The sequence below is a fragment of the Idiotropiscis lumnitzeri genome, chromosome 9 (genome assembly GCF_059441095.1).
Source record: "Idiotropiscis lumnitzeri isolate Australia: NSW breed Sydney's pygmy pipehorse chromosome 9, RoL_Ilum_1.0, whole genome shotgun sequence".
NCBI lineage: Eukaryota > Metazoa > Chordata > Actinopteri > Syngnathiformes > Syngnathidae > Idiotropiscis > Idiotropiscis lumnitzeri.
Genome location: NC_142399.1, coordinates 16698139 through 16842317, shown reverse-complemented (window position 1 = coordinate 16842317; position 144179 = coordinate 16698139).

Sequence of the window (144179 nt, the reverse complement as noted above, 5' to 3'; positions counted from 1 at the left end):
CCTACGACCAGGTTTGGACTTCAAAGGACCTAATGACATCACCATTTAGAATAGGAACCTACTCCCCCCTCGTCGACTTATCCTTTGAGCCCCTCAACCACGCCGCCATGTTCAACAAACTACATGTTTACAATGATTATCTTTTGGTCGTACTAAACCTTCAGCCATCTTTCAAGCACTAATTAACAATGTTCTTTGAGATATCCTCAACCATTTTATGTATGTATATCTCGATGACCTTTTCATTCTCCCTCGAACTACTGAAGAACAAGTCCAGCGTGTCCAATTAGTTCTACAACATCCTAGAGAACAAGGTCTTTGTCAGAACAAATAAAGGTGTGTTCAGTGTTCTTCTGGAATCATTCACATTTTAAATTTCTGATTCCTTGTGACAGTCCCTCATCCGCCGACCAGAAGTAGAATTTGCTGAGACCAACCGAGTGGGTCATATGTGTGCAGCCAGCGCCAATCACAAGTGTGGCCTAACTTTGTTTAACTAAATGAGGATTCACCTCAGTGCAAAAATTACAATAAGACAATAGCGGGTGGCATGACGCATAAAAGTTTACGCAGTGCCGTGTCTGATGAGCTTGATGCTATCTCCCGCTCAGAGCCAAAACCTATAGCGTGCTGAACTTTAGTGCCATAATTGGGTGAGTTAAAACAATGAAAACATCTTTTGCCAACATTGACATATCTAACAACTTAATGGTGGATCAGCTAACCAGCCAACATGAGCATAAGCATAGTATTTTCTATACCAAGTGAGCGCGTGTCCACAATAGGAACATTGTCAACACACCCTTTATCTTATAAATTCAAGTTCATAAATTTGATATCAATAACCCTGCGAGAAATTCATAGTAAAGTCAATCATAAAGCGAAACGTTAATAGAAATAAATTTGTAGACAAATCACCAGTGTAGGGAAAGATTGTCATGTCCTGTGTTCTTTTTTTTTTTTCCGTGTTCTCTCGAACCACTGTCTATCCTGGTTGAATGGTGGGTGGAGTCACAAAGCTGCAAACACTGGCAATCAGTGAGATCCACCTGTCTCTAATCAGCAGTGGATAATATTTAGCTTCTGTTCCCAACGAAGGAAGGTGTCGGAGTATTTATTTATTTATTTTTTTGCATGCTGTCTTGCTGCTTGCCATTCCCGCATTGTCCCTGTCGCAACAATAGTCGCCGTTCAAGTAGAACCGGAGGTTTTTTTTTTTTATAGTTAAGTTCTTCAGTGATTTTGTGTTTCTGTGTAATCTTTCATCCGCGTACAAGGAGTGCTTCAGATTTATGTTTCACTTAAGTACTTTTGTGGTTTTTCTGTTTTGTTTTGGTGAATAGCTTTTCAGTCCGCTCTGCTGTTACCTTCCTTCCTTTGTGGCTCTGTCCACCATCTATTGTTTGTGAGTAATACCAATTGTGTTCTCGCAATGACGTTTTGTCCCCGAAGTTTTGTGTTACTGTTCTCTTTGTGCTTGTATTAACATGTTGGAAAAAGCCTCTCAAACACTTGTCTGTGTAGTGATCCATTCCCTGGCTGTAAAGCCAACCTTAACAAAGATATGCGAGTCTATAATATATTTATTTGTATAAACTGTATAGTTGAAAAGAAATTAGGGAATAAAGTAAAATAATGAGCTTTTTTTCCATGATTTTGGTCTTGCCCTATAATTGAAGACTGCTTGGTTGGAAAAAATGATGTGAGAGTTGAGAATAAACTTTCTGCTCTCTTGCCTTGCCATTCAGTGCAGAAGATAAGCACTAGGGGTGGGGAAAAAAATCGATATTGCAATAAATTGTTGCTAACTCTGTTGCAATAAATAATCGATAGCCAGGCAGCAATATCGATATTTCAAAACAACGCACATAATGGATTTACCTTTCATCAGCGTCCGTATTTAATCTCTCCTGTCCTGTCTGTGGGGGCGCTAATGCCGCAAACGGTTCTAAAATTGCCGGGATCAGAGTGTGAAGAATTTACAATAGAAAAACAAGTAGTGCAAGAATGGCGGAAAACCCAGAAAAACAAATCAAGTTTCAAGAGTTTCCACTCGAAAGTGTGGAGATACTTCGCTTTTTACGGGACCGGTGACGGGAGAACACTGGATAAAGAGTATGCAATCTGCAAGAACTGCTTTGCAAAGGTAAAATATAACATCAACACTACGAATCTGCAAAGCCACCTCGTTCGCTATCACGGTTACTACTCGCAGGTGATAAAAAAAAGGCGAACCAAGACAGCTGACAATCACGACTGCTTTTAAATCAAAGTTTCCCTTTGGTGTGCTCTTATGTCGAAGCATGTTGTACTCCTCAAGAAGAATATGCCTTGATGTTTCCACTGGGCGTTAAACGTAAAGCATTTTAATGACAGTTGATACTGACATTTGAGGTTCAGAAAGCAGTGCAGTTTCTTGGTTTACATAAAACATGTTATTAATGTTTGTGCACTTTAATTCGTCCAGCCGTAGCTACAGTGTTAAGACTCAGCGGCAGTGAGATACTTTACTTTCTTTGTACTTTGTACACGTATTGGCACTGAAAATCTTTTTTTTGATGTTTTCATTTTTATGGCCATTTTTTTCTTTTTTAGTCACATATCTCGTGATATATTGTTGAAGAGATTTCTAATGATATATTGAATATCGTAGACATTGTGTATTGTGATATTATCGTTATGGTGGGCCACATATCGTCACAGTATCGAATCGGGAGATACCCGTATCGTCCCACCCCTAGTAAGCGCTGTAGTTCAAAGTGGCCAAATGACACGGTCCCTGTCAAATGTTAGTTTAGTCTGTGCTGTGAGCCACTAAAAATGGATGGCTGAAGTGTAGACACCCCAAAAAGAATCTAAATCAAGAATCATTTGGAACTGGGATCAGAACGGGACTCTTTCAAATTCAAACTATACCTAATGTTTTGTTTTCAGTTATTTATACCCCTGGCATTGACTCCTACATGTCCAATAAATACGGTCCCTTAATGCTACATAATGATGTTTAATACGCCCATTGGCAGCATCAATGCCTGTTAAATCACTTTTTTTTTTTTCAAAAGTGGGCTTTTAATTTGATCAATGATCTTCATCCAAGGCTTGACGTCATAACATGATTGTCTTTAACTTTTGCCAGCACCGTCCGGTCACCTGTCAATCAACCGGTGTCACGTGATGTTAACTAATGTACAAAAATTATTTGATCATATATATATATATATATTTATATATATATAAATTGTCTTTTTTTTTTTTTTCACTCTTTTTTCTTTTTAAATTTTTTTCACATAACCAAGTCAATTACGTGCAGACATGGGTCGTTATGTGTGTGTGTCAGTAATGTGTGTTGTGTGGCCTGGCATCAGTCTATTCCTCGGTCCCCCTTGCCTCTTCAGACACGCACAACCCATACGACTCTCTGCAGCAAGTTGACGTGACGATGCCGATAACTTGACATGGAAAAGAGTGGTAATCTAGAAAACTGGCAGTTTTTTGTTTTTTTCCTTTTTGTTTGTTTGTTTTTGCGTGTGCGCCCTCACATAAATTGCACCCTGGGCGGGCGCCCACATTGGCCATTGCTCCCCCCCCCCAAAAAAAAAATCCTCGCTTGTTGCTGTTGATGTAGTCAGTGAGGTTGGGCTTCAGTCGGTGGTCGCGTCTAAATCATTGCCAATAATCTAATACTGTGGTTTACTGGGTCCACAAAAACAAGTTGCGTGAAAAGTAATGATCTTTGGCCATGCAAGATATTTGATTCCTGATTGTACTCTGGCAAGAATATTATGCCTTGTGTGCACAAACAAGGGCCTGTTCATTGTGTGCTTGGATTTGTACTTGTATAAGTTTTCTCTCAGATTCAACATGTGTTGTGGCTCATCAAGCCAGAACATGGAAACTGTGAGTGTCTGCAGATGTTGAGAAAGAGAAGATGAGGGGTTTTTTTCATGCTGGAATTTGGTTTGAGCATGTTTCCTCACACGCCACTAAAACTCCCCAGTAGACCTTCTTCACCGAAATCACAGACGCTTTAGGACAATCTCATAGTCCACATGCTTCTCACCGCTCATCACCTCCCATCTCCAAAGAGTGATTGTCTTGGGAACCAGGGCTCCGAACAACATCTGTGCAGGATCCAAGAACAGACAACGACCTCAAACAAAAAAAAAACTCAGTTTTTTACATTAAAGTATCAGAACGTAACGAAAGGATAGAGACAGTTGGACAAGCAGGCTTTAAAAGGGAGTACGCGACCAGACCAGATTGTACCATCCATCTTTTACAATGAAATTAACACACTATCACCGATAATGACTAATCCTGAAATATGACAGTGGCCACTCCGGAATCTACCCGCAATATCCCTATGTAATCGCATCGGCATCCGGATGTGCCAACAGATTGGCCGCCACACCACACAGACGGACGGCTATTCACCAGACAAAATGTGTGGGAGAAAAACTTTGACCTTGAAAAGTATACATTAAGCCTGTGGTGTTAGCCATCTCTCACCATTGTCGTCACACTAACGGGCATTCGCACACTGCCCCCCCACTCAGGCACCTGTTTGTTTGTGTTAAGAGTGCGGGCAAGTCAGACTTAGTAATGCTGCTTCAGGGATCAAGAGGCCAATCTGTGTGGAAATGTTGATGCACCTCTTTTAATGGCCTGACAGTTGCTGTGTCTGCATTGTGTGTGATTTCTCCAGCATCTTTTTAAAAATCCTTCTGAATAACTCATCAGACTGCTTCTTGGGTTTTGGTCTCATAGAAATGGAATTGCAAATTTATTTTGGATGTACTGACCACAAGCTTTGCGCAGCCAAATATCTGCAAAAGTGTTCTGTGATACATGCAGGCGTGGGAAGGTCGAAGGAACACTAAGTCCTTAGTTTCTTGTCAGCAAAAATAAAAAATCTCATTTATCATCCTGATATTTACACAATAGTTTACTCTTAAACACTGTAAATTTGAATGTGACAGAAATTAAAAGCAAACGTAAAACACTTGACAAGCTGATCACAAAAATCACAATTTAAGTTTGTCAACTCGAGTCCATGTGTTGGCAATTTCTCTATATTGAAAGAAAAACATGATCTGATCCAAGATGGCCATGGTAGGACGTATCCTTGTGTTGCACAATTTGTAAGCCATCTTCTTTCCATCATTCCCCGTTTTTGGTCCATTGAGAACTTATGCAATGTAAAACTGCTCCTATTTAAGGAAATCAAGTTAAATAAACTGTGACAAAAGCAGAATCCAATGAGGGGCTGTTATGTAAGGAGAACGTCACATCATACTCAAGATGAATGTTTCTTGGAACTGCCACTGTCGATTCACAAGACCTGTATTTAATTTCTTCAGCGCTGAAATTGTTTTGCTTTTGAAATGTATGGATGATGACAGAAAATAAATTCAATCACAGTTCATTTAATCTTAAGAAGGCCAATCATCTGCAGTTTAGCAGATCCCAGCTACCAACCCCTGAGTACAATTTGCATGTGTTCACTGTGCTGGTGTATTTTTCTCTATATCTCACATTTCAAAAACAGGTTAACTGAAGACTCAAAATTGTACATACCTGTGAATGTTTTTTTTTAAATATTTTCTACGTGTATTGAGATTGTTTTGGTGATGAATCCAGCCTTGCTTCTTTGCCCAACCAGTGCTGAGGAAATATGTGGTATTTGTAAAATCAACTAAATGATTCACAGGCAATAAAATGTGATTATCCATATTCAGCAGTGATTAACTGATACACATTTCAATTATTGTGTTGATATATGCATGTCGCAAATCTTAAAGGGCTGTTTTGTCGTAATTTCGGTCACACGTTATAGTAAGTACACATTAATAAGCATTAGTTTGTCATTCTGGCTTCTTGATGCTGCTGGCGCGTTGTCCATTGTTATTTGCCTTTGCGGTATGATTGTAATGGCTCAGTAGTCGTTGGACATAGTGATGGGGAAATGAAGCTTCAAATCAGCTTCATGAACCAGTTGTAGTTGTTTTGTCCTCCAGTAGAGGGCAGTCTCTGTTCAACATTGGGCTGAAAGCACACTGACTTGCTATTTTTTAAACCATTTATTTAAAACAATAGTGCCATCTACAGGACTCAAAAATACAACAACTGGTTCATAAAGCAAATTTGAAGCTTCATTTTCCCATCACGAGTTGGATGTACTCAAAGGTGGGTAGTCTGTCTCGGGGAGTGGGTGGGTTTTGACAATTTTTAAAAAAGGGCTCGACTAAGCAAGGCCGGAGGTAAATTTTAGTCCGGCCCACTGATTGGCCCTTGTGCGTGTGATGTGGTCGCGAAGCGGTCAAAAGTTAATCTCAACCTACTGGGCAATAATCAAACCGCGAGGTAGTGAGGCAACGCTGTATTTGTAGTAAGGCTGAATGATTTATCGTTATTATAGCTATATCTTAAAATCAAGTTTTCCTCCTTGAAACTGCTACTTATTTTTACTCTTGTAGTTTAATGCAAGGCTGAGGACAGCCAATCACTAGCCTGATTTAATGCTAGTTAATTACAAACATCCTCCTCTTCTTAAAGAAACTTTTTTTTTTTAATTTGCTGGCAGCTGAAAAAATGTGATGACACTTGATGCCTGTGGCTTTCCATTCAGTTTCAGCGTGAGAAAAAAAGTGGCGCAGTCAACCACCTTATGGCCACAGTCATCTAATTTTCTTCCCCAAACTTGTGACCATTGCTGAATGCTGTGATCGAAAATGGACTCATAAACTTAGATTTCCACAGGAGCAAAAGTTTGTGTTTTAATTTTTTCCTCCAATCAAGTGGTGATCCCGAGAATCAAACTACCCACTGTGTTTATTGGTTATGCAAGTATGACAATACCACAGACGTCGCTTTCCATTTGGAGCAATCATTCCTTCCTCTCTCTGTTTCCATCCATCACTCAGTGCCAGGACACTTCCTGCAGCTGAGCTCAGCACTGATAGTTGCTCAGTGCATCCCACTGGCCTGACCTTTGCCCTCATGTTGCGGATAAGGAAGTGTCACTGGGAACAGGCCATGACACGTTGGGTCTCAGCCTGGTTCCTGGCTGCTCCGTTGCATTTCTATTCCTCCCTGTATGGAGCCCTCCACATGTGTTTCCTGTTGTTTTTCCTACTCACAGCACTGTGCCGGCACAGCACACCAAATCAGGGGCCTTTTTCCTGTATCTTTGTTGGGCTTGGCCTCTGGGTAAGGCTTAAATTTAGGTGTGTATAATAGAGAGATACTCAATCCTTGAACTTTTTTGTAACATGACCAATACAACAGAGACTCATTATGATCATCCTATCCTTTTACTGACCAAAGTTATAATTTGAGATTATAATGTCATATAACTTGGAAAAGTTGTAGTGAAAGTACCTGGAGCATGCTGTGTACGGTACTAGCCCATAGAAGACAAATTGTATTGAAGGTAATAATTTTATCATTTTGCGCTACAGTGTGTGAAACAACTGTTTGAGGGTTCTTGAATTTTGTTACCTGAAAGGTCAGGCATTTTATTAACAACTTTACCTGCCATTGGATATCAATTAGTTTTATATTGTGGCTTTGACTGAGGTGTTTCATTAAAGCACAAACCTCCAGTGAAGTGCAAACTGTTTGCAAAAGTGAAAAATAGCATCAAATGTGTTTTTCCATCTGTCGTGAATTAGCGGGATACTTCCTGGAGCATGCAAGGATGACGTAAGACATCAAAAGAGACAGGCGGTCCAATTGTTTATGCTTCCATTCTATTGACAACTTGGTGACTCATTATCTGAACTTCATCATCATCCTCCAGAACTGAATGTGTTTTTTCCATGGTCTATGCCACCTCTTCATAAAGTTTTGCATTGATGTGTTTTAAGCTAATGCAAAATGTCCACCACTTTTTTTGATACTTTGATTACCCTGCTGTTGAAAAATACACTTATGTTTTATGAAGATTGAACCATGTCCCACTTCAAGAAACAGTCAACATTCGACAGTGGAAATTGGACTATTCTGACCTAATTATCTCCAGCAGAGTGCAAAGCCAGGCTGTTTATACCGCCTCTGATTTTTCCATAAAATATGGAGCTTGTAGAGACTTTATTAGAAGCAGCCGGGCTCATCTGCTCTCTCTCAGGCTCTGGTTCGTCTACTGGGACCTCAGCCCTTTCAACTGAAAGAAAACCAAAACCAGAACCTCCCCCACCTTGACAGAGCACGGCTCTCGCATTTCCAGGGTCTCGGAGGCCCCCTCTGTGCTGCCCCCCAAATGTTTTCCATCAAGGGACCGGCATACTAATTTACAGTGCGGTGGGAAGAAAAAAAAAAACTGACGTTTCAGCAATTCACTCTCTTCCCGCCCCGCTCGGCAGCCCCTCCTTTCTACTTGCCCCCTCTTTCCTGACACAGCATTAGTGAGCCAGCGTGTGACATCACTGCGCTCATCTCCACAAGACATGCAAACATTCCAAAGAGAGATGGAAAATAGCTTCCAAAGGGGATGTGCAACTCCCCCGCCAGTTTACCTCGACCTCTTCTAGCATAGCGATGGGGGTTAATCTGCCTGATGAGAGGACAATAATAATTAGAAGAAACAGGAGAGTTGCACATAGAGCTTTTTTTTTTTTTTTCAAGCGTGGTTTTTTTTTCTACTGACAGTGGACAATTTATAGACAATTTTAGATAGGAAAGTCTTCTCATCAGGTTTCCTTCTCTCCTGCCCCGGTGATTTGTATAATGGGATCGGAGATCTCAATGCTGGGCTTCTCTCTTTCTATTGGCCACAGGTTTGGCTTGGCCACAAGCCAGCCAGCTGCCTGACACATAGCATGGGAACATCCTGCCACACATGCAAACCACTCACTTTTCCTTTTCCATATTATTGCAATAGATATATGAAACAGTACATAAAACGTTTCTTTTATGAATCTTTAGTTCCACATGGATCGTGTTTTACTCACAAATGCAATAAAGGGGCAGGTTGTTACCTGGTAGTGCAGCATGACGTGTATTTGTGTGTGCACATGCTCGGGCTTATTTGACTGCGTTTTAGCAGAATGGCTCCAATAGAGGCCTACAAAAAGAGATTGAATGTCTGCCCTTGGTTTCTTCCAAAAGGCTCTCCAGTTCACTTTAAATCACTCACAAACACATAGACTCACATCTGCACACACTGCCACTTTATACCACGCTTAAAGACAAGCCCAGGGTCCCTCTTTCTTCCAACTGTTGATTTATAGGTCCTCAGTCAGCGTGAAAGGCAGTCCACAGATGGAAAAGTGTATTTTGTGCGGGGAACTAATGTTTGCATGTCTGTGGTGCTGTGCATGTTGTGTTGTGTGAGTGTGTTCTCTGCTTCGTGTGTGTCTGCTTGCACAGTGCCCACAAGAAGAACAAGAAAGTGGAGCTCTCTTCAAAGCAGCACCGAGATGCCAAGTGAATGCTTTGTTTGGCTGCCTTTTTTATTTGACTCATTAATCATAGTTCTTGTCCAACTAAGCCTTCCTTCTCTCCTCTGATTGCAGGATTTGTGTGTGAGTGTGTGTGTGTGTGCGGGTCTGTGTATGCGTGTTCATGGAGGGTGGGGGTGATTGCAGCTTGCAAAAATACGTTGCCACCCTGCCAAAAATAAAATAGGATATTAAATTGGACATTACTTTCTCTTTGGATCCAGCTCTAAAGCTATTAGTCAACGCATTTTTCATTAAAACAGTTTAGATTCTGAGTCTCAATTAATTGAGCAGCATGCTCATAGAATTGACACATTCACAACCTTTAGGAAAAATATACTGCAAAGTAGGAAGGAACAGATGACCCATTGGGGCAGAGACACGACAGCTCCAACAATAAAGAGGGATTGGTCACATTTTCTTCTCAATGAATTCCTTAAAAAAAAAAAATCAAACATCCACTTTGTGACAGCTTAAAAAAAAATCATGAAATTGACGTCAGATGCATGATTATTCCCCGCTGGAAGCAGAACAAAGCCTAAGGCAGGTTTGCCCAGTCCAAAGGAGTTAGACACTAAAATGACTAATATGATTGAAAAGAGCCCATAATATGTGCACATCTGCTTATTGATTATTCCTCTGAGTTTATTAGAGGTGTATAACATCATCATTGAGGCTGACACACTGCTACCTACACTAGTTATAAATTAAATTATCTGACCACATATCTTAGTAAGCCCAAGCTTCATTTTAAGCGTCAGTGCCTGAGTTGCTGATGCTTTTACTTTCATTGATAGGTTGCTGGAATCAAAGCCACGAGTCCACATGAAGTCAAAGACAAACGACAAAAGAAAATAAGAAGCTGCAACAATAAATAAATAAAACATAGTTACCAAGCAGAGCGTGTGTGACTTCAAAGGTCAGCCTTCCAGAGCTCAGAGAGGCAGAGAAGATGTGGACGTGAAGCATGAAATTGTCCTTGAGTTAACAATCGTCCAACGCTTGCAATGCCAAAATCCACAAACTATGAGTACAAACATATGGAAAAGTGACAGCACGTATGTACTGAATCTAAATGCTGCATTTTTAACTTGATAATTACTCTTATGGGATCGATAGAATATCTTGCCAGCTCCTCCATCCGTATCACTTCATCATTCAAATAGGGTGAAGAAGAGGAACAGCAGGATGAGATCTTATACGGTAGCTTCATTTTGACCATTGCCTGGCAAAAGTTAGACCAATAAAAAAAAAGCTCATTAATGTACGCAAAATCACATACACAACTCAGAAATGTATTAATTCTAATAAGGCCTGGGCTCAATTAAAAGCAGATATGAATCGTGGAAGTGTCGCATTAAATCTGCTTTATACAACCCGATCGGTTAAAGAATGAAAAGCATGATAATTTGCGTAATAATTCCCCCAAGTGCGAATAGGAAGAAGGGGTCAGATGAAGACGATTTGGCTGCACAAACATACGCAATGCTGCTGTCCAAACCACCCCTATCACCACATATACTGTATCTCTCCAATCTCTGCTTTCAATTTATTCTCAGAAGCGCACACGCGCATGTACACTTTATGCACTCATTCAGTGGAAATTCCCTCATCGTGACTCCCGTTATGATAATAACTGTTATGTCCAACATTTCCATAGCAATGTTAACAAACATAAGAGCCAGACGGCACAACTGCCAAACTTAGACAGATAAAGCATCCAAATGTTTGATTCTATCACACTGCTGCTCGGCTCGTGAGCTTTGAGCGCCCGCACTTGCTGCAGTGAAGCTTAAATGAATCCTCAAGGCAGCGGTGATTGTTATGGTGGCTCTGGTGTTGATGATGAAGTGTTGAAAGAGCACCGCTGGATGGGCCAGGGTGTTTTTCTGGAAGTTTCTTTAACATTAAAAAACAATACTTCAGCCACATGTGCTTTGCCGTTAACTTCCCACAAGGGAAGATTGGGTCCATTTAAATGGGTGTGCATGTGTTTAAGCAGAACGTGAGAGCCGAGGGAGCGATGGTGGTTCTGATCGACGTACAGTATGACCCAGAAATCATTTGTTCCATAACTTTTCCTGGGAGGCCAAGCTCAATCTACACTTGTATGTTTACAAGTACCCAGACTATAATTCAAGAGATTTAATGGTGATCTTTGGACATTTCTGTGAGATTAGGCGCATAATCACAGTCACATGCTCGCTTGTTACAGTATGTCTAGACTGCATGTCCAGGTTTTGCACAATGTTTCAACTGTCAAGCTAATTTTAACGGTTGAGACAACCTATTGTAATTCAACTGATCCTTAACTGTGTATTTAGGATGCAGATCCCGTCAATAAAAATAAATGATTGTTTGGCGCCTTTAAAAGGGCAGGCGAGCCACTCTGTTAATATTCTGTGTGTTTGAAAAAGAAATAAGCATGAAATGATCTGGATTACACAGATTGGTGGGGAAATGCAGGTTTTACATTTCTGGTGGAGATTGACCGACAGGAGGTCAAAAAGAACTTTTTCCATTTCAAGTACCTCGGTTTAGCACGGGTTTGCAATTGCTTTAAAGATGCAAACAGCTTGTTCTGTGATCTCAAGGTTTCAATTTATTATTGAATAGAACAGCCCTGTCCCAATCAGGCAGGGATTCAAGTATATGTTTTAAATGTCCCATGCCACAATTTATTATTATTATTACAGTATTATTATTATTATTATCGTTTTAAATAATGTTTGAAGTCCTTTTTGCTCATGATGCCATTTTTCAAGTTATTTTAGTTTGTTTCTTAAGACAGTTGATTTTGTCATGAGAATTGATTAATTAATTATATGAATATATTACATTCCATGCATCCTTTTTCTGATCTGCTGCTCCTCACGAGGATGGTTTCTCAATTGTAGTCAGATTATTTATTTATTCATTCATTAATTTTTGGTAACGCGCAAAAAGTCCTTTGATAGCATGGGTGCTAGAGCAGCAACAATATCACATTTACGAGAACGTCACCCATCATTCTTTGACAAATTCATGGTTGAGTTCCAATATTAATTTAATGTTGCCTTGAAAATTTGCAACCAGCTGAGAGAGTTAGCTTATAAATAACTGGTGAAATGAATAATACAGAATTGTTACCAAGGCGAGTAACATGGCTAACTTTTTACTGAACAAAAGACCTTGACTAGTTCTCACCACAATAACTTTAAAAGCCATAATTTTGAATAAATCAGAGGCTGGCATCAGCTAAAGTTTCAAAATGACATCTTGCATCATCCGCTAAGACTACAAGAGCTGTAATATATGCAGTGTATTTCATTTTTTTCCCCTCAAGTTTTTCCTACAAAGAGAAAGTTGGAATTGCTCTCCGAATATGATGCAGTGATATAACTGATTTGTCAAGGTTGTGCAATAGTGCTAACATGTGCATGGGTGAGGCAAAACAGACACTGTGTTCTTAAGACAGTCATATACAAACTCACACACGTAGACGCAGAAATATACACGTCGCCGCATTCCAACAGCATGAAAGTACTTTCATGTTTAGAGCAGAACAAACTGAGGACGGCTTCACGTCCTGTGTTTATCTGCAATATATTCGTTTCCATGACGGCATCTCCATCCTGCAATAAGAAACTAAACATTTGTTTGACAATTAGTGAGAGTGATGGCCCAACATTTATGTTTATTTGAATTTGCAACAGTCATTGGCATTCCTACTCATTAGTGCAAAAATCACCAAAAGTGTGTCCAAATTAGATTTACTGTAAGGTTACTGTATATCAAACCCAAGTTGGGAGTGAGAGATGATGCTGCGTTGAGCCCGGATTTGCCCAACGGTAACCCATAGGGATGAAGGAGATTTGTGGAGACTGGGAAGCTGAAGGGCATGTGAAAGTTATCTTAAATCTTAACAAGTGTGTCTGTTCATGTCATATTACACATATTGATGTTAAAATGAGACTTGAGACACAATTGGCATGCAACTTTTTTGTTAACAAAATACAACTCGGTTAAAGTATACAGAAAAACCTGTATAAAGTTGTGCTAAAAGCTCTTAAGTTTTGTAATGATGACAATTTCACCAGAACTTGTTAAATTTAGTGAGTTCTTATCAGAAAATGCAATCTGAACAAAACACCATCATTGAATGGGTTGTTTGGGTGTAATAGGCAACTGCAAAAAAAAAAAAAACAACCTTAAAATAACTCACAAAAAAACCCAAACCAAAAAAAAAAAAAAACCCCCGCCAAAAAACAAGCGGTTGATGTTTTGCGATACACTAAGCCATAGTCTGCACGCTCAAATAACATCAACAATTTACCTTGACCCAGTGTGGTTGTAAATTTCTAAGACCAATAGCAATGACAAATGATAAAGAAATGAGTTATTGCCTCTTCTACATTACCATCTATCACAACAATGCACTGCAAAGAAGAAAGTCCAATGACTTCCTTGGCCTGACTGCAACTACAAAAATCTTCTCAGTTCTACTTATTTCACCGTGCATGTAACGGAATCCATATAGCAATATTCATCTATTCATTTTTTTTTTAATTTGAGACCACATTTTGTGGCCGTAAAAACAAATGTAGAATTTGCAATGTCCAAACTGGCAGAGGGTCAAAAGTAAAGTTGTCTGCACCGTCTTGTTTTGTAGCTCATAAAATGTTGACAGACAAGGATATGAGTTGTTAATATCGAGTAGAGTACAGAATGTGTGTTAGTGTATTTGTCAGAACTCGTGTTAGATGGAAGGTTGAGCCAATGCTCGCCTCGCTCCATTTGAATCGAACCCCAACTGAAATAGAAAACATGTGGGAGCTTTTTTTTTTTACCCCCCCAACACTGGTTAAAATCGAAATTCCCCTGTGACTTCTCTCTGTCTCTCTACAAGCCTCTGCCCATCCCTCATCTTACCCTTTGTATGCACAACTGTTCGCTCGGAACAGGCAACACCAGTCAACCTCAAAATTTCCATTCGGAAAAGAGACGAAGAAGCTAAATAAACAGATGATGGAAAAAAACAAGAAAAAAGAAGAGAAACAACACTAGCGTGCACGGCACTGATCAGGGGGCAGATGCTGTGCCAACCGTGTTATGGTTGGCAGACCTTGAAGTGCCTGATCGAGAGTTGCGGGAGGTGGGGAGAGAAAAAAAAACACAACTGGATCGACAGGCTGCCATACAGTGCGGTTGCCAGCTGCTGTATGTTTCAACCATGGGAGAAATTTCACGTGGTTGTAATTTTCATATTAAAGTAATGGGGGTCTATCAGCGTTTGAGGTGTACAGCTTTCCACCAGCTGCTGTGTTTGTGTGTGTGTGAATGAGCGTATGTGTGTGTGTGCGCAGTTACTGAAGCTTGCACATGTTTTCAGAGCTATACTGTAATTCACTTGAGTATTATTCTCTATTCCAGAATTAGGGCAACTCATTTCAACATTTTACTGTAAATTACATGAATTTCTTTTTTTTCTTTTACAAGAGGCCCACTTAGGAACAATGTGAGAAGCAGTCTAATTTGCAAGCCACACATTAAGTCTAAGTTGAAATTCAACTTCTCATTTTCTGAGATTTACTCAAGCGGATATTCATCTGAGAAGTTCGGCAAAATTGTTGCAAGCATTCCTTAAAATGTCATTGCCTTGTGTGGAGGGATACGCACATAAAAGAAAATCTTGCCAAGTTTGAACTTTTTTGCCATCCAGCCAAAGTCAACCAGATGGGACCATTCTGCTTCTGATACTAAACATCAAAAGGCAGAAAATTTGCAGAGCGACTTCAATTGCACCATGCCGGATCGCTACTTTACACAAAACAGAGCGAGCTGGGGAAGAATAGGATGAGCAGCAAGGACCGAATACATCCTCGAAGTCAGAGTAATAATGACATGGAAAAGAGTTGCCACTGCTCACCTCAAACTCAACTCACTTGATCGACTATGAGCTAACTTCACTTCATTTTATTTGAATGCGAGACACATTGCTACTTCCCAAAAGCCCGTCAGTGTACAACCTCAGGACTTCTCGTTTATTGGTCATGATTGGTTGATGGGCAGATTGATTTTTTTTTTTATTGTCTTACGGAGGGTGTCACATTTTCAAAAAAATAACCAATATTTTAAAAATCTTCATGTTTGCACCTCACTGAATCATCGTGGCACCACCAATCATTGCTGCTATTTCTAATAATGTTAAGATATAATAATTAGCCAATGATGGGATGACCAAGTGATTTTGAGCTTGTTGCCACTGTGCCATTTTCTGTCAGGGTTTCGGCCCTCACTCAGCTGTTTTATCCCAAAATGCCTTTCGAGTGCAGATCATTGTCTGGCTTCCTGTTTGCTGTTGCAACGAAGGAATTAAGGACAAGTCCTCTATATCAGTGACCCCCTCGAAGCCTGTTGACACAGTGAGTCTCATGTTCAAACCTCACATTTATCTCTCACCAGTGCTTTAAATCCAGCCTCATTTGTTTGACTGCTTTTGCTTCTAGTTTGGTGGGTGGTCTAACAATAGTGAAACTTTAATGTATCTTTAAGTAACCATAAGAGAATTTTTATCAATGTTCTATAAGTCAACATAAATAGTAAATGTCCTTTCACTTTCCTACATGGACTGACTTGGACTCACCTTCAAACCAATATAATATGAGAATCATATTCTTTTAAAGCATAGGTGAATGTTTCAATTTCTTTTCCTTGTCCTGACAGGTATGTGTGTGTTTTATTTTGGCTGTAGCTGTTTCCTCCCAAAAGGTTTCGATGTGGCCATCATACTGTGTTAAGCTTTTGACAATAAGTGAGTTTCACAGTTTGTTTATTTAGCTTTTGGATTTGTTACCAAAACCAGACTGTATAGTGTACCAAATGACGACTTCACACTCAAAACCAAGGTTATACCTTAGTAATATGTATATTGTGGCATGTACTGTATACAGCGACTCGAGTCAGGAGCTCTAGCCATCCTTCACACCACCATTATCCACCACATTAGCTCTGCCCCTGAGCTTGGGACCTACTCAACGTTATTTCTATATTACGTGAAAATGACTTTTGGGAATCTCATTTGTAATAACACGGAAAAAATAGAGCTGTAAGACTGCCCAAATCAATTTTTGACATGCTAACAGCACTGTAGGTGTTTACAGTACTATATTTGGGGAGGTCTTTAACATGATATATTTCAAGAGGGTTGCATGGATCAGTGGTAGAGTTGTCATTTCCCAACCCAGAAGCTGAAGGTTCGATCCCCGAGTCAAAGTCTCCTTGAGCTCGATACTAGTTCACGACGAAGTTAGTATGAAGCGCTTCGAGTGCCTTACGAGGTGGAAACGCACCATACAAGTAAAAGACCATTTACCGAAGACCAAGCGAGTACCAACAGATGCAGACATTCTTTGGCAAACCAAAAATGATGGGATGTATGCGGTGGGAGGACGAAAGATCAAATTGTCTCCAAAACAATATTTGGTCGGCTGCATCAGCGTCATTCCTTATGTGCTTGATGAAAGTGCCTTACGCAACGGACCCTAAGCCTGTTTGGTTTCACTTGTCTTTAGCAAATCCTCTTGTTTGTCTCAGTGTGACGCACACGTTTGACGTTTTTTTCTCCGATGGAGCCGCCTCCCTCTCCATCTGTGGTAGGTTTGAGTATGTGTGTGACAAGAGGTTCCCCTCATGAAAGACAGTGACTAGATCGCTTTAATTACTGCACAAGTTATGCGAGAGCCGCATTTGAGTATGTGGCTCGTGTGGTTAATGAGCACCGTGTTGTTTGAACCCGAAACTTGGAAGATTCACGTAGTACAGAGTTACATTGTGGTTACATTTCATTTTCCGAGCTGTATGTCCCATTTCACTGGAGGTGTTTTGCTATTTTACACCTCAAATTCATTTTCTTTCACATACAAAACTGCTGTTGAGTTCATTTACATTCACGAGCACCAAGTGTTTGTCGCTCGCCCTTCCCCGTTCCCCATCAGTAAAGGTTTCCCGTGTAACTTGACTATGGGGGGTGATCATCATTCCTCAGCTATTACCAACAAATCTCTGGCCAGTTGTGTATACGGGGAGATGCTGCGTTGTCAGCTGGAGAGTTCTGGTTTCAGATGAGTGCAGAGGGGAATCGGTGACGCCTGTCAACGACCCCCAATGGCCTCTGGTTTCCTGTCCAGGCGTCGCTCAATGGCCTCCATTACGTCCCATTGGCGAACCAAAATGGCCTCTGCGCTAGATTTCCACCTTGAAGTCTTTATCGTAATAGTTGCTGTACTGAAATTCAAGAGTTTTCATAATGAATGCCCAGTGATGGCAAAAGCTAGCGGCGCAGGATGGAGCGAAGATATATATACACTGATATAGGTCATTTACTTTGAGAGGCAGTGGGGTTCTTTGTCCAATCTGAAAGATTTTCAGAGTTCTAATTTTCCTTGCAGATGTTAAAGATAGCCAACTGTAACTTAAGAAGAAGCAGGCAGGCTTGGCCAGCAGAAGGAAGGACACCAAGGGAGTTTTGGAAGACAATCACTTGGTCTGTTCATCAAAATGTCCCTTTTAAAAAGAAGCACATGCAAGATCAGCGCAAGCAGCTGCATGCGCAAGCTACAAACTGTTGAACACAAAGCAACCACATTTCCTTTAGTGAATCGGTCGCTGCTGATGCCAAAATGTTTTTCATCTGAGCCGAAATGGAAAAAAAAAAGTAACATGAACTTGTAATGGTTCTCTTATGGCAAGGCAGCTTAAAACTGGAAAACGATTGAACCAAAGAGAAGCGGACCATTGTCGTGTCTTTCTTTACTTGTCATCTTTGTCCAACTTCTTCAACCATTCAGTGAGCTAGCAAAATAAATTATTGAGTCATGTCTGTCTGTCACAGCATCTCTGTCGGGAAGCCGAGCCTATTGCTGTGTCAGGGGGTCGAGGTTTGTCTTTAACCTTTGACCTTTGTATTTACTCAGGTTTTTACCCAATTACTGCCATCATCATAGTCGCCGAGGATGATGAGCGGTAGGAACCCAAAAGTTTTACAGGACATTTTGGAGAGCAAAGTGTGTGGAACAATGTGAATGTGATTTGTTGGTGGAAAGGTTTTGCGGTGGAGTAATACATTCATCATTCATTTTCCTCTGCTTATCCGGATCTCAGTTGTAGGGCGGAGCAAATTTATAATCCTGTTAACCCACCAAATGCAAAGTTATTTTATATCCGGCATTGGCAGCACTTGCTTCTTTTTAAAAAATAACTTGTTTTTCAACTGGTTCCTGATCTTGTAAAGTATTGTAAATCGTAGGCGATGTCATGATCTGTTGTATTTTTTTTTTAATTATATTTGATTTTGTTGTGGTTCATGTGTTGTCCTACTCATTAGATTTTTTTTTTGTGTCTACCTGTGCTTGTCTACCGATCTTTTGTGTCTTTCTCCCTCAGCCACTCGTGTCTTGTCACAGGTGCTACTTGTCTCGTCAGTTGGCTTGTAATTAGTTCCCTGGTTTCTTTCTTTCTTTGTGTTTGCTGCTTATGTTTCTGTCATTGTCATTCACGTAATTTTTACTGTAACGGCTCATTAAGGTTCTCCTGAAGTAGCCGTGGTTTAAAAGTTAAGCACATATAAACAAGGGGCCACACACTGGACCGTTTTCATTACTACCTAGCTTCGATGCGGCGACTCCTCCTTTCTGTCTCCCGCTGGCTTGCACTGATTTGTGCTTCAACACCGTCAACATTGTGGCTTACTCCAAGCCATTCTAATTTTTATTATGATAAGTACGCATTTCCCTCATCACTTCGCGCTTCACGCTTTGCATCTGCAGTGCTTCGCAGGTTTTTCCAAATTATTCATCTAAAAAAAAAAAAAAAGAAAGACTGTATTACGGAAAGACTCGGTCGTTCAAAGAGAAGAATTGACTCGAAGGCTTTGTACAAACGGGCACGAAAACAAGGTGTGTCATTTGTTCCCGGTATGAGATTGACCAATGAGCGCACAAGTAGATTTATCCCATGAGCTGATTGGGTGCATTGACCCCATGTTCTATCTCGCCATTATCGTCCACGTTAATACACAAACAACAACCTCAGTTTGCATTTTTAAATTTGAATTTGTTTTATAACTACTATTTAGCAGATTGGGAACCATGTCGGGGCAGGGGGTTGCAATGGCCTAATAGAGGCGTAAATCCCCCCCAAAATAAAAATGACAAATAATAATTAAAAATAAAAAAAATAATCATAAAAAAGTCAACCTCTGCTTGGTGGTTTTACACTTTTCACAGGGGGTTCCGGTTCCCATTAACCGCGAAAAACGAGGAATTACTGTATTTATTTTTACCACGTATAATCAACGTACAGGCAGTGGTTAGCACATCTGCCTCACAGAGCTGATTTCATGAATTCAAATCTCACTTTAGGCCCTCAAGAGTTCATGTGGGTGTTTGACGGGCAATATGACCTCCACCCACATTCCAAAAACATTTAGTTTAATTGAAAACGCTAAACTGTCCTGAGTTGTGGTCACCTGTGATGCACTGATGATCAAACCATGGCGTTCCCAGCCTCTCAAGCCTCTCTCACAAGCTCACCCGTGACACTAATGAGGACAGATGCTATTGAAAATGGAGGAATAACCAGGTGACTATTTCCATTAATAACATCAAAAGAAACATCGACATGGATTATACTCCATTTCTTCTGCATGTCTCAGGCATGAGCAAGTATACAACGACACTAGTTGAACAAATCTTAAGGTATCAAGTGTGCTCAACCACAACATGGATTGCCAAGTGTAAGCGCACCCTTAAGGACAACAAAACACCGCCATTTATATTCGGTGTGTAGAAGCAAGGATGCAACTTAACTCAGCAAGATCCCTCTTGTCTGCATTCGTTACATGCAGGTATGAATGCAAGATAAAAGAAGACAAACATGTGCTCACACACGCACAGCCCCATGTTACCTACTTTAAGGCCCCCACAGCCCGAAAGGCACTCATATCTATCGCAAAGACTGAAGCGTTAAGTGAAACCACATCCTCTCTGATTGAATCTGTAGTCCTGCTGGGTCTGCAGGGTGGCTGTGCAAACAAACTGAACTGGCCCATTACAGCCTGGCCTCTGTGGCGTCTCGCTCTTTCTCGGGCTCTCTGAAACTGGAGTGCGCACACACGCACGCACGTCCCGAAAAACAAACGCTTAAGGTCATTTGGGAAGTTGCATTTAGTGGGGTGTAATCCTAGACCTTCACATGTTATCCAATCTTCTTTATCTATGTCAAGAGCTAACTACTTCACAAAAACCCACACGCACACAACCTAACAATTTCGCAATATTTATTCACGTGCGCATACATGCCTTTTTGGCATAATCTGCAATGTGTTAGTTGGCTTGTTACCACCACAATGCCGTTGAATCACATTTGATTGTTACATGAATTTATTTGACAGACATTGAATGTGACATAACTTACCAGTAAAATAATAGCATGGTAAAAAAAAAAAAGCAAGGACCTGTTAGATTCAAATTCTAATTTAATTAATGAACATTGCCGAGCTGTAACGTGAATGGACATGAGGAACCAGTGACGACTGTTATTGTTTCCACAATCTTCACTTGGCTGTGTCTTTGAGCTTCAGCAATGTGATTTAGGTACCTTATGTAACTCTCTGATGAAGACAACCCTACAGCTTTGTTTTCATTATCTCTACCCCCTCTTCCTTTTTATTCACTGGCTGACCTTTCTCTCCTCCAAAGCTTTGGATTGCACTGCCTCTTCACGTACGTGCTCCTTAATTTTGCTGTCTGGATTTTTTTTTTTTTTTATTGTTTCAAGTAATTGAACGCTGTGGGGAAACAAAAAGAAATGGAGCAGATTTCAAAACTAGCAAAACAGATGGTTTGATTAAGAACTTTTTTTTTTTAACAAAATCTGTCCAAATCAGATTGAAACTGTTTGGAAAATGGTACTAGAGAGAACAATGGAAAAAATGCTTTTAGAGCACTTGGTAGACATTCGTTCTCTGCACAAAACCTCCGCAGTGAACAGACTTTCCACCTTTGTGTCACAATGGAAATATAAATACTCGAATTATATGACTGGCAGGTCAACAGTGGCTAAAGTTATGTGATTCTAAGAGGTCGTCAAATCTGTCGCCTCATCTGCTTTATTTTGTAGTCTGTTTGGTTTTTGAAGGTAGATTTCACTTTGTTTGAATTGTGTGCCTCAACCTGCACTGCTTTGTGAAATCAACCTGCCAAGGGATTAGAGAACTATAAAGTAAATGAATCTGGTTATTGTTGCATTACCCAATCCTCAAATATTGCCCTTGACTAAAGCTACCCTGTGACCTCTTTTTTTGGAATCTGCTTATAGTGCTCATGGCTTCGATTCAACACAGCCATGGGAAAGTGTTGTCGGTGATAAAAGCGAGCAAGATGAGTCAGATGGGTAAAAGCAGCAAGGCATCATATCTTGTTTGTACAGAGGCTTCCTCATTTGTAGAACAAGTGACATGCAGGGCAACTATTTTCACTTGCAGAGATCAGTAAATAATGTTTTCGCTTCACAAAATTATCTTCATGCCTGTCTCTGATTTTCTTTCTTTGGTCTTTTTGCTTAAAGTCTTTTCCATCCATCATAGTAAAGGAATAGATTCCTGAAGTTCAAAAATAATGAAATAAAGACATTGATCCCTTTAGTTTTTCTGCTGACTGAGACATTTGGGGCTGACATCAAAAGATGAATATGAGACAGAAGATGACAATTTCATATTTTATTTACAAGTACTTTCATCTGCATCTAAGACAACTTCGGAGAGAATATTTTGTTTGAATCCAACAATTTTATATGGAATATTGGAACAATGATGGGCGTGTTTTGTTGCCCTGGTGTCATATTATAGAGGTCATTCAAACGAAAAAATCGAGACTGCACCAAATGTATTTACATTTTGTCCATGAGGGCTAAAGAACATTTATTCTAGTCAGAGGTGTAACACACATGAAACTCAGAGAAAAGCCTACAAACAGAAAAACATTGACGAGAGGATTCTGAAAATGGAACAAATTACACCCAGAAAATAGCCTTACACAATACAATCACTTGTAATGTCTTTGAAAAGGAAGAATGGGGTACATTATTGTCCTATGAGCGCTGCAATAAATTTCACTTTTTCCTCTTTGATTTTTACAGACATTATTATTTTCCCCAAATAATATATCGTAGTAGCTATGCCTGTGACAGGGTGACAGGCTGAACATTTCAATACTCCTCCACTAAATGGCTGAAAGTGCAAATAAATCCTTTGTTATGTGAAACAAAACACTTTACTTAAAACCAAAAACTATACATTTGTCAAAAACTTTTTGAATAATAGTACAAAGGCTACGCTAGAAGAAGATGAAACCCACACACGAGCAAGAACAATAAGAAGGCCAGGCGTGAATTTTTCAAAATGCACAGCCAAAGATGAGAGTCCCGGGCTTGATGCAATTATTGCAAGCATGTCATTCCCTTTCATCCACACATGTTAAATCTTTCTGTTCTTGTCGCTTTTGCTCACCTATGACTCTTGTCTTTAGGTACAAATAATGCTAGCTTCTAAGTTGTCTGCTGTAGATGTGATGTGACCTTTGATTCAAGATGAACTACTCATCTCTTGTTTCATAATCATCTGGAGAACTCATTATGTTTTGGTCCAAATGCAAATAACAGAATGTCAGAGGAATTCATTTTGTTGAAACGGTTGACTAACCTACCAGTTGATTTCAGCCAGACCGTCATCATCAGTCCGTCGCTCCATCATCAGACGGTTGCTCTGTCATAGTACCGGATGATATTTAGAAAAAAAGATATTTTGAAAACAACGCCAGCACATCAGTTTGCATTTCCACCCTGGTTTGTTGCGCATGTTGTATTTGAATTGAACGTGCCGCCCAGTCATCAAGTGGTGGAGTCACGACAAGCTTACTGGTGTCACTTTTCGTTCAATTATGATCCGGTGAGTATATGATAATCTTATTTTGATTTATTACGATACTTTTCTAATGGGCAGTGTTTTCCTCAGTTGTCAGCGAAATCATCATCATCATCATCATCATAGACTGATAAAGTCCGTCAGTACTCACCCAGTTAGTGAGGATTCCGGTGAAGGACAAAACCCTGCTTCCATCTGTCAGTTTTTGGAATTTTGGCAGTAAAATGATCAACTTTCAGTGACGGACCTCCCGTCCATCTGTGTAACTGATGCCACGTTGAATTCTGCCACTATTCAATTTTTATTATATACTGAGAGCTATTTCCATTTGAGTTAATTAAAGTACTTATACAGGTTTATCTTGACACAAAACAACTGCAACTGGAATTCTGTATCTGTACACATTTCTAGACAAAGCCCACAGTCCATTTTACTCTACTTTAATAAACTTATTTCAACAACACCATTTTCTGCTAAATTCTCCAAAACTCTTATCAGCTCATAATGGCGACCTTATTTCCATTTACTCTCAAATGTACTTCAAATGAGTACTCAGTGTAAAATCTGTGACTAATTACAGCGTTTCAACACAAAGCTCATATACGTGCAACAAGCCATGACTTATTCTGTGGTACGAGTGGCAACAGGCAGACATACATCTTAAACTCGCTTCTCGTGAAAAAGCATTTAATTGCCTGTCACTATGCATTGCTGTCGTAAATATTTAATAAATTTAGGATCAATCAAGTGAATATGCATTATTTTCCCAACACACCAAATCTCTCATGTAACACAAATCATTGAGCCAGGGAATCAACATCTGACTCAACGTACTGTACTTTAGTTAAATAAATAGCCACAAAATGGTGATAATCCTCTGTCACTTTATCACTATGAGTAAATGCGGTAACTAAGCGTCTCAGCATTCTTCAGGCATTTTTACATTACAAATGAATCATGGACTTACAAAATGACAGAATGACAGTTCACTGTTTTCTCAGCCCAACTGCCTGTTCTTTTTTTCTGTTCACAAACCTATGCAACTGCCTCAGGTAATCTGCAAAGAGAGCTCCATGTCATGGAAAAAAGACTCGTCATGACACTACACCTGCGGTTCGCAACATTCCCTTGCTTAGCTTCTGGAATCGTGCCAGCCATGGTCAGTGCAAGCAAACAGTGGATGAAACTGAGTTTGTGCGAAGAGGAAGAGCGATGGCTATTCTTGGTGCGAAGTAATCCATTTGCAAACAGACGATCTATATGTCCATGCGGTGCTCTCTCATGTATGCGAGCAAAATCATAACCTCATGTTAATATGACTGTACACGATAGGGCCACCCAAATGTTCGGTGTGTTCATTTCGTTTCTGACTGAATTGTTTTGTGGTTTCACAGAACATCTCCTTTCCTCCAAGATCGTATTCCTAAAATAGTGGAAAATAGAAACGCTCCACTACACATAAAAACACACAGGCCCACCCAAAGTCTAATGTTAGCAGATTAATAAAACATGCAAATACCCGGCACTCCAACTGTGTCGCTTTCGCATACACGTGGTCCATTGATGTGGAGATTAGGGGGTTTCTTGAAGACAAAATGGATTTCCCGATGACCAAACACACACAAGCATGTGACATCCTGCATTCAGGACCTCCATGAAGATGTCTTGACCTCCTTCTGTCCAGAAGGACGCTTTGGGGGTTGGTTGTGGTGTCCAATCCAACTCCTTGACCAGCTCAACACAACAACAAGACAAATAGGTTGCAGATGTGGTTCCACTTCACGACCAAATTAGTTGTAAACTCAGAAGATGTGGGGGTATGATCTGGACCTTGGGGGGTAGTTTGGATGTGCACATGTGTATGTAAAAATGTGTATATGTATTTATGAGCAAGCTTGTGTCAATATATTGAATCTACTCTTAGGAACAAAGTGTAAATACATATACAATCTGTAAAATCACAAGTTACAACATATGGTACACATTTAAACATTTACGCTGAACGTTTATTCCCAACACTGAGTAATCGTCTTCTTTTATTACTTAAGTCTGATAGTATATTTCATCAAGTGTATGTGCACGCCTTGCACTGTGTAAAAATCGATTTTGCCGCAGGGGGTTTTAACTGTCAGCAGTGTGCTGACACTTGGTTCACTTTCAACATTTGCTTTCACAAATCACACAAATCATGCACCTTAACCTGACTGCACACAAACCTACTGTTCAAACAGGTTTTGCGCGCACACAAACAAACACACTCCAGCTTTCAATAGAGGCAATGCTGTTTCCTGCACAAAACAAGAATACCAATACTGTGTGCATGTGCCAAGTTGTTGGTGCGCCTGGTTTCACTCAGCATATAAGCCCCGTATCCCTCCTCAATGCGCACACACACACAATCACGCGCACACACACATTGACACTTAAATATTGCTGGCCTGACAAATTTAATCCATAGAATTTATAGATAAACTGTATCTAGGGACATGCCTCTACATACTATATTACCCTTAACCCTATCTATCCTTTATCACTCTCAGGAGCCCAATGACACCTTAAATAAAAGTGTTTGAGTGCGTGTGCGTGTGTGTGTGCGTGTACGCGTGCGTGCGTACGTACGTGTCGGTATGGAGAGAAAAGCCACGGTGACATTAAACACGGTTGATGGGGAGAGGGCAGAATAAACAAGGTCCTGAGTAGAAAGGCCGCCCTTCAAACACTTCATTCAGAGAGCATGGTACCAGGATCAACAGTGTTTATCAGAGTCCTGAGGCTACAGAGACAAAGACACAGGGCTAGGGAGATAAGGGGGGGGAAAGGGATTTACGGAATGAGTTTATGAACATGTAGGGAGGAATAAGGCAAGATTTGCACATGTAGAGAACATTTTGTTAGCCTTTGACCTTCATATGGAGACAATTTCGGGATAATACACTTTATTGAACCATTGTGGTAATTACGCTAAATGAGTCAATTAATAAAGCTTGGTCAATAAAAGGACTCATTTATTTAAGCTCAATTCATATACTACACCAGTGCTTCTCAATTATTTTCTGTTCCGGCCCCCCAGCAAGAAGAAAACAATTTGCGCCCCCACCCGACCACCCACTCTACCCCGCAACTAAAAATAATAGCATTTTTGCTGTGCACAATGGGCAAGGAGAGCATCACTGCCAACTAGTGGAGTGGATGTGCAATTCCACTATATTGTAGTACGGCGGGAAAAAAAGCATGTTCTCCAGGGTCACACGCGCTCCCCTCAGCATTGCACCACGCCCACTATTTGAGAAGCACTGTACTACACTAAGCTAAGAGTTATTCTTAATACAATTCTTGTGTGTGATTTCACAACTTTCATGATGTAAGAGAAATCTGTATGCGCCCTGTTGCTGGCTGATGATCAGTCCAAAGTGTAGTTTTTCCTTTGGTCTGAAGTCAGCTGGGATCGGCTCCTCCGACCTTGCGAAGGATAAGATGTAGGATATGAATAGACGACTAATAATGTTTTGGGAATGACAGTTATACATTGTAACATACTGTGTTTCTATTTCCGTTATTTCCGAGGGCAAAATTGATTCCTAATTTGAATACATGAGAAATCGGTATTTTGAAAGAAAACTGTTAGACCGTAAAAGGTAGTTTGAACTTTTACATTTGTACTTGAATTGCAAAGCATCACGATACTTTTTCTCCTCACTCTGTATTGAGTTTGTCGTTTTACATTCAGTCGGTTTGAGACTGCTTGTTGTTTGCATTTTTTATAACTTTCTTATTATAGCTTTTGATCCAGTGACCTAACAGCTTTGTTGGTTTTCTTTTTGTTTTGTTTTGCATTGTTGTTAATAAACACTTTTTTTTTCAAATCTACCCTGAACTCCAGTTGTACCTCCCCTGCTTCCCAGCAGTTGCATCAACATTGCACACCATCATGACATGCAACCCCCGCAAAATGCAACAGTGAAATAGTTTCAGGCCAATATAAACACACTAAGCTCTCTCAAACTTTTCACTCAGTCTTTAGAGCAAAGCTGGCTGGTTAGATGTGGGTGAACACTCATCCCCGACGTATGTATGAGATCAATTGTATCCCTACTGCAGCTTTATTGTGTGCATTTCACTCTGGTCTTGTGTACCAATCATAACGTGTCTCTCCACAGCACAGGAAATTGTTTTGGAGTTCAGAGCATATTACATATAATGCAGTTCAAAGGCAAGGGCCCAGAAAAGCATCAAGAAAATCTGAACATATATGAGACTGGAATCCATCTCACAGAATGCATCATTCCTACTCTAAGTTTTCGAATACAACCATGCAACAAGTTCAACATGAGCTCATAAATCAAAGAAGGAAAATATCCCTCCATTTCTAGTCAAACCAAGATTACGTTTCTGAGGAGTATCAATTGAAAGGTCTTCTGAGCATTATCCTAAAAACAGAGCATTGGTTTTTTTTTGTGTTTGTTCTATGACGTCCCCACACTCAAATTAAATATTACTGCATGTTCAGCTGTTGGGAACCGGGAGCCAGTTAAGTTAATCTTGTACCAGCATGCAGAGGTTCTTCAAAACACTCATAGAAAACCACACCGTGGTGCCAGTTTGTACAAGGGATATTAAAACTTGGCGTGACACAACCGCACATGAATGGACATGCTCGGCCTTCATCTTGTACGAGCTCACTCGTCATGCTAGCTAAACCATCCTTTGCTCCGGGTCGGGTCATGCTTTCACCTTCCCCCACCTTTCCTCTGTCATTCTCACCACTTTGTCCTGCTCTAATGCAGCCTTAGTAATCAAAGAGTACTATAATCCTGCTGACTGCAGACACACAAACCTCCTTTGTTCCAGTCGGGAGAAACACAGCTCAGTGCAGACATCGAGAAAAATCTCAAGTCAGGTTTGTAAATTAAGCTTCGAAAATATTTTTCAATGTTTTGCACTGAGGCCAGTCCTTTGCACTTCAAATGAAATTCATCAGAAGGCTTACCTCCTGAGTAATCTGCAAGGGTTTGACTTGGGGTTGCACATTAATGACTTGTGCATGTGTGCGTGTGTGTCTGTGAACATGCATAGCTTATCCGTGGTTCAAATCTTGAACTAGCGACACTTTATAAAGTCAGACATGCCGGCTGTGAAAATATTTGGTCCGGCTCCAGAATAAATATAGGAAATGCACTGTTAATTTATTTCAGGTTAAGTACAGCCAAGGCCATGTGCCTAATGTACTGTTTTCATCTTCCCCTGCGCGTGTGTGTGCGCGTGCATGTACATGTAGGGGTGTGTGTCTGTGTGTGTGTGCGCGCAGAATGGGCTCTTTCAAGCCGCAGAATGATAACATTGTTCGTATTCATCCAATTATTTCAGTGTGGCCTGCGTATGCAGACACGTTTGCATGTTCAGCCTTATACTGTCATGTCTTGCATGTCATCAAATGTCAAACTACGTACGTGGTTAACTTTTACAGTAATCTGTCTGCAATATTGCTCAACGTATTTGTGGAAATGCATCCTCATTTTCCATTTTGAAGGAGACATTTATCATCCTCACATTGTCATGAACCATTGCTGGGAGGAACCGGTGCTCTGGGACATTTTCAAGTTGTTGCTCAATCTCTTGTCTGCTTACATTTGTAATGATTGCTTAAATTATGAATGGTCTCCAGATCAAGAGAAATGCAAATATAATGAGCCATTTGAGAGATGGGTTAAAAACATCTCATTATGTGACCCAAATTATTATTAGGGAGGGTTTTCATCCCAAACTCAATTACAAATGGGTTTCGGGATGTCAGTGGTAATTGTTGATTGTCAATCTGGTGTCTGTGGGAACAGAGAACACAACAACATTATTTTATACTCACTGGTTTCCTTATCCATGAATTCAACATTGGTTTCACAGCCCCGAGATGATAAAGCAAAGCTCAATTCACATTTGTCTCAACTTGTCCAGAGTTTTATCCGGCTGTGTATACCTGGAAATTGCCCCTTTTTACCGCACAGACCACAAGTTTGTTGGTACGGTTGCTTCCTTACCAACACAACTTACCGTACACGCTCGCACGTGGACTCACTCACAACACACCCACACAAGATATACGAGCATACAAACATGCTTGCACAGACATGCACGGATACCCGCATGCATTCTCTCCAACATGGTAGGAACTATATGCAGAGATGTTCTGTGCTGAAAGGCCGGTAGGCTGTAGATGTGGGGGGATTGTGATTGAGCAAGCAAGAATGTGTATTTTTAGGATCCTGTCTGTATTGTTCTCCAGTCTAGCAAAGGTTTGGGAAGTCTGATGACGAACCGCAATGTCTTACGACATGTTTCCTGTTAATGCTGCTCCATACAATAACTACCCGGCTGGGACATTGTGTGTGTACTTACAAAACAAGTTTGTACATCTTGGCCTGTAAGTTCTTGCCGCCCTGCCTGTTTTTGTGTGAATGTACGTCACCCTTCAATGTATTGTTGTGTTGAAATTCAGAGCTTTGGTCTGCAAATGCTAATGGGGAGACAAACTATTTTTCTAATGGTAGGTTGTACTTTCAAATTATGTAGTTAGCAATTGAACATGGCTTGCAGGGGGAAAGATAAACCGACTTTTATCAAGCCACAGATCATCAGAAACTATTATGACAATGTCAGGACTGTTATCACCTCTGCAGGGTTATTTGGAGGTCTCTCTCTAAAACAAAGGAACACTAACAAAAAAAAAAAGAATTTGATTGGGAGATGCTCAGCCTTTTAATGACAAAGTGTTACATGCATTGAATACAGTGCAACAAATGGAAGGATTTTATTTTTTACCCTTACAAATAGGACTAGGGCAGAAGTGTGGACCCGTTTTGTTTTTCATAGGACTGTAGATGGAAAAAAATCCAGTACACTCAGGGTGGGAATCAAATATATACTTTATCCATCCATTATCTAACTGCTTCTTCTCACGAGGTTTGCGGGCATGCTGGAGCATTTCCCAGTTTGTCTTCCAGCAGTCGGCGGGATTCGCTCTGAATTGGTTGCAAGCCCATCGCAGGGCCCACTAAGACAAATAACCATTCACACTCACAATACAATACAATACAAAACAATTTGATTTATATTGGCACATTTCACAACAGCTGGAGCTGTAACACACGGGTGGATGGGACTGTTTATAGACAGTTTGTGCTACTTTTACTTGAAACACATAGGTATCATAAAGTTCGGACACTCTAGATATTCGACTATATATCACATCTATAGAGACAATTTAGAGTTCAATTAACCTAGCAAGCATGTCTTTGGAATGTGGGAGGAAACTGATATATATATATATTTCTTTAAAAAAATTTGCAACAACTGCTACTTAAATGTCACTGTTTTAGGATCTTTAATACATTTTGTGGGTTCTTGCATACGTAAAAGAACCCAATGAAAAGGTGTTTTGGTAGTTGCTGCTAACTGGACTGAGCTGCGTCCGCCTGCCAAAACACCAACACTTGTTGTAGCCCACCCATTTGCACTTTGCATTTGTGAGACCACGCTGTGCGCCAGAATTGCACTAGGCACCAATATAGAGGAGTCAGTCTCTCCAGAATGTCTAGGATCTTTTCCAGAGTCTACTTCTGGCAAGACTTGTCTAGAACACCTCACCAAAGAAGCATCCAGATGGCTGATTGACTTGGCCCTCCTCAATGCGGCGGAGCAGTGGCTCTACCAAGATAAGTGAACTCCTCCACTTGGAGCAACATATCATCCCCAATCTGGAGAGGGCACGCAATCCTCTTTTCGCAGACCAAATTCTCTTCTTGAACAGCTCTCGCGTGAGCTGAAGATTACAAAAGCCAGAAATACAATACCAAGGTCAAGGAACTGAAGCCCACCAATGCCCAGGCTTCGCCTAGAAATTCTATCCAAGAAGATTATCAATACTAATGTTGTTTTATTTTATTATTTTTCTTTATCTGGCTGCGTGACTGCTTTTGGGGTGACTGCATGTGACATGGAAATTATGTTCTCGCCGCTGATTGGTTGTTGCCGACGAGGGACGGACGGGATCCACGTTTGACGGACTGACGATGCAGACGTCTTTTAAATAGCACGTCAAATATTACATTGAATTGTCCACCTTTGTGTTTAACCGTTAAGAGACAATTCAGAGATCTAATACAGAAATGTTGAGGACCTGACGGAGGTTACCTGGCGCAGATATGCAAATGCTCTTTTCATCCTACCTTTACCTTTATTTCCATCACTAATATTAGCTCTTTATGCGCTTGACTCCATCCCGTGATTTCATAAAACAAGGACATCTTTCATGGGACCCATCAACAGTTGATTTGGAAGAATTTTAATCGCTCCAATTTTCAACAGTCAAGCAAAATGTAAAAAGCTAAACATACAACAAATATAAATATAAAAATATAATATATATATAATATAAATATAAAAACACAAATATATGCAGAAAGAAATGGAATGTTTTCTGTGGCTATTTGAGTCTGCTATGATTTAGCATTTAATGGACAAAATTCATTCTGCTTAGGACACTTTTTGAATTTGTCTTAATTTAATTGGTAAGCAATATTATAAATACACACATAAAAACAAATTTCTTCTGAAATTGGCGACTCTAAAAGCCTGAGATGCATTTATGAGTCACTCTTCTCTACACTGTGAGACTCAGTGAAAAAAAAAAAATGTCCGTTAATCTGAGTGACATATTTCTCCCTTGCTGATGCACTCTAGACCTATGAGAAGATTTTGTCAGAGGTACAGATGTTTCACCTAGTTCAAGTGTGTAGTCATGAGGCACACTCGGTCCAAGCTAAACAGCCAGGCAGGTTTTGATTTCAGACCTGCTCCAGCCTTTAATGGCTAAGTCAACATGAAGTCAACAGCCGAGTATTACAGCTGCTCAGCGTTTGGGCTATAGAAAGGTGAACATTTTATACACTAAACCTCTTGTGTGTGCTGAAGGATGTGGTGATGGAATTTAAAACATAGTGATAAAGCATTGTTTGGCTTTTAGCTACGTTAGACGGGACTCGAGAAGGTACATTCTAGTGTTCGAGTAATTACCAGGGAGATGAATGGAAGGATTATGGTGTTTCCAGTTTGCTTTTTTTTTTTGCTCAGGAAAGAAGAGGTTTTATACTTGTCTGAGGTTTGTTTACACCTCTCTTGAACTCAAGACTCAACTTCAAGTGCCAACACGCAACTTTTTGCCTTACAGCACAAAGCATATTGCTCGCGCTTTTCTCTGTCAGTCGGTCAAATTTCCAACCCTGCTGCTGTCAGACATTTTGCTCAACCGTCTATCTGGGAAATGTCACCTGAGGCATGAGGCTGACAGAGAAGCAAAGCACATACAGTACCAATCAAAAGTTTGGAAATACCCTCCTATTCAGTATTTTTTCATCATTTAAAAATTTGTTTAAAGACTTATACAGACGTCATTGTATTTTTGTATTGAATGTAGGTATTATTCTAGTAAACTCATGAAGGAATGTTGATGGAATTATTTTGTGAAAAAAAAAAAGATTAAAACAGAATATGTTTTGTAATTTAGATTGTTCAAATTAGGCACTTTTTGCCCAGATAACACCTTTGCACTTCTTGGTATTATCTCAGTCAGGTAAACGATTTGAATGATGCTTTATGACCTGGCATGACATTTTGTTTTTCAACTGTATATCGTCAAAAGTAAATAGCTTGAATTAAAATTTTTGAAATTTATGAGATTGTTTGAATTTGAAGGTGTTTCCAAACTTTTGACTGGTACTGTAAAGTGTACAAATGTATTTCTTTTTTCCAATGTCGTCATTTGTTGTATTAAAGATGCATCTAAACATGTTTGTTTGTTTTTTTGCCCAGTTCAGTGACATTGTCAATAAACTAAAACCAGTGAGAATCATACACGCAGAGCTCCAAATAATACATGGATAAAGCCAAGATGGGAATGAGAGATTGTTACTGCAGTGTGTGCGGACAGATGAAAAATAAGGTTTTGATGACAGCACAATGTTGAGTCACTGTAGGCCTTGACGTAGCAGGTAAAATGACCAACTAAAAACTTGGTGTAAGTTATTGGGCCGAGTGGTTCAAGGTCATCCAAATGTCCATGTTTGGACCACAAAAAGTTTTTTTGTTTTTTTAATGAGCTAATTTTGCGATAAAGAAGACTAACTACTCACTACTGTTTATACCTACACAAAAGCTGAACCCCCCAAGTACCCGGAGAAGCTTTTGGCATTTTATTGATTTCTGGTCTCTTATACTTTCCTTTCTTGTCATTACTCTTTTTTACTTTTTCAACAAAAAAAAAATCAATAAATAAATTAAAAAAAAATTAAAAAAATTACACCTTTTAATGTCAGATAAGGATTTCTCGATCATAAAATACCCATATGGGTATAAAGGAGAAAGTCTAGCTCACCAGCAGGATATGCATTTTGCCGTTCACAGAAGATGATACTCTAGTTAAGTGGATGATCTCTTTAAAAGTGATGCGTGTCCTATTTGTGTTCATACTGCAGACAGATATCGGTGTTCGGTGGCCATGACCACCTTGAATTGCTGAGTCATTTAATTTGCTGTAATTATGTACTTACGGCATTCGCTGAAAGCCCCCTTTACGAGTGGACTACTCTGGACACATTTTAACAACAGCGCAACTACCTTTTTTTTTTTTAAACACCGTTTCTATGAGAAGCATGGCGCAAGCCAAAATTAATTTTCCCCAATACAGTATGTATTGCAAAAATTCCAATGATTCAACTGAGTTTCAAAATGTGGTCAGAATATGATGCACTGTATGCTGTTTTCATTCAACTCGTAACCCACCCTGAAACGAACCCTTTTTTTTCTTGCAAATCTGCTTTCCTAACTACCACACCTATCAGCTCATTAAAATTGACATATTCTCGCAACATTTTCCTTTTATTATAAGGTATGTTTGACATGACCCATTTGTCAAATGAAAAGGCGAACTTCAGACCCTCCCCTGCTACAGATTGTGATGTCAGTCAACTTTTCTCCAATCACAGCTGAATTATTGCTTTCTTAAATTGCCTGTGGCTGTGACTCACTTGATAATGCTTGTGGATTCACATTGAGCTCATATTCTGTTTATAGCTCTCGGCTGTACGGCAGATATTCCTCTGTCATCATGGCTTTTCCACACACTCTCAGTAATAGCTTAAAGAGGCTCTTACTGAAATGTGCCAGTCTAGGCAGCACTGAAAATGCACCTTTTACAATCATATCGGAGTGCATGCTGTTTAATAGATACTTTTTATGGTACTGCAACACCCACATCAGGGTCTATTACTTCATAAATTTAATAAAGAGTCTTTGTTAGGACACAAGACTAAGTGAACAATGAGGAGAATGAAATCTACTACATGTTGTAAAATTGATACAGTCGCACAAACCTAGTGTGCGTGTGCATTACATATTGGTCTATGTTTTCGTATCTAGTTACTTGTGACATTGACGATATTAGTGTTATTTATATTTTCAAATAGGTTTCATGATACCAGTAGTACGCACTATTCGTCAAAGGCCTTCAGATACAATTGTGTGGGCGGGATCGAAAACGTGTGGCTTTTATTGCAGATGCACTTGCAAGCCCATTTTCAAGACGAACCTTTCAAGAGAATTTAGGTCATCTGACACTCAGTAGTGTGTAAGTGTCTTTTTGTATATCATTTCTCCTGTTTTAGTGTCATAAATGATGGCAATAAGAGGGCGATTTATTCTAGTCGGACGAAGTACGACTTCACTCAAGGCCTACATGTGAAATGCAAAGCCCGCTACTGTCTAATGCAGAGGTTCCCAAACTTTTTTTTTTGTGACCCACAGAGGTTGTATTAGCTGCGAAATGCTATCTTGGTTGAAAATTACAAACAATTTAGTCCACTCTCAAGATACTCCCACATTACTTGCTGTTCTCCAAGTCTGCTGCTCCCTTTTTTGTCTCAGTCTCGGTTGGTAAAGGAAGATGGCTGTCTTGTATGCCTCTCAGTCCCAAAGATGGCAATGATATTGTTGTCCCACAGTGTTTTTGTTTCAACACACGCACCGTGTGTGTACGTGTGCTAAAAAGAAATATATTATTTGATTTATCTGTGTGGTGGCTTCTTCATATCCATATATGTGGCATAGTGAGTACGCTCTCAACCCCAATTATCTGTCGCTGACACGACCCAATGTTGATAAAGTTATCTTTATCCTCTGCGGGGAGGAATGGGCGAACGCGCCACGGGTCACAAAATCGAGCCTGACCATGCATACTGCATTGACGATACGCTATATAGAAATGCAGCGCCAAGAATTTTGAACACAACTTCAACTTCACAACATAATAATGAAAAGTTTTAATGGAAGCCCGACGCCCACCAGGTTGAAAACCACTGGTCCAATGCAGGTCTCTTTTTTTTTTTTAGGGGTACAAATCCCCATCCCCATCTTATGTAGAAATGCTTGCGTTGGCAAAAAAAAAAAATGTCTGATGCTGTATGCGATGGCCGATGACCAAACAGCGTGTTGGGTGTTACAGATACAGGTAATACATGACCAGATATGCTGTAGGATGCATTCTATTCACTCCTCAAATGAAGTAGAACAGAATGTTCTTGGCTGATGGCCAGGTGGTGAATGAAGCACATATCTCTTTCCTTCGCTCACGTTCTATTTACTTCTCTCACTCCTCATGACGAACAGTTGACGGGAGAATGAAGAACATATCCATTAGTCGGATTCCAAAGCTCTTGTAAAGTCATTCACGACACTGCTTTGTGTCAGGGTGGAACTGCAAATGTAGAAATGTCTTGTTCTTCTCGTTATGTCCGCATGTGCACTTTTCTGGGATCACATTCGTTTTACTGCGTGTGTGTGTTTTGCTGATGACAGGACACACTGACACATACACCTGTTTCTGCAGACGCAGTGTATGTACAGTGTGTAGTGATTACACACCGCTAAAGAGTCTGCCAAGTCTTATATAACTCACTCAAGCTGTTGGAGGGGACTGGGCCATGATGTTGTAGACTCTACAACATCACTGCACTGCTGGATAGAAACACAACTTAACTTTCAGCTGAGAATGGACTGTCTTGGCAATATTATGCATGTGTGGTTGTGTGCATTTGCGTGTGTATGTTTGTGTGCGTGTGAGAGAGAGAGATAAATGCATGAATAATAAATTTAGTGACGTGCCCCAGTGTTTTATCACCTTTAGTATGCAGTGTTACGTTCACAAGTCCTCTGAAATAAACTCACAGGGGCAGCATGCGGTTAAAGGGGAAGTCAACCCAAAAATATTCTTTACAATAATATTTTCTATGCGCTGCCACTAGTCTAAACACGGCATTCTGATTAGTATTGTTTTTGGAATATGAGTTCAGCAGCAAAATCCAACAGTTTTTTTTAGCCATATCAGGGGGCTGACATTTTGTCACTTTAAGTCCACTGAAAATGACATCTCAGTTGCTAACAAACAATCAGGGGTCACCTATTTTCTGAAGCTGAGCCATGATTGGTCGTTTCCTGAGCCCTGAGCAACCTTGATGTCATTTTCAGTCGACAGACGTCACAAAATGGCCGCCCCCTTGAGATAATGGTTGGACTTTACAGTTGAAATCTTATTCCCAAAACACCATGTTAATCAGAATGCCGTGTTTAGACTAGTGGATGCACATTGAACATATTATTGAAAAGACATATTTTGGTTTGACTTCCCCTTTCATTTGCAAGCGAGTGTAATTCCTCTCACCCTAGGGCTACATGATCTCATGTCCAATCTTTCTGCCTCTCACTATCCCCCTTTCACTCAGAGCCTTTTTGTAGTTTATTTGTGAAGGTCTTTCGCTAATCAGTTGCATGTTTTGTCTCATGATTGGCTGTAGCAATGAGGTCTTAGAGGTCAATGGCTGAGATCTCGATTCCCTTTCTATTTGTGTTTCTGTGTACATACAGACGGCTACTTGTAATTAACAATTGTACACACACTGGCTGATGGTTCAGTTAATGTTGACAGGAGAAATAGACGAGAATAACAACAGATGCATTTTATAACAAGAACGCTTATAAAGAAACCCACAGTGCAGGTCCTCTAAACAATGTGCATCCCCTGTATATATTCGTTTATTAATGAAAGTTAAGTTTTTGTTCATTCTAACATTCTGTTTGTACAAACTGTATCTTGTACAAAGTACAATTGATAACTTAAAAGTACTGTACAGACAATGACATTTCCTTCAAAGATTTGATCCCTCTTGTGTGTGTCGCATTGGCAGAGGACACACTAAACAAATCCAACGGTGATATGTTGGAGCATTTTAATGCAAGTCTTAAATCAGGTGCGTTAAAACTTGTTTTTTATCACGAGCCATTGTCATAATTATGATTGCCCTCAGGGAGCCAGTCATAACGATGAAACCACACAGATAGGATAGTCAAATCACAGCTCGGTACCCAGCTGTTTTTGTTTTTGATTTTGGTACAGTTAAGAAACAAAAGTCAAAACAAGCCTTTTGTGTAAGTAGAGACATTTTTGTAGAAGCAGATCTAGTATGAATTATTGTGCTACATGCACATGGCTGTCCAGTATGCCCGCTACCCAGTGGCTGTTTGTTTACGAAATCGACATGCGACTGACTAAAAGCGAGACAGTTAGACTTCTTGTCCTGCTCCTTGTATGAACCCTAATACCCCCCCCATCGTATTAGAATTAATTCCTGCATTTGATTCTAACTATTTTAATGGCTAGTTTTGAACAGAAGTCCAGGAAAATTGTGGCAAGGTTTTGCAGACCACAGAAAATGACATGGTGGGAGCGCCGGAGCTGGCCCACAGGCGTCAGAGGTTGACTCTCTGTTTTATATGAATATGAAGCAGTGCTAAAGCGCTAGCTAATACATTTACAATCAGTTGTGTTCACAATATGAAATACAATTCAAATGAAGGAAATTGTAACAGATGGAATATTAAAAATGCTTTTAAGCAAACATCGTAGATAACCACAGGTTTTAACCACCGGTAAAAGGGCTGAGTTTCTAATCACATACATAATTTAAATCACGAATAGCAATCTTTGGACTTTCTGGTGGAAGCCAAAGCAATCAGATAACACTGTTGCGTTAGAAAATGTCTTGCTAGTGTAGAAGATTCAAATATGAAAGATATGAAAAATAAGTTAGTTTGCTAAAGAAGATAAAAAATACGAATGCAACCTGTGCGTCTACAGTATATATGATGTCGTTGTTAGACGGGTTATACTGTTTAATAATCATCCACGGACTCATGTGGAATTGTGACACATTTGCTTTCCATTTTTCACCAGCCATAGACACTCATCTCTAAACAGTGCATACATGCTCTCATGCACGTTTTGCTTCCTCAATTGAGTTGATCAAGAGCTCAAACACTAAAGTCTGCTGGTGAAACTCCCAGAGCCAAAGACTTTTGAGAGTCGTTATTGCGTGCACCTCTGCTGGTTTCACTCAAGCCAGGATTCCCCTGGTGCTAATACCTGTTAGATAACTTCGAGCACTGAGGTGACGTGAGCTTGAAACCAAAGAAGCAGGAGATGAGGAAACACTAGGGGGCAGTCTAATACAGAGCATGAAAGATGGAGATACTTTACAAAGCAAATGTTGAGTGACATAAAAGCAGCATGGCTCAAATCAGGCACAAGTACACACTCTTCTTGTTTTTGCACATGGCCATTACTCTGCAATAAACCTATGCCGGAACCAGCAATAAGAATCTTAAATGATTCAGTATACCTCGAGTAAGCCGTCCGACAGTATTCAATGGGGAGGCCAAAGTCAGAATAACCTACCCTCTCCTCACTTTTTGCCTGTTCAATATTCATTTGCCCCCTTTCGGTTACATAAACAACACCAGCAATTTCTAGCCACATCCTCTAACTTAGATTCCATTGGATCTGCATATAAAGGCTGCGGTGGCTGTACTGTGGCATGGAGGGATATCCCCCCCCCCCCCCCCACATTGCAAAACCTTGATGTGGCCACAGAGGAATGAGGGCCGCAGCCACAGATGGAGCTGCTACAGCATGCTGCAATATGATTCACAAAACAACACCATGCGCCTGCAGCTATCCTCAATCACAGCACGCTCTTCGTGTGTAAAAAGTTGTGTGTCTGTGTGTTTTTTTTTTTTTTTTTTACATGAACACTGATTGCAGGAACGCGACTGTTGTTGTGCTGATGTTTCTACATTTAGAATTGGAATCAGCGGGACCTTGTAATTGTTGGCCTAGATTTATTTGTTCGTATACCACCTGTTCTCAGAATGTTTTAGTTCTGAGTTCATACCCCAACAATGGAGGTGTCTGTTTTAGTTTGTTTCTCTCGGCTTTTAACAAAAAAAAAAATAAAATAAAAATTGACATGATATAGTCAAGAATAGTTTTATTCAGTAGAATTGAAAGTTTAATGTTGCACAACCCATTTTACCTTGATGCAGTGAAAGCATTCTTTTATTGCCAATCACACCATGTAATCCAAGTTGGTTGGAAATGTATTTTTAAAACAATAGGAAGCAATGATAGTCAGATAATTAGTTGTTGCACATCGTAATGTAATATATATATATATATATTCAGAAAAATGGATGGACAACAGCATTATTCCTCAATAAACTGCACTGCACGAATCAAGTGAAAGTTCTGGGGCAGTTACTGCTGATCTGTGCAAGTGATTGAAGTAGCTGGTACAGGCAGGTGCCTGAGGAAAATTAGGGTAGGACAAGGGGGAATCAAAGCAACAGATTGATCAAGTGTTTAAGGCTGGATAACGAAGCTCAAAGACTCCAAAGAAGGCTGAATGAAGCACACTGGTCCCATGAATATACCGTGGATTGCCATTTTTGAGCCCCAAGGGATTGGTCAGAGCTGACAGGAAGCAATCACCGCTTATGTCTCTTGCGTATATGTTTGCCTCTGTATTCTGTTCTCACGCATGCAGAGAAGCTTTCAGCAACTGGTGTGAAGGAATTCTACTCCAGTAGCAGTGAACACCAAAGATTTACTTCGCTCTGCCCCCGTCCTCGATTTCCCTTCTTCCTCCCTCCGCTTCTCTTTCACCTCTTTATCATATCACCCTTGCACCAACTGCCCTGGAAAGACAGCTGCAGAAGACATTATGCGCTGTGTGACTGAGTGAGAGATAAAAAGAAAGAAAAAAGTGAAAGACTGGACTCGAACATGGAAGAAATGTAGAAAGTGAATTTGATACAGTGGCAGTGACATGCAGTATTTCTAAAGCTTCCTCTTATAACTATTTACATGTGGTCTCAAAAGTAAACCTATGTTGTACTGGTGACATCTGGATCGCAGGTCTATGTCATAGTTGAAAGGAGAATACTGATTCAAAAGGACAGTCCCTCTAACACATCTGAATATCTCAGCATAAGAATGTTGCGCTTCCTCTATGTTACGCATTTGGTTGGCTTATGGTGGAAAATCCAACCTGATCTGAGTATATGTTACTTCTGTGCCAATTGTGGGGTCATTTCACAGTTTGTCAATTTCAAAATTGCCTGCTCATCATGGAAAAGCACATTTCTTGGAAGAGAAGAAAATATATAGAAAAGGCCACTGGGGCCATGTTCCAATTTTAGATTAAAATCACTCTCTTGCAATCTTCTATATTATTTTGGGCATGTACGCAAAACATTTGGCTTTTGATTTATGAGCGAGTTTGTGTGGTTCATCGTGAATGTGTGTGTTCACATGTACGTCTGTGTTCATATTCTCATTCATGCCTGTTACGCTCGGTCTGCAGTGTACACATAACCTTCACGGTGCAGCTGCTGCCACAACGTGACTCGAGCCACCAGCATAACTGACTTCCTAAGCATAATAAACACTCAATCATGAGCCCAAGTCATCATGTCATTATAATTACACAATGTCCACAATTCTGGAAAAAAAAATGTAGTTAGTGTCAACCAAATGACTCAAACAAAAAAACTGGTTTGAAAAAAAATAATTGGCATTAATCTCTTAGTAGTTTTCCTTTTGTGTGTTTTGTGCTCGGAATTTGAGTGGACCGCTGGCGCCATGGGAATGTTGAGAGACGTAGCAATGTGAATGTGAAAGCCACTCTGGAGTTGCCTGAATGTGGCACCCAGAATTGTTGACGTGCAACGGAATACAAATCTGGATGTTTTGGTGGTCTGCATTGTATGTGTTTGTTTTATTTTTGCATTGTTGACAGTACTTTACTATCTTTTATGACATCCAAGAAAAGGTCCTTGAACAGACTTTTAAAATAATACAAACACCTTTAAACACGCAATAAGTTGGGAGGAGGAGCAAGCTCAATGCATAAAGAATGAAAAAAAATAAATGAACAAATCAGTGCTAACAAACTTAAATAAAGTTCATCAATACTTTATAGATTGAATCTACTCCTACAACTTTATGTAGACATAAGAAGCAGGATTACAGTGATTAAAATGTTCAATCATTTTCAGAAAAAAATATGTTGCGCTGACATTTGTGATGCTAATTATGGACTATTTCCCGAAAAAGAGTGGGCATGCCAAATAAAGCCGCAATTTGGAGCCTGCGTTGTTTCCCCAAAAAAATCACATGACTGATGACAAACGAGGCATCGTTGGTGCCGATGACGTCATTGGTTCATTCAACCATATCATACACACCTAGCGCTGCTTTGCGGTCGTTGTCGGCATTTAGTTTAGTTTAGTTAGTGGGCGAGTTAGTGTGTAGTCATTGCATCTTTATGTTTGCTTGTGGAAAACTTGCATACTCGGATGTTTAGCTGGTGCAGTTGATCGAGCATTGCACTTCCACTCACAGTGTCCTGGTTTGGATCACCTTGACTAACTTGGACAGCTTCAAACGCAATTATATTCATCAACATTATACAATACTGAAGGTTTGAATGTGCAAACCAACTGGCTGCAAAGCTTCAGTGCATCATGAAGCTTCATTTGGCCGTCACTATCTGAAATACAGTACCTTACTGGTGGAATTCTGCTTTTCTTCTTGTATATAAAACTCAGGAAAAAAAAGTCAGGCAACGCTATCTTCTAAATAACATATTTTTGTTGTCATTTGCCTGCACAATTTCGATATTTGTTTGTGTCATTGAGTTTGCCAATAGCTGTGGTATTGTCTGAGCATATTTGCAGAGTGTTAATCATTGTGGAAGTGTATACTTTGTGGGAGCATAGTGGTTCCTTCATTAAAATGGTAACCAGGCCACTCTGACAATGAATGCTCTGTTCGCGGCCCTGTCCTCTTCATGCTGAACTTTATTTCTTTCGCTGCTTTTCCCTCTGTCGCAATCGCTTTTCATCTCCCTCTTCCAGTTGCACTGACTGAAACCACAACCCTGCAAACAGAGGTACATTTAGTTTTACCTTAAATCCGTTTTTCAAACTCTCTTTAATGTCAACTTTTATTTGGTTTCTGTAACTGTGTCAGGCCTCTTTAGTTTCACCTTTAACACATTTCAACTCTGTATGAACCATGCAGTCATAAATCACATTATGCACAGGCACACTCATGTTACTATAAGCATGTGCATGCAGTATATATATGGGTGGGTATCCATGTGCCACAAACATGTATGACCTAATAGTCAAAGGAAAATGAAAATGTGTGTACTGCTGCTCTTGAGTAAGTAACATTTCAGAACTACTTTTGTCATAATAAGAAAAACACTTTAACCTAATTTCTTTCAGATAAATGGAAACATTTTTTTTTTTATTAAATGATTAAGTATTTAATGATTTATCACAACACCAAAGCAAATGAGTACCTCTGATTAATGACAAATTACTCATTGTCTTCAATTGTGATGCAATTAAAATAGCCATCACTGTTGGATAATTAGAATTAGAATTAGAAATCCCTTTATTGTCATTGTACTCAAGTGTGCAACGAGATTAGAGGGCTCCCCTCTCCAGTGCAATACAACAATAATTGACTTATGATTAAAATAAAATAGGCACAATTTTTTGTTCAACCAACAAAAATATGCCTTAGAATCCACAAAAAAATGGAAAAATGGGTGCCGAATAAAGCCACTATGTGACATCAGAATAACCTCACAGTTTGTTTTTTTTTACTTGAATATCAGAATTTAAAGGTATTCCTATTAAATGATTTACTGCATTCTCCATAAAGGCTACAGTTTGATGATGGAAAATATTATTTCAATTTCATTCATCTCTACGCTAAAATGTTGCAAATTATAACAAACTGATCCACATCAGGGAATGAAATGAGTTTGATGTGGGAAGTTTCATTCTCTGATTGCCAGAGACTCCTTGTTTGTCTAGGATTCTAAATATAAATGTGATAACAGCAAAATACTTCATCTAAATCTCAAAGGTATAACGTGATTTGCAATCATGCTAGTTTTGGGACTCATATTTAAGCCAATTAAAGCTATCTGCTTTAAATACATACTAAAAAAAACGTCTGTGTTTGCACATATGTGGCGTTGGTGTATTTTGGCATGAAGCACCAGTAAGAGTTCCAAATGTGAAACAATCAGCGCTGTTGGACCGTGAGAGCGTCTGCACTTGTTTTCTGGTTCACCTGTCCCCGAGGATCAGCACTGGAGCTGAGACTGAGGCCATGGATAAAGGGGAGTTACGGGGGTGGGATCCGGGGTAACATCATCGAAGGAGGGGTTGCGGTACCCCTCCAGAGACCGGTAATCTACATGTAGTGCCGAAACAAGGATCAAAGCCCTTGACACCCGTGGCTCCCTCGGGTCATGTAGCCCTGTATCCGAATGCCCCTGTCCACCGCCATCACCCAAGCGTTCCCAAGCATCAAAGCTATGGATTGTGAAGGAGAAACAGGTGGACAACTGGGTTGTGCATGTGTGTGCGCTTTGAGCCCACAGACTCTCAGCACTGCAGCTGGGCAGCTTATCTGGCTGCCACCACAATAAAAATGATAATGACGCTTCCGATTTTCTAACTGCCGTTTCCTCTTAAACAAAAGTGCCACTCTTCTTCATGGCTTAACCATGTGAGCCTCAGACACACACACACACACACACACACCCCCACACACACACACTACATATCCGCGACTTGAATTCTTAACTGTCATTGTACCGCCAAACGCAGCGTGAATCGCACATGCTCACGAAACAGACACTCCACTCCCAGTCAATCAATTGGGGAAAAAAAAGTGAAAATGGAAATGATGTAATGACTTGTGTCATACATACAGACTCATAATACATTCTGCTTGAGCCATGAGGAAGAGAAGATGAAAAACAGAATCCTGCAGACTGAATGTGCTGTGCTCCCACATGGCTGTCAACCCCATCGCTCTTCCACTCACACACATACACAAACATGGAAAACCCTTAGTCACCTACATTTCCACTTTGCAAATTACAGCCTGAATTACGGCCCCCACCAATCATCGCATGCATCTGTCACCAGCTTGGCGATCATTGGTCTTCGAGGATCCTTGCCGCCATGCAAGGCTGTTAAGGCAGACTTAAGGTGGTCATTTGCAGCTCAAGCCTATAGTTAAGACCTTGGGAACAGAAGGTTGGCCATCTTTGGCGCCTTGCGGACCCTCAAAGAGCTCCTGGGGATTGCAGGGTTTCAAAAATCTAAATACAAAATACGGTTTGTTTCGCTATGCCATACTAGGTTAGTGTTTGGTGAGTGAACTCAAAGGATACATTTATCATGGACAAGTTGTATAGCATAATACGTCCCAAGCGGCAGATGCCATATTTGATCGCGTATGCATCTCTGAAAATAAGAGGCTTTGAAAAATTTGTATGCATAGGATTTACCCACAAACTACAAGCTAGCAGTTCCAAATACTGGGGACTATATACTGTAGGGTTGGGAAGAATACGTTTCTGGAACCACAACAAAACTGGCAAGGAGAAGCCAAACAATTTACATAATGTTATTTTTATATGTTACACTTGCACAATATGCGATACACACAAGACTGGAGTGAACTGAGTAATGAGCTTGATCACATTTCTCCAACACATTTGGATAAGACCATGAGACCAATATTTACTGTGCATCACTTGATATGTGCATGGTCTGAAAATAAAGCCATATTCATATGTGTGCACGTACTTTTTTAAAGAACACCTTTTTTTCTCTGTTTTGGGACTAGCAAATCCACAAGCAAATCAGCAGTGTATGAACACAACTTGTAGTTTTGAGGATAAAATAGTCAAATAAGTTGGAGCAACTAACATTAATTGTTGATTAGATATTTATGGCAACAATGTCAGTTAGCACAACAAAACATGCATGTTTTTATTTTTCTCCGAAACTATTTGTTGAACAATTACTTATGTAGGGGGCAGCCTCACAGGGCAGAAGTCGTGGGTTCAATTTCGGCTCCGGGCTTCCTGTGTGGAGTCTGCATGTTCTCCCCGTGCCTGCGTGGGTTTCCTCCGGGTACTCTAGTTTCCTCCCACATTCCAAAAAACATGCATGGCAGTTGATTGGACACTCTAAATTGTCCCTAGATATGAATGTGAGTGAGGATGGTTGTTTGTGTATGTGTGCCCTGCGATTGGGTGGCAACCTGTTTAGGGTGAACCCCGCCTACTGCCCCAAGATAGATGGGATAGGCTCCAGCGCGCCCCGCGACCCTAGTGAGAAGAAACGGTACAGACAATAGATGGATGGATCTTTTTTATTTTTACTGTATATTTTTTTAGCTGAGCTCTTGGGAAAATATGGCATAGAGCAGGGATGGGAAACTTAAGTCATGTTCAATGTTACGATTGACGGTGCCAAAGGCAGCGCAAAGATTGTGTAATAAAAGTATTAAATGTTAGTGGGGTCCACATGAGGCACACTTCCTAACCAGACGTATGACAAAAATTCTCTTTTAAATATGGACGAAATATATGCCTTTATTTTATTAAATTTTTTGTAACACATTTCTCCATGCATGTATAAAGTGTTGTAGTACGGTAATTTGTCAATGGGTGGTGCTGTTGCTTAATGCTGTGGCTTTGTGTATCGCGAAGAAGACTCTGTTTACTTCCGTTTTTTTGCGCTGCTGTATGTTGCTGATTGTTGCGCACTTCAATAAAGAACGGCTCACGCCACAAATTTCAACATAAAGTATCCATTGTTTTTACCCAACAACAAAGTGTTTGAAGCAAACAACAAAATAACAACATACTGTCTGTATTTCCCCCCCAGTGCAAAGGGCTCTTAATTCATTTCCTATTGCATCACTGTTGTTTGTCCTGTTTATCTTAGCCTTTCCCCCCGGGCCCGGGCATCCTAGAACACCCCAGCAACATTAAAGTGGCTAGCAGGTGATGGTGATTGGCTTATGTATAGGTCAATGACAAGTGACTCAATTCTGACATTTTTCGTGAGGCCACGTCTGTTTTGTGGTCTACTCTCAAAAATGTGCTCTGACTTGTTAAAAATGTATTTTCCACCTCTATTTTAAAAGATGATGTAAAAATATTCTCGGTGGCCTAATTTCCAATTTGATGATTTTCATGCAGTATTTCTTTGTTTATTGCACTATGGCAGGATAGCTCATCTTTCACGGGCCAAGAAGTATTAAATTCTAGGTGTTGTTGTTGTTGTTTTTTTTTTTATCTCGACCTATCACTCCTAATTTTGAGGTATTTGGGGACATATAGAAGATGTTTCTTCAAATTTGTTTGACGCAGAATACATTGATCCAGTTCCAAACTTTGTGTCACTTAACCGTGAATGGAGGTGAGATGCAAGGGGAACCGTCCACCGCAATAAGCCAACCATCCATTGCCAGTTTTGGTGTGAGAATCCGGGTGCCAAACAAAACAAAACTGCAACTTGAAATTGGGATTTTTTTATGGTCAGTACATGGCCACACATTATATATTTGTAAGCATCCAAAGATTTACAGGCTTCCGGTCTCTCTTTCATGTAAACACTGGGTGCCTCAACTAAGTACAGATGAATATCTAGCCATTGGACACTTTGAAACGTCTTCCTCCCACTTCATTCCCATAAGGATCAGAAAGTAGCTTTCTATCTAATAATGTTAGCTTTATAAAGTTGTGTTCGCATTAGCCCGCTTGTGTATGTGTTCTCAAACCCCGCCATTCTGCACCAACAATGCGTGCGCATTCCGATGACGTCACTTTGTTTACAAACTTGGCAAGGGGTCTATTGGTCACATAAGGGTCTCCTTTCTCAAGAAACTTCTGTTTATTCATTCTTTTGATCATCTGTTGCTGAAACCAGTAGGGAGAGAGAAAAACCTCCATCTAAAGTATTCAGATTTGTAATTCTAAAGGAGAAAAGTTGACTGGTCCAGACAAAACAACATATTATCATTTACAAGCTTGTAATGGCTTTGTTCCGCCATCCTTGTTAAACTTGAAGCTTGGCAAAACGGATTTACAAGATTGTTGTATGTGCATTTATTCTTGCATATCCAGTTGTCTTGTGCCGTCAATGAAGCGTTTAATATGTCACGCGTTCTAGCCCAATAACATCAAAATGCTAATCAGCATCCAGCAAACATCCAGCGTTTGTGCTGTAAGTCTTCCTGGTCTTTGGTGTGACAATGTAAACATTTAGTCACCAACTCCACCAATGATTACAGGCGCTACAGTCTCTAATTGGTGAAAGCTGTCTGTGACTGAACTTGAGGTGGTAAAGAAACAGCAATAAGAAGAACCCACAGGGAGTGAAGTGTTGCAGCACATTCACCCGGTGAAATGACAGTCGAATGTCTTGCCTGTGTTTTGCAGAGTGCTTGGTGTTGGTGTGAGGTCATGGGTGAGACCCTGAAGTGTTTGTGTTCAGGGATGGTCTGGACAGGGTCAGAGGATAAACCATGGAGTAAGGGGGGGCGAGGTCAGACAGTATAGCGTTGTTTGATGTTCGAAGACTTTGTGTGCTTGGTGGGATGAGTGTTCCAACCGTGGCTCACTGGGAAAATGTATAAAGAAGAAGCTGCACTCACATGTACGTTTGTTTATTGAAATACATAACAAAAGAAGAACCATGTGGTGTGGAGGTGACTGCTGGATCTGCCATTTTTAACGTGACATTGTTACAGTGACTCTTGCTAATAATCTGCCGTGCTGCGTCACTTCGTGGAAAATTGAATCAAAGAACTAATAGACACAGAAAGAGGACAACAGACACATGACTGGGTTGTGTGTGTTTGCGTGTTGCTGTCAGCAGGTCAGTCCGATAACCACCGGCCTCCTGTCAGATCCCACCGAGAGGCTCACTTGTCACTCCAACCTGCCGACGCCGCCCAGCACATCAACGCCACGAGCATTGAGTGTTGAGTCGTCAGGCCTCTGGATAATATCACACGCGCACACACACGCACCCACAGTCACACATTGACTCCATTCCGGAGGGATTCTCCACCTGAGTGCAAATAATCTGGAACGTTTCCTTCTTCTGATGCTGAATCCAAATCTGAAATAGATCACCTCCTGTTGTGATTCTTTATCATTGCACAGTTGTTGTTTGATTCCTGTTCAGATCCTGTTTTCAGCAGGTCTGAATCGCTTGTTCATTCAAATTCATGCCCTCAGCAATATGGAAGCAGGAAGTTGGTCCAGACCACTGAATACAAAAAGAGCTGCAGTCAAAAATGGCAAACATTGTGACTTATTAGGAGTATATGTAATATATAGCGGTGCACAGTAAATTTTGTAGGGTACATTTTACTCTAAAAAGGCTCGACTTCCAAATAAACGGTGTAAAATGTATTCAGCAAAAATTCAGCGAAAGATTTACTCTGAGAATTTTCTGTTTACCCGGACCATTGAAAGTTTTTTTAGAGTAAAATATACTCCACAAAATTTACTGTGTATATAAAATATGTAGTGGTATGGCACAGAAACTGCTCATGGTAATGTGTACTTATTTCTGTCAATTGTAGCTTTATGTCCTCATAGTTACGATGTGCACCAATGAGCAAGCATTTACAATTGTCTGAGTAAGAAGTATCTTTTACTGGACTGCTTGGTAGTCCATGTTTTTTCCAATCAAAAACATCAATATCATTGAGGGATAGAGAAGTACTCGGACTAAAATTGATCTCAGGAATATTCGGGTCATGGCAGGTGGTGGCGGGTGGCGGCCGACGTGTGCAACTTCAGATTCATCAACGGCCCAGAAAAGGACTGGCCATGTAGGAAACGCCAGAAATTCCAAGCCGTTGCGTAGAGACTCATTGCATCTAGTAGTTACCATACAATGTAAAATGGAATTTGATTGCATTTCAGCATTCAGTGGTCTGAGGTTTAATCAGAGTGGTTGAAAGGGGAACTTTTTAGGTTTTAATATAATTGGATAGTCAGCTTAAAGGGGATGCATTATGGGAAATAAAAAAATATTTTCATTTGATCCAAATAGGTCTCTGGTGTGCATGGCCATGCATCAAGTGGGTTATAACAAGTGAGAAATTTTTTGTTAGCTGCCCATCTCCTAGAAATATCAGTAAAGAGCGATTCTGACTTCCGCTGGATTGTGATGTAATAGTAATTAAATAAAAACTGGCCCCAAACTAAATTTCTCCGCCCATGACTAGGAAAGGGCTAGGCTGAGTGATGATCTGCCGACACTTACCAAAGTTTAAACAGAGCTGCATTACATTTAGTTGGATTCACAGATTATCTGCACATATTTATGTGCTCGATGTTTCGCCACAGTGGGGTTGGTGGTGTAGTCTTCTTCCTCTGGTTATCATTTGTTGATTTGGGAATGAACTTTGGGGCACATTTCTGCTAGAAAAAAAATGTCTTCGTCTCCATTTTAGTCAGACAGTGACTTTGCAAGTAAAATTACAATGTAATGAAAATAATCTTAGTCAAGTAATAAAATCAGCATTTTGGCTATTTCGGGTTGATCAGAGTTAGCATTTATCACAAGATTTTTACTGTATTTGTGATGTAAATATAAGATTGAGTATAATTGGCTGACTGACTAAACACACATCCCTAAGAATGTAAGTTTGCAAACACTTTTAGTAATTAACAGAACTTGTCTAAGCATGTCAACCTTTTCTGTTCACAGTGTGACTCATCAACAAAAACTCAACAGTAAAATCTAGATTTTCTAATGACTGCAAAAAACAAAAACAAAAAACCCCACATAGTATCAGTTATCATCAGATGAATTAGTAAATCGCTGCTATCTCCAAAAGGAGAGCCAAATACTTGGCTCTCCTTTTGGCGATACAAATATTACACCTGACACCACCTATTATCTAACTCAAAGTTGGACTGGATGGCTCAGGGGGTAGCACGGCCCTATCTCAAGGTTGTGTTTTTTTTCTTGTTGGAGTTTCATTTTCAAATAAACTAATTATACAAAATATACGGGTGGCACGGTGGCAAACTGGTGAGGATGATGGCCTCACAGTGCAGAGGTGCATGGTTCAGTTCCGGCTCCAGCCTTTCTGTGTGGAGTTTGCATGGGTTTTCGTCGGGTACTCTGGTTTCCTCCCACATTCCAAAGATCTGCAAGGCAGTTTGATTGAACACCCGAATATCTATCTATCAATCATGTCGGTCTACCTGTGTCTGTCTCCAGTATCTATTTCTTATGGCCAGTCAATGATGTCAGCAGTTATATAAACTGTGACTGATCCGATTACTGGTGCACAAATGAGGATGACAACCTATAAGTCGCCTCTGTAACACACACACACCTGCACACACAGGCTAAATGAATTGCTTGCTTGTCTGTCTCTTTCTCTTGCTGAAACACACATACACAGTCCTCCAGCTCTCTGGTTGCAGTGATTGATGACTTCAGGCAGGGCCTGGCTGCAACCACAGACAAACAGAAACACACATTACTCACCCCAAAGATAAGCAAATGGACCACAAGCCGCCAGCAGACCTAAGTGTTCTGCAAACACAGGTAAACTGGCCTCAAATGAAAAGATTTCATTGCATTCCTTGAAGCTGAAGCTGCCAGCTCCAGAGGACAAAAAGGTGAAACTTTGTCAATTTCTTGGTCTGAGTTCAATATAGCAAATTATAGACTTTGTTTTTATCTGTGCCCTAATTAGAAAAGTACATTTAGGAATGTAATTAAAGTTATGCAGAGGGGGTGGGTAATTTTTTTTTTTTCAGTCTACAATTTCTCATTGGCCAGCTGCCTGGCCATACGTCCGTTATCATCAGTCCGTCATTATTTCGATCCAACCAAAGCTGTCATCGTCAGCCCGCCACTCCGTCATTGTTCTCTTGCGCTCTCTCTCTCTCTCTATCCAAATATCTATACTTATATATATTATCTGTTCTTCTCCTCATGATGGTCACAGGCCTGCTGGAGCCTATCCCAGCCGTCTCAGTAGGTGGGGGACACCCTGAACTGGTTGCCAGCCAATTGCAGGGCACACAGAGACGAACGAGTGTTCAATCGACTTGCCATGCATGTTTTTGGAATGTGGGAGGAAACCGGAGTACCCGGAGTAAACCCACGCAAGCACGGGGAGAACATGCAAACTCCACACAGGATGGCCGGAGCCGGGATCGAACCCACGACCGATGATGCCTCACTGTATATACATATAGAGAGAGATAGAGCGAGAGAGAGAGAGATAGCTATAGATATATATATATATAGATATAGATATATAGATATATAAAGTCACACATTATTCAGCGAAGAGAGCGAAGAGAAATGTTTTGTTTGTGCGAAACCTGACACTAAGCCAAAGTAATTAGATGCTCTTAAAATGTAGTAATCCACAATAGTCGGTTGTCTCAGGCACATCTTTGTCTTCTCCAAGGTGTTTATTTATATGCATAAAAGAATTGTATGCTGTTGTTAGCTGGTCAGCCAAAATATTAATTTATAATTGTCATGCCTTTTATGCCTGTTTTTCGACTAAGGTGAGGCCTCGTTACCATCTGTGGCAATGTCAAATTTCAACAGCTAAACTGACTAGATTTAAAGAACTGTATGTTTTGTATGGATTATTTTCAGTTCCGTACTTGTGGACAGAACCTCATCATACTGCAGATGGTTCTGCCTGCTTTCTTGTGAAAAACGTTTTTTTCCTAAAGATGGTTCATATTTCTCCCAGGAGTTTAGACCGTGGGAAGCTTAAAGCGCCATTATTCAGAAGTCTTCAGAAGATTCGCAACATTTTCCAAATGTGTCCTGGAAAAAAGAGAAAGGTACTACTAGCTTTGTCAGTGTTTATCGTAACTATAATGAGGAAGGAGCAATCTTCTTAATTTATCATAGCTAAATGTTGCACCCGTTTAAAAAAAAGTTAAGCATTGTTGTTAACATTAAACAATCCTATTTAGAAAATCATTGTTGGATTTTCACACTTTAACTATAAGTAGAGTAGAATTCTCTCTTTTAACTGTGACTTATTTTTTAGTTTATTTAATACATATTTAAGATGAACAATATAAATAAATTGACACAGTGATATTTCTCTGCTGTGCAGATATTCCTCAGATGCCAATTTTTTGTTTTGTTTTATTATTTGCCCTCATGCAAACATATGTTGCTTTGGAAAATGCGCTGGATTAAGTATAAAACTCAAGCATGTGGTCTGGTACACATTCCCAATGGAGACTTGACCATCCTTCTCTTACAAAACAAGAAAGAGCAAGTCGATGAATAAGCATGTATGGTGGGCCTGGTACCACCCCCTCTCCATCCATCACAATCAACACTCGCAGTCGACCCCAATAGGCCCCAGAACACTCGGGGCCACGACTTGATTGTTAACATTGTGAAAACACAGAGGAAAGAAAGGGTGGTCAGGGTGGATAAGGGGCGAAGATGGGATACTGAGAGCATGGGGGTTGTTGGGGGAGATGCGTAAAAGCAGAGGGGGAGGAACGCCAGAGGCCAGATTTCCTCTCTAATGGCCCCCAAATGAGGGAATATGACGGAATGTTGCTCTGTGAAGCAACTGACCCGAGGGAAAGCAAGTTAGCCACACCCATCTCCAGGTTTTTATTTGACCTGGACAATACACAGATAAAGACTGTATAGGGCCCCGCATAAATAGAGGAATGCAGATCCACATATTTTAGCATACATTTAAATATGACTGAACAGAAACGATGACTATAATACAAGTATATGCCCTAGATGAATATGAATGTGGTTAGTTTTTTTTCACTTGGAGTCGGAACAGAGAGTTACAACAGAAATAACAAACTACTACGAGTGTCGGCGCTTTACAATTCAGGAATCAATTCTCAACAGATTATATTTATTTAAGGTTTATTTTAGATTTGAGAAGTTGAATACGTTTTGTGTTAAGGACATTTATTTTTGCCTTATTCTGAACATTTAATGCTCGACTGGTTTTCAGCCTTTTGTCGGTTTGTACTTTTGTACGTTAGAAACCATTTCCTTCCACCAACCAGCGTTTTGTAGTTCTTGACATTATAGTTGATTAATTTCATTGATTGTTCACCAAGTGGAAATTTGTCTTTTTGTCTTCAAAAGACAACAGATACGCAGCAACAGGACAAACACTTAAACTCTTTCCGAAAACATCTAGCTCCTTATTTTTAGTTACATTAATCGCCAAGGAGCTAAAATCACGGCAGTTTTGGGGAGAAGATGCATGTGCTCTATATAATCTATTTACCCCCACTGAGTATTAAGGCAACCAATGGCATATTGTCTGCAAACTTAAACAGACTAAACTTGTCTTGGGACTGCTGAAATTCATTAGCGTATCAGGAGAAAATCGAAGGTGATAATATTGTCCCCTGTGGAGCACCTGTGTTAGGCACGGTGATGTTAAGGAGCTGTACATGTAAAAATCATCAAAGCTTTAGAGGAGTAATTTGTGACAAGTCATCACCCTTTTCTCAATGTTATTTTCTAAATGTATGACAAAATAACCTGTCAGCAACATTCACTGTGACCTCCGGACTCGGAAGTGAATGGGTGTGGGCTTCAATCTGCTTTTGCGTAACTTGAATCCATCTTTGTGTGTTTGCCTCATCCTCCGCACCTTCCCCTACTCTGCAGTCTGCTTTTCATAGGGAAGGAAAGCTGGCCTGCTTGTTGAAAAGAGCAATGTGATGGGTGAGAGAACCTGTTTGGCAAAAAGAGTGAATTGATGTGCAGGTGTAGCCTGTGGGCCCCCTATCTCTTTTTTTTTCAATTTTTTTTTTTAACAATGGAGTGTAACAAGTTCCAAATATATCCTCTGACAGCCATTTCTGACATGCATTACAACTTCAATTATCGTGTGGAATTGAGATTGTATGGGGAGATTTTCCATGGCTACTCACTCTCTCTGCGACATGTGTGTATGTAGATGTGTGTTCAAAAAACCCGCAAATAAACTTGCATGTTTACACACATGTGACTTGAGAAAGTTTTTTTCTGCTGCAAATGAGTGATTGAGCTGCCAATAAGAAGTGACCAAACCAGATGTTTAGACCTGGATGGTGTAGACTGCCACAGAGTGGAAGCAAAATTATTTTCATTCAATATGTGCACTGATGTATGCACGCTGTATGTGCTTGGGAAATCCGACCTACTTAGAGTTAGTGATGGGCTGGCTCTACCTGTTTGTCTTTGTGTGTTTGCATGCATGTCCTTCCTTGTGAATCTCAGCACATTCCTGCAGTGCTTCACTCTCCTGTCAGTTGAATGTTCATTTAATGCGGCTGTCACTCACTGTAGCAGCACATCTTTGCAGTGATGAATGTGGCTGTGGAAATTGCACCGTACCCTTCCTGCATCTGCAGGTGGTTGACATTAACCTCTTGCTCGAGGGAACTTCAGTGTGTGGTTACTGATGTGATTTGAACGTGTCTTTAGGCTGTTTCTGTGTGTGGGCATACATGTGTGTAAATCATGCAGAAAAATGGAGGGGAAACCACAATGGTAAGCTGAAGCAGAGTGCAACAAAAGTGGCTGGGGGGGAGAACACAAACTTGCCATAACACCAAGCAAAGGTGTGACACTGTTTAAACTAATGGCACACTAATTATTGGTTGGCTCAAATAATTGAGGTGCAGCAATTTGAGACTGAATTCCAGCAGTAAAGCCTACACCAGAGGGCCAATTTCCTCTGAATGCTCAGGGGCTCCGAAAGACCTACAATAGAGGATCTAAATCCCATAAAAGAATCTGCAGGTTGCTGCAGGAACTCCATTGAGTAGAGTCCTATCCAGATGTGCAATCATAATTAAATATATCTATATCGTCTTAGAGCACGGAGCGGAGAACAGGCTCAGAGTAATTGGTGAATATTGCACACACACACACACAATTTTTTTTTTAATATATGCATGAGATACTTGACAGTCTTCCTCCACTACATTGCAAAGATACAAACACCTGCTATACATGTATACAGGTAACGTATGTACTTTTTCTTTTTTTTTTTTTTAACAGTAAGTGCGACAGGAACTAAGCGTGCTTTTTTGTGGCTCCTGACCACATATTCCTATGACGCCCAGTGAACTAGGTCATCGTGTGACTTTCGTGATTTCAAAATGGCATATGCCGATACCTTCAATAAAACAAGGATCCCCTGTAATTTGAGAAATGCCTCCTCATAAACTTACTGACATAGAGATGATTACCAAAGGGTGCATGAGATTTATGACATGCAATATAACATAACCAAAGGCAACTTGCAAGTAACTCCCTGGAAGGAGACCTGATGGGGAGGAATGACCAATAGGGCGCAACTATACATCTGGATAAGCAGACAATTTGTGCTTCCTCAGCATTTTTTGCTCATGGTCTCAAGGCAACGTGCTCGTCTGTGCAAGTTTCCCAAACTCCCCCTGACTCGAAAGGCTTTACTAACATACCATTGATGTATAAGATAGACGCGCATTTTTTTTTTTATTCCCAAGACAGACTGACTGAATCACAGAGTACGACGTACCACCAATCCATGATTAAAGAATAGGATCGTGAAAAAAGGAAAGAAGAGTTATTATCCCCGCTTAAACTTTATCGGTAATGCTATTTTGTTATGTTTGATCATTTTGGGATTTAATGAAATTAAGTCATGTGAAGAACTGAATTACAGTAGAAACTCCAAAGCTAAATGCTTCTCAAGTTGTACAATTTGGACTTTGAATCACACCACAAAAATACTACATCATGAGTGATAATGGTGAGTACATAACTTACTGTTATTATTTAGAGGTAATAAGATGCCTAAATTTTATTGTGTGTATGTTTTTTTTTTTATTCTTAGCACAAACATCTTAAAATGGGATAAAAATTAAACTATCATGGATTTTCTTTGTTTCATTCCAGCTTTTACAACTCTGGGAAACGTCAAAATTATTTAAAAAGAAGAAATGAATAAAAACGTCTCATATAATAGTGGAGGTGAAGAAGTTGACCTTTGTCCTTTTGGTTCAACATACAGTCATGTCTCAGCTTCCGAATGGCATAATTGACTTTTTCATTAAATACGGCATTATCTCTGGAAGCCTCTGTGTGTGTATGTGTGCTTGTGTGTCATTATGAGTGTGGTCCCTTCATAATTTGGCTTGGTACAACTTTTGTTCAATTGTATGTACGAGAACAACGTGTCCATGCAGCATCATCTTCACAATCTTCAAACAGATTCAGTAATTTCATTCCAACTGCATGCTTTCATTTTCCAAGGGAAGACAATTTCCAAGAAAAGCACGAGTGTAGGCACAACAACGCATCTCAATTAAATTGTTACAAACAATGTTCTACTTGAATTTAATGGCAAATCACATAATTCAATTGCGTTTGTGGGGAAAATGGAAGGTATTGATGTCAAAATAAATGGCATGGTGTACGATTGAGATGGAGGAGAGAAAAGAGAAAGGAGAAGGCAGTTGAGAGAGGAGTCCAACCAGTGTGGAGGCTCTTTGTCTGGGATGAACTACAGAGGAGCAAGGCTTGGCCTGTTTCTGGAATCTGTGGGTCAGCCAAGACTTGTGGTGGAGCCAAGAGTGCAGAAGCGGCTGGTCAACTGACACAAAGAGGGCTTTCTCTGGACCACTAGTCTGCTGCGACCCGGGACGTGCTATGGGGCTGGCGAACGACAAAAGGGAGGCTGATATGCCGTACATGCAGAGAGAGCACACAAAAACCCGGATGACGAGCATCTTACGCAAACTAAAGCCTAAATATCTGCCTGTTCGTCATCTATAGTGATGTAATTTACAGTTTTGTGTTTATTACGAGGTGTTATTTTGTCATTTGCCAACTCTATTATATAACAGAGAAATTAATCTCGGACAGAAAACCTTATTTGGTGCCCCAATCCCGGACTCCCTTTCTACTTCTGTTTGCAAAAAAAGTCAGGTCTGAGCTGACCTGGGTTAAACACACCCAGTCCCCTTGACCAGTTAATGGCACTTAACTAGACTGATTAAAGTTTAATTGGGAGCTATGGGGCATAGAAAGAGAAGCCCCTGCAAAGATGACCTTTCACCTTTCAGCTTTTCCCCTTAAGATCAGAGCAACCTGGAGAGAGCACTAAAGGATCCAGACGCCTGTGCATGTGCGCACATCTGTGATCCAACGTGTGCAGAGGTGGGCAAGTCATGATTGTGTCCTGTTGACACGGCCCAGCCTTGGCCTCCCTGCTGTTTCAACAGGAAAATAAAATAAAAATAAATAGTCACAACGCACACGATTGTAACGCGAGTTAAGTCAGTAAATGATTCTATAAATAATAGCACAGCCATGCAATGTTTGTGAATCGTTGGTGCTTTGCTTCTGAATGTCATTTTCTGTTGTGTTCGATAAAACTTTTAAGTGTTGTGTCTTTATTTGTGTGAAGCTTGTTTCGAAGTATTGCCCTTATGAAATGTGATATGTAAATAAAGATGTCTTGGCTTGCCTGCCTAATAATTGTATTATATTAACTGGCTTGATGTGATATTTTTTTGATCCTGGCTTTACTCAAGCGAAATCAAAAATCATTTGAGAACCAACACACTACACACTACTCATTTTGCTAACCAATATGGTTATCGGTTAAAAATCGTAGACTGTGCTTAAATGTTTATAATAATTGTGAGTTATGTTTTTATGAATGATATCAGTTGTTTTATTTTGTTTCACTGACTTTATAAAGTTGGCTAAATATTGTTTTTGAATTACGATAAAACTTTAAACACAAAACAATTTACTGTACAGTTGAAAGAAAAAAATACTTTGGAGTCACCTCAATTTCAGCATAAACTGGTCATTAAAGGTCAGCTGATCATCTCAGTCACGTCAATAGAACACAATTTGGTTAAACTAATAAAACACAATCATATTTTCATGTATTTACTGGTCACACGGTAAACATTTACAGTACAGGGTGAAAAATAGAATAACTTCTCGGTAAATGACTTAACTGTTTACTAATCGGAGTCATCTAGCATGGAGCCCAGCCAATTTGTTGAGATTGGATTTGTTGGTTAAAACTGCCCTGTTGTGAAGAACACACACATGCACACACACGCACCTATATTAAAGCATTCCTGATGAGAACCATACCTCACTCAATACACCCATGTTAAAATATTGTTGAAGTAAATGTTTCCCTAAAGCTTTGATGTTCACGAGCCAATGGTACTGTAAAGATGACTGTGAGAACAGTAGAATTAATGAAGTAAACAAAAATCTCAGCATGTCAACTAAAGATTAAAAAAAAAAACACTACATGCTGACTAACATTTTGTTTACAAATCTGTGAAAAGTAAAAGTCTCAATGGAATGAACTTTCATGAACTACTTCTTATCCGGGAATGGACTTCATGGGAGGCTGCAAGTTTGAAATTTGTAGAAGAGCAACTGGATGTGCCACAGTGCCACTTTCAAAGTGTTTTGTCATTATTGACAGAAACAAAACAAAAGTTGAGTTGGAACAGCACCATCAAAACCTCGATTGTGAAATATTTTGGAAGGTGTCATACTGTTGTTTGGATTGCTTATCTACACCAAGGCCTGCATGGAACCTAATAATGAAGGGAAAATCAACTCCTTTAATCCCAGCCACTTTCACTGGGGCAACATCCTCAAAACACAGCATTTTGGGGATTTTGATTGATTTTGCAAGGCCACAGACTGTCGTGTTCTTTTGCAAAATGGACATGGCTCATGCCAAAGGAACGATTAGACTCTCTTCTTTCAGTTCAAAAAAAGTTTGTTTCTCTTTTTCCATTTGTCAGCAATCAGCATTAGAAAATACCTCCATTTTATTTTTAAAAAAATGGAGAAAATGAGCTTTTTGTTAAAGCATGCGTTTCAAGCATAATTTAAAGTTTGAACATTTTTGGATTTTGTGACAGCTCAAACATCTAAATGATGCTTTACTGCTACAAAACAACATAAAACCACAAAAAGGGGCTTTTGAGAGCAAAATAATTGATTTGCGCAACACAAAGCTAACGACTGAACTGAACTATATACGCATACATGTGTGAGAGTCCACATTTTTTTTATCGTTACTACAGTTTGACTTTCTCTTTCTCTTTCTCTCTCAGGCACACGCACACACACTCAGTTTACATTGACATCAGTGTCAATGTCAGGGCTCAGGTCATAGCCTCGCATCCATTTTACTGACTAAATTGAAATGAGAGGCAGTGGTTTTAGTAGTACTCGTCATCGTCAGTGTTTTCGTTGCTCGATGGATTCAGCAAAACGACCCTTGAACCACATGGAGGGTCACGCAACGGCTGCTTCTTTCATTTGTTTGACGAACGAAGCGTCATGGTGGTAGAATTGGGCTGTCACTTGTATAGCGCTTTTCTACCTTTGGTACTCAAAGCTATATTACCTCATCTATCGACTGATGACATACCACCAGGAGCAACTGGGGGTTCAGTATCTTGCTCACAACCTCTTGGTTGGGAAACCACCACTCTACCACTGAGCCAAGCAATCTTCCGGGTTTAAATGTTTCGTTTTGTCCTTTGATGGTGGTACTACTACTACTACTACCCCAATTACTACCATTACTACAACTATTCTCTTGCAGCTCGCTCCACTTTGACCACGCTACTCCACCACACCCACTCCTATGAGTTCTCATTCTCTTCTTCTTCAACATGAGCCTTGCCTGATTACTGGCTGATCTTATTCTTGCTGCCACCAGCAGGAAGTTTTTTTTAATTAATATTTATAAATATATATATTTATTAAAATATTTTGAATTTGTTTTTAAATAACATTGCAGTTAAGTCTTATGCTTCAGTCAGAAGCTGCATGAGACAATCCTGTGTACTCTTGCGTGAAAAAAAAACGTAAGATTTATAAATATATCTTTGGTAGGCAGGGACTAAATTTCTAAAGACAAATGTATACATTTTATGGAAACGTTCGAAAGTTTAGTAACACATTTCCCATCCGATACAAGTGGAACTTGTCACCATCAAAATGTCTTCAACAGAAGAAATCACCCCTTGAATGGTCCAGTCAGAGTTTTGACCTGAGCCTGATTGAGATGCTGCGGCATGACCTCATTAAGAGTAATTGAGAGCAGACATTTCAAGAACTGAACTGAACTGAACTAAAACAGTTGGTGTTAAGACTAATTATACAAAATCCTTTCTGACTGATGTTCGGGTCTTATGCAACTACAAATATTTTAGTTGGTGTTATTGCTGCCAAACAGACTCAATGACTTCTTAAACCAAAAGTTCACATACTTTTCCAAATTGCACTGTCAATATTTATGTGATGTGTTCAATAAATATGTAAACATATTTGTTTGTTTATGTAGTATTTAAGAAATCTGTTTCTTATTGTGACTTAGACCAAGCTCAGAAAACCGTTTATAGCTCGTTTATGCAGAAATCTCAGTATTTCAAAGGAGCTGACTTTTTTTTATTGCAACTGTATCTTGTGAAAGATATTTATGTATGCCTCTGCATGTATTTTTAAGATGTGATTTTCTTAAAGACGAAATATAACCCCCATAAATCTGGTGCACATGAGTGTAAGATGACCAAGGTCACCTAGAGTGTGTCAGTGTGCATGTGCATGTGTGCGTCTAGGTTTGTAATTCTTCGCCAGCAAAATGGAAGTGTAAGGTATAGTGACGCAAAAGGAGACAAGAGGTGAACAATCAACCCTGGGTGAACTTTACCCATTAAACACACACATGCATACACACACATTAACTGTCTCTCTTGGGCTCGAGATAACTGAGTCCAGGTCTCAGAGGTCAAAGTTCAGGGCCCTGGCTCACGGGCAACACATGGAATGGATCAAGAGGTTCTGGATTCCATAAAGCTTGAGCAGGGACGGACTTATTTATTGCCACACGGAAAACATCACAACCCTTCTCCCTGCAGTAAACTGCTTCAGTGATAGAAATACAGTAGCGATAGAAACTCTGTAGAAAACATGCCTGAAATACTTCTTTTCCCTTTAGACTAGCTTTGCAAAAGACTTCATCTCAGTGGTTCTCTGAAATAATTTTTTTTTCTGAAAACCCAAATGAGAAGCACGAAACAGTGAAATATTGTTTGTCGGAATAAGAGTCATGAGGGGGCTTGGAATAAGCAGGATGTTGTGACAGGCAGTGGTTTGAGTTTTGCACCACATACACTTTCAAGAAACTTAGCTAGAGTTGGCGGAAATTGCAGGCTAAAATCTGCAAAGGCAGATGAGACAGTGTTCGATGTACATAAAATATTTCATGGACTGACTCATTCGCACATTGTGACCTTCAAACACACTCTTGACCCTTTTGCATACTCCAGTTGCGCCAAAATACGCTAGACTGTCATTTACTATATATCCTGTTTTACTGCTTGCAGTGAAAGTATGTGTGCCGTTTTGGAATGTGAGCTGTCTTTTTTTAAACGCATATGTCGCTACATACATTGTAAATAGTATTCTTACTTCTTTTTAGGAAATTAAGGAAACAGCTGCTACTGCAACAATTACTATTGTGACGCGAGGAAAAAAATTCAGAACCAGAAGCAGACTTGACACGGAAGAGCCAAAGTAAAAGTCTCTGTATACAATAATACAAACAACACAGCTCCAATAGAAAATGTCTAATAAAGGTGCTCTCAAAGCACATATGGACACAGAATAACAAAAATAAAAAGCTGTATGAGGAGAGTAACTGCAAAGTTGACTGAATTCCTTAATTGTTTGACCTGAGAACACAGAATGAAGAAAACAATTCGGAGGAAGTTGATGAATTAATACCCTTGTGAGTCTACTCTTTTATTATTGACATTTTTCCAATGAAGATATAGTAAGAAAGTTTTTGTTAAAGCTTTATTTTCTAAAGAAGTGGTATTATTTTGGACATTGTTATGTCATTATCCACACCGCTTAACCGGTACAGGGTCGCAGTAGGGTGCTGGAGCCTATCGGAGCTGACTACGGGCAAAAGGCGCACCACACCCTGAACAGGTCGCCAGCCAGTCACAGGGCAGATTTAAGACACAGTCACCAAGTGGGAACTGAACCTACGCGGCACGCACACAAGTCAGGCGGATGTACCACTACACCATCCGCAACTATTTTCTGCGTTGTCATGTTTAAGTAAGACTTGAAAAGAGACCTACTATTATCATTCTACCTTTACAGACAAGGCATATTTTAAATTAGGGCTGTGCAATATGATAAACAATATTGAAAATTATAGTAATTGTGATAATTGCACCAATTGGGCAGAATACAAAAGACGTACAATAAATTATTATGGAATTGACAATTCAGGGTGTTCCCTGCCTGCTGCCCATAGTTGACTGGGATAGACTCCAACACGCCCGCAACCCTCGTGAGGGTAAGCATCTTAGATAAGAAATGGATGGATAATAATTTTTAAAAAAGCAGATCCGTTATAACAACGGAAGTAAGCGGTGGTCTTCCTTTCAGAAACCGAACCCAGCACAATACTTTGCCCAATAAGGTGCAACCTTAAATGCGCATCATCATGCAACAGGCGAGCAAAACAGGATACATTTGTTTCATTTATTCATAATTAGATGTTAAAGATGACATTTCTTTCGGTAAATGTTAAATACTGCAATAATATCAATATTGCAATATGCAACACCCATTTGCATGTTTTTCCAATATCGCGCAGCTCTTTTTTAAATACAGTAGAGTTTTAATGTAGCTTGATGCCGGGCCGAGTTTCCTCTATTTTGCATTTTATAGTGTGGTCACTTTAATAAAGTGTCTAATACCAGACATCTGTGAGAAACTGTTGGTCCAAACAGATGAATCATTGAAGTAGAGGACAAAAAATAGAGGAGTGCTTTTAAAAAGGAAACATATCAGAAGCACAACTGCAGAGGCCATCTGTTGTTTTTCAAATGTTTTACTGTAATTCAACGTAGGGGAGACACAAGTCATTGTAATGTGCATGTGGGTGTTGCGGGGGGGGGCATGCATGATCATGCCTGTATGTATTGTCACGTCAATGGAGCTCACCACTTTAAGCTTCTGAGACAATAGCAGTGAGATAATGAAGACGGGGCCAATAACAGCTGATGGAAAACAATGCAGCGGTAATGGCTCTGGCACAGAATGTGGAGTTTACTGGTCTTCGCGGATGCTTCCTTCCTGTCCGGCTTTATCAACACACAGGAAAGAAAACAACCCCCACCACTCCTGAGTGACTCAAGTGTCTTCACTATTACCCTCTTTTACCCTCCTTGAGATTCTGATTTTCTTTGTCATTTTACAATTGATTAGACCATTTTAATATCACGCACCACCATTTCTGATGCCTTCCTCTTCAAAGTGTGCCAAATGATTGTGTTGTCACCACGCTCGTTCTCAAAACACACAGGAAGAAGACGGCCGATCCCTTCTTTTCCTTACCAGTGTGTTTTCATTCTCCGCAGGGAAGTGGGACACATTTTCAACAAAGGATGCGGCATGCTGCTCGTATCCCTATCCACTTCATGCTCTTCCTCTTTATTCCTTATCTGTGCACACCGTCATGGACCCTGACCCAAGTGCAGACAGGAAGGCCTGCATGAGGTTAACATAATAGTATGACACACAGGCTTAGAGGTCTTTTTTTTTTTTACCCCAGGATGGCATTGTCTGTGCTTCCTGGCTTTTATTTTTCCCATATTAGAGTTTGATACTTTGAAAACGACAAAATGAATTTACTCCCGCAGAGACGGTCAAGAAAAGAGGTTTTGCCTTTGAAGAAGGCCTAAGTAAAATGACAAGGGAGTACCAAAAGATTTTCAAAAGTTTCCTTTCTGTGCGCATCGATGGCGACACTGCAAAGCTATTTAAGGATGTGGAAGTCGTAAATAAAAGTACTTGGCCACAAACAAGACTTTACCCCATTCCTGATTTTTGATTAATTTTCTCATTTATTTTGGTATTCATCATCCTTAAATATTTTAGAACATCAAATTTAATTATCTTATGAAGGCAATCAAAAAGAATATTAAAAGCAGCGTATAAATTATGATTTTATTTATTAAGGATTAAAGAGCCTTTCTTTAAAAAAATTATTGCCCCCTGGGATTTAAAACTGCCATGCCACCCTAGGCAGGCATTAATAAATACTAGGACTAGTGATGAGTCTTTGTGGAGGAATTTGGGCCCACTGCTGAATGAAAATTTGTTTTACCTCCGGGTTTTCCATGTGACCTTCTCATTTTAAGGGACATACCACAACATCTCTAAGGGAATTAAGTCTAGTCTAGTCAGCCCCCCCCCAACGAATATGGTTCAGTTTTCTCCATTTATGTATAAAGACAATCGTTTACTGAAGTCTCAAAGGCTTGGGACTGGTTGTGTAACCTTTTCCAGATCGATTTCAATCACTTTGTTTCTCATTTCTTCTCAATTTTCTTTTCTAGTTTCATGGCATGATGTTTGTCTTTTAAAGATCTTATATGTTACTTTGCCTGACAGTTTTTTTTTTTGATTCAGCAAATGTAGTGATAAACAGGCTGGGTCAGGCCAGCGTAATTGAACTCAAGCTTTACAAAAATTGTGGTTAATCAAAGAACGCAAGATTCAACAAGGCACATGCAGGAGAAATTACTTTTTTTTTTTTAAACAAGTCCAATTCTTTGCCCCTTTGTAAATCATCAATAATTGTAAGACATTGCATTTTGTATGTACTTGGGTTCTCTTTGTGAATTATTAACATTGGCTTAATGAAGAATGAATTAGGACAGTGGCACTTTTTCAGGGCCTTTTATATGAGAGAATATGAGTTGACACAGCAACTCAGAACAAGAGAAACCCTCAATGTCTTATTTGACTTGCCTGTTGCTTGTCAGGACTGGTCGAGCGCATCATTTGTGCCGCATATTTCAATAAAAAAAATATGCCTGTCACCCCGAGGAGACTGTAAATGGCAAATTCGGGTCAGACAATATTGTGCCTCTAGAACAAGAAGTTAGAAGCACTCCAGTCATGGGAAAATATCCATTTCAATCAATGACTTCACTCTCGTCCAAACACACAATTTTTAACATAGAAAGAGAGGGGGTGTGTGGGTGTGTGTGTGTGTTAGACAGAGAATCACCACATTGAGAGTGAGAAAGGCTATGCATAAATAGTGAGAAGTTCAAACAACATTAGTATGCATGACCCTTCATCTCCACAACAGAGCAGCAGCCAGAACAACAGGCCACTGTGACGCCATTGTCTTCCACGCCGACAAAGACAAGGCGGACTGGTGCACCACTACATTTATAAAATAAAATGTGCATAATAACGAAGGTGGGGGTGAAGAGACATAAAAGATAGATGAGTTGTGTCCCACCAGCAGAGGATACATTTCATTGCTCTCACTGATCTAAGCCTGATTCCCAGCTTCGTCCCAATTGGCCCTCCATGGGTCAAATTAGCTCTAATGCCAACAGCTTAGTTGGGCTTAAACAAACAGCTGGCTCCATGTGGGGCCGAACGGGTCCAAAATGGCTGAGTGGTAACAACAGTGAAGCTCAAACTCCACAACATTCCCACAGTCTTGGTCTGAAGCAGTCTCGCCCAAAGAAGGACTTGTGAATGCTAAACATGGAGATGTTATTCTTGTTGATGTTACAAGGAAAGTGTTTCCCATGGTGTGGATGTCTGAGCGTGTTGATGGTCATTTGAAAAACATGGACTATGGCAGATGTGGGAACAGCACCTTTTTCAAATTCAGGCGCAATAACGTAACCTTCATCTATTAAGTAAAAATGTTTCACAAAGCAAGAATTTGGAAATTAGAACAGTTAAGTTCGCGTTAATGATTCTTTACGGAAATTAGGTTTTTTTTTGCACTATATGTGGAAAAGTTAATGTAATTACTTAGAGGCTTTGTAATTCCTTAATCTTGATTAATCACAGTTTATTTACCAAACATTTTATGTCCTAAAATGTAATTTGTCTTATTATTTAAATGAATAAATAAATATTATAGTATATTAGTGGACGACTGTAACAAAGACAAAGATGTTAATATTTTTAGCCCTGAGAAAATGCATTTAATTACATTTAAAAAAAAAAACAAATGATGGAAAAAAAAGGATCTCTGGCTAGAATTGAATATACTGAAAACGCCATTTTAGGATTTCACGTCCATTTCTACCTGTGTAAAGTAGCAAAATATAAGAAAGGAAACTCCGACCGGCATGAAAATAAGGCCCTAAACCCGGAATAAAATATGACTAATTCAAATGTTACAACAATAAAACACACTTCCTTTGAAAACATACTGTAAGTACCTGGACTTACTCAGCTCATTTACTTTGTCACAAACTCAAGTTGAATCATTGCCAGATAGTAGAACACTGAAATACTCAATGCAGGAGACTCTATTGGTACAACCTGGGGTCCGACTAACTTACTTCATCTTTGCCCCCATCTTTTACCTTGTAGAAGCTGCTCCTTCCTTCAACAGTCACATAAAGCCACAGAAAAAGCAACAAAATGCATCTAAAAGTGGCTTGAATGCTGGCTGAATTGAAGTCGAGTCAGCTATTCTTTGTCATGAGTTTTTGACACTCGAAGCATACATTTTGGAATTTGCTTGCACAACCTTCAGAGTATTCCATTTCAGACATCCTACAGTGTGTGTATATGTATTTATATATATATATATATATATATACATATATATCTATACATATATATATATATATATATAAAAATCAGGAATAAAATCTTTTGCAATCATATGGTTTCATACATGAGCGTAATCTTTGTAGTCCTCATGGTGATAAAGAACACAAAGCTCTAAAATCCCAGACAAGCAGACAGAGGTGGCATTTGAACTCAGCAACAGATGGGCAAATGTGAAGCCAAAAGACAAAAACATGCTAAGAGGAAGGAGACAACACAGGAAAATAACAGAACGTGGAAAGAGTCAGGCAACATGTGCTGCTGCCAGTCTCCTGTTTAATCCCTTTAGATTTTTTTTCTGCTTCACTTTCCCACGTTTGCAGTGTTAATTGATAAACACAGCGAGGGAACAGGACTCCATGACTAATCGTTTTGGCTGCTGTTGTGTGCATGTGTGTGTGTGTGTGTGAGTTTCTATGAATCAGTGACGGTGCCAGCGGATCTGTGTGAAGTACAATAACACCTTGGACCTAGACAAAAAAATATAACCATAAAAGTTTGTAATATTTTGGACATCTGTGTTTCTTAATAAAATGTAACTTTCCAAACAAACAACAAATCTTAACTGAACCAAAGCAAAATTAATAAGATATTTAAACCTGAAAATAAAATACTTATTAAATGACACTTCTTTCGCATTACCTAATGTTTGATTTTAAAGTTTTGATTCCGTTTCAATGAGCCCTTCTGTTATGCAATAAATAATGAAAACAAACACCAAAAACAACAAGTAAATCCTCTGATTGATGTGTTACAGCCTGCTTGTTACTGCAGATGGAGCCTTTTGAAAGTAGTTTGAAGTAGTACAACATGTGTGCTCAAAGCCAGCAGCCAACAAATGAAAATTTGTTTCAACACAGAGCCTGGAGTTTGTGCATTAAAATAAATTGAGCAGATATTATTTTCACCTCACATTTATTGCCCACACAGCAATTATTTGATTCCGTTGAGACCAGCATCTGCACTGTTTTGGCTCCTCCATTGGCATCAACCAATCACAAGTTACCATCAAGAGCACACCCCTCTCGCTCACCCTCCTGACACTCACATAAACATCCAGGGACTATTAAATCGCGCCTTAGTCATACTCCCAACCACAGAGTTTACGCCCACATGTTAGTCCCCCACACACTGACTCATTCACGACCTCACTGCTGACTCACAATCGGGAAATAAGCAAGTTGGATCAGATGTGACCACAACTTCATTGCATTACTGAGCAGTGACTTTAAAAAATATATAAAAGTTGTTGTTTTTCTACTCTTTTGCATTACGTGCCATTTTAAATGAATCACAATAAAAACTCATTTGAAAACTTAAACCGCTGAAAACAATAACTAAAACCTCAAAATTAAAGAATTGAAAAAACATCATTATGTTTGAGTTAACTATTCTCTGTTACATGATGTTTTGATGCAACCAAATGTGGTGAAGGGTCTAATTAAGACAAAAACTGCTGATGCAAAACATGGGATGATCTAACATCCCAAAATTCTGACTTTGTTAATAATAGAAGCCTAGGAAATCATTACATTTAAAAAAAAAATAAACAAGGTCTTTCCTGTCTACTGCCCTTTCTGGTTTAGACGGTTGATATATTTTTTTTGTGTGTTTTCATCAAAGTCAATTGGAAAATTCAAGAAAAGGAAGCTGTCTATTGACACGATTACCCAGCATTAAGATAACAGAGCCCTTATAGAGAATCTCTCGCTTTTTCAGAGTGAGTGCCTTTTCTTGACAGTTGAGACTGTCCTTTGTCCTGTCAAGAGTCAGCAAGTCACTGTTGTAGAAAATGTGGAAAACAAAGGAAAAACCAGATGCCTGTCTTTGTACCATGGCTGACCTGTGAGAAGGCAGCACAGTGCCACAGGACATCCAGAATACAGGGAAATAAAGAACAAGATAGAGTATTGGTGCATTAGTATAATTATAACTCTCCTCCATGAGCCATCACCTTATTGTGATGGAGGGGTTTGAGTTGTCTGCTAAATTGTTTTGGACTTTATGCTTCTGGCGGGGCTACCCATGGCAAATAGGTCCTAGGTGAGGGACCAGACCGAGCACGGCTCAAAAGACCCCTTTGATGATAATAAATAAATACTGGACCAAGTTTTTCCTTGCACACTTGCAGGCTACTGGGGCCTCCCTCTGGAGCCCGGCCTGGAGGTTGGGCTTGTCAATCCGGTGTCTGAGCTTGCACCCATGGGGATGGTCGGGCCTCGGACAAAAGGACAACGGGGGTCCCCCATGCTATGGGCACACCAAAGTGCCCAGGTGTGTAGTGAGCTGAGCGGCGGACAAAGGCGGGGACATCACCTGGATCCCCAGCAACATAAGATGGGTCTAGGGACATGGAATGTCACCTCTGTGGCAGGGAAAGAGCCTGAGCTGTTGCCTGGAGCAGAGAAGTTCTGACTAGATTTAGTCGTATTTGCCTCCATGCACAGCTTGGGCTCTGGAACCAGTCCTTTCGAGTGTGGTTGGGCTCTTTTCCAGTTTGGAGATGACGATGGTGGTGTCGCAGAGCAGGTGTCGAGAGTGTAGCCTCCCTCCACCTTCAGGTTGGGGGACGGGTCCTGACTGTTGTTCGTGCTTATGCTGTCGCGGTTCCTTGAACCGTGTGGGAAGGAAGGAGGACCCAAAGGCGACAGGTGAGGGGGAAACAGGGTTTATTGAGGAATGGATTTGGGGAGCGAGCTGGGGAGAATCCACCACCAGGCGAGCGTCGGCGTGGACAGCGTCGAGTGACGCCGACGTGCAGGTGTCGGAGTGGCAGTCACCGGGAACGGCAGATGGTCGTGCGTCGGAGCGGAGGGCGCCGGGTGGCGCGGACGAGAGTGCGGCAGAGCGGGGCGCGCCGGGAGGCGAAGTCGGGCTGGCGAGGTAGCGGGAGGCACGGCGGAGCGGAGAGCGCTGGCGGGATGCGTGCCGGGCTGGATCTCGGAGGCGAGGGCGGGCTGAGCGGGACCGGACGGGTTCAGGTCGGCTAGACGGGGAAACAGAGAGAGCAGGGGTCAAGCAGGCACGAGAGCACGAAGAGTCAGGCGATCGGGGAGCAGGACGAGACATGAGCCAGTACCACGTGAGGTGACGAGATAATCCGGCGTCGGACTCCTGGCGTGGCTGGTCTTTATGCAGGGCGCTGATTGCCGGCAACGAGCTGCAGGTGCGCCGGAGCCGACGCCCACTTTCTCCGGAGGAGGGCCTGGCTGGGTGGATCGCGAACCTGTAAACAATCAGAACTGCCACGCCCTCCTCCCCGACCCGAACCGTCACATATGCACCAAACAGCATTTCAGAGTACCCACCCTTTTTGGAGTCCTTGGAAGGAGTGATGGATAGTGCGCCTTCTGGGAGCTTCATCGTTGTGCAGGGTGACTTCAATGTTGACAATGACAGTGAGACCTGGGAGGAACGGCCCCCCTGATCAGAACCCAAGTGGTGTTCTGTTACTGGACTTCTGTGCTCGTCACGGTTTGTCCATATCAAGCACCATGTGTTTGGACACAAGGGTGTCCATGTGTGCCATTGGGCCACAGTTTGATGATCGACTTTGTAGTCGGATCATTAGATTTGCGGCCACATGTTTGGACCCTCGGGTGAAGAGGGGCGGCGCTAACAACTGTGTTGGCTCCAATGGTGGGGGAGGATGCTGGTCTGGCCTGGTAGTCCCAAACTGTGAGGGTTTACTGGGAACATCTGGCGTAATCCCCTATCAGAAAGAGTTTAGACTCCCACCTCCGACAGAACATTCCATGTCATTCCTGTCCCTCTAATGCTATATTTTTGTAGTTATCTGAATGATAGTTTGTAATCTAAAGTCTCAAATGCTTTTTTTTAAATTCTAAAGTATCTATGCATGATGCATAATTATTATTGCATATTTTCTGTTTACTATTGCAAATGTGATTTCTTCACAAAATCTTAGGAGTGCAAATTGTGTTGTCCTTTTAGTCTTGAAGTTCATCCGGTACTGGGCCACTAATTACAAACTAAAAGGGGCTCTAGTGCCACCTATAGCATGGGAGGTGAATATAATCTTGGCAACGAATTGATCCCCCTTTCTCTTACTTTCTGTTGTAAAATAGGATGTTTAAGATATATTTTTTCTTTCAATTTGTGTGCTTAGTTACCTCAGTTTATGTTTATACAAAACAGTTCTACACGTATCACATCAGAAAATATGCCATGTTGTTACATTGTACTTAATATAATGAAAGGTGAAGTCAGCAGCTGTTGTTTTTTTTCAGCCAAAATTGAAGAGACAGAATTACAAACCATGTTTATGGCTCTCTAAGATGAATCCATGAGACTTTTTTCTCAACCACTACAGCCGTTGACGGTGAGTCACGGGAAAGCTGCAGCTGAAGCAGATGCTTTTACTGGCGGTTATTGAACGTCCAAGTCTCCCCTAAGCAAGTAGAACAAAATGACCTCAACAGCTTATTTGGTTGATGGTTAGATTTGGAATCACTGTCATGAGTATGGATACAAACAAAACAAAAACAAAAATACAATTGAATACGACAACAAAAAAAAATAAACTCTTAAATGCGCAATAATTGTTACCTCTGCAAGTCACAAAGTGCATTGAAGGAGGTTCTGCTTTTTCTTGTTTATCCATCTTCTGTACCACTTATTCTCTATTTTGTGTTTATCACATTTGCTTAGAACAATCAACTACGGTGTCTGCAGAGCTAATTTCCAAATGATTGCAAATTTAACAGCATTTTTTCCATCCTGTGTTATATTATCCGCTTCCTCTTTGGTTTCAGTGTGGAGCAGTTGTCCTCTGGCGGACAAAGAGGTCACTGAGACAGACAGTTAGAGAAGACTGGTGCACATTACGACTAATTGATGCAATCATAATAAAAGGGCAGTAAATCCCCACCATTAGCTTGTTAGGAACGGGAAAGTTCGGCTGGCTTTTGTCACTTGTTGTTCCTGCTGTTGCTGCTCATACCTTTGATTGTGTCTTCACGCACAATAATACACACACGGGTTTCCTTCCCTTGTTGTTCCTGGTAGCTATTACTTCAAGTAATGTTAATTCATATATTTAGATGCCAATTCAGAAGAAAATAACAGTAAACATGCAAAGAGATCGCTATTTATATTCTCTTTTTCTTTCCTCTTCTGTCTTGCATACTCCTGTCACTGTGTCATTTCATTACTTCACGGGGAATTCCCTTATTTTCTGGTCACAGTGGTTGGCTCTGAATAGAACCAGCTCGGATGAGAGCATAGAGTGGAGGTTGTGTGTGGCTGCGTCTTAGCTGGATTGGTGGAAGAGGGGGTGCATTAATGACCAATGAAAGGCTGTTTTGTTGGGCTCCTGCTGTTTGACAGTGGAGTTATCCTCCCAGGACTCATCTTCAGCCAGCCACACCCGCTCTGCCTTTCATATGGTAAGGATTCCCTCATGTCTTTAACACTCACTCAATTTCTTCGGCACTCCCGAGCAACTAACAGGGCAACCCACCCAACCCTGCCTGCCCCCGCTCTGCCATGGCAACCGACCACCTCCACTGCTCCCCCAGCAACTGCTTCTACTCCAATGAACCTGCCCCGGCAACTTCTTTTAGCTCCCAATCAGTTCAGGTTCATTTCGGACTCCCTCGCTGGAAGGGTTAGGAGGTGGGAACAGAATGAGTAGAATAGAGATGGGCCGAGATGTGCGCATAAGGGGTGTGCATGTTATGGTGCAGTTACCACCCCCTATAACTTACACTCAAAAGTTGTTGTTGTTGAGACTTTCGGCTTGCCATCAGGGGTCGCCACAGCCAGTCACTCGCGTGATTATTTGGCACAGTTTATGTCTGATGCCGTTCCAGCCCGCAAACCCACCCATTACTTTTTTTTTTTTTTTTTAGGGTTGTGATCAGCAGTGACTGGGTGACATGTATGCTTCCAGTGCAATTTACACTCAAAGGTATCTGGTGGAAACACAGATGGAAAGTCGCTCGAATGAATGGATTGCTTCTGACTGAGTCGACAAAAGTAAAAAAGGTGACATTTTCAAATTAAAAGTTTGTACACACACTCTTACTTACTTTGAGTGATAAACTGTGTAGTAGAGAATGAGAGGTTGATGTCAGTTGGCGGCAATGCCAGATTGGGCCCTGGTCAAATAAATGTTGGATTTCCACAGGATCTTCACTTCTGGATTTGCATTTGAATCCATTTGTGAATAGCTGGAATTATGCCGCCGTGAGTGGTGTCCAACAGAGCTTTTTTCCAGACTGTCTCTCGACCCATTCTTTTCTCATTATTCTCACTCCCCCCTCTTCAGCTCTTGTTTTCCAAGGGAAAGCCACATTAGATAAAGATCACGCTCACCATGAAGGTCCTTGCAGTCATCATTCAAGCCATATGTTATGGATGTAACTAAAGAACAGAATGTTTTAAGTTTATATTTTTTAGGGCGAATGCATACAATTATGAGTTTGTTCTTAAGTTGTGAGATACTTTGATCAATAATAAGAAAACATCTGAATTAGTAAAGCTCCTGTTGCTAAGCAGAAGGAAAATTCCCTTCTCAGCTCTAATTGACTGATTGACAGGGAGCTCAGTGGCATGAATATTCACAACACCAGCCCCACCAAGTTTTCTCACAGCTAGTAGTAAACTTAGCCAGGGGAGAGAGTATCGCTGTTGGCTGCTTGCTTCATGTGGAAATTCGGTGCTTCTATTCAACTCCCAGCAGGGTTTTTAATAAATGACTGAGGATGGAAGAGTAACGGTTCACGGGTGGTGTTAGATAAATGGCTGTGCTTTAGGAGGTCTTGACTGAAAGGGAACAAGATTTGAAGATTTTGCCCTGCTCAATCTTTTGTCTCATCCTGCCAAAACCAGTAAACACGAATTAAATATCCTAAAAGCGGACGTTGATAAAGTCTGCATCCCACTGAGGGGTAAAAGTGAGGAAAATGGACATCTTACTATGCACAGCACACCCAAAACAAATAAGAAAAAACATGCAAAAATATAAATCGTTTTTCACGTGTAATGTAAAAATACTGAAGAGCAGCAGAATTGTTTTGGGGTTCTGGAAATCCGGCATAGGGGATGTAGTGGAACTGCTGTGACCCTTAATCATTTAATGCTTAGAAAACAAAAAAATAGTATGTTACAGTGATGCAAGCACAATTTGTAACCGAGTATTGTGTCTGCAACCCACACAAAATCAAATTGTCAAATACAGGTTTATTCCGTTTATAATCATTCCAAATCCAAACACACATACCTGTATACACGCTGTGGTTAACTTTCCTTCTTCAGTATTACAGTGACTTCTTGGTTACATAAAAGGGATGTAGTGAAATCCAAGCTTGTCTTCCACCCCCAGACTCTTCCTGTCTCACTTTTCATCTCTTTCATGCGTGGATGCATAATTATTTTAGCTCAACCCTTTCATGCCTGCAAAACTGCAGCCTAGCAATCTTCAATCTGAGAACAATGGAAGTCATGAATATTGATCAAAATCGTAAATACTGTAGAAATGCCAAGTGTTTTCTTTATAAGAAGGTTTGTATGTCGACACACGTTGTTGTCTTCAATTCAAAACTTGTAGACACAGATAAAGGGCCATTCACAACAGCGGTTTGTTAACTGCGACCTCTTTTCTCCTCAAGGTTTCTCTGCTCGACCCAAAAAACAACGGGTACACTTTTTTCATAGACCAAGCAAAGAAGGGAAACTTTGGTTTTGGAAGGATGATGATGGGGTAGGTGGTTGAGAAGGGGTCTGGCATCCTAATCGCCCCCCAAACTCTGTCCATAACCACCTCACCCAACTCTATAATGATCCTTTGCGGCAGGGTGACCTGATTTTCGCTCCCAGAGTCCCAAGACCAACATTGGGCCGTAGCAAGATACTTTCCCATGGACAGCAGTGCTCTAGGCCTTCCATTACCATTTAATATCCTCTTTTACCTCCCCTCCCATACCCAACACACACACACACCGCGGGGATGGAGATGGGGCCTACCTGCACCACAAATCACTTATGATACCCAATATCCCTCCTCTTTTATTTGTTCCTAGCCAGTGCATAGCTGCACAAGGGCCCAGTCATTATAGAGCGGCCACAAAGTATGGGTTACTGTGATTTGGATAAATAAGCATCAATAAAGCCTGTGCGAAAGCATCAGGAAATTTGACACCGTATTGGCTTCATTCACTTTGGGGAAATTCTATTTATGTAGCATTGTGTTTTGAGGGACCATGGACTGGATCAATTACGCATGACTGTGATTATATGATTAAATATCCAAGTGTGGATACATAGGCCATATTATGTTCATACTCTAGATTTATATTGGTATAGAAATTGAAACTATAGTCATGTTAAGCCTCAATCAGAGGCTACGGAATGGGCGAACGCGAAGCATGCTTGACATTGAAGTCTATTTCTTCTGATTGTGCCCGTTATGAAAATCAGCATAATCATAATGACGGTAAATTGATATAGAGTGTCGTAATCCACTATAGCTCCCTGCCTATTTGAGCAAACCTATTTACGCATTATATAAGGCCACAAGATGCTGCCAAAATGCTCTGCTCCTTTTAAGGTACCATGTTAGCGGAGGAATCGCTCGTGTTGGCCACCGGCTGCGAGTCGGGTGGCTTGAGAGCAAACAGCCACATTAAGGAAGATGGCAGTCAAAGTTTAGCAGGCAGCTGAGGCTCCTTGTTGGGTGGCAGGGTGGTAAACTTGTCAAGATGATTCTGAGACTCATTCTCAGTGGGCTTGTGCTGGACCTGCAACATTTGACCAACGTAAGAACCTTTTTGCAGACAGTGAATATTCAATGTTGGGTCATTGCAGCCAATCAGATCATGGATTAAATCCACTTGTGCTCTTATTGGTTGATCTTGCAGCGGGAACCAATGACACGCCTTTTATATGTACAGGGCAAGGCACCAAGTCAGCTCATCTCATTGAAATGGGTTTTTCCGCAACATGGCTGCCATTATGGTTGTATTTTTTCTTTTCTTTTTTGATGACTATTTTGGAAAAACCCGCGAAGCACGGAAGCCGCAAAACGCGAAGCACAAAGTGGTGAGGGAACACTGTCTATTGTGATGGAAATCTGCTATAACCTGTACTAACACGACAGTCATGTCTATGTTAATAAACACTTTTGAACAAAGTTTTGTTTGGAAACACAGGACATTAGTCAAATGTGCCGTTTTTGTTCAGAGTCGAGCCGGATAAGTACAGCTCGCTCAACACGACGACGGAAACATCAGCAAATAAAATGTCAAAAGTTTTTGTTAAAGTTTGTCTTTATCAACCAGCTCACCTTAACTAGAATTCAGTGTTGCGTTTCATCCAAAACGCTTGGTGATGTTATTGTGCCAAGCGAAAGTTAAGCCATGATTACTTCCAGCAACAGTGCTTCTTCTTCGTGGGTTTAAAAATTCATGAATCCACCAGGATTGTACCTTTGGCTAAAATACACCCCTGGAATCCGATTAATTCTGGGGGTGGGTTGACAAAATTGTATTTAAGTTTTATCAATATTAAGAATAAAGTAAATTGCCATTTGCAAGACTTCAAAAAGCAGGCTAAAGACGATCCCATATGGTAAATTTTAAGGAAAGGACTAAAGCCACTCCCACCACACGCATCATTGATAATCAGTGATCACAAATCCACTGACAGAACCATTCTAATGCTTGTAATGTCTTCTAATGTTTTTATATTCATTCTAATGCACTAAAATGTCAAAATGTGTTTTTCTAGAACTGACAAAGTTTGTGGTGATTAAATTCTATTGCAAAATGTGGTCAGGAAATTTTATGCACAATATTTGGTTATATTAATCTCTATGGTAACATTGCATTCATCGTCTCGGCCCATGAGTCATGGAAATAGTCTGACCCAGGTACTGGTGAAGCCATTAAAGAGATGTCTAATGTTTTGCTGATTTTGAGTGCGTGGATTTTTTTGTATGATGGAATCCCCTTTCACCAATGCATCCCAAAACATGATCTTCCTTCACCACCCATAAGGGCAAATGTCTCAATCAGTCAAAGTAAATGCTTAAATGAGGTTTTCGCTCATGTGTGACCTTAGCAGGTCATGTTCCAGAAGGTTGATGGGCGAGTGAGCACACTGCTGCCATTTCAATCTCACCATTACCACCTGAATGATCCAACACACAGGAACTAGTTGTTTGGACCAAAACAAGAACTTACTACATGACCACATTACCTTTCTCCATCATGTGCCGCCTCCTCCACACTTGACCCAAAGAGTGTTTGTTAATACACCAAAATTGTACCAGCAGAAAAAAATGGGATCGATTCATGGCTGGACATTTAAGGAGCTGAAACCCCCAAAGACTCCAAGGATGAGGTCAAGCTTAGTCATATAGAAGGTCACAGCTGCTAAAACACGCGGCAAACAAAATTACTTCTGTTTGTTTTTGAAGGAAGCCTATATAACCCACAGGCAAATAAACTTCTTTCACTCCGCTCAACCCTCTCCCCCCGGATTCCCAATCACCCCATGAGACATGGTCAGCACATTTCTGCCCCATGCTGAGGAAAACTAAGGCCTGGCCTGTGTCAGTATTGCTTGACCTCCCTTCTGCCTTACATAAGCCCAGCGTCCCACCTTCCCCCATTGCTTTAATCAGCACATCCATGTCAGAACTCAGCTATAAGTCTGACAGGTAGGTTGGTTGGTTGTTACTTTGCTTGTTTAGCCACCAAATGTTTGACTGCGAGCACATTTGTTGAGCAGTTGTTAGGCAAAGTTAGCTGACCGAAATACCAGATTTTCCTAGTTTCCTCTGCTCCTTTGCTGATGAGACAGTTTGCGAAACTGGATTGCATGTGCTCCAAAGCAGTATTGTTACCAGCTGCATGGCAGACTGTTGACACGCTCTGACCTCTTCACAGAAAGGCTCGAGCCTCATTTAGTCTCATTAGTACCAATTCTCTGTCTTACAGACATTACAAAATCAGGTCCTTTGAGGAGGTAAGTGTGCATCTGTGACAATATATACATCCAAAATTTGGGTGAAGGTCAAACCTTTCTCAAATATTGGGATAACCCATTTTCACACATGATTGGACAGTGACACCCTAAACTGCGATACACATCATGGCTACTTCTTACTTATACAATATCATATATGCGTGTACAAACGTGTGCCACTGCACTAAAATAATGTGAAAACGCCATGAAGAAATGAGTGAATTCAATTTGCTGAACAATTGAAGATGGCCACCGGTGACTTTACTTCTCGCGTGGGATTCCTTGCAGATAGAGCAGAGCATACGAACCAATTTTCCTTTCAATGGCGTTATTCCAATTTGCATTTATATGGCCAAAAGTTAGAAAAGGGGTAGCCAGGGGTCTTATTTTTTAAAAAAAGATTTGTTCAATCTCATGTCAACGCTAAAGTGTTGAGACACCTCCTCTATTCTCATGTGTGTCTGTGTCTGTAGGGAAATTTGGAGCCGGAACACATTGTGTCTTGTCTGTCATCACAACACAGATGTCTAGTGGTTACATCACACAGACCGCACCCAAATCTTCAGATTTCTGATCCCTTAAAATTTATCCGACCCCAGAAAAAGCTCCACCAGAACCACACCATTGGGATCGCTGACAAACCGTTCCCATGTTCCTTCCCTGTAGAAAATGGATTCTTAATGGGGTTTCCATTGCTTTCTCGTTGTCGAATACTGCCTCGTGATTCATCTCCCACACACTTCATCTCATCTTCCTTTGGCTTTAACACCATTTGGCCCATTATACAATTGGAATGGGGTGTAGTGCTGACAGGGGACGTTTGGGAAGTCTTCAGTCTTTTTTTTTTCTTGACGTAGTTTACACATGTGCACAAAAGTATCAAATTGTCGCCATTCTTAGCTCAAGCATGACTGTTTCTTGCTAGACAATATAAAGATTGTGCCCCTGGACTGGTCAACAGCAGGAAATTTATGCATTAATATGATCCCCTGGGCTCTGATTCAAATACTCTCTATTGCCATTTGTGCTTTCCTTTTGTATGCTCCATTCTTTTATTCATTGAAAAGGTTAATTAATGGCCTGTGTAGCAGTGACCTCAACCAATGAAAACATTCTAACCAGCCTGCAAAGAGCAAAAAACAAAGACGTAACATGAGTGATGATGAAAAGAATGTGCAAGGAACTCCACTCTTCTCGCAATGGCTCACAATGCAATCTTTTAATGTCCCTTACTCAAAAGGTTGAGTAATGGTGTGTGTGGGATTGACAGAGAATTCATTTTTACATTCATCAAGATGAATGTAAAACTGTCTTCCAATATACAGTGAATGATTGATGTTGGTTAAATTAGCATGCAGTCCTTTTAAACGGCACCATCAATGTCCTGGAGGGTCCGAATGTGTCTGCAACGCACAGAGCAGCTAGTTGATCCGGCTGGCCCCATCCTCGCTCATTCACAGTGACCTCAGAAATACTCTCCATTTCTTGACATCACCCAAAAGCACAAGCGGTTTGTCTCTTTTTGTCATCCTCACATTCTAACGCAATACGGTCATGTCCGGCAAATGAATTGACGGCTCTGTTCAGAGCCATGAATGGGTGGGAACAGAGTGTGAATAGATATGAGGAGAAAAGGAGTTTATGTTCAGACATTTTGCAATGAAATTAATGGATGTATTGGGCTTCTTCAAATTGAAGACAGAGCAGGTCAAGAGGAGTTTGGGAAAAAGATGAAGACAATAACTGCTCTGCATGCCTCAGGGCTTCTGGAGAAAGTCATAGGTCACCATGCTTGGGTGAGATTCATATCCAAATCACTGTTGGCCCTGCATCTCTTAATGCTGTTAGCAGCCTTTATTGCTCCAGACATTCTCACTTACAACCCCTTGCACTCTCACTCTTTAATTGTTTCCCTCATCTGTGCACACCAGTCTTTGCTGTTGGCAACTTGGCACATCCAGTAAGCCTGAACTGCACATGCACAAATGCACCTCTAAGGAAAATTTAGCTGATAAAATTTCATTTCCATCTAGTTAGAAGGGATAAACAGACAAAAAATGTTGTGTACTAGAGTTTAAATGCAATTCTGTTCTGACCCTCCAAGAGGTTTGATTTGTCAGTCAGATAGTGAGTCCAAGTCTACAGTGTGCCAGTCAGGCAGAACAGATAAAAAGCATACGAGATGCTTCAAGGGGACAATCATAGTTTTCGGGAAACGATTTAAGTGACACAAAGGGGGGCTTTGAATTTCTGGCCTGGTCTTAGACGGAAATCCTTGTAGGGTTAAGTCTGGTCAGAGAACAATTGTAAAAATGTGAAGTTTCCACATTTCATATTGTTGGAAATGATTATTTTTAATGAACTGAATTTAATGACTCATGGTCAAAAGAACTGTCGTGCCCTTTACTAGTGCCCGGTTCTAGTCCTAAGAAGCCATTTGCCACTATATTTCACTTTTGTATAAATTTCACTTGATTTGAACTCAGACAAAAAAAAAATCCCAATGATTTCCTATGCTCATTTGTGCAATTCAAAACTTTGGAACTTTGGAATGCTGCTGTGCAGGGGACATAACTTACTCTCAAATCTTTTACTCTCAGCAGAGTGAAAAGAACTAAAAATAACCGCATGAGGAGAATATGAATGTGGACATAATGTATATGTACTGTATTTTTTAAATAAATATTTCATAATTGAAGTGAACAGCAGCTGATAAAGACAATAAGCATATTTAAAATGCATACAGCGCCATTTGGGCAAGGCTATTTTAAAACATGTATCCACTTTAAAACCTCTTTGTTGAAATATATTTAGACAACTTTAAAGCCCCTTGGGAACTCTGAAGCTCCCTGACCTAGACATGGGCCTGAGGGTATTGGTGAGCTGTATCAGTAGGTGTGGTGTGTGGTTGTAACCGAACCAGACTGACAGCTGCTGTCTGTCGGCGCACCCTCAGTCATCAGCGCCAGTCGTGTACCAACATGGTCCTCGCACCAAGCACAAACCACCTGGCTCTGCACACAAACACGCAAATATATATGTATATATATATATATATATATATATATATATATATATATATATATATATTTATATATATATATATATATATTTATATATATATATATATATATACACGAATACAAATATAGCTTGAATCATTGGAGGCTGTGTCGTTTGGCTGTGCACATGAATGGAAAAAGTGAATAAAAATAGAGAAATGTTAATGTTCCCAGGGATTTCAGTGCCACACAGATGCCTACTTGATCTCATTGTATTTTTCTAATTAACTTAGAAATGACCTCTTGCATGTATGACTAAATTATTATTCAACCCAGACACAGCTGGCATAGCTAAGAAAACATTGCATGTCATCAAGATGTTCAAAAGTAATCTTAGATGTATTGTTTTTGAGTTTGTTTATGGTGACCACATGTGTACTAGAAGCTGCGGCAAAGACCATGTGTTCTTGGGTCATATTCAGAGCATTAACACTGCTTGTCACTAATCATGTGTCACAATGTCTACAGTATATTTAGGCATGCCATGGGTGTTGTTTTGGCTATTCCAATGTCAGAAAGCTTCCTAGTGTGTAATAGGACAAAAGGAATGTAGCCATGCTTCGGTTTGAGTATTCCTCCATTTGCAAACAAAATATAACCCTGAATGTCTGCATAAACTGGTCATAAAATGTGATCTAATTTTCATCAAAGTCCCAACAATATACACAGTTTGCTCGAACAAATATTAGCCCACACAAACAATTATGTTTTCATGTTTTTCTTTTTTTTGTTTAGTTTTTTTTATTGGACACACCATGTCAACATTCTCATTGCAGAGTAAGAAAAATATGCAAAGCCCTAGCCTAATGACTTCTGGAGATAATTGAGCCCAGTCAATATGACAGAGGTGTTGGTTAAAGCTGTCCTTCCCAATAAAACCACACCAGTTATAAGTTTTCTATTCTCACGAAGCATTGCCTGATGTGAACGAAGCCTCGCACAATCGGGCCCTCAGAATCCCGACAATTAAGAATATACTTGCATGAAGCTGGAAAGGATCACAAAAGTATTGCTAAAAGCCTTTACGTTCATTTTCCATAGAAAAATCAGATTGTTGACATATGAAGACTGTTTGAGCTCTTTAACATTTTCTTTGAAATAAAAACAGCTTTATGTATTACATTTATTGTTCGCATTTTCAACACAGTTACAAATTTCCCTGGGAGTGACTGTCCTGTAATTATGACTGCAAAAGCACGACGCAGAATGCGTAATGCCATTAAAACAAACAAACAAAAACAATTAGAGTGTTGACCAAACGATGCCTGGAACATGCTGACATCTCTTTTTACAAAATTACGGTAAGTAAAACATTAAACGAGAATGGCTGTTCTTGGAGCACACCACAGAAGGTGTCACTGCTGACCAAAATGATTGCTACAGGTGTAGAATTTGCAGAAGAGAGCTCAAAAACTACTGTGTAGAACAGGGGTGTACCACTCCGGTCCTCAAGGGCCTCGATCTAGCATGATTTAGATGTCTCCCTCCTCGAACGCATCTAATTCAAATGATTAGCAAGATCTACGGAAGCACGATAAAGATCTTGATCATTTCAGTCGCAATTTCAGCGCAGGAGAGGTGCCTGAGTCCACACTGAAGATTGTCGCACATATAGTAAGTTTATAAGGAACTGCAGAAAGATCTCCGCTTAGTTAGCCGCTGCAAAATTGGCACTTCGTCGTCTTTAACACTGATCATGCATGTTTGTGGAAGTGTAGTCTTCTTTCTGTCACCAAATTGTCACATGTGCCTAGGACGTGTAAAAGAAACTGGCCCTCAGTCAGCTAGAACGTCCATCGAGGCGGAACACAGTCTGCCAAATTCAGATAAACAGAAAACGGAAACTAGACTTGCCTCAAGCTGCGATAGGATAACCACATAAACGGCTGAAGGAAATGAGCAACTGAATGACAACACAGGACTTATGGAGCGGCCGAGTCAGTGTCCTGACCTCACCCTAACTGAGATGCTGTTGACCTCAAAAGAGTGATTCGTGCCAGACACCCCAAGAATATTACTAAACTGGAAGAGTATTGTCAAGAGAAAACCCTTCTGACCACTGTGCAGGTCTACACTAAGCCCAGGAAACATTTGGTTGAAGTTGCAGCTGCCAAAGAATGCTCAACCAGTTATTAAATCCATAAACGTTCACATTTTTTCCTCCCTGAATTGTGACATTTACGGTACATGTTGTGTTCACTAAAAACATACATTACACAACACAAATGATTGTTTGCGTGCTACTCTTTTTCTGCAAGCTGTTTATCTATTGCTGCGACTTAGATGAAGATCACGTGAAACTTTAGGTCCAAATTATGCAGAACTTCCAAAGGGTTCATTTGCTCTTTCTTACATGTGTAAAGATGTTTAAATGAAGATACCCATAGATCTGATAGAGCTTGTCACTGTCCACTAGAAACCCACACAACCCAGGCAAGATTAGTTTTCCTTTTTTTTAGCCACAGTAAAATTTAAACCCTGATCCTGTATCCCACTTGACATCTTTATTGACTAAGCCTGTGCCAAACAGAAAGATCTGGGCCAGAATTACAAGCTTCAAAGCCGACTTAATGTTGTCTGCTTAATTTATGCAAATAGAGAGAATATATAGTCGCTTGTGTCTAATTTAACAGTTATTTTCTGTCGCAGATGACAACTATACCTTTCTATGAAAAGAAATTCCAGAAAACTCTGGGAACTCCAATGAGTTCGGCGTTCAAACGACACTGCATGTAAAGGACAAAATGGTCCAAAAGACAAATGGCAACGGTTCGAGTGAGACAAGGTGACGGTGCATCATGTGCTTTTGTTTGCCAACCAGCAATCCAAATGTTTTCTTTTGAATATTGAAATGTTGGAAAACCTTCGTCAAATGACTCGCTATTACCCAAATTAAGTATTTCTTTTTTTTTTTTATAGCGGAAATACATTTAAAATCCAAACAAATCCAAGGTCAACACTTTGATTTGCTTTGATTGCCATTTGAGAACTACATTTTTTTATCTGAAGCTATTTTTGTCCCTCATATTTCAGACCACAAAATATTCCTCATCTGTGAAGGTAGAAAAGAAACATTGTCATGTTGCTTTAAGCATGACTTTATGCACTACAGACAAATTGTTCAATCCAAAATAAACTAAATATGGATCATATCAGACAGTGTCAGCAGTGGTTGGTGAACAACTTGAGCATTACCTTTTCTGGACTGTTGGGATGCTTGAATATCACCACTCGAGTCTTGAGGTTAGGAACCCGGGAGTTGTGGGAGTATCTATTTCCCAGCACAAACCACTCAGCCTAGTTTAATCCCCATGTTACCTCTGCTCCCAGCAACAACTCCAACCCTGTCCTCTAGGTAGGGCACAGGGCAACCTTTAGGGGTCAAAGGTCAAAGGTGAGGGCAGTTCTTTCAGCTGGACAATAGCCAAAGCGCCACCTGGAGTAAATCAGCCACTGTCTTAGACGATTGGCCGTGACAAGCCACCATTACCACAGCCAAATAAACGTAGTAGAGGAAAAGGATCGTAGGGAAAACCCACAAGACAATCATGCAGATGTGCACACTCACGTTCATCAAAACTGGCAGTGCTGATCCACAGCTCACCTCCCTCGTGGGTGCCCGTGATTATCTGTTGGATTGCACAAGGTGAAGGGTGTCCCGAGAAGGCACGCATCACAGGTTTTAAAGCGTGTGTGTGCACATGTGTTTGTGTGTGTGGAGAGAGAGATTCACGTTTCATGATCACCTTGTGAACTGTCCATGCTGTGTCTGTTTGTCCCAATAAATAATTTCAATGACAAGTGCTAAAATGCTAGAAACAGCAACCTAAGGGGACGAAGCTTGACAGAAGAGGAACATTTAATAAGAATCACCAGATGTACATTTGCCTTATTTTGGAGCCACTATTTGGAAAGAGAACTGAGAAAATCTTAAAATGCTACGAGATGATATTGTGGCTGACCGATTAATTGCATTCGCAATATAATCAAAATTCGATTAAACATAGTTTATGAATCACAAAATCTGAGATTTAAATGTTCATTGAGGCGCAGAATGTAGGGGAGGAACGAATAGGCAGTGCCGTCATCACTGGAATTAAACCCTGATGCCTCAGGTGTGTAAAATTTCTGTGGGTCTTCTATCTCGTGAGCTCTTGCGGGAAGTACTTAACATTGATATTTGTCACTTCACAAGAATAAAAAACAAAACCTGGATTTTCGGCTGCTGTCCTGATGCACATGTGGGAGTGGGGAACTTGTGTATGTGTGTGTGCGAGTTATGTGGCTGATAAATATGAGTGTCTGTGCTGATAGATGACCTGTCGTGCGTGAGCCACCACAGCAGCTGTGCCGCATGTGTGAAATAAAATAAAAGAGTTGATTTTGATTGACATGTCGCTGATGTTTGGTCTATGGAGCGGTGAGCAACAGTAATGCAGAAAACACCAATAAACAACAATGGAGAATAATGCTAAATATTTGCAAATATTTGGTCTAAATAGAAGTCAGATTTAAAAAAAATGTACAACACTTCCATTTTGTGATATGTATGTATCCCAACAAATTTTCCTCTCACTTTGAAAGTGGTTCCATCATGTAATTCATGATTTCAAGCGAATCAAATGCAAATGAAAGTTAGTAGGTTTTTGGTATCTTTATGTTTTGGTATTTGAACTGATCTGCCTCGGTTATGGGGATGTTGTTGTTGATGGATTGAATAGTTGGCAAAAGTTCTCATAGTCTGGCCCCACATGAAATTCTTTCGTTTGGTTTTACCTCTGCGATGCGTAGTTGAGGTTCACTGCGGGGTTCTCCCGTCCTCGACGGCACAGTGTTCATTGGATGCAGGCCTGAACGGCCAAGGGCAAAGTTGATCGAAAAAAAAGATGGTTGAAACCGAAATGATAGAATTTAGAGGAAAGGGAAATCTAATATGAGCCTTTTATTTTGTACTATTATTTCAAAGCAAAGACTCATGGAAAGATCTGAGGGTGGTACTTCTCGTTGGACTTATCCTCTTCCACTTTAATGGGAAACCTGCAAAAAGGGAAAACATTCCTAAGGCACCGCAGAAATGTTTTTATAAAAGATCAAATTCTGAGATTATAATTTATCATTTGGACTTTATGTTAAAGTCATTGTGTTGATAAAACCAACAGCATGAAACAGAAGCGCACATAACGATATTGTCAGTGGTGTACAGTCAGGACCTTCAAGGCTTTCGCTGCTTGCCTGAACTCAATCAAAAGCACTGACCTACACTTACAACCTACACAAATTTGTAATAATTTATTTCCAGTGGTAAATTATCTTCATTTCATTGCATATGTCTTGGCTGCTCGGCTTCCAGTCTGGATTTTTTTTTGTCCAATCAGATTTCAGTTTCTGTGCTGTTATGTCAATATAATCTGCCTCAGGCCTTCAATGTAGAAATGACCCATGCATGCCACAAACACTCACTCAAGAAATGGCCTTTGTTGTATGTTCTTCTTCACATCTGAACCTAAGGCCCCGAGTCATGTATTATTCTATGAATCCGACCGATAGATGTCGTGGTTTTGATTTTAAAAGAAGTGCCCTGGTTTGTCTTTGCATGTCTGTACGCACACTATATGTGGTTGTAAATGTCATGAAAGGAACAGAGAGAGGTTGGTGATGGATGGATGTTAGTGGTCAGATGTTTGCTGGATGATGGTCAGGGGCTTCTCTCCCGCTGTTCCCAACCCTGAGCTACTCTGTTATTAGGGTGACAGACATGTTCTGTTTAGCGCCAAGTGGCTGTGTTACTAACAGTTTTAATAAACCAGACGCATGCAATATTTCAATGCTGTTTGGACCACCGTGTCACACTATGGAAAAAGAGATTCCCGCAAGGAGGGAATAACTGGATGAACTCGGTCAGGGAGTGTTTGTGTGTGTATGTCTTTGTGTTTTGACAGTTGACCTTTGTATGTATTTTAACATGCATTTCAGGTCACGTCATTTGAATTTGACGTATCCACAGTACATAGGCTTATATCTTCTAGAACAGGCTTGGGCAAACTACGGCCCGGGGGCCACATACAGCCCGTTTAAACGTTTTAATCCGGCCCGCCGAACTAAAAAAAAATTAAATGAATAAACTTAATGTTTTATTTTCTAAATCTGTGGTATGTCAAAGACAGATATTTTGTTGTAATGCTTTTGTTCATTTTCATTTAAATTAAATATTTTCTTCCTCCGATAAGGTGAGGTTACCAAAACACTCCATCCATCTGCTCCTGGTCCGGCACCTCTGTCAAATTTTAGAACCCATTGTGGCCCGCCAATCAAAAAGTTTGCCCACCCATGTTCTAGAAGAATAACTAAGTGTGAACAGAGAAAAATAGATGACTGTATTGATTTATTTTAAAATACAATTCTGTGACTTCTGAGTTTAATTCCCCTACATGACCTCGCTCAGAATCTCAAATCTACTCTCCCCATGTCATGATCTGTTTAGTGATTTATTTTTTTGACTTTGGGTTCATGTTTTGCCTTGTCTTTCTGTGTCTTCTGTCTCGTCATGTTTATTGTGTCCACCTGTGTTTTTTTCCCAAGTGTTAACCAATCAGTGCTTTTTGTGTCTTGCCTAGGTGCTTCTCCTTGTCTTGTTTGTTTTTAGTTCTCTGTTTGCTTTCAGTTCTTGTTGGTTCATTGTCCATGTCGGATGTTGCTCATGTCCATGTATCCTGGCTCCTAATAACTGACTCTCATCTGGTCCTGAGTGTGTTTCAGATTTCTTAGTCATCGTCATAGTAGTTATTCAGTTCATTTCAAGTCCTTGTTTGGTTGATCCCTGTTATTTTCCATTTTGATCTTTTTGTTTTTCCCAGTCCCTTGTTTGCCTTTTTATTATCAATTAAATACCATTCAAGTTACCCCTGCTTTGCTCCCTGCGTTTGGATCCTCCTCTTCCTCAACCATCACGCAAACCGTGACAACCCATTGCAATGATTGAAAATAGAATTAATGTGTTCCAGTTCCACACCATAATATTTCTTACGCTTTTAATCAAGAAAAACAGCACCAATCCAAAAGTCATGCACACACAGAGTAGAACATTCGTGTGTTGTGCCTTTAAGTGGTGTGCCGAGTGGGAAATATTTGGTTTGTAAATCAATTTGTTAGTGAACTGCGATTCCACTGGGATGTTCCACCTAAATTCTTTCCATTTTTTTTGTCTTGTCTGGAGCGATTTAGGTCATAAATTGTGACTCAGTCATTGTTCATAAGTCGAGGAAAAAGATCGCCCAAGTGATGAAGCTGTATCTTGAAAGATTCACAAGGTGAAGAATGGAAAATGGATAACATCCAGCCACCCACCCGTCTTTTTTGTATAATATTTGTGCTCATTAGGGATGAGGGCAGGGCTGTAGCTTATCGCAAAACTACATTTCTTCAATTGACCTATCATGTATGTTTTTTGAAATGTGTAAGGAAGCCAGAGGAAATGGAAAAAAAATCAAGCACTGGCAGAACATGGCTATCCTGTGCATTTGAGCAGATTGAAAACCAGATGTCTCCATTGCGATGCAGATGTGCGAAACCATTAATTGTACTGTACTTGAAATTTTTAATTGCGTAATGTTTGCCATGTACTTTTTGTGGAGAATTTGATGTTTTTTCAATGTGTGTAAGCCTACAGGATGCATACATGTCAACCATGCAAGTACTTTCGCACACACGCACACACAGCTCCACCACAGCCGCTGGCAGTCCTCAGCCAGTAGAGACAAAGACAAAGATGGATACTGGGCCAGGGAATCCAGCTAGTTTTGGCCCTCCCAGGGCAGCCCACATAACAAGAGGACCATGAGCAGGTCTTAGCCCGCCATAGAGGACTGGAGACGATTGCCCGCAGGATAAACGGCAGGACGTGGCTGTGTAACATCAGGGATGATTCAGGGAGTGCTTTCATTCCTTGCCAGTTCAACACAAAGCGTCCAAATAGAAATGCAAATGAAAATACATGTTCACGAAGAAAGCCAGACAAGTCGTAGTTCTTCCTCCTTGTCTAGCTTTTTTTTCCCACTACTTTATGATAATTTAGTATTAAACACATTTCTGTACTGCTTTATTAATGTCCAATTACCAACATTGTGCACATACACACTTAGATTCCAAGTGATGCTAATGCTAAAAAAGTCAACAAACATCCTTAGCAATGCAGGACATTTGGGAATGGTGCAAAGAATAACAAACTTTAAATGTGATGTGAATGAATAATATCATTGGAGCAGCTTTATCGGAATTGGACCCTGATCATTTTAGGAGAAGGCTTTTTACGTTGGAAACTATTTCATTCTCGGCACAATGCCTTGATGATATTAAATCAAAATAAATGTGGATGATGAATATATTTGCACTTTTTTAATGGCTTTTCCTGTTTTTCCAAATAGTTTTTATCAGCGCTTTTCCAGATGAAACAAACTAGCTGGCATGTTGCCATTAACTAGATCGACCAAGAAACTTCAGCAAGCTGCAATTACATTTTATAGAGAAAGTTGAACAACAAATAAATAGTATAGTGTTTGGTGATTAAACAATATTTTTACCCTGCACAATAATGTAGCTAGTCGGCTAGTGTGCGTGAAAGGTTTTCTCAGATGGCCTTACTATTAAGGTAACAGCAATAATATTTTATTATCACCGCCAGCAAATCATACTTATGACTTATCACTGTGTAAATGTCAGCCGTGCGATACAATATATTCAATAAACAGCGCCTAACAACGACTGAAAGCTTAGTGAGCTGCAAGAGGTATCAAGGTAGGGGGAGGTCATGAATTTTGAGCCGCTGAGTCTTTTGCTGGGAACATGAGCAATTTCTAGAGGCTTGCATAACACGGGTCCAAACACTGTTAAGGCAGAGCCTGTGTAAAAGGTGAAGCAGACGCAATTAACACTGCGGTGTGATGTATGGGGGAGCTGAATGAATGGTTCTAGCTTTTCCCTGAAGGCCCACGTACACACACACGGGCACGTATTTTCCACCTGTTACTGGCTGTACTGTGGAAAGTGCCTGTATCCTGAGCGCAGCACATGTACCACAACATTAATCAATGCTTGACACATCCACCTGTATCCACATACAAAACAATATTTACGTGCTCATACACCCTCACGACATGAATCATTTTAATGACCTCGGATCTGAGAACGAAATAAATAAATATTTTTGTACTTTTTCCAGGCTTAGTGCATTATTATTTCAATGTCAGCAGATGAGCAGAGGCTGTTCCGTGGTCTATTCCTAGCCCGTGGTTATGGGTGAGTTTATAGATCCACCGTCTGGTATGCGCACACTTTGCCACCCTCCATGTGCTGTAGATTAGGCTCTTTGTTCTCAGCCGTGATGCCAAAACACTCGCTCATTAATCACACGTTTTGTTTTTACTACTCCCCTCTTCCAGCAACCTTCCTCCGGCACAACTACCAGGGTGTGAACTCCCAGCCCCGTGAAACCACACTTTGCTGTCCAGCCAGCAGTTAGGAGGGAAAGTGGGTCATTGAAGAAAAAAAAACACACACACTGCGCAACCTCCTGAAATCAGCAGGAATCCAAGACCACCGTGTACACTTGTGGTTATGTTGCCTGCTGTATGGTCGAATCATATCAGTGTTGAATTCGAATGACATAATGGCGCTAACGCAGCAGCATTAATTTTTGCTTTCATTATATGTGTTCTATAAGCACAAACTACTCTCAAAGTATCGGCTTGTATTTTAAATATGTTGTAATAAGTTTAAATTTTATTTGATTTCTTTAAAGAAAATTAATGGGTGACACTATTTAGTGTACCTAAAATTGGATGTAACACTGAAACATCAGAACTGTACAAACATTAAAATCATGAATTGTAAAAAAAAAAAAAAAAAAAAGTGTATAAAAATAAAGCAATAATAATAAAGATGATAATAATGATGATAGGAAGCTAAAATTTGCTCCCTTGATTTTACAATCCTGTATTTAGTATCGGGAATAAACTTCGCTCTTGGTTTCCTTGATGTTGCAATCGCACTGATTCTCATAAATTGAACTAATCTCTGCAAATTAGAACCCCATAGAGCTGCACTTTTGGCCATTTTTTTATATTTTTCATGAGTTTTGTCGATCAAATTTGTCCATGAGTTGCACTGACATCTGTACAAACCAATCAAATTACGTCCCCGCATCGCACTTTCACATGCTCACGTCCTAGTTCATAAAAGAGGAAGAACGTTGCATCCTGATCAGCCTGCCATGAGGGTTACCGTCTTTCTTGTGGTGTTGGATTGGAGTAAACTATGCAGGCAATGCGACTGCTTTTATGCAGCCCATTTAGAATGTAGATACTTGAGTCCAACACTTTTAATGCAAAACTCCAAAACCATAGCAACCTTTCAGAAAAGCTGCCGCAAATTAAATTTTTCAACCGGGGATCCTGAGCCAGCCCGCAAAATGTTGGAGGGACTGACTGGTTGGGTTATGGTACTAAAGCTGAACATAAAAAAAAACATTGGTTTATTGGTTTATGCCGCCATCCAATAGCATCTGCTTTGAGATTTAAAACTACAGCAACATGCAACAGGAGCTTGAGTTACACTGTGTTGGAGGCCTCTGAACCAGGACCTTGCTGGCTGCCTTTGTTTCCAACTTTCAGCTGTGCCCACACACACACACACACACACGCACGCACGCACATTTGCACACACTCCCACACAAACATGCACTCTAAGCCCATTTCCCAAAATATCTCTTTAGCACTAGACGCTTGCCTTTCGCTTCACTTCTACTCTCACAATGCCCCTGCCTCTTTGTCGTCGCCTCATTCCCTGCCCCCACTCTGATACAATCGTGAATTAGCATTTTCCTTAGATTTACCTTTGTCTTTGTGAGCGCTACCCACTCCCACCCCCACCATCTCTATCCACTGGTATGTGGCCCTTCATTAATCGGCAATGCCCCCTGAAATGACCCGCCCCCCAAAAACGGGCCAGTGGGGCTTTTGCTGGGAAAGGGGGACCTTTAGTTCTCATTAACACACAAACACACGCACCCCTACACACACACACAGACACTCACAAACAATCCCAATGGAAGCTTATTCTGTCCTATGGCCTCATTAGCATGGTACCCTCACTTGGGTTCTGTGGTGCATTATCAGGCTAGGCAGGGGAGCTGGCGCCTCTTTTTTGTCAGAGCTGGCTTTTAGAGATGCAAAATATGATACCCATTCATTTCCCCTCACTACCCTCTCTAGTACTTCAGTCCAGAACTCCTCCCACCCCAAAGTCCTACTATGAGCGCTATCCCAGACCAGCTTACATGCTGTCCACCTAAACCCACTCCAGCTCTGTATGAAGAAGCTCACTTGATCCACATGCCTATGCCAGGTCCTGACAAGCCTTGTGCCAGTCTAGACAACCCACCCCCTGCCTCTGGTTGTTCATCAGATGTTGATGAAACTTCAAGCTACCGGTCCTGGTCAGTCTACCCAAGTCACAAGGCTCTCAGCTGAGTCAGTCTTAGCCCTCAGTCTGCCACCCAGACTGTAGTGGATGGAGCCCAACACTTAACAAAGCCAGCACAGCTTCTCTTGACTTTTCTTCTCAAAAGGTTTATCCAAACTCCTGACGAAAAGAAAGCGATGGACTATGAGGAAACCATTTCAGTATGTACTGTTCATGAAGGTCATATATACTGTGCCTGTGCTCTGATTTGAGCAGAAGGCAGTCAATGATGATAAACTCTGAGATAAGTTTTATTTCCATAATGAATTTAAGAATTTGCCATGAAAACCTCAAAGTGAACTGGAACAGAGCGTTCAGGCATGAACATTTCTGTTAACGGGCAAGTATTTTGTATTATCAGATCATAATCAGATCATTAATCAGATCGAATCAAAAATTAGCTTGAAATCCTATTATAATAATTTTGGTTTTGGTAGCCTGATAGATTTGATTTCGTTTTATTGTTTTGTTCACATACATAGACTGAATAGTAAAATCATTTGATGAAATTAATAAATTAAGTAGATGGCCTCTATTCATTACATTAAGGTTTTAATACTACTACAATTAATCATATAAATGAAATTGTATATTTCATGATGTCTAGCATGCCTAAAAAATCCTTTTGGTGTTTCACAGGATTGTAGATTTGATGCATTTACCTCCAACCTTCCAGATACATATAAGAAGACATAGTTTGCATATCAATTTAATCAATAGAATCCGTACCATACATCAGTAACCTAACAGGGCTTTCCAAATCCCATCAAACTGGTCATTCATGCCAGGCTTCTTTGCTCTGCAGTTTTTCTCTTTGAATGTCACTGGGCTCTATTGTCCATTTCCCCAAACCCCTAAAAAAAAAAAAAACGAGCACTCTCCCACAGTTCAACCGCATCTGACATGGCTGACCTTCGCGTCAACCTCCTGCACCCCAGCCTCTGACCTCTTTGCCAAACTGTGAGGTCGAGGTACCATTTCTCCATGACCACTGCATCATGGGAAACGCAGTGAGCAGAGAAAGAGACAGAGGGGTTGGGTCACATCCCCAATCAGTGATGTAAAACAGAACCATTGTTAGTACGGCAGAGAGGGGAAAAAAAATGATTAATGCAACAGAGTGTTTGTTTGAGAGATGAAAGGGTAGAAAGGGGGAGGAGAAACAGCAGTAAGAGAGAGAGGGGGGGAGAGAGAGGAAGGGGCAAGAGAAGAATGAGGGCATGAGAAGTTTTGTGACGTGTAAGAGTGCAGAGTCTGTTCAATGTCTAGGAGAGGAAATCTGGTGTGTGTGCGTGTGTGCGCATGTGTGTGTATACGTGTGTATTGGGGGTGGGGGCACTGAACGAGGGACAGGAACTGATGAAGTGTAGCTGGAGTGTGTGTTGAAGGAGGGGGTGCTGGAAATACGTTATGTAACCTTCTCTCTGGGGAAAAAAAATGAGGCGAAGGTCAGCAAGGGAGGAGAGAAGAGAAATGTCGCACGTAAGGGAAAAAAAAAATCAAGTTATGATCTCTGCGAGTGTGTATGAGCTTGCAGTGCCCTATTTTGATTTCATTGCCTATTTCCAGACATTAACAACTTCCCGCTCTTGCATTTTTTATTGTACTGTTGACATATCCCATACATAACTTTTTTTTTTAATTGTGTCTGTCATAGCCATCGCAGTCAATCCAAAGCGTAAAATATGTAAAATAGGCCATCAAAATGTGTTCTGTGCTATTCTTTTCCTGACATTTCCTACTAGCCACGTTTACAAGACATGGCAACTTTTTTTTGTTATTTCTGATTGACATCATTCCAATTGAAGATCTTGACATGTGATGTGATCTATTCCAATCAGTCGTTTACATGCGCAACTACATTCATCACTACCTGCTGTTAAACAGCTGCGTGACACTCATGGATCGATTTAAACAATGGGATTTACTAAGAAGTAGTTCAGTCATTAATTTAGCACAGTAGTGGGGAATTGTTTTTCCATTTTATTAAATGGTCAGCCTAACAAAAATATGTATAATAATGTATTTTAGAACAAATGTTCTCATCGCAGATAAGCTCTAACTGGAAGCCACCATTTTCAAGCATGTAAAAGACCACGTCACTTCACATTTATGTCAAGTAGCTATTCCAGTTGAACCGTTATCCTGACATCTGTTCGGATTGTCAAAAGGAATGCACCACCCCTGTAAATACGTATGAAATTCCACTCCAATTCAGATTGAGGTGTCTATATGGAAAAATTGCTTTCCTAGAAGGTGAAGAATGTGAAGCAGTCAAAGCAACAACGTTAGCATGTAACATGAAAAAAAACTTGTCTCCATGACAACATGCTCGGTCAGATTATTTTAACATATGGCAAAATGTGCGCATGAAACAGTGGTCGGTCATCTGCCTCAAGCATTCTGGCAGGATTGACACAGTGCAGAAGAAAGACACATTTTGATAACAATGACAAATAGATTTCAATCAACACTGATGGAAATATGTTTCCCATTAAATAATCATTAGTTAGCTAACAGCTGGCGGCAACAGGGATGTTTTAATTCCCACCTTGTCACGCCTATGTTATATGACTTAGTCTGACTCAACTCAGATCTCATAAACTGTCAGCATATGAAGTTACTCAGGATTTTCTCAAAGGCCTGCATGATGGAACGTACTATTTGGCAAAGGACTGAAAACATCCTGCCAAACCAAGCCGTCTTTGCTCTGAATGAGCCCTTGTGCGGCGCGTTTTGACACTCTTTTATGATGTCGATGTGTAGAAACAGCTATGAAGAAATGAATCAAACTCCAGGGGCCAGAGGGGGGGGGGGCTTTGATTACAGTTAAACCAAGGATTGTATTGAATAACTGCTCTTGCGTGGTGTCACATTATTGAGGGATGTGTAATGTTCTCTTTCATTCCTCAGGGGTGATTGAAAAATACACTGTATAATGAAGAAACACGGTTATATAATTATGGTTGCATTATATCATCTGTTGTTCTCTTTGTAATGTATTGTCAATTTTCAGATGTTTCAAGCACATATTGTGAATCAATAACATGGGTTATGTTTTTTAAGATTATTAACATGGTAGGCTAGTGTAGGGTTGAGGTGTCTATATGGAAAACTTTTTTTGTTATTTCTGATTGAAATCATTCCATCTACTCATCTCATCTACTGGTTGAATAAAAACATGTTAGATTGCAGTACAATATTTTGACATGATGTAAACAATTAGCAAATATAATTATAAATATTTGACTGACAAATGGAATTTTGTAATAATCATAGATAATCATACCGGTAAAAAGAAAATAAAGAATAATAAAAATAATGGCTGTCAAAAGTAAACCGTTAACTCTGGAGATTAAAGTAAAAATGTTTAACTCAGTTAACTCAGTTCGATTTATTTAAATAACTTACATACTTTGCATATGTTGTACCATACTAGCTGTACATCTTTTTATCACATTTTCTTAGAACAAAACACCCTGCTCAAGTTACCACTGGGCCTTGCAAACCAACACTGCTGGAGTGCCGATGCTTGTCGGCAATTTTGAGAAATGCATGTAAAGATGTCTCTGTTTAGATCGTATTCAAGAATCAAAGAAACTTATTAGAACAGTCGTTGAATTGAATATACTTCATATTTGGTGACTATGCATTAATTCCAAGATATTATTCAAGGAATATCTGTTACAAGCCTCACAAAAATAGTAGTTGAAAAATGTGATTCATCGCAATTAACCCTGGAATTTTTTTGTGATTAATTCACAAAAAAATTCATCAATTGACAGCACTAATAATAATAATATTAATACATGATAGTATGTGATGTTAATGGGGAAGTTTTATTTACAAGACTTTGTTCAGTTCTGGCCCACTAGAGAGAAAGCATTCTGATCAATAGTTAGATTAATATGAGTTAAGCAGTAAAATCGACCCGTTTTTGTCCATCTCAATTTTGCCACTTGCTGTCGACTGACATCACAGTTACTCAGGGCGCAGATATCGTCCAATCATGGCTCAACTTCAGACAACTGGTGATGGTGATTGGTCATTATCTGAGCCCTGAGCAACTGGGATGCCATTTTTAGTCGACTGAAGTGTCTGAGTTGGCTAAAAATTGGATTTTGTTTCTTAACTCATCTTCCACAAACGCAGTATTGATCAGAATGCTGTGTTTAGGCTAGCGGAGGCGCACAGAACATATTTTTAAGGAACATTTTTTCAGGTTGACTTCCCCTTTAAAACAAGCTGGTTTCTGTCCATTGTGTTAGAATGAGATCTGTGGTTCATTCTATGGCAGGAGGTGTTTTTCAAATATTCATGGCCAAATGTGAAAAACTTTGTCATCTACCCCCTTGGGTTGAACACTATATATGGTTCTACAGATGGTGCGGGATAGAATGGCCAGACGAAAACCATTAGAATCGCAGTTCAAACACAAATATGGTCGAACATCTTTGAAGATATACGTATTCCTTCCTTCCTTTCCCTTCTCTTGCCTCAAGGTGTAATTCTAAAAAAGCAAAAATTGTAACAGGGCTTTGCTAAGCGGTCAGCTTGGATTCATTAAAAGAGTGCAGAGGAGGGGTGAGGGAGGAGGGTCCCATCAGTCTCTGCATGCTGTAGCATGACAAGGGAGGAGAGTTGGGTTGTGAGTGTGTGAGTGTGTAAGCTGGACTTTTTCTTACTGATCTGAGCTTCACGGCCCCTAATTAATGGCTTCTGATGGAGGTGGGGTCGGACAATAGGAGCTTTTCAGCAGGACCTTGGGGCCCTCATCCTGGACTCATACTGGCCCGTCCTGCAGGCTCATTGTTGCCCTGCTCTAACTTTTGCCAGCTGGGCCATGTGGAAAACTCCAAAGCAAATTGCGAAGAGGCACTACCTCCATTGGTGTTCGTACAGTTGTGTCTGCACAGAACCACCTTATTTATATCGTTGGGTCTTTGAGGTGGTAATAGTGACCCCAAAGTCCATAACCTTCGTTTTCTCTTGCAGGCTTCTCTCCAATAGGTTCCACAGTTTACTAACATAATGTGGTGAGCTGATCTTTAAGTGTTTTCTTTTTTATTCCTTAGATGATTTAGAGAGAGTTTTTACTTTCAACTATTCTAAAACTATTCGAAATGTACAGTGCTTCAGCTCTTGTGTATTTTTTAAAGTGCACGTAACAAACACTGGGGGTCAGTATTGAGTAAAGTATACAAGCTTGATGCCACCCATCATCACTCATGACTCATGATCCCACAGGCCTGTTTTTGGTCATGGCGTGTATAATGATGGCTCATGTCACCTCATCATATTTTGTCCTTTCTGATTTTGTTTCTCTTGAGTTTTTAATTATGTTTTATGTGTCCTTCTCAAAACCCTTGATAGTGTATCTCCCACAAAAACAACTTAAAATGATCTTCACCATAAGTGTTGTGAATTTATGCATAGGCTCCATGTGGATGAGGGAGCGGCAGCCACACAAATTCATGTTCAAACCTGTTAGTATATTTGGATTTAAAATAAGCATTTTATTATACCCATAATTGAGGTCTGATACCATGGAGAAGAAATTCAAATGTCACATATATCAGACTTCACTACATCTGTCTTGACCTTTTTTCTGCATGGGTGGGCATGGGATCGAGAAAATGTTTGGCTGTCCATTCATCCATCTCTCCATTTTCTATACCTCTTAATATGTTGAGTGTCACAGGGAGCTAGGTTACCACAGCTGTCGGGCGCATGACACATATGAAGACAGACAACCATTCATACTCACATTCACACTGCCACTGAGAGGAAACTGTATTGAAGTCATGCTAATGTACCACAATATATAGAATATAATAATATACCTAATGTAAAGGTACTATAATTGTTATAATGCAAAGGAAATTCTATTTGATTTTATGCTGTGTTGTGAATTTTACACAAAAATATATATACTGTACGATGTACTACAACAGAATCAATGGAAATTCTAAAATTATATTCCTGCCTAGCTATGAGTGAAAACGGTGACCCCCACCAAACAGCCAGAGTCTGAGAAGGAAGTGCAGTCTTTGACACAGTTTTGCACATAACACATCAATGGCAATTCCATCTCAGAGATTTAGCGTTCAGAATGCCAAAGTATTTACAGAATATCGCTTGGGGGGTCACAGATATTCCCAGTGGTTTTGGCGGCAAAAGACAGACATGGTTCATCTCACACCAAGAAATGGAAGAAGATATTTCAGTACAATAGACAGAGTAGCAGTCACCAGAGCGTAAAAGTCTTTAACTAAAAGTCTCATCAGCCAATTTGATGATGTAATTATTTGCCTACAGCATCAAGACAGAAGTAAATAATTAGCGTAAAAATTCTCAGATACCGTACACATCGATACCACTTAATATCACCCTGACACATACCTTCTGGGTATCAGCCATATCCAATATTTTGTATGTGTGTGTGTGTGTGTGTGCGTGTTGGTGCGTTTAGGTGTGTGAAGGTACTTTTAGGTCACAATTGACAACACTTCACATTGTCCGCAATATAAATGATGAACTCCTTGAGGAATGATACGTAGCATGATGTAACTCATTATTTTGTAACATTTAATTATTTGTAACATTCTACAGGACACGTACATTTTGCTTTGTGTGAGCTTATGAGCATTGAACAGCAGCATTTGCACTGTGACATTCCCAATAATCTTCGATACATCAGATAGCAATTACCTATGGTGACAGGGGAAACCTGGAGCCCATTAATCTGCACTCTGAAAACGTTAATCCCATTACAGTGCTAAGGGAGCGAGAGCCCCAGGATGCTCGAGCACAGTGGCCGCAGCCCGGTGACAAAGCTCACTGTTGTCATGTGAAGTGGGAGTTGAGATTCTTTTTCCTGGAGGTGTAACAGTAGCAGCGTAGTCACAGGGCTGCGTTTATCGCACTTTCCAAAGAGAGCTCCTCGTGGTTACATGGAGGCACATGCCTTATTAAACTGCTCTCTATTTAGGGATTGATTCACTTTCTGGCACAGCGACACTCTGTTAAAGAAAAAATAAATTACATGAGTGGCTGTCTCTAATTACCCAACATTCATATATTCTAATTCTAATTCTCTTGAGAAGAAGTAGTAGAAAAATGGATGGCTTAGCTCTTGTAGTATATTACTTTTTATTCTTCATTCTGACTCAATTTGTAGTTTGCTTTAAAATGATATTTCATTTATTCACAGTGAAAGGCAGATATCGGAACACCTATAATGTGAGCTCACTTACGCAGCAAAAATCGCAGAGCAGATTGGCTATTTCATCCTCTTCAATTGTAAAATAACTAATAAAGGTTTAGTATTTAGTGTGTAGTTTAAAGTGATGTAAAACTTTTGAGCATCAAGATGAGAATTGCTTGCGTTTGCTATTATCCACGCCAAGTGTGGCGAAATATTAGAAACAGTTCTTTGTGCGATGAAGTACATGTCAAGCTGCAACTCCAAAATAAATATTTGGTTTAAATAATGCCTTTCCGAAAAGAATCCATACTGAACATTATTATCATTTTAAAGCAGTCGTTCAAATATTGCATTACATTTGTCAGCATAGCTTTTGTTATGTTTAAACATGAACAATTTCTGATTCTTTTTGAACTTGTCATATCAAAAACAACTGTCAACAGTGTTTCCCACTTGTTATCGTATCGTATAATACGGCCAGTGCGCCTGAAGGAGAATGTGTGCATGTGATTGCGTGTGCTTGTGCATATACATTATCTGTCGCTACATGCCTGCCTTCAGCTTATTTGTGGATGTGTTGGCCGAGCTGCCAAAGGGGACGGCATGCTCTGTGTTGCGGCATGCCTCAACCTGTGTATACGGGTGTGTGTGAATGTGTGTGCATGTTTGAGTACAACTCTGAGCCACTGACTGAACGTTCACCAAAAGGTATGAGCCTGTGAGGGATGAGGGGGATGTGCGTTGAATCATTAGCCTCAGCCAGAAATTTCAAACAAACAGTCCATCCAAACATTAAATAAAAAGTTCCTTTAAGTAAGAGGGATAAAGAGCTATTCGTGTGACCTGCTTTTGTTAATCTTAGACCAGATACTTCAGTTAAAAGCAGACATACACTTATATAACCATTCGGCTGGAGCTGTACTTTTTTCAGCCAGAGCTAAGTTATTCAGGGGAGAAAAATATATAAACGCTGCATATGGCCATAATGTGTGTGTGCGTGTGTGTATGTGTGTGTCTGAAAAACTCACACCAAAATAGCACTGAGCATCAGACAAGGCTATGTTTACTTGAGCCTTTATGGGCTTTTGTGGCCTTTACTTCCTTCTTAGTCTCTAACTAGGTCGGAGTTTCTGAACCAATGTGATCCAAAAATTGATGTCAAGAAATCCTGACATGGTTCAGAAAAATTGCTGCCCATACATTGGCCTACTGTACAGCACTAAAAGGCTTGGATAATCTATTCTATAAAGTCATTATAGTGAATATGTGGGCCCAGTCAAAAGTTTTTGATTTTTCTTATTCAGGTGGGCAATTTACAAGACTTTCCTGGTCCGTGGTTTGTTATTCATCATACACAAAAAAGGTTCATTCTGAATCAAGCCTAAAAATTATGAAGCAATGATTGCTTTTCCATGCGCACTCAAATCCAAAATTGACTCACCATCAATTCATTCACCACCCTAATGGACGTACACATGTAGCCCGTTCGACTATCAAGTAGCTTATTACGTTTAAATACCATAGACCCATCTCTAGGATCAGTAGACTTGGTTTTATCCAATACTCAGCACACACACTATAAGCAACACAAGAAATTAAAAATATAAATATTTTTTTTTTTTGATGGCCAGTCTTATCTGGAACAGTCAATCAGGGCATGACTGAAAATAATGTGCATAGGCGTATATGTGACAAATACGTCAATGTTTGCATGTGAGAGTCCTGCACATTTTTCAAAGTGTGGCATTGTGTAATGCTAAAAGACATGTTTGTAAATATACGTATATGTAAATATGAGTGCCGAGGGCACCGAGGTAAACTGGTAGTTGGGGCAGCAGTCCAAAAAAAAAAAAAAAAAAAAAAAAAAAGCTTGTCGCTTATTATGTCAGAAAACTGCAATCACTCATCCCCAAAATAAAGTATGTGGAAATCTCTACTTGGCCACATTTACCATTTACCTCCAAAAAATATTGCTACAATACGTTTTTAATTTTTTGTATGATGGGTTTCTCTCATTTAGTGAAATAAGCTTTGTAGTGAGCTCCTCTATGATGAAGAAAACACCCTAAAGTCCTGTATACTTTGGCGATCATTCTGTTAATATGTGCATAAGAACAGATGTCAACATATTGTGGTGACCTTTTTTTTTTGCAAATTAGACGACGTTTCGTTTCTGACATTAAGATTCCATGGGAGCCACAAACATTTTGGACATCTAAAATAACTATACATTTTCTGTTCCTTTTTTTCTATTAATACTGCAGCTCACACCATGGAACCAGGCTGTCCTGTCAAAACGATATGTCAGTGCATCAGCCATATTGGATGTGGCTATTGTATTAGCCATAATATCACCAAATATTTTTCACCAAATTGAGCTAGAATGACATAATGCAATCACAAGCAATGGCTCAAAATCAATCCAATGAGTTCTGGATTGATGAAACATCTCCAAGGAGCAAGTGAACAAGGCATCTTTACAGTTGTATTGTATTGTATTACATCGTTTACTTTGGCATATACAATACTCCACATACTCAAGAAGGCGTCTTTGTATATGTGTCTTTGTAAACAGCATCATTGATCATTCTTGCTTGCGGTTGACACAAAGGGTGCCATTCAAGCGGTTGTGCTCTGCAAATATATGGAGCAAAGTAAATGCTTTCTGTAGGGTATTAATAACAATCAGCCCCCCCATGCATTTCCATGCATTTCATTTTCACGTGACCCCTTTAAGGCTCGGCTCTGGTGACGGGTCTGGGTGCATTTGCGTAATTCATCTAATATATCCATCCACTATCCAAACAGCTTATCCTCACGAGGGTTGCAGGGCTGGTGGACCCTATCCCAGCTGTCTTTCGGGGGTAGGCGGGTTACAACCTGAACTTGTTGCCAGCCATCTTATATATCTACTGTATATAGATGTGTGTATATATAATTGTCAAACTTTATAATTGCGTATTTGGGAACAATACAGCCAATATTTAACTGCCATCTTGGCTAATTTTGGAAAACATTTATTCCTTCAGGCAATTCACATTGGTTGAAGCAAGCAAGTTCTTGTCTTTTTGGCCCCAAACAGCATGAATATAGAGAATGCTATTGGCTTTGCAGTGTCTGGTGAAGTTAGTGTTTTGTTCTTCACATAATTATCTTTCCATGTGTCCTTTCGGTGGCCCGTGTGCACAACCAGAGAGCATAATGCAACCCTCACGCTCTCACTGTGCATTTGTCTGCATGCCTCTAATTGTCTGCACTGTCTGCCCACATTAGCAGCCTGTTTGTTCCATGGGCCTGAAAGTTGTCCTGGGCCCCCGCACATCAGAATCTCCACCAGAGTCGGGGGGTACGATACAGTAGGGGAAAACAAGGGCTGGTGGTTGTTAGTGGTGAACTTGTATGAGTGTGTGTCTGTGTGTGTACGTGTATGAGGGGTCTTGCCATGGTGCTTGGCCCTAATGGGATCAGAGGGGAGTGGCAGCATGAGGGGGTTAAGGTCAAGCTGAGATGCTGCCAACTTTGGTTAACCACGAGCGTACCCGAGTCCAGCAGGGACAATTGCTCTCTCACGCCATCGCTCCCACTCTTCTGTTATCCCACTTTCTCTGTCTAACCCCCTCCCCCACGCGTCCATCGCCAACTCATTCTCCAGCCATTTTTTTTTTGTCTTTGTCCTTTGTCCCCTCTCAACACACCTCCAGGACATTTTTTTTCACTAATCCATGATACAACGATAGCAAAATCAGCAGAAAAAAAATCGGAAAATAGTAACAAAACAATGAGACAACATTTTCAATGTGTCTAACGTGTTTGTCCTTTTTGGAAATACATTATATTTAAACCCTACTGTAGAATGGGGTGAAGTTTTACACAATGCTTGGCCGCAGTCCATGTCACAGCCCTTCAAGTGCAATGAAAATGCAATTCTCTGAATTTTGCAACTGCAGCAGAGTCAAATGCTCTTTTGGAGGTTAGGAAGCATGTCCAATATATCTGTAAATTTGTAAAGCTTTTTAAGAAGTGTAGCCACAGTTTATTTCACTTATTAGTTTTAAAGGTGAACCAGTGTGATGGTGTTATGGGACTTAAATGACATGCATCTCTTGTTATTTGCTATAGAGTCTACGATGGGACTTGCACTGCATTCATCTTGATCATGTGCATGAAAGCCTGCTGCTGATTGCTCACAAGTGTGATACTACATCATCAGGCAACATGTGTTCACGAATGCCTCTGCAGGAAACACTACAGCGCAGCTCAACACAACATATTTACCGCTGCAGCTTTTGCACTTGCGTCAACACGGCAGCAAAGTAGCAAAAAGATGCAGAGGTAGACCGTTTTAGAGGTTTTGCGGTGAAAAGGATGCCCGAGCAAAGAGATAAACAGTTGTTATCGGTGGCTGTGAGTTTAGTGCAGTGCTGGGTGAGAAACCGCAGTGTATGTCAGGAAGCAGCTGGCACGCATGGGGTTCGAATGTGCTGATGTCAGGGAGACGGGCGATGATTAGAATTGCATACAATCAAATAAGGAAAGAGAATATTGCACTAGTCACAGCTTATGGTTTCAATGTTGATATGGAACTTTCTTTTTGTTTTTACGTTGCCTAGTAGCTTAAAATGTTTATCTTAACTGTCCCCACTTCGCTCTGCAGACAACTTCATTATTGCCACTTTCTTGCATCTGTGTTTTACTAATGCTGATGATCAAATGTTGTTTAAGCTTCTCAGGCTTGAATTTATGAAGCGGTATCACTCAGAAATGAAATAAACCCTATAAAAGTATTATATTTAACCTGAAATCAGCAGTTCTTTGATATGGCAGGGCTGCCTTTACCTATTTTTAGGCCCAGGAGCTAACCATATAACCGATATAGTTGTAAAAAGTATTCCTGGCACTTGATAGACGTACGCTCCTGTGTTCCAGCCCAGGTAAGCACGTAGGTTCCCACTCGGGGTACAGTGCGGTGATCAATTGCATTTCATATACACAGGCAACTACTGAAAATGTTTACGTGCCAATGTCATGCACGAACTTCAGTGACTCTAATTTCTGTTTCTGCAATGTTCAAGCTTGCCATACTCGGGCGTGTGCTGCGTACCGCCTGCATTTTGATGCAAATAAAGGATGCCGCGAGGATTGGCTGGGAAAACAGTACGTTCCGTCCCACGATGGTGCCCAAATGCCAAACGCCCTGTACACCCATTTTTGCTGGCGCAAAGTCGAGCTAAATACCAAAAGAAAGAAAACTCCACCCATGCGTATAGTTAGACTCACGCCTGAAATGAAATTAGGGCCCGTTGTGTATTTAAAAGAATCACATAACAACCTGAGGAAAGTCTGCTAGCCTTATGCTACACAATCCAAAATGCCACCAATAGCCTAACTCAATAGCACTGGTACAGTGGTTTCATAACCCTTTAAACAACATTTTTGTGCACAAATGGCATCAACAAGTGTCGACAGACAATATGACAATATTCACAGGCATATAATCTATGATTTTTTTCCCTCTGTAAAAAACAACTAATATTGCTGTTACTAATAGAGTGTACGTATATCCAAATGATACTGCCTCCAGGTGGCCATTGTGTACGAACAAAAAGGATCACAATGTGGGGCTGCAATGGAAAAATGGCATTTCCATTCAATTCAATGAAGAAATATGATTGGAGAAACAAGCTTTCTGAGTTAAGAGCGTGATCATGTACAAATGCAACTCATAAACATCATTGTTGTTTAGAGCAGGCACTCTGTTCACGGACGCTATGCACAGGACTGCTGTCAATAGATGCATTGTGCCTGCATGTGAATTCTACTTATGTCACACGATTTCCTCAAACCCTCTCATGTCCCATCTGTACAGTCCATGAATGAGTCACCCCGCTTCGTTCAGACTCAGTACAGCTTGTGCTCATTCAAAACAATGTCTTACTCATACATCCATTGATGGTCTGTGGCGCATCAGCAGCCCAAAGGGAGTGTCCAATGCCAGGCAGGACTAGATCATCACTGTGTTCACACGGAGTAAAGGGCGACTTGATAAACAGTCTGAAGTGGGGACGCGTGTACATGAACCCGACTCAATTAGAGACATGCAAACATGCCTAAACGATCTGATGCAAACAGAAGACCCACACACGCAAATAAACGTAAACTTATTCGGAATTGCACAATAACAGAGAAACAGATTTGCGTGCACGTTTATTTGATGTGACCTTTCAGCGTAGATTCCGCTGCAGGCACAGGAAGTGTAAGTCGTGTTGTGGTTTTGTATGTGATGTGGTAGCAACACAATATTTGCCTGGAGAAGCGCAACTCATACGCAGGTTGTAAATGTTTTGTTGTGAACACTCCTGTGTGCGTATGTGTCTGTTTGTTCATGTACTGCGTGTACGACCGATGTGGTTTTAGCTTCCAGTCAGTACACTTTTAATTTGCACCAATCATCAGCAGGAGAGACCTTGTATAGTTCTTGCTTTTCGGCCTCAAGAGAAAATACATGTACATGTGATAGTTTTGTTTTGTTACAATTGCGTGTTTGTCAGCAATTGTCTTTTCCATTGTTTGGTTGTTTACGTGGATCATTTTGTTTTCTGTGTTTTCATGTCTTCACCATCATTGACGCACAGACATCAGAATGGAAACCTCACAATGATTTCCTCGGGTGTCTTTATGTTCTTCAGACGGATTATTTTGCAAGACTTCAAGGTTCCCGTATATATTTCTTCACATGAGTGTGTTTACCCACAACATTGAATATCTCACCTCATAAACAACTTCAGTTACTGTAATTCATTATGTATGGCAAGGAAACACTATATTTTTTAGAATGCCAATGCCTGTCATAACGTATAATCCCAAACCCCCTTTTGACTTAATTGGATTTTAAAAGAAAATATTTTTTTAAAGGAAGACAAGATCCAAGATGGGCCATTTTTCACCAACAAGATCAGTTGATAGATTTTTTTGATCCGGAAACTAAAATAAGTTCTTATTTTCTTTTTTATCATTTCATTTTGGAGAAATTAGGAAATAAGTGACGACTTGAAAAACTTCTTTAACTTTAAATAAGGAATATGGCCTCGCCCACCTCCGCCAGTTTTTCAACCTAAAACACGCTGTCCAATTTGAAACCTAACAGCCAAAATGATACATGACAATGCGGCCACACTCAGCTGTGAAGTCGACTTCCTCGTTGGAACCTTTTTTTTTTTGTCGATGGAACTTTTTGTTTGCTGGAAATTGACGCTCCCGAAGTGGCACCGACTACTTAAAGCACATGCTGCTCCGCAATGCACACCGTTTCAAGTAGACCACCTCCAGGGTTCTTTGATGAATTTATACGCTTGAAACAGGAATGATGAAAATAGATGAGGGAAAGTTCCCAAAGTTCAAGTTTTTTTGTTCATATGACAACGTTTTGTGGGCACGGTTTGCCATTTGATGTACGATTAGGAAAATCAATTGCCTGTATGTCTTTTACAGTTAGGTCAAAAGTCAGATATTAAACACAGGAAGTATGTTCACAGACTAAATGAAGTGAATGACAAATTTAATTGTGCGATAAATTGTTGTGTAATGGGACAATGGTGTTGGTAATATCAATAAGGAAAATCATTAGGAACACCGAAAGCAGCTCTATGTATCACTTATCAGTCCAGTTTCTGTTTAGACTCAACTGAAGAAAAAAGGGACATCTGGCCATCTATTCCCAAATGCCTCATTGCCTTGATAAAACATTCCATCACTTTCATTGTTCTCATTTCAGGGAGATGTGTTTAAGGTTGAAAAGATAGCCTTGTACCAAGTGTGCGGTCATCGTGATTTTCAAACTCTCAGCCGAAACCCAACCAAATATCTCATTAAACCTCTAAGCAGAAATCTTTTATGAACTTGGGATTCATGTTCTTTGTACAGTCTCCTAAATAAATAGGATAGGTAGGGGAAAAGAATAGCAGGCGGAGGGGGGAGAAGAAAAAAGTGACACAACAAAAGAGATGAACAGGGGGTCCCAAGAGGAGGAGAAGGACAGGAGGGAGGGAGTCTCTTAACAATCTTCACCAAGGCTGTTTCCTCTCACTCTTGCTTTGATGTGCGGCGGTAGACTCAGATCTTGTCAAGCGCACTGATGGGGAAAAGTGTGTGCGTGGGGGTGTGTTTGTGTGTGTCAAGCTGAATAGAGTCGGGGTAGGTGTAAAAAAGCGAACTTGATGAGCTTCGGAAGTGCGGCTAAAAAGAGGCACAGCTGGACAGGGGAGAACGTTGAGAGCCTCCTCCTCTCATATGCAACCTAGAAGGACACACAGATACACAAAAACAGGCGAATAAAGTTTCTCCTTGTATACACAGACATGCAACTATGCATGGGCACACACGATCCTCGATATCAGGGGTGGGCAAACCTTTGGATTGGCGGGCCACAATGGGTTCTAAAATTTGACAGAGGGGCCGGACCAGGAGCAGATGGAAGGAGTGTTTTGGTAACCTGACCTAATTGGAGTAAAACATACATTTAATTATAAATGAAAGTGAAAAAAGCATTACAACATTTTACATGTCTTTGAAAAACCACAGTATTTAGAAAATAAAATAAGGTTTATTAAATCTTTATCAAGTTCGGCGGGCCGGATTAAAACGTTTAACTGGCCAAATGTGGAACCCGGGCCATAGTTTGCCCACGCCTGCTCTATATTCTCACATTGTTTCTGTCTCTGACACACGCACACACGCGCACAAATGTGATTCACAGAGCCAGACAACTGACTGATTTCTGAGTGTAAAAAGACAAATTTGATTGACACCAACACCAGGGAATCCCTTCACTACTTCCCTGTGCTGGGGTCCTCCATGTTTGTCATCATTGACACCAAATTGTAACGACCAGTACTCTGAATTTTGAAAATGGCGGCCTGGTCTCAGTAATCTACAAAGACTTAAGAAAGGATAATAGGAATGTATTATTTGTCATTTCTCTTGGTTGCCAAGCAGTGACATAGCCTTCCATTTCTTGTGCATTTTTTTACATTCAATTCTATAAATTTTTTTAAATATTCAGTTCTATCGAAGCAGTTATATGAATGCGTAGTAAAGACAGAACTCAGAGAGAGAAAATCACGTCTGCCCGTCATTTTCTTTGTGCAGTGATTCTGAGAAAGGCACGGTCAGTTGTCCCTTCTTGTGTAAAATCACCTTTCCTTGTTGTTGGTTTAAATGTGTGTCTTATGTCTTAATGATGGCTGTGCAGAAATTAAATTTTCGCAATATTTTGGGAAATTTGCTGTTAAGTGAGAATATGTATGTTTTCTAAGTGATGAGTTTTCGTTCTGAAAATTTTGAGAGGTCTATTTGTAAAAGCGGATTCAAGAATCGATGAGGGTTGACTGTTTTGAGCAGAGATTGGCAATAAATATTCATCGTTATTTCAGTTGGATCAGTGAAACAAAAAGTGCATACCTACTTTACATATGGACGCCTGTGCATCAATAAAACATATGGTACTTAACTCATCCTCCACTCCTTAGCTTTGGGCCAGATAAATGCTTGGATTTGTTTGTAACATTGAGTAAAAATCGGTGATCCTACATCTGGTCATTTACTCTGGAATCTTTAAAAAACAACAACAACATTCACCATTATTCTGGCCGTGCTGCAACAAAGGAGACAAAACTGTCTACCTGTTTTGTTATGGTTTGATTAACGGAAGCCTCCTTGGGACCCTTGATAGGTGCTATCTAAACTATTATTATTAATTGATGTCATGTCACGTCACTTGTGGCGCTAACCCCAAAACTGAGCAACTACGAAGACTGTTATCTTAACTTGGAGTTCTTTGAGAACAGTGAAGGTAGTGTGTTGTGTCGTCAAGTGCTTCAAGCCAGCCATCCTGATGCAGAATCACATTTTTTTCAAAGATAACACTTTATTATTCCCCTCAGCGAAAGGTTGCAATAAAATACAAAGGGTGTTAGCCTCAATCAATTGTTTTGTTGTGATATCCCGAGGAAAACGATATCTAGAGGACTTTTTGTTCCGCAAAGAGAAGCCCGTGAGGAAGACAAAATAGGATAAACTTTTGCAGCAGCAATGTCTGACACAATTTACTGCACCAATAGAATCTGTTCATCCAAAGAATATTGACACTTGCTGTATGCTGCAATGGCAAGCACTCGCTTCCAGAGATGCTGAACCAGATTTTCATTGTGTTTTGAACACTGACGTTAATTTCATCATAGCACTCACATGCGGGGTTGGTTGTCGTCATTAGCTGTTACCGTGGAGTGGGCGGTGGCAGAATCTTTTCTCATCTTTGTGGTAGAAGCTATTTTTTTCTTTATAAGTGCTTGCTCCTCACATTTAAATGCATCCAAACTTGCGTGTCAGTATCTCGCCAACCACCTCCATATTAACACACACATCCATTCTCTTGTGTCTTTGTCAAAATATAAAACTTTTCCTACCTCGAACCCATCTGATCACCATGGGGTCATGAACCTACAGCCACCTTTAGAGCACCACTCAAAATACACCTCATCAAAGAAGCTTAGCAAATAGAATTGGTTTGGTAATAAGTGTTTTATTATGTTTTTTTAAAATCAATTTATTTTAATTTTGGTGCTTTGAACACAAATAACTATTGCATCTTGAAATTTGTTATGTTTGCATAGTACCAGCTCAACGTATTCTTCCATTTCGATCCAAAAGGAGTAATGGCCTTCTGTACCTATATTTGTGTTCATATTATGTGCCTCTAGTGTAGTGAAATCGCAGCGTGGTGGTACAGGACCCGTTGCTGACATTTTGACACGTTTATCTTGGAAAAACAACTTTGGAAAGTCATGGCAAAAGCCTCTCTTTTATTTCTCTTAGAGGTAGTGTCTTAGTCTGAAAAACTGTTTTTCGCCTGCTGAAAAATGATTTTGACTCTCCATCTGAAACAAAAAGCTTTTGGCCAGGTCTCAGGACTGGCATATAAACACCAGCAGATGCCCAATGTTCAGAGCCAGACTGCGCTCTTAAGGCTCGCCACCTTTCACTCATTTTAATAGGAGGCAGTGAGAAAGTCCAATGGCACTAACAGCAGCCCTTTGGCGGGCAGCAGGCCCCGACGAAGTGAGAGCTGACTGAGGGAGGGTTATAAAATGAAAGGCTGACATCGTAAAGCACTGCCTGAACAAGGACACAGAAGGAAGGCAGAGAATCACCAAAACAAGTTACTCAGTCTTTCACACACATACACACCCATCAGCCTGCCAACCCCCAACATTTACATTAGAAGAGGAAGGACACAGTGGGCCTGTGGAGGAATAGAGAGATGGGAGGAGAGGTTGGACACACTATTGGGAGGTTGTAAACACTGTAAGACAGTATCTCCATGGAAGCCTGCACACTAGTCTGTGGCATCTCACCCCCCCTCCATCCACTGCCAGCACACTCTGCTTTTCCAAAGACAAGTGCCTTGACCGCCAGGCCCCAAATCGGCCCGTCGCCTCACCCGCCAGCCTTGCTGTCCAGCACAGCAGATGTGCACAGAGCAGCGAGTGACCTTTGATGACTGAATCCACTCAGCTTTATGGGTTACGATGGTAAGGATTTGACAGAGGGTTAATGGGACCAAATGATTCTCTTTGTTCAGTTTACTCATCTGTACTATTTTAGTATCTTGGGTGATAGTTAATTAATTTTCCTGAATAAGCCTTATACATCACTTTTACCCTATACGTCATGATACTCAGAGTAACAGGCATAGTTGAATCAAGCAACTCTATTTTCAGGACTCAAAAGGCTTCTACATGTCACAGTAGTCAGATTATCTTGTGGAAATTAGATAAACTCACCATCTGGGCATCGATTGTGTTGTTTAGTAATGTGCTGACGTCCAAATAGCGAGTGCAGGTTCATCGAGCTTGATTTGAGTGAATACATACATATCCATCAATCGTGGGTCAGCTGGAGCCTTTCCCAGCTGACTTTGGGCAAGAGGCAGGGTACACCCCAAACTGGTCGCCAGCCAAACGCAGGACACAAACAACCATTCACACTCACATTCAAACCTACGGACAATTTAGAAGACAGTTTTCAGTCCGCTTACCGTGCAGTTTTTGGCACATGGGACCCAAGAAAACAGAGTACCCAAACTCTCTCTCTCTCTATATATATATATATATATATATATATTTCCACAAATCCGTTACTCTAGGATTTAACCATATAAGGATGTGTGTTTTTGAAAAATTTTGAAAAGCAATGGTGGCTGGTGCTCATCTGAAAGGGAGAAAAAAATCGTAGGTAATGTAACACTTCCCTTGACTGCACTCTGAATGGACAATGTCAGGATGGAGCCAGGTGTTTTTAAAATATGTTCAAGGCTGAAAGAGAGATGCCTATTGTTCAACCTCAGCAGTCTAAAGCAAGTCACTGATGTTGTGCAAAGAGGGCTTACCTCACAATGTGTGTTGCAGTTAATCCAAAAGGTGTTTGATCACATTGAAGCTAAGAGTCGAAAGGTTTTCCGCACCGAATGCTTCTATGCATGCTTTTATAGATGTCGCTTTGTTTACTGGTGGACTCTCATGCTGGAACAAGCTTTCCTCCAACTGTTCACGTCTTGCTAAATCGTGTTAAGTGACTAATGGGGAACTCATGAAACCTCTATTGAAATTAATTAGGTCAAAGCGGTGTTGTCCCCAAGTAGCCCGACTCCTATTGTGAAATAGCAAGAAATCAACACTTGAAGGTAATTCTAAAGTTAGCTCTTTGTGTCAATGCTGTTATATTCAGTTACTCGCCAAAAAGGCATTGAACAGGAGTATGCCTTGTATTGTGGTTTGGCCTCCTCTCTGTTGTTTCTTATCTGTTCTTATCTTACTTGGCGGGAAAGGAACATGGGATTTGGTTGCTGGTAAATGTGGATGCGTTGTAAAACAGAATCCCATTCAGTGGCCTTGTGTAAAGGCCTTTCTTTAGAAACTCGTTCATTAGTCCTCTCACCCCCTGTACAGTAAATGCCACTTTAGTCGTAGGATATAATACGCAGAGGGAGTAAAAGAATAGTTTGAGGGGAAAAAATGGCCGTCAGGGAGCACAAGAACAGAGAGTGAGAGAAGATTGAATGCTCAGAGTGCGCTAAAGAATAGCTAAGAGAGGAGAACGCATTTAAAGAGCTGAAGCGGGTAGTGGCTGCCAGGTACTGAGGAATTTGTGCTCGATTTGTCCTTGTTTGTTGCCGCTTCCCAATAAAAGGGACATGAAGGGGCTGGACTGGGCTTGAAGCAAGCAACAGATTGCAGATGCCCCTTTTGGAGAGGGCTCCTTGTGCAAAAAGGAGGTTCCCCTCTTGGAGTCCCAAACCACCCTTGAGAGAAAAGAGCCCTTCTCTACTGTAAAGGACATTGTGGAGCTTGTCAATAGCTCTCGGCTGGGGCACATAGAAAATACAAGGAGGCCCAGTGTTCGGCGGCGTAGCTCCTTCTATAGAGGCCTGAACTGTAATGGGGGCCCCAGGGGCTCTGCAGGGAGTTTAGAGGGCAATGTTTCAATGGAGCCCAACTCCTTTTAACTCCTACATTGTGAGCCTCTCTCTCACTCATTCCTAGAGATTCCTGTGCAGATCAAACAGAACGTCTTCATTTCCAGATGAACTTAAGACACAGTTTGAGAAGCAGACATTGAGGAGGCATTGTTCGAGAAGAAAGGCAGCGGTTGTGACGGTGTGCGTGCTTGCATGTGTGTGCGAGCGTGCTTGATTCAATTATGATTGGTCGGCAATTTGCCCATCTCAGGTGAGATTAAAGCCAATCATTGCTTATTAAAGCAGCTGTCAATCAGCACAGTGGACCCCTGGATTCAGGTCAACTTCCAGCTGTGTGTATACTCTTTGTGCTAATTCTGTATGACGATGTTAGATAAGGTCAGTCATGAGTCGTTTGATTCTACTTTTCCCGCGAACACGTTTTTTGAAAGCATATTTAACCTTTTCAGATGAGTATCATCACTCGTGGCAACTGAATAGGCACACAAACACAAAAAGCAAGCTTTGCAGACATTCAGGACTTACCCACATCTTCAAAAGACAAACTTTACACAGTCACCATGACCGCTGCAGAATGCTGTAGAAAATGCCGCCAATAAACAAAGCGCCGTCCAATGGAGCGGCTGGACGTTATCCCCAAACTGCATATATTTATATATATATATATATATATATATATATATATATATATATATATACGTATATATATATATATATATAAATTTAATTAGCCATCAATATATTAGAGCTGACAAAATGAAAGTGTTAACTGTAGAGATTAATTTAAAAAAATTAACGCAGTAAAATTTTTTAGCTCAGGTTTATTTACTTTATTTATTTATTCCGATCTGCCTCAGCTGTGTTTGTGTGTGTCTTGCTGTCCGTGTGTGAAGCGTATTTGGTTGTGTGTGTGACCATAGAGATGAGCGAGAGTGTATACATGTGTTACAAATAGATGTAAGAGTAACCTCTCACCGCTGGGTTCCACCAATTGTTCGTTCGACTGGAAAAGGATGCTCCAAATGCAAAAAAAATTGAGAAGTTCTGAAGATAGAAAAAAAGGGACAGAGATAAGGTAGGTAACCCCAAGGAGAAAGTACTGCAAAGGTGAGGGTCATAACGCAACATAGTAATGTGAACAATAACAACACTCACAGTTGTGTATGTGCATGTGTGTAATTACGAGTGTGTGAGAGAGAGAGAGCGAGAGAGAGAGAGAGAGCGTGCGCGAGTGGCATGCATGCATGGTGTGGGTGCGTGTGTCCACTTGTCCTCTGGAAAGAGAGTTCCCATGATGACGCACACCTACACCTGCTCCTGCAAAGCACATGTGCAGCAGGTTTTTTCTTCCAAGCCTGTTCCAATTTCTTATTCACAAACACTGCCCTTCTATCATTACATTTTGGTATGTTTAAAAAAAAAATCTTCACTGTTGCTCGTGCTCCGCCAGTGATTACATGGATGTTTTTTAGGAATTGTTTGTATTATGCAGATGTAGGCAATTTGTTCAGGCTGTCGTAGATAAGGCTGGCCACCAATCAATCAATCTCACATCATTATTTCTTTAGATCAGTGGTCTTCCATCCTATCCTCGAGATGCGCAGTCCAGCCTGTTTTTCATCTTTGCCTGCAGCAACACACACGATTCAAATGATCAGTATCTTAATCCATCTTCAGCCGATCTTGCTGATGATCTAATCATTTGAATCAGATGATGAAAAACAGGTGGCACAGCAGACCTTGAGGAACAGGATTGATGACCCTTGCTTTGGATGTTTTATTTATTTGTGATAAACAACTAAACGTAAATATTTCAGAAACACAAAAATAGTTATGTTGATGAAATAAAAATACAAATCTAATTTTAAAAAATCCATATATTTTTAGAGAGCCCATGCATCTTGGCGGCCCCTATGGACAGCTTGTCTCTGCGTAGTTTGAAAACAATTTCTGAAGCGCAGTAACATTCTGCAACACTGCTGACTCCAACCATCATAATCACTTTCTGAAAGTGTCACCATTTAACAATCCATTGGTGTCTTTATAATGACAGAATGATTGATACAGCGCTTACATTCATTATCTTTTTATTGTGCAATTGGTCATGATGTTGTGACTGGTGTATTTATACAGCGTGTACTTGAAAGGACACCATGACATGAATGTGGAACTCCATGACAGCAAGCGTTCCGTGAAGGTGATGAATGACTTGCTGATCATGTTTTAGATGGTTGTTATTAAAAGAAAGCTATTAAAATGAACACGTTTTAACATCTTAAAAAATTCCACATGACTCAAGAACACTTTATTTTGTTCTGACTACATCACTGTAAAGAGGAGAGAACATGTCAAAAAAAAAAAAAAAACAGCCGTTGTGTCTCTTGCATAGACAAGAATGGTTTCTAGGGGCAAAACAAGTTGACGGGAGAGAGATTAGATCACTTGCACTCAGACTCTCTTTGGAGCAAAGTCAATCTCCGGACTTGCCAGAAGAAACCACTGTAAATTCTGTTGATCATACTTCAAGCATTGGCAATGATAAAATCTAACTTTTTAGCCTTGACATTACAACACATTCAGCCAAACAAGCATTGTTCCCTGCTTAGAAAACACATGCAATGCGCACACAAGCAGGCTGACTAGGGCTGCTTGTCCATTCGGTAGACGTCATTGACGTGCTCGCTTGTGTGCAACTCGCCTGTTGTTGTGGTTGCCTACGTGTTGTCATGGCGATGCTTAATGGCAACTAGTTCAAATTGGCTCTCGGACATGCATTTCATTAGGCTCGCAGACTTTGTTCTAGCCGGCATGGCAGCTGGATCATGACAAATGAAGCGGTGAGTCAGCGATTACAACAGGAATACACAGAGATAATAAGTGTTTATGTAAACACTGTGGCTTAGACTCAGTGCCAAACCACTCATCCAGTTTCCTGGACTGTCTTTTTTTTTTTCCACTAGTATGAATAATGCCTGACTCATGTTTCATGTTTATATTGTTCGGAACTCAGGTTTAAATGTAGGTATTTGGTAATCTTTCATAATGCTTTAATTGTGTTTAACCAGATGACTTTGATTGCACTTCCTTGTGAATTTTTTGATATACAGTATTTTCACGACCATAGGGCTCACCGTATTGAATGTCGCACTCTCAGTTGAATGTGCTTTTTCTGTATTGAGCACATACAAATGGCGCATCATATTATTGGGCACAGATACGTCAAGACATGCCTCAGCGCTAATACATTAGCTAGCATGCTTGCTAGCATATCTATTAAGAAAAGCAGCCTTGAAAAGGGGAAACTGATTTAGTCACATCATTCGCAGTCCTGCAGGTGCTAGGACAGCTTTCAAGACATGCCTCAGCGCTAATACATTAGCTAGCATGCTTGCTAGCATATCTATTAAGAAAGGCAGCCTTGAAAAGGGGAAACTGATTTAGTCACATCATTCGCAGTCCTGCAGGTGCTAGGACAGCTTTCAAGACATGCCTCAGCGCTAATACATTAGCTAGCATGCTTGCTCGCATATCTATTCAGAAAGTCAGCTTTAAAAAGGGGAAACTGATTTAGTCACGTCATTAGCAGTCCTGCAGGTGCTTGGGCAGCTTTTGTGACAACTCAATCTACAGAGGGCCAAACATATTGCCATTAACAGTACGCGATCACACAATGTGGGGACGGATGTCACTAGTTACCACACTCCTTACAGTCAAAACCGATTAAATCAAAACCAAAACAATCACCCAACATAAACTGAATAGCATACTAGCAAACAATGAAACACCAAAAGAAGGAACAAAGAAATGCAACTGAGACCAAACATGTATCTTGCATGCCATTCATATCCCAAAAAGAGATAAAATAAACACGAAACATGTATCAAGAGCTGCAACGCATTCTGGGAGTCCTTCAACCAATCAGATGGCTGGTTAGAGAGATGTCATGAGTGGTGTGCTTTGGGCAGCCTGCGTTTATTTTATTTTTTTTTTTGCAGTCTGTATTGTAAAATGTATTCTTACCTGTGATGTTTCTTGCTTGCAACAAAATTAATTAATGATAAGACAGACTTAAACATCGTCGTACAACTGCCCTTTATCTAGCTTTCTCCCACACGTACAAACTGGTCTGTTGTCAACTGACTGTCTCAAATTGTCACCAACAGGGAGTGTTCACTCAATGTATGTCTCCCAGTCACTTCCGTAGTGCTTTGTAGTCTCATACTTTACCAACAGAGACTGCTAAACATGTATTGTGCCCTAGTTGGATAAATGGGTTGCTTAAGAGAGTAACATGATCTCGTTTTGTACTCAAGACACTCCGCATTATAGGCCGCCCGACAATTTTGGAGATTTTGGACTTTTCGGTGCGCCTTATGGATGTGAAAATACGGTATATTATTTGTATGTATCAAATATGTAATTGCTCACATGGATAATATTCATATTGATTATTCTTTGAAATAGCGGCAATGTGAAAAAAACATTCCCATACTATGAGACAAATTAGATGTCTTCAATTATATTTGTCTGCAAATAACTAAATGTTGTTTTGAGTTCATCTGCAGCACAGTGATCAAGTGGTGAACTCATGGTTGGGGGGGTCATAGTGTGGAGATGCATGAGTTCATTGAGTTTCCCTAGGTACTCCCTCATCAAAAAGCATCCTAAATTCTTTGAAGACTCGCAATGTGTCTCAAAACACTGTTACACCTTTAAGGGATGCTTGATAGTTGACGCAGATGTATTTATAGTGACACTATCACATAACAGACAACAAAATAATAATGTATGTTATAATTTAATTTTGACTTCCATAGAGGTTAGACACCCAATGTGGAGTGGTCGCTTGGACAGGCCACTTTGACTTCCCAAACTCCGTCCTAGTTTCCTTGAACAAGGCACCTAAGCCAACTGCCCCAGAGCGTAACTCAGCAGGATCACCCCCAACATATTTGACATCCGTCCTCAGAATGTAAGTACAATTTCGCCCTTTGGGACATTTAAAGGCTTCAAAACAGCTTAAATGTGACTGTCATTAGATGACAAATGATAGGAGGACAATAGCAAATCACAAGCCCCTTTAAACATAAACTGAATTGTCAGTGCATTATCAGGGTTGAGTCACAGCCTAAACAAAAGCCAAAGCAGAACAATGGGAGCTATGTTTGTGGCCTTGAGACAGGTTTAACAGTAACACATGCAGCGTTGCAATCACCTGCTTCCTTGCGGCAAGCTATTTATCTATGGAATGCTCTGTTCCTTGGACATGATTCCTCTGCGTGAGTATAAGGTACTGTGTGTGCGTGCGTGTAAGAGAGAGAGCGAGCAAGAGAAAGAGAGGGGAGGCGGGGGTGGTGAGAGAGAGAGAGAGAGAGAGCATTTAGGGATTGTGGTTTTCACCGGCCAGCACTTACCTGCAGGGAGGTGTCACAGTATGTGGGTCATGTTTGACAGCTTCTAATCCTCTGTGATGTCGACTTGTTTGTTCAGCCAGCAGATTTTCTCACCACCGCATTACATAAGCACCAACTGGAAGCCGAGGAAAGGCAAACACCGGCGAGGACAAACCAACGCAAAGATGAGTCGAGAAAGCGAGAGATTGGTTTGCGCTTGTCGACTATTTCCCGAGTTATACAATTAGGAAGGAATGTGTTGGCACCTAAAAGCTGTTTATGTGTGCGTGTGTTTTAGTCCCAAAAAGCAGCACTCTACCTGAGATGAGCAAAGGTTGAACTATGGGCAGTTGGGTATCTGGTGAATGACTTTATACTGCGAACAACCATTACTAATTGATCACAAATACGCTCTGCTCATGTAGTAAGTAGATCGAAAGGATGTGAACAACATGACTTCTGCGTTTTACAACAGTGGGATCAATGGGGAACTAATTCTTAAACAGGGGAACCTAAGAATGTGAACAATCCAGTGATAAAAGTGTCAAAGAGCCTTCTAGGACAAGCTGGCTGCAATGGATGGGCTACATTTAGCACATGGTGCTATAGAGTTTGAACGACCACATCGTGAGAGTCCCTTTAATGAGTTGAAGTACCTCAAGGAAGTTGTTCTTCCTGTGGACCTGGCCTGGTTGGCCAATGCAGAATTCTCCTGAGCAACACCTGCGAGGAGGCCACCTCACATCTTGTCCAGTTCGGTCAGTGCTGAATCCATACAGCAAAACCGTCACATTCACTCATTGACATTGAAATTGTTCGTTGATGGTGCTTTATTATCGTACAGTATTTTTCTCTAGCATTTTTTTGACTGGAGAATTGTTTGATTTTGGAGGTTCTACAGTTCTTTTATTATAAAGTATATGATACTTAATAATTCTCAGTAAGACCATTTTCACTGCACAGTTGTTAGTATAAACGAATTAGGGCTGTGACTTTTATTCTATTTTTTGATTAATCGTTGAATATGACCAAATATGACCACCTTCTTGTTACTTTACTCAAAAACATTATATTGTTTCAAACATCCAGTGTAGAAAATGCACAAACATAAATAGATTATGTCAGGGACGAGCGGGTCAGTTGGAAAGCACTAGAGAAAGTCTCGGCAGTTTGTGGCTGTGCAGACTTAGGCGCCCTCTTGGACCTGGCATCAGCAGTAAGTACTTTGGCACCAATAAATTCATCGTAACTTTGACACAGATTGCTTCCTTAGAAACATAAGACATGTAGTTATGATACCATACACCAAGGTAACTTCATAACATATTAAATATTAGACCGAACGATTTTCATATTTTAAAATAGAGATCTGGAAAACTATTAGATATTCTTCACATAGTTGAACAGTGTGGAATTGATTGAAACTTATTTGAAACATGTTTCAATGAAGGTCAAAATTGAAACATAGGCTAATTTTCTAGTTTGTGTTCATATTTTTATATTTGACTCGAGAGGACTAGCTCACTAGTCATAAATCTCACCGCACGTCACCGACTCAAATTCTATTGAAAAAAGGTCAACTTGTCAATATTTTCCAAAGTAAAAGTAGACATTTGCACATGTCTTATTTTGATTAAACACAAAGAAAACCATTCTATTTTCATGGAGAATTAGAGAAATGTGAGAATGTTTACTTTTGAAAATTGCTGAAATTCTGGGGATTTGGACCATCAAAGTTAAACAAGTTCTGCAAATGATTCATTGGTTAGTTGTAAATTCTTATGATAATCTTAATAGTTGTACCTCTGAAACAAATGTTGTGTTATGCTCAATTAAATTGGTTATCGTACCACCACCACCTTTAATACACAAGTGAGGAAATAGAATAGTTCCAAAAAATATGTACAACAGTTAAACGGTTAATGCTAAGACCTCTCATTGAATTGCTGTTTTGTTTTCTCCAAACTAGGACACAAGTGCGATGCACGCAGACAGACACGCACGCGCACAAAATTGGTCTCGTAATTACGTAATTGAGTGCCGAGGCCCGATGATAACGTCAAACAAAAGCAATGCCTTGTTGCATAAGACCTACAGAGGCAAAGTGATTGACGGAAACAACCAAGCCTGAACTGAAATGAGCTTGCACACACCCTCACACACACACACACAAACTGTGGGCTATGAGTAGTTAATAATTACAGCAAGAATGTGATAGTCTTTCCTATTACACCCGTCATATCAAGAAGTCTACTTTGGTTCCCGCCTGTTTCTCATAAATTCTTTTCTTTTTTTTTTTTATTTCACTGTAAAGAGGGTATGGTTGAGTGTTCAGATGACACACGTTAAATTGTTATACACAGAATATGGGCACTTTCAAACACTTTGTTTAAAACATTTGCCTACCTTTACTGGGAAATGTTAATTGTTAGCTGTCAAATCTATTTGGGATCTGCAATTTTCTTTGTTCGGGCATAGGATAATGCGTATGGTTTAATTCTGTTGGATCTTGCAATTTAGAACAATGAAGCCTTATCTGACTTGGCTTCCTCCACAGGTTTGTATGTCAATATCTGGGGCAGCTACCGTTTGTAAATAGAGTGGTACACCAGTGTAATACAGTGGAAAGCACAGACAGGATCCTGACATAGTTTGGATGGGGAAAGGCACAACAAATTTATGGTCTGTCTACTTGGCATGTAGTTATTTAGTTCAGGAAAACTATGAACCTTATTTAAGGGATTGCTCTTGCCACGTTCTAAAAATTCTAGTAGTGTCGAGTTCCATCAATTAGGTCATGAAAGGGTGCCAAAAAGATATATGGTGGACCAATTGTCTGCAAAACCTTTGAACTGAGAAAAATGTGAACCTTATAATGAACTTGTACTACGTGTTGGAAACAAACAAGTGCCAACAATTACTTCCCTATGCAACAAATAAAATCATGGACACTACGTCGATTTTGTTAAATTGCGTGGGGCGGCAATAAGAGAGAAGAGAAAGCACAAAACTACTGGAAAGAGAAGATTTATTCAGTTCACCATGGGGAACATTCTGACAAGTGGCCCACGGCAACATAACTGAGGGATAAATGTAGACAAGTCTGAGCCAGCTTCAACTGTCAAACTTTATCAGCTGCATCAGTCATAAAAGCCTTCTGGACTGAACTTGCTCGATGGAAACAGGAGAGGAGATGGATAACTGAAAGCGCTGACTCCCATTCTCCATTTAGACTTTCTGGGAAGCAAAAGAAGCCATCCAAACATACTTTGCTTTTGAAGTGTTTAATGAGAATTGCCACGAGTCCTGAATGTGTGATTTTATATGCTACCAGAAAGAAAACTTTGTGGTCTCTCAAACAATTCAAAGTCTACAGTACTGTGCAAAACTATTTTATTTTCACAGCCATAATTTTGACTCATAGTAATAAAAAGAGGACATAATCAGAAATATACAATTATCAGGAATACATGAATTTGGGTAACCAATTTCCAAATAAACCTATCCATGGAAGGAATGAAGGAGCAGAGGGAGAAATGTCTATTCAATGTTTGCGTCACTATGACATCAATGGAAACATTCCTCTAAAATTTTAAATGTCAGCCCCTCAGTTTATAAAATAAAGTACGTTGCTAATTAACAAATGTGGTCAAACAAACACCAAAACAACACTCCACGTATTTTCATCATTGTGCTTCGGATAATGAAGTGGGCTTGACTGAAGCCTGCCCATTTACTGAAAGTATAGCAATCCCAGTACTTAAAGAAAAAAAAAATCCCAGGTACGTAAATTAGGCAGCAGGTCATTAAGATAATTACTTACTATTAAAAAAATTAGAGGCGGAGACTTGTGCCATATCATACAATGACGGCGTGATTAACATCTATTAGCGCCCTAAATCAGCAAATGAATATGATTCAGGATTAAGTTGTGTTGATGTTGGTAGCAAGTATGTAATGGCAATAAAAATTGGGATAAGGCAAACCAAAATGTCGAAAGGATAAATCACACCAGCGCGTGGGCCAACTTCAAAATAAAAGCCGACTAAGGCTATTGTTGCATTGGCGTCAATATATTTTGAAGTTAGCCTTTGATTTGGTGGCGTGTTACATTTTGAGTAAGTTTGCAGCTTCCTTGACATGTTTAAATATCGAGGTAAAATTTTTCTCCTTTTTATTTTTATTTTGGGTGGGGAGGGGGTACCTGAATTACTGAAGAGGTTCTCTGTGTATCACAATAGAGAAATAGAAGAAGAGAGGGTACTGTGCGCTCAAGTAAAGTCCCGATACGCTAAAGGCTAAAATTGTGAAGTGCTGCTACTCCGTAGCACTGCGTACCATCCCACTTAAAGCACTAATGCAGGTTGTTACAGCATTGCAAAATGATCCATCGGAAATGTGCCTAAGCCTGCGTTTGTCTTGTAAATTGACATTCGCGTTATGGAGCTAGTGGCACGAAGCTAAGCACTCGGCAGAAGGCGCTGGAAATTAAACAAGTTACAATATGTGAATATTCACACAATAAACAAAGTCCATAATTTGTATTGACATGACATTTGAATAATAGGCCATCCTTTGTATTCCTTTTATCAGGTCAGTCTAACAACATAATGATAGCGTTCAGTCATACTTTTCAACATGCGATCACATCTCCTCCCCTGTGAAAATATATGAGGTCTACTTGCTGAGAGCTGGAAACAAGTTAGACAGTGGAGAAGACGAGCAATTCTATTAGATGATGATGAAACGTAGCACACCACACAGCACATGTACCAACGTGTATGGAATATGTTTCAGTTGTGCGAATTCTATTATTTGCAACTACTCCCTCGGTTGGATCACAATGCTGGTGTTTGACTTTGGATTGGCGTCACACAGCCTTAAATTAGTTACAACCTTTGATCTGAATTGCCGTGCCAATAACTGTCATTGAACCTGCCGGTCTGAATGCATGAGTTGGATAACAGTGGCTCGTAATTCAATGAAAGAAAAATTTGACGTTGGTTTTGATCTGACAGCCCCGGGCGAAAAGGTTAATTACAAGCGCAATAGCTCGGGTACACTTGGTGCTCAGGGAAATGAGCGCGGTGAATCAACTGACTTACACGAGCCATGTCTGACGTTTCAGTCAGAGATGAGACAGACAAGATCTATGGGCCTTTGCTGTTTCAACAGGCAGCACTGTTGAAGAATGCGTACTATATCCAATTATAAGGGACATGTCCCTTTATTGTAAACTTGTCTTCAAATAGTAAGCATGAAAATGTATTCAGTTATACCATGTATACATTTTGTCAAAATCCTAATTTAATTATGCTGTCATTGATGTTACAGACACATCGCCGTTGCCTAACAAAGTGCGCTCGCGCTGAGGCCCTGACACGAAAAAAGCCTGAATTGCTTAACAGAAATGACCGTGGTTATATCATCTTCCCAAACTCTATTTCAAAGGTCAAAGAGACATGGCTGATGTAATAGAAAAAAAATAAATCAAAAACAAAACTTTGAGCTGATGAGACGAAGTAAGGTGGAAATTAAACTTAAGCCAAAAAGCATTATAGCTAATGAGATTTTTGTCTAAAAAAAAAAAAAAGATGAAAAAAAAAACGTTTTTCATCTAGAGGTGACATAATGCTACGAGGCTCTTTTCAGACAGTTCAAGTCTCCAAAAGACTTAATCGATTTGCTATCAAGCTGTTGTCATCTCTTAAGTTTGGTCAATTTGCAAAATAAAAAAAATTACAGACCATGTGGGGGGACTAATTATTACTATGAATTTGGGAAACGCAATGATTTGGACCATAATTGGACATACGAGCGTTCGCCCAAAAGCGATGACATGCAAACAATACTGTAGCATGCATATCGCGTGCCATACACTGTTCATATCTTATCTTATCTATCTTATTGTCAATAAAACACTGCATATTTAATTATAATATTTGCATATAAACATACATAGATACAATATACATCATTTGAAAATGTCCTCACTGTGGGAGTAAAAAAAGGTTATCTTATCTTAAAGACTTGCAGGTGACTGGAGCCCATCCCAGATGCATTTGCGGGAGTGGCAAAGTGCAGCATGAAGTGGTCGGCAGTCACTTACAATGTGCATGGAGACAATTAACTGCTGGAACAAAACATACTGTGTTCTTTAGTGGAATTTAAAAATAAAAGCAATTTAAAGCATATTTCGTACATTCACGACATATAATCTTCGTGTTGCTAATCTTGCTAATTGTGCGAAAAAGTGGCTTAGTATAGTGATTGAATCAATCACGATGTGTGGGTGCAGTTTTTAAAATAACTTATGTACTTTAACATACCATACGCTGATCCTGCTACTTTAAAAGCTCAGCTCAGTCGAATAATATGTGTGTGTATTCTTTTTTTTTCCTCCAGAGGTGATATATGGAGATGTTGAAAATAACAGCAATATGTTTGTTTCCCAGGCAAGTGCAATGAGAGTGTGAAATGCAGGTCAGATGAGTCATCTCTTCTTCTTTGACGCTGCTGTCTGTTTTTTTTCACACTCAAATGGAAAAATACACCGGGCTGTCTGTGCATGTGTGTGAGTGTTCATAGGTGAACGCGGGTGTGTGTGTGGGGGTGTGTCTGTGAGTGTGTGTGGCAGGTAAGGAAAGGCAAAAGAACATGTAGGAGAGAATATGCATACTCATCCACAGAAACACATCCTCTCATTTTTTTTCTTCAGATATGTCTCACTTGGTTACACACACACGCACGCACGCACACCGACATACTCATTATCACTTCCTAGAGTATATTCTAGCCTACACATGGGTCAGAGCTAAGTTTAGAAATTGCATCTCTCTCAGATCCAGCATTCGATAATGTGCCAACATGGCTACTATATATCAGCGTATGAATGGCGGCTTAAAGGCATGCGTGTGTGCTGCTGTTTGAAAGTCGACAACTACCCAGAGATGTCGTTTTGAAAGAAGGTCAGAGGAGAGAAGGTGAACATTTAGGAATGGTACAGCAATATAGCCTTCAACTCAACGGAAGATATTTGTAATGGCCACTGAGGGTGCTAACAGGTGCTAAAGCTTGATTAGAAATCTGTGTAACCTCAGTCAAACACTTGCAGATTTTTTTGTGATATTTTGAAACATATTTATAGATTATTTTATCATCTCTGCTGTGTATCAGTTAAGGCTTCCCTTTAGCCCCAGGAGAGGAAAAAAATCCTGGCAATGACAGTTATTGGCACGTGGCCTCACTCATGAGATATTGCTGTTTGTCTTTGTATGCTTCACACAACAGTCTGTAAAATATGCAGGTGTTTAATATAATATTATATAATATGCGTCACATATTTATAGTAGACTTTTTGATTGACCCAAAAAGTGAGTTGAACTGCACAGATTAAATATAAAGGTAAGACCAAATGATTGTTTGTTTTTTTTTTTAAAAAGAGAGAAAAGGAAAAAATAAAACGTACTTTACCTTATGATAATTATTCATTTTTTTTCTTGCTATAACATTGTTGAACAGTATGGAATTAATTGAGGCCTAATTCCAAGCTTTGAAAACAAATGGCCTCTGAGCTATCTTATAGGTCAACTTTTGGGATGCTGATGGGGTCGGTAGTTTGCGCTCAGCTTCCGGGATGCTGGTTGACTTGCTAGCTCCCACTCAGCTTCCGGGATGCTGATGGCAGAAATGCTCGTCTGTACTATAAATATAAATCGCGCAGGCAAAGTTTTGCATATAATATATTATTGTAAGGAACATTTTTGAGTTGATTTGAACTAATAATGTTTTTCCTCTTCTGTATGACCTTTTGTTAGTACAACTTTGGCATACAGCAAGACAGCTGAATGTTACTCGTGAGGTAAAATCGCTAATGCGCATTTTGGCGTTAATAGTAGGGCCCAGGAAGCTACTAGTGTCATACACTTGTATGTGTGCTTCTTGGGCCTAGTTAGGTGATTAGTAGCAAACAGTAGTTTACTAAAAAGGTTGAATTGCATACCAGTAGGCCAAAAGTGACAGTGTGACACAGTCATTATACTGCTGCGCCCTCATTGTCCTTTCAGTGCGCTGAGTTGTCTTCCGCCCGAGGCCAAAATGCACGCTCCTTCATGGACCTTAAGATGGATATCAACAAAATGCACAGAAAGTTGTGTGTGGCTTTGATTCAGACCTGATGGATCATTTACCGGTTCAAATGTATCATGGTCACATTGCTTTCGCACCGCCATGGAAATGCGATATCATTCCCTAGTTAAGCAGGGATATATCATTTCATATCATACTCATGTAATTTAAAGAAATGCATTTCCAGGTCAAATTGAGTACGATATACAGGGGTTCCTTGATTTACAACGGTGACAACATCTGACGTTTTGAGGTTATAAATGGTGTGCAATGAATTGGATTGCACGGCAGCATAAGAATACGTCACCCCTTGGTATGATGATCTGATCTTCTGTTAACACCTTATTACTCTTTTTTTTTTATTTGATCATTTTATATTTTTGGAGTAGAAGTGTTTTTCATGTGAATACATTTTTCTGTGATTATGATTTCATTGCATTAGCATGGGTTGATGATAGATGGATTGGGGCGCATTCTGATTTACGTACAAACTGATGTGACGTCGCCGCCGTAGAAATAGCACTCTGTCGTAAACCAAGGTCCCCCGTACAATTTTCTCTTGTGAGCCATCTTATTTTTTTTAACTCCCCCAAGCCCACAGCCCGCCCTTGTAAATGTGTATAAATAGCTTGGTCTAGACATGCTCTATATTAAGTGTGCATTGGACCTAAGTTCTGATCATAACTAGTATAAATAGAAATGACTTCACACTGTTGCTCACTGGAAGCTCCAAACACGTGCGTGTGTGTTTCTAGTTTTATCTTAAACTGTAACTAGGCTAAAGTTAAACCTTCTCACATGGCCATCACCAGGTCATCCATCAATCCTCAACCTTGCTCCATTCCACGTGTGTGTGCGTGCGTGCGTTTGCGTGTGTGTGCACCTGCATCTGGTTTCTACTTTAAGGCAACTATTTTTAGAGCAGTGCTGCACTTTTACTCACGTTTTTGCCTTTTGGTGTTGTTTATTTAGCCACATCCATTTCAGTCAATGTTTTTTCCTTCTCTCATTTTGTCTCTCTCCCTGTCTCATTTCTTTTTCTCCCCAGATTTTTGCCAGGAGAAAGCGTGGACGGAACGAAAACACTGAACATTTTAAGAAAACTTCAAAAGAAGTGTGACTCAGAGAGCAAATGGTTTCCGTCAGGCCAATAAATACATTGTAGTAAGAAAGCAGTGTTGATTGTATTCTCTTTCCTGATAGGTTATCTATCGTCAATTAATTGATCTTGCCACCAAGTTCACGCCAATTTTTTAATGTACTTTCATTATCACTGGAATGAATGTCTGAGTGCCACAAGAGCTTAAACAGTGGTAGAAACAACATTTCATGGGTGGAATTCAGACAATATAGTTACAATACTGCACTTTAGTGTTAGCATATGTGTGTCTTAGTTTGGGAGCATTTCTAAATCCCAAAATAGGAACCAGGCACATTCCATCACATTCTGTCCTAAATTCACGCGATGAAACTGAGTGAATTTTGTCCTCTGTAACTTCTCTGTTGGAACTCCATCTGTTATTCTCATCTTCTTCCCCTATGCTTCACCTCTTTCCCCTTTGCATTGCTTTTATGACCCTTGACCTGCTGCTGACCCAAACTGGTTTTGCTGGTAGCATTCCTGCTGCACTGACTGCAATCTGATGTTCAGATGACCAACAATGTAGCCGGAATGCTCAACTTATGCAACAGTTGGGGCTGAATGAGCCCGTTCAGTGAAATCAAAAATGACCTTTTTCTGCATTTTAAAAACATATTTTACGGTGTAACATCTTTAGAGACAGTCACGGTGGTAAAAGTTGAATGTGTAGCTTACAGCTGAGACTTTGGGTTTTGAGATAGCTGCAGCAACCCTGAATTTAATTAGTGATATATCCAACAATTAAAAATCTAAAAAAAAACTAAAATAAAATAACCATCACTTTACCTAAAAAAAAAATATATATATATATGTGTGTGTGTGGGTGTGTGTGCGTGCGTGTGTCAAATGCTTTTACACACTGTATTTAGTATCTGTTTTTTTGGATACAAAGTCTGGCCTTTGTGTACCTGAAAGGAGAAATCACACATTAAACTTTCTGTAAATGATCCAACAGTGTCCTTGAGATGAAACAGTCTGTCCATTATGCATTGCTTTTCACTGCCCAGGCTCTCTATTGTAAATGATATCAGACATAATAGTGTTCAGCCAAGGAGTGTCTCGATGTGTTTTCCTGCCACCGGGGTCAAGGTGACGTTGAACAAAATGTCAGTGCAATGTATGTCCACATTTGTGCACATTTTAGAAATGTTTGGGAATTGCGTTATTTGTAACCTCATTTTTTTTTACTGTAATCAATAATGTTCATGTTCCATTTCGAATGTTCATGTCCCCCACGAGGACTTGAGCAGGGAGGGTCGCATCTGAGAATATTATAATCAACTCTCAGGGCCCTATTTTGGTAGACTGACGCCCATGCACTCAGTGTAAGAATGGGCGCTAACTTCATTTATATGTAAGTCTAGTCTACTGTTTGTTGCGCCTGTCTGGACGTTCCGGCCCACCGAGTTGCCTCGTCCCTGACTCATCCGACGAGTTGGTCACAGAAAGTAGTCTGCGCTCGGCGTAAAAATGGGTGCATCATCAGTTGAATGCCGGGGCAATGCTCTAGTTCAGCGTGTTTGTGAATTTGGTAGACACGCTACACCTCATTGGCATTCCTGCCGCACCTACCGGCAAATCTGCAACTTTTGTTCGAAAAAAGTAGCCTCGATTTTAAACTCGTAAAAAGCAGGTGTAAATCGAAACACAGTTGGTCCAATGTGATTATGTGTATTTGATTGAGGTGAAGGCAGACAAATTCATCACTCAACGGATGTGTGTGGTGGACCTCGTGTCGATTGTGGCTATGTAAAGCCCTTTGAGACTGTCTGTGATTAAGGGCTATACAAATAAAATTGACTTGACTTGACTTAATTCCAAAATATGACACCAGGTTGGGACAATCCGTCTCAATCATTTTAGAAATAAATTCATTGAAAAAATTATAATGTTATCATTTAAAAAATATTTTAATCACCAGACTCTTCACTATTGGTGGGGACGAGGTCACATTTGGACGCACGATAGGTGGTGCAAGTCAGTTGGTAATTGCCCATGTCACATGCATAGCCTACTACATCATCTGTTTCCGCAATTTTGTACTTGCGCATGCTGCAGTCTGACCACCCTGATTTTGATGCACATGAGATTATTTCCATTCCACAATGGCGCAAAAAGGTGCAAACAACCCATCATGCCTAGTTCAATTGGTTCAAAGTCTCACAAAATACCAAAAAAAAGACATTTTCCTTTTTTCTTTCTGCCTCATTCTCATTATTTGAATATACTGATTAGAAAAAAAAGACAAAGAAACATAATGTTATAGCCTATATATATGTGTGTGTATATATATAAATATATATATATATATATATATATATATATATATATATTTATATATATATATATATTTATATATATATATATATATATATATATATATATATATTTATATATATATATATATATATATATATATATATATATATAGGTCAATCGAGGAGAAAGTAACCTTACTTTGATTTGATATATGTGCTTGAATGTGTTATTGATTGGTAGAATAAGGAACAGTATTTATGGGAAACGTTTTGCTCTGGAATGTGAGTAATAGATTCCCTGAGCTGTAGATCATTGGCAAATTTAACGCAGTCAATCTTCAATCCAGATGCCGAGACAGACTTCAGGTGTACATTCCACGCAGAGAAAAAACACACTTAGTGTGTATTGCACATACTTCACGACAGTTGCTTAAGTTATTATTTTACGAAGTTGGAATGCTGCGTAAAACGTAAAAATAGAATATAGTCATTTGCATATCCTTTTCAACACATTAATTGAATACACTACAGATAGGTTTGGCCAAACTGATGAGCTTTGTGTTTTTACCCATTGTTTTCCTTCCTGGGAACTTAGGATACTCACTGTTGAAGCGATGTAGGTGGAATTCTTTCTCACTCTTGCTTGATGTACAAGTTTAGTTGCTCAACAATCCAGGGTCTCCGTTGTCGTAATTTGCGCTTCATAATCCATCATACATTTTCAGTGGGAGACAGGTCTGGACTGCTGGCTGGCCAGTCTATTATTTGCACTCTTGTACTACGAAACCACAAAGTAGCTTGGCATAGCCTTGCTGAAATAAGTAGGTAGGTCCCCGAAAAAGACATTGCACAGATGTTTAACCCATAACGCCCCGCTGTATCATCACAGATTCTGGCTTTTGAATTTAACACTGATTACAACCAAGATTGTCATTTTCCTCATTGGCTAGTAGGGGCACAACATCCTAGTTTTCGAAAGAAACTATTAGAAATGTGTACTCGAAATAGCAAACCAAACATTTCCACTTTGCATCAGTCCGTCTCCGATGAGCTAGGGCCCAAACTGCAGTGCCACCTGAGGGATCAAAGGTCATGGGCATTCATTCTTGGTTTTCAGCCTCGCTGCTTAAATGCAGAGATTTCTTCTGATTCTCTGACTATTCTGATGATATTATGGGCTGTAGATGATGACATCCCTAATTGCTTGGAATTGCTCATTGAGAAACTTTGTTGTTAAACTTTTGGCCTATTTGCTAAGGAGTTGTTCACATCGTGGTGAGCCTCACCCTACTCTTGCTTGTGAAAAACAACGCCTTTCAAGGATGCTCCTTTGATACCCATTCATGGCACTCACGTGTTTCTAATTAATCTGTTCACCTGGGAAATGTTGTAAACAGATGTTTTGTTTTGTTTTTTTTGGACACACTCCTCAACTATCCTAATCTTTTACTGCTCCCAACTCTATTTTTTTACATTGGAAGCGTCAAACTCAAATTTAGAGAATATTACCCGCCCCCAAACAACAAAAATTACTGTATTAACATTCATCAGTTTGAATATCTTGTCTCAGTCATTAATTCAATTAAAGATAGGTTAGAGAGGATGTGCAAATCATTGTATTTGGAATTTATTTACATTTATACACAATGTGGCAACTTCATTCGAGCTGGGTTTTGCACATCCAGGTGAATCCTTTTTTATTACAAACAGTTTTGGTGTGTCTCTGAGTGAAGTTCATTCTTTTGTTTGCTGACACACTTAGCAACTCACAGTCATCACATAAGGATCCATAAAGCCATAAACGTAGACAGGCGGAGTGTATCAACAGTCTGCAATTAGGAACTCGCGTAAGAACACAGTGTACAAAGACATACACTTCAACTTAGCGGAAGGCTCTCCTGAGCTTCAAGATTCAATATATTTAAGTCTTGTTAAGTGGTTTTAACAGCAGCCATAGTGAGCAACACCCAATCTGTCACTTTAGTTAGTAGAACTTATGACTGACCTCTTTTGTGATAATGCCTTCTCTTTCTGTAGTCATTATATGTTTATATATTGCATTTCTTTTCAGCAAGTTAGTAATAAGGCCCGTGGATCAATGTTAAAATGGTCACAATTCACACACAATATTCATTGATACGACTGAAAAATTAATCAAGATCTAAGTATTTCATATCTGTCGATATTGTTGTTGTTTTTTGTTTTAATAATATTAATAATAATAATTACATTGAGTCAAAATAAAATCAAGCACAACTATCCAGAGTAAAATACTATTCAAAATATCTATAATATTGTTCCCTTTGTTGCACACAATATCTTAAGACACAAGTGGGTTTTTTTGTTAGTTTTTTTGTTTAACTGCTGAATTTATTGCTGCTTGACAATGAATCCAGTGTGAAAAGTATAGAAAAACACACATAATAATGATCATGAACAAAATATTTTGACGAACGTTACACAAAATTACTAAACAAAATAAGCCTTGTTGGCTATGTGCAATGTCCACACAATTAGCCAACTGGCAGAGGACAATTCATAAAAAAAGAAAAAAAAGACTTAGTGAAGATCGTCTTCGACTGATTTGTTCTCCTCTTGGGTTTTTTTTAATCTTTGGTCAAGCAATATCTACCTCTGAATGTAAATGCAATGAGTTGGCATTTGTGGTACGTGCTTACGTGCTAACAGGTCAGTGAAATAAATCATTTTACGGCTCGACAGCGTGTATGTTTTATTTGCCACCACATGACTCTTGTGTTTATGTTGGTGCTCCAAGCCATAAAAAAAGAGAAGCTGAATGCTTCAACACAATACTTTTGACCACTCTTATAATAAAAGGGCTTACTGAACTCCTAATAAATTAAATACTAGAGTGGATTAAATAGATTGCAATGGCTTACTTTGATTTTTTTTTTTTTTTTTTTTACAATATGTTCTCCCACTTTTTAAACAGATTCTAATTTTCCTACCATACATGTATGTATACTTTGACATATTTACCATTCAGACATATTTTACCTCAAACACTTGACTTAAAGTCAAATGTTAAATCTTCAAGAAAAATCAACTGAATACTAAATACTACTCCATTCAAAGACGTAAAGGAGATTTGTACATTTGAGTGACATTTCTAGTCAAGAAGAGGAGAGGGGGGGTATAGATAGGAGTGTCTGTGCCACATCAGCCCCCGGCGGTAGCGTGAAACAACACAAAGCTGTCAACAGCTTCAACTGTCCACATCACAGTGCTGTCAGCAGGACGCTGTACATTCTGACACACACCCACACACGCACGTTTTCATGCTGCATCCCAAAACACACACTTGGGCAGAAAGAGGAGGGAGGGGGTAGAATTCCCCCATTGCACACATACGCACAAGCTCTCCAGTCTTTAGTTAGTGTGTTTGTGCCTGTCACTCACCTCCTTTGCGCTGCCTCGCACAACACCAGACACTCATACGTGGTTGGGGATCACCACGTCTGGGAAATGGAAGAAATAACAACAACAACCAAAAAAAGCAGAGAAATATCTTTCGCCTGTGATGTCACTGCTTGATATCTTAATATGTCATCATCATCTTATTAGGATCGGTTTTCAAATGGACAATGAAAGGTCAATGTCGGAAAAACTCATAATTATGCGACTTTTTAAATAATAAAACCTGCTCCCTTTTTTGTGGCCCAAATATTCACAATGTCCTTTGAGCTCACATGCGTTGACCTCATCCCACCCTGGTTTGAGTTCATCCATATGCACTGCTCGGCGCTCAAGCTACAGATGGTGATGAATGCTGTATGGGCTGTCGGTGCTGCGTCATGGAGGACTGCCAGCTGACATCTTATCAGTTTGATCTCAGTGACCCTACTCAGCAGCCCAGTCCATGTTTGTCACTGTTGATCGTTGGGGATTTAAAGCATAGTTGGCCTCTGACAGTCTTTAACACAGAGTCAGATTTTAGATTAAGGGAGCAATTCTGGTATGGTGACCATCATTGCCTCTGTCAGCAGTATTACAAGCAAACATGGGCGAAGAATAACCCTTCTTGTGATCTATATCTTTGCTGCTGTAACACCTCAAATTTCCCCATTGTGGGACTAATAAAGGACATCTTATCTTATCTTATCTTCTTTTGGGGTTATTATTTTGTCAATAAACAGTTTAGTGAAGAAAACGTAATGTAGGTGAATAATTTGTGGCAATCCATATTAGAACACCAAAAATTGGAAACCCCAAAGACGATATAATCGAAACAGAAACGCATGTGAATCATACCCCCTTGAAGACTTCCCACAACAGCCGTAGTACTTTGAGAGAAGATTACACACAGGTGGATTCTATTTACTCATTAGGTGACTTCTCAAGGCACTTGTTTACACTTGATTGTATTCGGCGGTATCAGACTACAGGGGGCTCAATATAACTACAAACTCCACTTTTCAAATTCCTATTTGTTTCAAAGGTTGAAAACTATTTAGAATTTTCCATCCACATACAATGTCAATAAAATGTTTTCAAGTTTATGATTGTAGTTCACAGACTGTGAAAACGCTCAGAGGTATGAATACTTTTTCCAGGGACTGTTTGGCCATGGCGATACACATCTCTGCCCCTTCCTCTGTCATAGTCTCCGGCGGCCCACTTTTGATCCGACTCCACTGCTTTATCATATCATTCATGCGCATCTTTTAATACACTTTCTTTTGAGGGCATTAGCAAGACTATACGCGTCATCACACAGAAGCGATTCATTTAAGATTGAGAATTGGCTGGAGAAAAGTAGCTAATGTGGATGCGACCGCGTAATAAATTCACTCCCTCTGAAGAGCTTTCTGATGTTGAAAATGACATTATGCTCAAGTTACCAAGAAGTGCATTTTAAACTTGTAACGCTGTGACTTACAAAGCATCTGCTGCCCAAAACCTTATGACAAGAAGTCAAGAAGTTAATGTCATAGTGATTGGTTATTTTCAAATGTATTTCATTTTTGTAGCAAATGTTTGTGAATGCTGACACTGAATTGATTTGTTGACAAGTAGGATGTAGGACTTGAAGTCAGGAAAGTTTGTCTTGGTCATAAAATGTGTAAAATCTCTCTCTTTTTTTTGCCTACATTTAGGAAATTGGGGAATGTGTGGGATATTTGCTGAATAATTTCCTGAATGAGGTGAATATTTTGAAGATGGAATGGTTTGAATCGGTGAAGAAATAGAAAAAGGAAATGGCAAATGTGTAAATTGGTGCTTAATATGGAAATTTTTAAATTGGTCAAGAAATTTGGGTCATAAGGGAGTTCTTGTCTGGTTCTCCAGGTGAGAAAAAGCCAAGATGTGAAGTGAAAATAAGCGAAACTGATGTTGCGTAACACAAGAAAACCTGCTTGTCCGTGGTTCAGAGGACCTCTGACGTGAGTCAAGAGACAAGGAAGTTACAAGGACATGGATTGAGTTACGTTGCAATACACAACTATTTGCCAGATTTGCAGTACAATGCAGATAGTCATCTGCCTGCCGTATTGAATAACTTCAGACGGAGCCTTCAGAACCTTTGTCCCCATGTCATGCGATTGACAACGTAAAAGCGATGGGACTATCTTACAGTTAATACAGAAGTTTGACTTAGTCACTGACACATCTATGTAAGTCTCACGGACAAGTGGGAATGATGGTCATCACACGCCTAAACGTAATGGGGGGGGGAGGGGTTGGGGGGGTTCGGTTCGTACAGGCGATCGCCATGACAATTCTTAGAAGTGAACTGAATCATTAGAATCAGCTCATCAAAAATAATTCTTTAGCCCCACCCGGCATGAAAGGAGTGGATTCCCCAAAATAATAAAAAATAAATAAATACAAATTTGTGCTCACCCTAATGTTCCACTAATTGAAATTGGTGTGTTTGTATTATCATTGCGATATCAAAAGCATTGCAGCTGTAATTTATGAATGGGAAAAGCAGTACAGTACGCTCACTTACTGACTCGTTCGTGAAAGGCAGTACGTTCAGGCAAGCCCCTCCCGCATCTGACGCTTACCATAACCACACCGATGGACTATATTGTCTTCAATGAAGTTGGAGTACCCAGAGAAAACACATACAAGCATGAGGAGAGCATAAAAACTCCAGACAGGTTAAGACGGAACTGCTAAACACTTCTATCACACCGCCTGTGATTGTATTCATTCACACAAAAAAAAAAATTAATCCTGTATTGAGGTGACCTCATCTCTGTGAAGCTGAATTTTACGACTTGACCGGGTTAATCCTTAGCACGCAAGAAGTATGATGTCAACATTTTGGAGAACTTCTTGTTAAAGTTCGACTTTCACAATTGAGACAGTGAATTTCATTTTAGCCGTCACATTGATGATCACCCACGCACAGCAGTGCATGATTCTAATAGAAATCTATCAGACAAGTCTTGTTAGCTAATTCAATTTGTAGGTCATAGGGCAAGCTTCTCAGTGGCCTAATGGCTGTAATCACTCTTTGCATTCTTGAAAATAGAACAAAAATCACAAACTGATCTTGTGACACTTCACTGCCTTTTTTCTACCTTTCTTTGCAAGCACGAGCTTGCTCTATTAGAATACAGACAACAAGGAATATTGAAAATCTGAGTCGGAGCTCCGACACAGCTTGATCTTTAACTGAAAACAACAGGAGTGCAATTAACATTGGTACAAACAAATGCAATTAAATGAACATCGGCAATCTCAAATCAAGACTGACAGTGAATTCCAACTCTGCATTTGACACTGCTATACGCCATAAACTGGTCACAAAGCAGGGCAAACTGCTTATCGGCTGCTCACTGCACCACACTGAAATTGGCATCGGTTTTTCGAAAGATGTACTCAGACTTAGATAAACATTTAGACAAATTTTAAATTAATAGTCAATGTATAGATTCATGTATTGCATCATCGTAACAATTAAATAAAAGCAAAGCCCTTCAGACGCACTGATAACGGTGTTATCGGCGAACAATAATAACAGAAGTTGGCCGTAACAATGGCCTCATAAGATGTCTGCCCTCTGTCTTCAGCCACAAGGGGACAATTGTTAGTCCATTCATGTATAAATCCACAATTGTCCATTACAGCTGTGATGTTTTTGTTAATAAGTTTCAAAGATAGTGTAGCAGTGCACTCGGCTGACTTTTGTGCAGGCAGTATGAGTTCTCGGTTCGGGTTAGGAGGACGGGTGTGGTGATTCTCTTGCCGGAGTCTGTATGTGTGTGTGCGTGCGTGCGTGTTCGCATATGTGTTTGTGTCCGCATCATGTGCTTGTGTCCGCATCATGTGCCTGTTTTTATATAACAGTGATACTGTCATATGAATGTACATCAACACCTGGATTCCACACGGTAAAAGCTTTTAATATTTGCACACAAGTACTTTTTTTGTCCAATTGCCCAAAAGAAATATATTAAAATGTCAACATAACATTCAATATCGATATATTGTGTTTTAAACGCATCATCCACTGAGTAAACAGAGTTGCAAGAAACCAGTAGTTCTTTATTACCAAAATCCATAAAATACACACAAAAAGAAAAAAAAAATGCCTGAACAGAATAACAACAATGTTGAAAGCTTGAAAGTCTTGTAAACAATTTGAATCAGCTGACCAGTTGGCAGACTTTAGCTGGAATTAAGCAGAGACAAATGTAGAGCCAAAGTCATAACTTGTAAGACAGAAGAGTTTGTTGTTGCACAAGCAGTTTTAGGAAAGCCTTTTTTTTCTCCTAATTCATCTCTTATTAAAAGTTAACCTTTAAAATGAGACATAAAAATTGGTTCTGCATACATTGAATGTGAAACAATGCATGAAACAAGAAAGACAAAGATTACGATTGCTTGTTTTTAATGATAGTGTTAATGAGCATAGTTCGTGCATGAGGCCCGTTGACGCGTTCATCTCTTCAGTCACACAAATGTCATCTTTCTTACTCATAACACCGCCACGCTGGATTTTAAATGAGACAAACATAAATGTGGTTTAAATGCAGACTTTTATATTTAATTTGAGAGGATTTACAGTTCATCTACAACCCTAATTCTATTTAGTTGGGATGTTTTGTAAAATGTAATGAAAAACTAAATAGAATGATTGGCCAATCATCTTCAGCCTATATTTAATTGAATACACTTCAAAGAAAACATATTTAAGGTCAAACTGATGAACTTTATTGGTTTTAGCAAATAATCATTAACTTGGTATTTTTTGGCTACAACAGATTCCAAAAAAGCTGGGACAGGGTCATGTTTACCACCATGTTACATCACATTTTCTTTTGAATAACATTTAATAAACATTGATGTTAATTGTTGAAGCTTTGTTGGTGAAATTCTTTCCCATTCTTGCTTGCTGTATAGCTGCAGCTATTCAACACTCCGGAGTCTCCATTGTCGTATTTTACGCTTTTTCAATGTGAGACAGGTCTGGACTGCAGGCACGCCAGTCTTGTACCTTGACTCTTTTACTAAGAAGCCACACTCTTCTATTATATGATGTATGTGGTTTGGCACTGTGAAATAAGCAGGGGCATCCATGAAAAAGACTTGGATGGCAGCATATTTTTCTCTTCTTGTATGTAACTTTCAGCATTAATAGTGCCTTCACAAATGTGTAGTTGGCCATGCCATTGGCACTAACACAGCGCCATACAATCACAGATGCTGGCTTTTGAACGTTGCATCCATAACAGTCCGGATGGATCTTGACGACCTCCATAATTTACAAAAACAATTTAGCATATGGTCAGACCACAGACCACTTTTCCACTTTGCATTAATCCATCTTAGATGAGCTTGGGCCCAGAGAAGCTTCTGGGTGTTGTTGATAAATGGCTTTTGGTTTTCATAGTTGAGATCTAAATTGTACTTCTGCATGTAGCGTCCCACTGACTCACTGACTGGTTATCAACTCCGCCTCACAGAGGTTGTAGGTTCGCATCCAGGCTCTGGCCTTCCTGTGTGGAGTTTGCATGTTCTCCCTGTGCCTGCATTGGTTTTCTCCGGGTGCTACGGTTTCCTCCCACATTCCAAAGAAATGCATGGTAGGTGGATTTCACGCTCCAGATTGTCCCTAGGTGTGATTGTGAGTCGGAGTGGTTGCCTGTCTTTGTGGGCCCTGCTATTGGCTGGCAACCAGTCTAGGGTGTGAGTGTGGGAGGAAACCAGACTACCCGGAGAAAACCCAGGCAGAACATGCAAACTCTACAGAGGAAGGCTGGAGATGGAGTCGAACCATGCACCTCTGCACTGTGAGTCGATGGTGCTGACCAGTCGGCCCCGTGTTCATAATATGATGTAACATAAAAAGTACCTTATTAGGTTGTTTTCCACCAGCATTCTGGTCAAGTGCAGGAGCAAGAGCAGTGCAATAGAACAAATGAGTGTACTGTGGACTCAATTGAAGTCCTGCTGTAAAAAGTCCCAGTATGCTAGAAGCTAAACTTGAGAAGTGCTGGTACTCCGTCCTTGTGCGTACCGGCCCACTTAAAGCACTGACTGTCCATTAGTAAGTCAATATGTTCTGTCAATGGCCCTTGGAGCAACATGTCCTCATTACAAGGCCTTGAGTGTCCTGGTTTGTGAGACTCCACCCATCTGCTGTCCACACATGTGAAGACAAACACGACGCTTTGCAAATACTCACTGACCCACTTCCACACTGCAATATCGTGTGTGACAAAGTCCTATGTCATTTGACTTGCACTGCCAGATTCCCCAAGGACAGCCTGACACACAGAATGTGACTCTGTGTGTGTGCTTGTGTGTGTGCATGTATGCATGTGAAGAAGGAAAGTCTGTAAGATATAGAAAAGTTACATTTTTGCAAAGAGTGTGGCAATTCTGTGTGCGCGTGCATGTGTGCGCGTGCACGTGTTCACTGGGGTAAACTAATTACCATGTGCTGTGATCAGCTTGTGGGCCATGAGGTCTGCAAGGAGAATTGCTCTGTGGTCAGTCAACCCAGGTTGTCCCGTCAATCTCTCCCTCATGGGTTCCCTCGTATTTTCGTCTCTCACTCTCTTTCTTTTGTCTCACTCCCTTACATGCATACACAGGCGCTCATTGTGAACTCAATCACCCGTCCTCCCTGGATCAGGCTCGTCATGTAGAGTCCAAGCAAGTCTGCGGGGAGGGAAACAACAAGCTGTAATTAAGGTTTGTGCTGAACAAGCATAAAAAGGACATCAAATTAGGTATAGTGGGCTAGTGTCTGGAGAAAAAAAGTCCTTCTTGAAGAGTTTGGTGGTGAAGTTAAATAACTATGCGTTTGATTTGGATGGTTTCCAGGGAATTGAGATATTAAAGAGACTGAGTCTTGAATTGCTAAAACAACTTGTATGGTTCCTCTATAAGGTGTTGATGTGGACTGGACATCAGACATCACAAAACGTGTGTCTTTAGTTTCCAGTGTACTGCATACATGCCTGAATAATATATCACTAGTAGTGTGACTAAAAATTTTTAAATGATTCTTTCATTGGTATGTTTACATAGAAATGGACCAGCTGCAGAATAGCTGTTGATCGTTTTTTGTGAGGTGTTTTTAAAAGCCCTGGATTGACAGAGGTGTCCTGAAAAAAAAAATAGAACACCGCATTAAAAGGTTGATGGGGTCCACTAACCTTTGCCCTAAAAGCTCACTCCTCTCCAGGCTAGAGCCACCATGCATACTACAGAGGACTTTGCTGCGCCATGTTACACCGTTAAAGCTCAAGAATGTGAGTATGAAGTAGTAAATTTCACATGTGCACACATGCATTTGCGCAGACACCCCTATTTCCAGCCAGACAGCTCATCAGAAAACCAGCAGATTAGCAGCTGCCATGGTTAAAAACACAGGCTCTGCCGCAGCAAGGCAAAGTACCAGCAAAGAGGAATCCCAGCAACCAATCAGTGATCGCCTCAACCTCGAACACACATGAGCATACACACTCAGGACATGTATATAATAACACACTCCTTGCCACCTGCTGAGACTGACTCTGTGTGTCACTTCAGTAACCCGAAACCTCCTCTCACTCTCTGTAATGTTATTTTCACCTGACACTGGAAATTTTGCATCTGAGACTAGTCTATTGACCCCCTGAAGAAGCAGCATGATGCACGGTGGATATATATATATATATATATATATATATATATATATATATATATATATATATATATATATATATATGCACACACACATATGTGTTGTGTGTGTGTGTGCACTGTTGAGAACCACATCAGTTTTGCTGTGTATAGGCAGTATTCTGCTCATTGTCAGGCAAATGCTACAAAAATCTTCACTTCTAATCGATTGTGGCTCGAAGAATACCGTGCAAGCAACTCAAGACTTTTTAAAGGCGTTTTAATTGATTATTCTTCAACGGTCAAGCCAGTGGCCCGATGTCAACCCTGTAATAATATTAAGACAAAAATGAAGCCAAACAAGATCCAAACTAATGGTTGGCTGCAGTAAAGTCTTCTCGAAACATCTGTATTTAAGAAAATTACATTGAATCAACAATGAATTATTAGTTTATCTTAAAATAAAAACATCAATATCAGAGTAGTGGCCGTTTTTAATGTCGTTGTTGTTGTTGTTCTTTTTGTTGGGGGGAGGGGCTAGAATTGGGCAAATGGTTTTGTCAGCCGGGTACAGTTTTAAAGACTCACGCATACACATAGACCCTATTTTCTAATTTGCTTCAATGTAATTAATTATTTATTAATGGTATTAATGAATTGTGTGAATAAATTAACTGTAACAACCGTCGCAGACCCCTTTTACTGGGGCACATGCCCCAGTAACAATGAGTTCTCCCCCAGTATCAGGCGCTGACCGACCAGGATACAGAAAAGAACAAAGAGAGGGTATTACTGTAATACCCCGCGACTTCGCGGTTCACCTTTCGCGGGTTCAGTGCTTCGCGGGTCTAAAAAATATTCAAAAATGAAAAACTTTTTTGCCCGGGCACGATCGGGGCTCTCCATTTGCTCCGCTCCGCGGGGGCATTGTAGTTTCGCCGAGCGGCACGACGGGGCGCTGGAGCGGTTAGACGGCCGGCGTGCGCCGAAGAAGAGCGTGGGCGAAGAGGAGAGTGGACGAAGAAGAGCACGTTCCCCCGGGCACGATCGGGGGCGACGTTTCGCGCGGTTCGGACCATACCAGAGCTCCGGCCGGCGTGCGTGGCAGTTACGCCGAAGAGGAGCACCTTCCGCCCCGGGCACGAGCGGGGCGAAATTAAACCGAGTTCAACCGAACGGAGACACGCTTCGGGGGAGCAGGTCCGGCGTGCGTGACAATTAAGCCGTAGAGGAGCATCTCTTCCGCCCGGGCACGAGCGGAGCGCGAGGCTGTCAGTTATGAATGAATAAATAAATAAATGAAGAATGCCACCTTTCATTTCACAGGGCACACCAGACGGCGTACCAGCAGGTAAAAGTCGAAGTAATTAAATAAATACAAAAAGAAGTAATTGAATAAATACAAAAATAATGGCTGGGGAATAAAAAAAATAATAAGTTTTAATAATAATTTGGGTTTTTTTTGTTATAACATGAATTTCTCTCTCTCTCTCTACCCGTATTCTATATGGTGTACTGTATACAGGGGGGTATTCTGTATACCTGTATAGTTTTTTTTTAAGCATTTTTGAAGGTGCGCCGCTACTTCGCGAATTCTCAGTTTGCGCGGTTGGCCTCGGTCCCCATTAACCGCGATAACCGGGGTATTACAGTAAATTCTAAATGTAGTTCTCCCAGTTGCTGACATGTATCACAATGTTGACTGCACGTACCGTATTTTTACGGCCAAAAGACGCGCCGTATCAAAGGGCGCAGTACCAGTTGAGGGTGCTATTTCTGTATTTAATACATAGATAGAATGCACCGTATCATTGGGCGCAAAGAGAACCGAGCAACCGAGAAGTCGCGCTGGCTGCTCAGTCGCGCTACCGTGTTTTTAAAATGGCAGCGCGAGTTCGGTGGTACTTTATTTTAGCTTTTAACAACGTGCTGAAGTTGTCCTCATCCAATAAATGCACCAAGTCCTTGTCTTCTGTATCCAAGATAAACAGCTGGACACGTTCTCCACCAAACACGAGAGTCATTATCAGTCTGCCTCGCCTTCTCGTTGCCGCGCAGCCCCTCAGATGGGATGCCGACACAATGCCGGTGTGAGCAAGTCACTAATCAACAAATGATGTGCGGTCACGGTGTTACATCAAAACTAAAACTATCACCCCAAATCAACTGAATAGCATAGTAGTGTAGGCCCAGAAAAATTCCGCCTCCCAGCCTACCATACAATACCATAGTTTACATGCATGCACGCTAAAACAGAAGATAGCATGGCTAGCGTGGCTAGCTGTTTTTAAAAAGGCAACAGGAGCAAAACTGAGTTTGGCTGTCATCATCCACAAATCCATCAAAATCATCTTCTGTATCAGAAATAAACAGCTGGGCAAGTTCTCCCACAAACACGC